This window comes from Parasteatoda tepidariorum, chromosome 8 (genome assembly GCF_982258835.1).
Source record: "Parasteatoda tepidariorum strain Cologne lab strain chromosome 8, Ptep-v5.0, whole genome shotgun sequence".
Classification (NCBI taxonomy): domain Eukaryota; kingdom Metazoa; phylum Arthropoda; class Arachnida; order Araneae; family Theridiidae; genus Parasteatoda; species Parasteatoda tepidariorum.
The window spans coordinates 2963563-3076411 of NC_141762.1; the positions used below are offsets into that span (position 1 = coordinate 2963563).

At 29.8% G+C, this 112849-nt stretch overlaps 5 protein-coding genes, 1 long non-coding RNA gene and 1 pseudogene across 11 annotated transcripts in view; 2 read left to right on the forward strand and 5 right to left on the reverse strand.

Moving 5' to 3' along the window:
• Positions 1-5572: 5572 nt before the first annotated feature.
• On the reverse strand, positions 5573-23354 carry LOC107442172 (N(4)-(Beta-N-acetylglucosaminyl)-L-asparaginase). 2 transcript variants are annotated; one of them, XM_043044729.3, is made up of 9 exons: positions 23221-23354; positions 23022-23092; positions 20532-20688; positions 20343-20455; positions 18679-18791; positions 14710-14876; positions 9279-9386; positions 7400-7533; positions 5573-5691 (listed from the first exon to the last, which is right to left on the reverse strand). In XM_043044729.3, exons 2-9 carry the CDS (start codon positions 23086-23088, stop codon positions 5600-5602), a joined length of 951 nt encoding a protein of 316 aa, XP_042900663.1. In that variant the 5' UTR covers positions 23089-23092; positions 23221-23354; the 3' UTR covers positions 5573-5599. The 2 variants fall into 2 exon arrangements, with proteins under 2 accessions (XP_042900663.1, XP_042900662.1); XM_043044728.3 differs by lacking the exon at positions 23221-23354 and having other exon boundaries at positions 23022-23214.
• Positions 10176-10866, reverse strand: LOC147805235 (uncharacterized; annotated as a pseudogene).
• Positions 23355-23539: 185 nt separating the features above from the next.
• LOC107446453 (uncharacterized) lies at positions 23540-46890 on the forward strand. 4 transcript variants are annotated; one of them, XM_043044726.3, is made up of 10 exons: positions 23540-23667; positions 25068-25128; positions 29746-29805; positions 29951-29998; positions 31991-32050; positions 32362-32432; positions 35832-35900; positions 38515-38577; positions 44251-44333; positions 44844-46890. In XM_043044726.3, the coding sequence occupies exons 2-9, from the start codon at positions 25115-25117 to the stop codon at positions 44301-44303; spliced, it is 438 nt and encodes a 145-aa protein (XP_042900660.1). In that variant the 5' UTR covers positions 23540-23667; positions 25068-25114; the 3' UTR covers positions 44304-44333; positions 44844-46890. The 4 variants fall into 4 exon arrangements, with proteins under 4 accessions (XP_042900660.1, XP_042900659.1, XP_087005846.1 ...); XM_043044725.3 differs by having other exon boundaries at positions 46696-46890; XM_087149720.1 differs by having other exon boundaries at positions 23558-23784; positions 46696-46890.
• A 2730-nt stretch (positions 46891-49620) lies between these two features.
• On the reverse strand, positions 49621-65203 carry LOC107443939 (uncharacterized). 2 transcript variants are annotated; one of them, XM_087149724.1, is made up of 6 exons: positions 65034-65203; positions 61195-61369; positions 61063-61122; positions 59342-59449; positions 54685-54797; positions 49621-49938 (listed from the first exon to the last, which is right to left on the reverse strand). In XM_087149724.1, the coding sequence occupies exons 1-6, from the start codon at positions 65066-65068 to the stop codon at positions 49782-49784; spliced, it is 648 nt and encodes a 215-aa protein (XP_087005850.1). In that variant the 5' UTR covers positions 65069-65203; the 3' UTR covers positions 49621-49781. The 2 variants fall into 2 exon arrangements, with proteins under 2 accessions (XP_087005850.1, XP_087005848.1); XM_087149722.1 differs by lacking the exon at positions 65034-65203 and adding an exon at positions 63057-63208.
• A 1437-nt stretch (positions 65204-66640) lies between these two features.
• Positions 66641-70662, reverse strand: LOC147805236 (uncharacterized). The gene is made up of 3 exons (XR_015428527.1): positions 69363-70662; positions 68649-68743; positions 66641-66824 (listed from the first exon to the last, which is right to left on the reverse strand). It is a non-coding gene; the product is annotated as an uncharacterized LOC147805236 (long non-coding RNA).
• Positions 70663-78357: 7695 nt separating this feature from the next.
• On the reverse strand, positions 78358-91895 carry LOC147805237 (uncharacterized). The gene is made up of 4 exons (XM_087149725.1): positions 91699-91895; positions 85987-86207; positions 80753-80898; positions 78358-78526 (listed from the first exon to the last, which is right to left on the reverse strand). Exons 1-4 carry the CDS (start codon positions 91820-91822, stop codon positions 78472-78474), a joined length of 546 nt encoding a protein of 181 aa, XP_087005851.1. The 5' UTR covers positions 91823-91895; the 3' UTR covers positions 78358-78471.
• Positions 91896-111156: 19261 nt separating this feature from the next.
• The window catches only part of LOC107450793 (putative sodium-coupled neutral amino acid transporter 12), a 20218-nt gene continuing 18525 nt past the window's right edge, over positions 111157-112849 (forward strand). The window contains exons 1-2 of the mRNA XM_071180779.2: positions 111157-111416; positions 111631-111749. Of these exons, the coding sequence (XP_071036880.2) occupies positions 111705-111749 (45 nt within the window). The 5' untranslated portion in view covers positions 111157-111416; positions 111631-111704. The remainder of the gene's footprint in view (positions 111417-111630; positions 111750-112849) is intronic.

Below are 112849 nucleotides of genomic sequence, written 5' to 3' on the forward strand. Positions count from 1 at the left end.
GATAATGAAAGAAACGTAAGAAATAACATTTTTAAAAAGTTTTCTATTAGGTTGGTGAAAAGTTTCTTTCCGGTCTTTTGAGAAATTTTGAGGAGTTGCGGACTTTTGAGGTGAACTTTTTGACTCACTCAGACAACAATCTGATGCTTGATCAATAGTCAAAATTTTTAATCAATATATGTATCGATAAGGGGCCGTTTACAACTGATGATTCAATATTTTTGATCTCTCTTTGTCACGCTCGTTTAAACACTACTTTATCATTTTTAATTAAAAAACATAATTATATATTTTTAAACTGATCACACAGAATAAACATTTTGTAACATTTATTTAAGCGCCTTCAAGAAGTAAATTGAGTCTACCACAAATAAACTACCGATTTCTCAAATGTTTGCTATAAGCGTATGAAATAACAGTTGTTGGAACGGGATCATTAAAAACGTTCAATACAAATGAGTGTTCATTATATCGCGAGTCCATTACAGAGGGGTTAAACAGTATACGAAAATTTGCCAAAATATCACTTAAATCCTTCATCCACTAAGAGTGCTTAATTAGGGAAAGATAAATGTTTTTTTTTATTATAAAAAAAGTAATAAAATATTATATATATATATATTAAAAAATAATGTAAGCATATATTATTCATCATTGTTGAGTAAGAAGATTACAGTATTATTTTAAAACTTGTACATATTAATATCTGGAGAAAAAAAAACTATTGTCATTCACATTATGTAAATTATTGTATCTCACATGTGAAAGAAATATCATTTATCTTAATGTAAAATCTCGATGTTTATTATTTATTGCATAAAAATATTTTTTAGAAAAACCTTATATTTTATGTCATCTCTTTAATAAAAGCAGTTCGTTGTTTTTAAGAATGCAATCTACGATTAAATACGTCTTTGTTATAGATACAATTAGTTTCTATACAATATCTTTAGTATGCTCAACTATATTTGGATGTTAGTAATGTTCTAATTTTTGTCAATAAACAGCAATTAAGGTTTTTAGAAAAGATGCTTTTGCTCAAAGACAATGTGTACTAAAAGGGTTCAATTTTATGTCAAAAATGTCGGTACATTTTGAAAATAATGTCACTTGTGTTCATGAAAAATGTGGTGAAAATTTTATTCTCATACACATTTTGTAAATTTTAATTTTGAAAAGAATCACTTTTGTTACGAAATGTGTTTCATTATTTCTCATCGTATAAAACACTTTTAGCCGATAAAAAAAATATTTTTACAATTAAAACATTTGCTCTGAAAATATTTCTGCTATAAGAGTCAGCACACTTTTAAAGATCCCCAAGAAATTATTTAATTGTGTCCCTCTAAATTTTGAAAGCTTTATTATATGAAAAAATGATTAACAAATAAATAAATAAATATTGAGATTATTATTGCATGAAATCAGTTTTACTTAGTTTTTATATAAAAAGTACTTAAGTTAAACAGTTTTTTTCCCCCTCAAATAAAATTTATAATTTTATAGGTTGTAGTTTAAAAATACCTTTTTCACTTCCTCAATTAATTTTTGTGAATAAAAGTTCTTCCTGAACCCAAAGAGACGCAATTTTTGAAAGGTTTCATCCTCCAGGTAAAATGTACTAAATTCCATTTTTCACGCTAGATTTAATACAGACGTGAGAAGTTAAAAATGTGTACACTTTTCGTTTATTCTAGGAAGAAGGGATTTTGTTTCATGTGTAATTATTTTATTTGCGTCATACAACCTAATGAAGAGTCAATCTATAATTAAAAGTGCGATGCATTGTTAAATTGCATCTTTTGAGAATGAGACACAAAATCTGATTTCCCTCGAAGCTAAATTTCTTCGCTAAAATAAGTTAATAAATGAGTTAGAAAAAGCTAAGCAAAAGAACAGTGTTTAAAAAGAGAAAAAAAAATTATTTCTAATAATTTTAAATGTAGACAAAAGACACTCTAATATTTTGAAAAGTGTCCTTATGTTGAATAGAACAGGTTTTCTCTGAGTTGCGTCATATCCTCACTCTTCATAGTTTTGGGAAATCTTATTTTTTTAAGTTTGAATAAGAAGTTGGAATATTGGCGAAGCTAAAAAGGAAAACTTTCCTGAAACCATGGTAAGGGAGAGGGGAAAAGTGTGGAGAGTGGGAAAATCATGTAACCTATAGAGGTATGTTTAATGAATGGGATTAAAAGGCTTATAAACTGCCATAAAAAATTTGCAGATTTTAAGGGCTTATTCATCGAAGCAATTATCATAGAAATTTCTGATTACAATTTCAGTTTCTTTTCTTTCAGTCATTTCAAAACAACCATTGAAATGTGATATAAATTTCGTAAGAACAAAAGCATTAGAAACTAAAAGAAAGGAGATCTTGCATCCTGCTGAAACAACGAACTGCTGCGGACATAAATGAGCTGTTTTTAATTTAATTTGAAATTTAAAAAAAAAGGAAATGTAAACTTTATTTTATTATTTCAGGTACGAAATAAAATAAATTATATTTTAAACAAAACTGTTGAATATTTTTGTTTCATTGCGAGTAAAAATCAAACAGTTAAATAAGAATGTCATTTTTTAAAACTCGTTTTCGTGTCTATTAAAGTGATATCTTGCTTTCTATATTTCGTCCCTTCTTTCGAATTCAAATCCCTTATTCAAATTTCTTACGAAATTATACTTAAATATACAAGAAAAAAATTACGCCAGATGAAACTTACTGTTAATTGAAATCCTTTCTGAGTGACTAGAGAGCTCTTGTTTTATTCTCTTCTTCTGTGCAAACCGACCCTTGTAGTTTTTAACCCAATCCAGAAGACAAGGAAACTTCTGGATCAAGTATTAAGAGGAATTTGCGTTCATGTATGACTTTTTTGATGTAAGTAACCAGCATTTACGTTACATGGAGAGGAAAATCATTATAGCCTACGGATAGCCTAACGACAAAGGCACTCTAACCCATGATCGTATATATCCATGATCAATATCATTGAAGATTTTTTACTTGTCAGCACAGTAGTCGGTGGGAGCCGTGTGCGGAATTCGAATCGAACAGCCATCGCTGGAATTCGAACCCGGCTCACCTCATTGGAAGGCGAACGCTCTATTTCCTGAACCACCAACTTAGAATTAATTGTCATTATAATAACGATTTGGAGTAATAATCAATGAAAATTTTGACCGTTTTCCGATTAACTAGATTGATTCAATTTTAGCTGGAGCTTTGCGTTGGCTGGCAATAAAAAAAAACATTTCGATAAAAATTTAGAAAAAAAAAAGATTTTTTTAAAACAATATATATATATATATATATATATATATATATATATATATATATATATATATATGGGTCATTCTCACAAAAACAGTCATTTTCATGTCCCCAGTATATTTTATGTTTGTTTTACAGCTTTCGAAAAAAAAATTCAGGGAAAGTGTCCTTCGGAATGCAAGCTAACAAAAGAATAAAAATAAAATTATCAATTTTTATTTTTTATTTATTTTAGGTAATTAAAATATACCAATATGTCATTCCCTCACTTGTCCCCACTGCTGATTTAAAAAAAGAAAAAAATTGTTTCTGAAATAAAATTTTTTTTTTTACAAATTCGTGTTTTTTATTTCAGAATACTGAAATATAGAACTCAGAAAATCAATTTTATATTTAATTTCTGATAAAAATATTAACACTGCACTATTTTAAACTTTGTCCCCAGTGTTTCGCGTCATTCCCTCACAACAATGTTCTTATCACCTGCAATCTTCTTAGAATAAAAATATTTTAATAAAAACTTCAGAAGTTAACAACTGGCATCATAGAACAAAATTGCAGTATGTTTCCATCTTCAACTTAAAGAAGCTTTGCTGTGGAATAAATTTGAATGAATCAAACCAGGTAAATTTTTTTACATTTGTCATTCCCTCATGTCATTTTTTAGAGTAAAATAAAATACAACTTCATCGAGAAAGTGGATAATTATATGTTGCTTTCTTGTATGAATATAATTGTATGTGATTGACTTCCGAAATTAATTAGGCCTCTCTGTTATTTTTAAATTTTATTGAATTAGTCATTCCCTCACTAGTGTATAAAGTGAGGGAATGACGCTGAAGTGAGGGAATGATTCAAGATGAGTATATTATCAAATTTTTTTTTGTTCAATCGTGCCAGCCAATTTTATTTCCCAAACCTGCAAAAACTATTAAATATATAAGACTAAATTATAATAAATATTAGATATACTTAGTATGTTATCATTTTCAAACTTTAGGTAGATGTAACTTAGATAAAAACATGTATTAAAATAAAATATCATTCCCTCACTATTAGTGTCATTCCCTCACTTTTTAAATAGTGAAAATAATTAATTTACTTATTAATTAATTTGAAAAATAAATTAAAAAATTAATAAAATAATTTATTAAATTAATTAATTAATTATTATAAATTAATTAATTATAAATTAATTATTTAAAAAAATAATTAATTTAAATATTAAGTATAATTTATAGGACATATACTTTCTTTATAATGCCATTACATATTTCTATTAATATAAAAAGTTTCAGAGCTTTTTATTCACTTTCCTTTTTTGGGATTTTATGAACTGAAAAATGACAGTTTTCGTGAGAATGACCCATATATATATATATATATATATATATATATATATATATATATATATATATATGTGTGTGTGTGTGTGTGTGTGTGTAAATAAATAAATACAAGAAAACACGAAGAAAGTGCAGCAGTGCAGTAAGAACGGCACTTTAAAACCCTCTAGGTACACTCAATTTGAGATTTTGTTTTCATATTTTGTAATCTGGCAATCTTTCTGCGAAAACATTTTTAAATCATTCTTGAAAAATTTCCCGTCCATGCAAGTATGATTTCCTGATTTCGCTACTCGCTTTATAGTCCATTTTTTATATTGTTTTTTCTTTTTATTTTATTTTATTTTATTTTCTGTTTTTACATGTTATTTTTACTTATTTTTACTTTTTGTGCTCTATTTTATTTGTTGTAATTTTTGTAAAAAAAGTTTTTGAGTGCTCCTTACACTATTGTATTAATATATTTTGCTTTGGCTTTATTGATACAATATCAGAAAGCACTCTGTTTTGCGGATATAATCGTGTGGGCTGATGAAAAGATTATATCTCTTTTTTCCCGGTTTTTTTAAATAAAATTTCATCCTTTTTTTTTTTAAACTGTTGTTTGCTATTTTTTTACTTATTATTCCCCCCCCCTTTTTTTTCATGTGTCTATAATTTTTCTTTGTTTTATCTTCATTTTGAACTCATATATATATATATATATATATATATATATATATATATATATATATATATATATATATATATATATATATATATATATATATATATATATATATATATATATATATATATATATATATATATATATATATATGAAGTGTCGGTTGATATATATATGTATGAAGTACGATATTTTTATCATAATGCCATATTAACCACAAAAACATTAAATAATATAGTTATTATTTTAAATCTGCATGCTTTCAGATAAAATGCAAATAAAATTAAATATACCACCTTTATTAGAAAGTACTTAAATACAAGATACAGTTTTTACAACAACTTTTCCTTCCTTATTATTAGCGAGAGAAAAGGGGAATTCTTTCATACCATGACAAGCAGCCCCTAAAATAAAAAATTTTTAGTAATAAAAAAAATTTTTTTAGTCATTAGTAAACAATTTTTCGCCATATTTATGACTGAGCCATACCCGTATGACTGAGAGAAGCAAGTTTTAAATTTTTCAGAAATAAAAATGTAATAATAATGTTTATACATTGAAAAAGATATTTTAGAGATAAAATCTAGACGGGTAGCAAAATCTCTTAATTGGTGAAAAATAACAGAATTTATACTTCCGTGATTATTCATTTCCTTGATTATTGCGTAAAATTCTTGGGTGGGAGATTGATTATTGGGTGGGAGATTGAAATAAAAAATATGGCACTTTGAAAAAAAGAACATTTCTTTTAAAAAAAATATCTAAACTTCAAATAAACTTCACTTCTTTTTATCAAAAGCAAAAATTTTTAGATTTTAGCAAACATTTTCATTTTTTGTGAGTATTCGCAAGTTTTTAAGGTGATTTGAAACGCCTAAGTTCTCTAGGTTTTCTCTGAGGGGTATATGAGCCCTGAATAAATAAATATGAGCAATAAATAATGAAAAATTATACCAATAGTATATGAGCCCTAAATAAATTAGTAAAATAATAAATTTGGAAAATAGGAATGTTGACACAAAAAAGGACAAAGTATTTACCATTTTAAAAGCGATATATATATATATATTTTTTTAATTGACTACTAGTAAAAGAAAGATATATTTATTTATTTATTTTAAAAAATCAGGATGCCTGCAAAATCTTTAGAGCTTTGGAAAACAAAATTTCATAAAAAATAAATATAATAGAGAGTATTCCACAATGACCACCCTGAATATATATTTTTCAAAAACCTTGCGTTAAATGAAGTCGTTGAAGGTCAAATATTAATATTCAAACGAGGAGAACACAAAAACACTATCGAAATCGATAAAAATTGCTACTGAGGGAGGTGGAACTAAAAACACCAAAACCTGTTTGGTTGTCGTGTGAAATGTAGAGAAGAAAAATAATTAAGTTTCATCAGGCAATCAAAGTGAGTCTGCTGTTTCGAATCCCGTCTCCTTTTTTTAGTTAGATTTCGATAGTAGTTTCATTTCTTCTTCGCCTATATTAATTTACATCTCTTAATAAATAATATCTGACCTCTAAAGCTGCTGTTATGCACATTAAACTTATCTTCTAAAGTGAGAAATTAAGGGTTTTATCGTTCAAGTTAAAAAGTTTGTTTTTCGCATTCTATCAAATAATGTGTCAATTGTTTGACTGTATTAATTGACTTGATTCTCTAAATATTGAAAAATAAAGAAATTACAAAACGTTAATTTCCTTAATTGTAGTAGTATTTAAAGCCGTTTCATTCTTTTCATTATAATTTTTAAAGGGATTGATTCTATCAACTAATATGTTGATTATCTGATAGTTGAAATATGATTTTTTTAATGAGTGAAAAATAAATAAATAAGACTACGTTAATATAAGTATGCAGAAATGTTGCTCTACGAAATATCTTATTTTCCCTTTAACGAATGCCCAATAGTTATGTAATGTGCAGATTTTCAAGGAAGTTTGCCTACGTATTTTGAGAAATTGAACAATTTTTTGGGCACTTCAACAGATTACCTCAGTTAATCTACAAAATATCTGATTTCTACTCTTTTCACTTCTGGACAAGGATTCTAAAAACGTGGAGTAAGCACATAAAATGAAAGAGATGGGAATGAAGCATACCAAAATCTCCTTGCATTGTAGCAGCAACTACTGCTCCGGAAAATGTAGGGTATTTCACTATGATTCGCTTGATGGATTCTCTCGTTGCATCCATCGGATTCATTCCTCTTCGCATATTCTCCACGCTATGGAAACTAAAGAGAGAGAGATTATTGCATTAAAACCTTTCGGCCTCGCACGCCAGAAAGTTCCACGAAAAACTAGGAAAAAGCGAGCAGAAATCTGTCGCCACTCTTGAAAGGAGAACAATACCAAGTCAAAGTCCCATTGTGTTGGTTTCAGTGCTATTCATGATGGTCCAACATCATTTGATGGTCACACCATCATTCAACATTTTCCATTCAGGGTTTTTGATATGTCGACAAATCATTCCATGATGCTACTTTAATACTATGATGGCAAACCATCAAGAGAAGTTTGACTCTCATGGACCAACAATCCATGATAATCTGCGAACTCTGCGATGGTTTAGTGGGAATTCTCGTTGGTTCTCATAAATATACCATCAAAACAATTTTTATGTTTGACCATCATAAATCAGTCCAAATTCCTACATTGAGGTGATGGTTACTTATGTCGGTTACCATCAAAAAGTATAATGGTTCATGATGGAATTATTGATGGCTACCATCAAGATTACGTTGCTCCATTAATGGAAAACCATTAAAAATTAACTTGAAGTCGCATGACCCATAAAAAAGTAAAACCATCCGCAACAGCCCATCGCGGGCCAGGAGATCATGGAGGTTGAGGCTCCGCGATTTCGCAACATACATCATGAATGTGACAATGTGGTTAGGCATTGGCTTACAGATCACCTTTACTTCCCAGACAAGTTAGTACCCATCTATCTAAAGCTGGGTGGGCTTCAAGCCGCCACTGGGGATCGAACCCTAGTTCTTCGCTGTGACAATTCAGTGCCTTCACCACTGTGCATGGGCGCGTAATATTTATGCGCTTAAAAAGATTATTAGTTAGTTTGAATAGGGTGGAGCTACTGCATCCATCCCACCTTAGATAATTTTTTGGGGAGCCGCCTGACTTTCAACGACCTTCCCGAAGTCTGGACTTATCACCTCCGGATATTTTAAAAATGCAGTGTTAGCAGCAAGGTTACAAAACAAAAGGCGTACGGCGTTAACCCTTCAGTTCCATGCCGAATCCCTATGGAGAAGGGACTATTGTGTAAGTAGAAAAAAGAAAGGGATCTATATCCGTATAAATTTTTTGACGAATACAGCGGGTAAAATTTATTTTCTACTTCAGAATTCGAACAACGAAAATAAAATGTTAACTTTTTCTTAAATTGCATCTAAAAGCATATCAACGTTTCGAGTTTAATACACTTCGTAATTCTATTACTATTTAAATTTTTCTTATGCAGCAGATGGGATAATTTATACCGCTTAAACTTAAGAAATACAAATGCAGGGAATACCGGACAATGGTAGTTTACATTTTAAAAAAATCAGTGACGAGAAGCAATGCAGTACATTTTGAGCTTTTCTAAAGCTACAAAAAAAACGGACAATCCACTACCCTCGGAAAGGCAATTAAAAAACCAGCATTAATTTTTAAGTTCTTATCCATCCCCGAACTAAAGTTTAAAATTAAGCAAGAGATCAAAAGCGTTTCTCCACAAATGTTGGTTAATCTTTTTAAATGTGCAAACGGTTGTAATTTGTGAATGACAAGAATCTATTATTTCCTGAAATTTGTTCTCAATAAAATTTTATTTTATTTAGCGTTCCGCGCTTCGGTTTTCCGAGTCAAGCTTTATTTCAAATATTCTATAATTTGTTGATAATTGCGCTGAAAAGTGAGAGAGAAATTGAAATAAATCTAAACGTTTGTGTCATGATAGAGGAAAGTGAGGTACCTGGGAAGGAAGCGCATCATCACATCACCATCACCAGTGGCTGCAGCTCCCCCTACATCCTCATCTACATAGGCACCTGATCCAGCGATAGGAGAATCTCCCACTCTCCTGAAAAACAATCACTGATAACAACAACTTTAGCAATGCTTACAAAAAGTGGTGTCTTAAGTATAGTAAAGTGGCTATGAAAACAAGAAGTGCATACTACAACGCCACTTTGTGGAAAACAGATGCATTCCGTTCCTATCTCAAAGGCAGTGCGAGACAAGAAACTCATTCATTTCTATATTGTTTTGGTTGTCATCAGCATAAAATTAATAAAAATCATAAAGGTATTGTTTTTCTATAAATATTTTTGTATCCCTAATTTACAGTTATTATCCTATACAACTATTATGATATTTTAATTCAAGAGTTTAAAACTAAGAGAATTGTTTTGTTTTTTTATTGATTATTATTATGCAATTCTGCTCTACATTTTAAGATAAAGTAATTTAGAAAGGTGGTCTTATCTTGTTAACCATTTCACAACAATTATTTTTGAGCAAATAAAATTCATATATTGTTATAAATGACAGTTAAAAAGATCCGTTAAATGATTTAGAAATTAAAGATCAGCTTCATGCACAATGAGATGCAACCAAAAATAATATTATATATACACCCGTTAGGTGAGCGAAAATATTAAGTTACGATTGTGAACTCAACATATTTGTTTGAACGATACATAATGTTATAACAATATAAATGTTATTTTAAAAAATGATTACTTCTGTTCACCAATTGATCCAAATATTTATAATACCAACAGATAAGAATGTTTGGATGTGGGAAATGGAGACGTCAGCAAACAGAATTCCTGGTACTTTTCCATTATGCCAGCGCAAATCTCGCCAAGCAGACTTTTTGGTGATAGCACACAGTCGTCGGAACAAATAACACAAAGCAGACTTTATTGGCCACAACACACAGCATACAGTTAATAAATAGTTAATTTTTCACTTCGGAGGCATAAGCATTTTAATATCGTTTAAAAATTTTTCAAATGGGGCTTCCTCCACATAAATTCCGCAGGATAACTTTTGAGAAGATGGCGCGCCGTACCTCAGTGTTTCTTATTTTGCCCTGCCCAACAGTCTCTATTTTCTGAGTGTACGCTCCAGTTTCCGGGTCGACAAAGTTTTATTTATGGTTCACTTTGAAATGTTCGAAACTTTCAGCTTCCAGCTTACTAGTGCAGTATGATTTCCATGAATCGGAATATATTATAGTTTCTTTTTCGATATTTTCCTTAATTGCCTTGAAAGTGTTCGAGGATCGGTTTGGCACCTTCACAAGGAAACATTTGTTCGTTTCCCGACAAACTCCACCGAAGATCCCATGTTATTGCAGAATCCGTCCCGCATTGTTTTTTCGTTTCGTAAGCAAGCTTTCGTCCACTTCGATGATCATGCCCTGGTCCTCCTATTTTCCGTTGTTCACGTTTAAGAAAAGAATTGACACAAAAATCAAGCATGAAGTTATTCCAGTCTACAACTGTTCCGTGACTAATTTCCAACTGCTTTTCACACCATTTAACTGAAGTTAATTCTTCGCTCCAACAATAAATAAACCGCTCACACTTCAAAAAGCTCATTTTCGATGACTGAAAACATGTGCCCTTACGGATACTTCTTTTACAGCAACAAGATGAAAGGTTGCAGTGCCATTGAATTTCATCTCCGATATACAATTTCATTTCATGAGTCTTATCACAAGTTGCGATTTCAGCCAAAACGCCTTTCTCTTGAAAGAATCTAACCGCTTCTTCCTCTGTTTTGAGCAAATCCCAAATTTTCTTTGCTTCTTGCGTTAATTTTTCGTATTAAGAAAAAGACGTGACCAATAAAAGAAAACAAAATGGCCGCGACTTGCTCTGAAAATGTGGAGGCAAAACTTTATCAGAGGCGATATTCCGTTTGGCGTTGGTTGCATCATTATTGCAGCCTTTATCGCCTACGCCGGTATATTGGAAAAGTACCGAATTCTTTTTAGTACATATATGTTGAGAGAATAATGCTAACTTTGGAAGAAAAACTGTTTTCTGCCAAAAAATAACAATTATGGTTAAGCAATCATCGGGGTTGGTGAGCGGCAGCGAAAAGGGGGTTCAGCCCCCTAGTATATTATAAAAGTCTAAATACAACTTACAATGAGTAATTCACTTCCTACTCCATCTGGATAGTCAAAAAAAAAAAAAAAAAAATTGGTAAAAAAAAAGGAAAAAAGTTTCATTGAAATAAAGTCACTTCTGATTATAACCAAAATATCAATCCTATTTTTTTAAATCATAAATAAAATAAGTGATATTGCATAGCAATCCCAGGAGGACATTAGCATCCATCCTATATTAAGTTTCAATGACGGCGGTTTTCAATGAGATACCTGCAAGTGACGTAGTGTGGATGTGTCGATCGTGATGGGTTGTTGAAACTTGGCATTTGTTTGTGTTAGCAGTTGTTCTTTCCATTCTATTTCGAGTAAGTCAAGCCCGTCCAGTTTCAATTCTCTTAAGCGACACATTCTTAATTCCTTCTCAAAGATTTCAATTCTTTCACTATATATTTACATAGAGACTTAACATAAAGACAGGCACGAAGCCACGTGGAACATAAACAAACTAATTATGCATCGAAGTTGCCAGGAACACAAAACAAAACTACATCACGGTTACAATTAAATACATAATCAAATAATAAATTTAAGTTAAGTAAGAGGTGTAAGAATTCTATTTCAACTCATTCGATGTGCGATACGGCTCTGTATTTTATTAAATTATCATTCATTAAAATTCTAACTTATGTAAAGAAACTTAGCTCAACTTTAATACGCCATTTTGCTGATGAAGATTAGCTGACGTTATAGGTCACCTGTGTGGGTATGGGAGGTCTTCTTCTTGAAGTGCCAAATCATTAAAAAGCTTTTATCATGAAATAATAACAAGTTAGTTATTTGAAGTACAAATTCAGACAATATGCGTGGCAAATATTCACCTTCCACAAAATTACCCCACTTTACAGAAATTATTTAAAAGTTTAAAAAAGGTGGTATATAATACAATTTATAAAAAGTAGTTTTTAAAAATACAAATTTTAGAATTTCAAACCCTCAGTTTTTTATTTTCTTATCTGTTTCTACACTTATCCCTTTTTTGCTTTTGGTTTATCATGATTTGCATAATATTATGCTCATTATTATTCAAAGTTAACAAATTCATTTAACTATTGGTACTTAATTTACTTTTCTAGAAAAGGAGCACATATGTAAGTTTACCTAAACAATTTTTAATGCAGTATCAATAAAGCAAAAAATATTTCATAAATACAATATATGTTTTCTAAAACAAAACAATTTTCGTCCAATCAGACAAATTATAAAACCAATCATACCTCCTACATTTCATTAGTTGTATAGAATTAAAATCAAAATGTCTTTCAGAATTAGTTTAAGTAATTGAAATATATATGAAAATTTTACTAATTTCAAACAAATGGAATTTAATCTTTATTATTCTATTATTAAATATTACTGTGGTGTTTTACTATTATAGTAATTTTTCTTTTATTTCAGATATTTTGTAACGCCCTGTAAGATCTGTCTGATGTACAGTGCGCAAGGAAAAAAAACGAAACATCCTGAATAACTTTTGTTCTAATGATTGAATATTCACGTTCTAGGACTCAATCTTATTGGTTCGAGGAGGTGACCTCAAATATGCTTACTAGTTAGTGCAGACCAGACGATATTTTAAGTTACGAAATCAGACACGAAAACGAACTTTCTCCGAATAAACATACTATTTTTTCGGCGGATTCGGATTTCTGTCCCTCAAAATACGGAGGATAACTACAGTTTGGGAAATACAGTCCCCATAGCATGGTCAGGAGAGCGGTCCAAAGTTTGGACCCCTTAATGTTTATTTTATTTTTAATATATTTCACCATATCTCGAGAACTTCAAACGCGAATCGAAACATTTTTGCACACAACTATAAAATTCGTTGATCCAAAGATAATTCCATGCAAAATATAACTTTTAGTAAATATTTATTATTTCTTAATAATAGATGCAATGTGAACGATCCTGGAATAGGCTTATACGCATCATGTTTAGAAAGCCGTGGATAACTATTGTTTCCTTCAGCTGTATCATTAAATGCGTTTTTGTCAAGAAAACAAGATGAAGATTTTGCAAACCCGTTGCCACTTAAGCATATCCTAAACAAGTATGCAATCACTTCACGCTTCCCCAGAGTATGGATGGTTTTTATTTTGCTTTATATTTTATTTTATAACCGTTGTGGAACAGTCGGGGCAATTTAGGGTTTACGACTACAAATGTTCAACTACGCAGCCTTGTCACTTTGAACCCAATCCAGAAGACAAGGGAACTCCTAGATCAAGTATTGGGAGAAATTTGCTTTGGAGAACTTTTTGATTTAACTTACCGACTAACCCGCATTTGCGTTACATGGAGAGGAAGACCACGAGAACATCCCAGGGTTAGCCTGACGAAAGGGAACTCTAACTTGTAAGCATAACGTGAGGGGAGGGATACATCGGAAGTTTTCAAAATTCATTCCGGTTTTAGGATACTTGTTATTGTTTGCATTTAGTCAATCATCCATATCGAATTAAGCAGAAAGTAGAAATTCAGGATCTTTTTAAGACAAAAAAGGGATTTGTTCTTGGATTGTACTTCCTTTTCGAAATTTCCTTAATTACTAATTGCTACGAAATTAATAAATATTTTGAATATTTTTTGTGTTTTTCCAAAGATAATTCCATGCAAAATATAACTTTTAGTAAATATTTATTATTTCTTAATAATAGATGAAAAAGTTTAAATAGTAAGGTATAAAATTTGTTACATATTTTTAAAGAATGTAATTTTGAGCGAAATCGGACGAATAGTTCCTGAGAAAACGAATTTTAAAGAAACTATATTTTTAAAATTTGATTTTTTTATGAACTATTCGACCGATTTCGTTAAAATTTTGTATTTTGTCATGTAAAATTACATCCTTTGAAATGAAGTAAAAAATTTTATGCCTTACAATTCAAACTTTTTTCGACTATTATTAAATAAAATGATAAAAAATAATAAATATTTACTAAAAGTTATATTTTGCATGATATTCTTTTTGAATGAACGAATTTTATACTTGTGAGCAAAAACTTTTTAATTCGCTTAAAAAACCCTCGAGATATGGGGATATACGCAAAAAATAAAATAATCATTAAGGGGTAAAAATTTTCAAATGCTCTCTTGACCAAACTATGAGGACCATACGTTTCAGATAGCTGCGAATCCCCAATATTTTGGAGGCTGAAGAAGTGCTAGGCTGAAGAAGAAGAAAAATCGAGACCAGAGCTTAACAGAGATAACTTACCCAGGAATTTTAAATTTGGCTCCGTTACTCGATGTACCAGCAGCGATTTTCCCCCTGCTGTCAATAACAATCATTCCAATGGTATCGTGATTATGTTCTCCAAAATCATGCTCATTGGATGCAGCTTTATAAGGTCCACAATATTTCCGAGGATCAGGATTCACATTCTAGAAATGACACACAAAAAGATTAGTGTTTCATTCAATGCAAATGAAATGATTATAATGTGGATTATTTCAATAATTTGTTAACGGGGCGTTTGTAATAGTACGTAACTATGTGTTTGGTAATTTCACTCCCTTTCCTTGTCAGCGAAATAAAGCAAATCACAAACTACCACCCATGCTTATGTAAAGTTTAAAATTCTTACGACCCGCCCTATATATTTTAGGGCATACGTATGTTTCTGAAACGTCGCCGCGGCAGACACGCCCAGGAGAGGGGGTGCTGGTCGAGGAACCAGGCGAAGCCCCACCGTGGCATTTATTTAAAATCAAAAGAGTTACAAAAAGTCAAGGGCAACAGCCCGGCGAACATAAAGTAACATTTGGAAGAAACGAATATAACAAAATCAAACAACATAGACACATAACTTATTCAGACACAATTATTGCTCCTGTGCTGTTACATTTTAAGCCACTGGGTAGAAAAAAAGGCCCTTAAGGTATTTTCTTACTTGGGTTATTGTATAGAGGTCAACGGACCCTTAAATACTAATGGTGGCCTGTGGCATATAAGCTGAAAAACAAAACACAAAATCAGACAAACGTAGAAAATCACAAGTATATACATAGATTAAAAGGCATCAAAGTGAGCCAAAAAAACGTGTAGATTAAAATTTTGGGTAAAGAGCCCAACCAGCATTAAAACAACATCACAATGGTGTTTTGACATAAAATCAATATAAAATCATGACCCGTAAAACACCCATGAATGTAAGAGAAGCAAACTTCTCTTGATTTTTGCTTCAACTGTAGCAGTCCAATTTTAGAATTAAATTCAAATGCAAGATGTAACTTTGTTTTTAAAAAAACATTTATATTTCAATTCATTTTTTAAAAAAATTGAGTCGAATATTCTTTAGGAAGTCTTTCTTCCATCTGTTGTCAAAACTCTTGACATCTGAAATTCACAGGAAAAAAAAGTTTTTTTAATTTTTTTCTTTCTCTAAATTTCAAATTCTCCATTTCAAATTTAAAATGGTTCCAACTTTTTTGTTACAATTCTTTTGCATTAAAAAATTGAAATAATGTGATTTTTAAAGTCTTACCTCCTCTTACCTCACTTGTTAGAGCAAAAAAATAAAAAAGCAAATCACAAGCCTCCCTTCTCCGTTAAAGAAGAATTCCAGCAGATCTGCATTATAGATCTGTATTTACACAGGATGCTCGATAATGACTACTCTGAATATATATAGGGCTATCACGTAAGGTTCAATCTCGTCTATGAGATCATAACAAACAAGTTTAGTATTCGAAGTTTTGTTTGAAAACGTAATCATCGGCAGCGGAAATCTCCGCAAGCACCATGTATAAAGTGAAGCAGGGTCGTTTTAGACGTTGTGGAAGGAAGATTAATTAATCATTCTCACTGCTTTCGATTCACGCACATCCGATCGCCGTCGAGGGGGGGGGGCTGAGAATCTAATTGGTGAAATACATTCTTCCGTCTGAAAACCCACCAATTAGGTTCTCTTCTTTCACGATAGTGATAGGATGTGCGTTAATCGCGTGCAATGTGAACGATCCTGGAATAGGCTTATACGCATCATGTTTAGAAAGCCGTGGATAACTATTGTTTCCTTCAGCTGTATCATTAAATACGTTTTTGTCAAGAAAACAAGATGAAGATTTCGCAAACCCGTTGCCACTTAAGCATATCCTAAACAAGTATGCAATCACTTCACGCTTCCCCAGAGTATGGATGGTTTTTATTTTGCTTTATATTTTATTTTATAACCGTTGTGGAACAGTCGGGGCAATTTAAGGTTTACGACTACAAATGTTCAACTACGCAGCCTTGTCACTTTGAACCCAATACAGAAGACAAGGGAACTCCTAGATCAAGTATTGGGAGAAATTTGCTTTGGAGAACTTTTTGATTTAACTAACCGACTAACCCGCATTTGCGTTACATGGAGAGGAAGACCACGAGAGCATCCCAGGGTTAGCCTGACGAAAGGGAACTCTAACTTGTAAGCATAACGTGAGGGGAGGGATACATCGGAAGTTTTCAAAATTCATTCCGGTTTTAGGATACTTGTTATTGTTTGCATTTAGTCAATCATCCATATCGAATTAAGCAGAAAGTAGAAATTCAGGATCTCTTTAAGACAAAAAAGGGATTTGTTCTTGGATTGTACTTCCTGTTCGAAATTTCCTTAATTACTAATTACTACGAAATTAATATATATTTTGAATATTTTTTGTGTCCTTTTACTCATTAAAATTTGTTCCATGGAAGTATCTATAAAATTTTCAAAGTTTACTGATTTTTCAAAGCTCCAGTTTTAAAAATTCTTAACTCAACATTAAAAATTTGTTAATTATGTTCATATAAAAATAATTCAATGAAAAAAAAAGTATTAATAGATTACGACATAAAATTCTGAAATTCGCGATCTAAAGAAAGTCTGGATATAAAATTCGGCAAAAGTCGAGGAAATAAAAACTGAAGTAGTGGGACATTGACGGGTGAAAAAGGAATGTCACATTTGGCTAGAACCGTTCGCTTTGATTTACGGACGAAAATTTCAGGGCAAAACTTGCTCATCATGGTTTCTCTTTTACCAGCTTTGTAAAGTTTGTTTGAACGCCCTTCCTGGGCACCCTGTATATTTTAAGAATGTTTGTGAAAAAGAAAATAAAACAGCTATGTACGATAGTAGTCACAAATTAGTATTTAAAATTGAAAAAAACACAAAGGTTATCAGATGTTATCAGGCAAATCATCATCGAGGTCAATAAGAGCAAAAGAGGAATAAAGTAAATTAAAATCAGGTTCTTGAAGTGGTTCCTACAATGTGGTCTGCATCTTCAACAGACAAATTACACTTCCAGTCCACAAAAGCAATGGGCTAAAATTAACTAGCAACCGTCTATATGCATAGTTACTTTCTTTCTTCTTTTTTGACAAAGATACTAAAAGAGCCACTGTGGCTCAAAGAATAGAGCACTCACCTCCCAATGAGATGGTCCAGGTTCGAATCCCAGGGATGGCGAGTCGATACGAATATTGCTCCTGGCTCGCACCACCCACAATGCATACGTAAAACATGCTCAGCTTAAGCAGATCATAGGTTAGAATCATCTTGCAGTCGGTCTAACTGTGATTCATGAACTGAGTTTTCATGGTTTCCTTGTGTCGTAATGTGGGTGAGTTCCATGTTCCATCAAAAATTTCTCCACGATGGCTAGTTGGTCCCAAAGAAAGACCAAGAAGTTCCCTTTTATACTGGGTTGGATTTAAAAGTACAAGACACCGGAGTTTTAAGTCAAAAATAGTACTACTGTTCAACTCTGGTTATAAAATAAATGATACTAAAAATATGCATTAAAGGCAGTCATTACGGTACACCTAGTATTACACAGAATGAGTTCGTTATTTTAAGCAAATCATTTAAACTTCACTAAGATTTGCGTCAATTCAATATAAGTTGCATATTGTACTGTTTACTTATGTGAATTTTAATTTACAAATATAATAAATACTTCTTTCAGGGTCTGCAAATCATAAGCATCCAGAAGCCAAGTCACCTAAAAAAACATATCTGGCACCAATTATTTTAATAAAATTTAGTAACAAAAGCAAATTGTTGTAACGCTACTTTCCAATTTATGTTGGCTCCTAAAACTTGCTCGTAGCTCCTAGAAATTTTACATATTTGTAGATCCCTGCTTCTTCTGTTGATAACATAATTATTTCGTTTACAAAACAGTAATCAATTTTTTACATTTTTTTCATAATTACCTTCCAAAAATTAGGTTGACAATTATTCATTTTCCATTTTTTCCACAATTCTAAAGAAAAGTTAGAATTCAAATTTTCTTCCTTGAAACCCATTTTCAAAGCAAATTGAGTAGCTAGAAAGAAATTAAAAAAAAAAACAAATATATAAACTATGAATCATGAATTACGATTAGGAGTTATTAACAGTGGGTGCCTTTGTAAATAGAATCTCTCGGTAATGGCTTTTAATAATTTAAACAAATGCATTCATAATGTCTACTAGATAACTTCTGTTGTCCAAATCGACCTTCTTATTAAATGTAGAATTTGTTGGAGTAATTTAGAGCAGGTGACATTGTCAACAGGATCTTTTGGAGATGGTCCTCAACAATATACATTTATGTCTTAAGTCTACTAGAACAGCGGTTCCCATTTTTTTCGGCTATGCTATATGCAACCCTAAATGATCTAGCTTCTTTTGGCGGAATCCCGACTTTTCAAACTAAGTTCATTAGCAGTTGAAAATATAATAGCCAATGAAAGTGCTAATTAATTTTAAAAATATTTAATGTTAATAATAAGGAGTTGAACGTAAGTAGTCGTAAACCCATGAAATTGGGTCGGCTGTTCAACGACGGTTATAAAATAAAATAAAATGTTAATAATAAGGAGTCGCGGTGGCTCAGGGGATAGAGCGTTCGCCTTCCAATGAGGTGACCCGGCTACGAATCTCGGCAATGACTAGTCTATGTGAGTTCCATATTCGACTAGCACCGACCACAATGGTAGACGGATCATGGGTTAGAGTACACTTGCAGCCAGCCAGGCTAACCGTGGGATGTTCTAGTGGTCTTCCCCTCCATGTAACGCAAATGCGGGTTACTTCCATCAAAAAGTCCTCCACGAAGGCAAATTTCTCCCAATACTTGATCTAGGAGTTCTCTTGTCTTCTGGATTGGGTTCAAAATGACAAAGCTACGGAGTTGAACATTAGTAGTCGTAAACCCTACATTTTAATCGACTGTTCAGCGACGGTTATAAAATGTTAATAATAAAATATTTTCACCGTTTTAAAATAGTCTTAAAATTATACTTCATGCCAAACAGCTTAATTCATAAATTTAAAATGACATCTAAATTTGTTCTTGGTATACGGGCAAGAAATGAATAAAATAAACTGAATTATGGTTTTCGAGAAAATAAAACGTGGTTATCAGCGAAACATAATTCTTTATCATAATTCATTGGTCCTTTTATTTTAGATTGAAAATTTTGTTGAAAAAGCCGATAGAATTTTTTAATAAATGCATATACTTTTCACGATTAATTCAATACATTATTATTCAAAAAAATTATTTTTTTGTTGCTATTTTTGTTATTGACATTTTACTTAAATAGTATTATATTAATAATAGATATAGTGAATAAATTATTGATTACTTGTATATTAATAGTATAATTACAGGTTTAAAATATCATTACTGGTGCAAAAAAAAAAAAATTCCCAACTCTCAGACCTACTTTGATCCATCCACGAAACCCCAGGGTTTCTATTGGAAACCGCTATACTAGAGAATCAGAATCAACTAAACTAAAAAAGAACGATACGGAGAATGTTATAGCTTAGAATGGATCCGTTTTAGAAAAACATCCACTCATCCAAACAAAACAGTCGTAATAAATACCCTGATCTCCAACCAGTAAAGAATGTTCTGTGTTTTCTAAAACCTTCCTTGCCACAGATATCGCATTTTTGATTCTCCGCAAAGCAGCAACAGCACCGACATCATGGGTTGACCTAAAATACAAGTTATTTAAAATCTCTGAAACAACGTGATGAATTAATTTGACAATAAAGAAGAAGAAGAACTCACCCATCCATAATCATTGCATCTAAAGTCGTTTCTCCATTTTCATCAGGACTTCCTCCATATCCTACCGTGTGATCGCACTGTTCAATTTCACATTGTGAACATCCTTTCTCAACAGCATCCAACGCACATCCTCTGTTATCTTTAACAACATTCCACGCTACATTCAACACAACATTTTAATTGAGAGGTTTAGTGAAGGAACACGTGGATGGTTGACTGAATGTAAACAATACCAAGCTTCCTAAAACCGGAAGAAATATAGAAAACTTCCGGTGTATTCTTCCGCTTATGTTATGCTTACGAGGCGATGTGTGAACAAGTTTAATATTCTAGGAAGTTTTATTATTGTAATTTGTGATCAAATTTAACCCCTAGCGCCATCTGTGTTTAGCTTTACACGGTCAACCATCCATGGGAGTAGCGAGAAAAACAAAAAAAAAATTTCTTTGTAAATAGTTTTTACAATGCATTTCATGCTGCATACATCATTTAAAAAGAATAAAAAAAAACTGCAAGCGGTACACGAATAATAAAAAAATATTGAAGCGTCAAGTATTAAATGCGTACGGAAAAAAAAGACAAAGTTAGTTGATAGTTTACGGATATAAAGAACCATTTTATTTATTTAAGTATGTACCCGTATTTTCGTTTTCACTCTGCAAGCGACAGTTAGTTAAGATAAGTTCGAGAAAAAAAAATCCATGCAGACAATAGACAAAATCATAAGCATCGTTTGAGCACCAAACATTTGCAATCAGCATTTTTTTACTTATTTAATTTTATTTATATTTGTGAATATTACGCGTTGGAATGCGTTTAGGAAAAACACATTTGTTCAAACAACACTAGAGCCAAATACACTAACAATATTTTAGGTGGTCTGAGATGATAAGAACTCATACTTCACAAAAGTGTGAATTTCCCGTTGTTCGCTTTTAAATAAAATGTATTTTAAAAAAATATGTTTTATCATTTTTATAGATCGATGATTTAATTAAGAAAGTGAAATATGTAACTTTTCGTTTGAAAAGGAAGAAAAAAAATGTAAAATGTTATGCCAAAAACGATAAAATATTAATTTTATTTCACACAGATTTAAACAAGGTGTTACATAGCGATGCTCATTAATAATAGGTATTTTTAGAATCTTTATTAAAAATGAAAACAAAACAAGTATATACACGAGGAGGGTAGCAAATTAATATTTAAAGCGATGGAAAAAAAAAATTCGAAATCTGATGAAACACACACTGAAATGCGATATTTATAAACATCAAAACAGGTTTACTTGAAGAGATTCCCTATAATATTCCTCCCGGTATCAAACATGTCTACTTGTTAATTATTTACACCTTTCTGTCCTGGTATCTATCGGAACTCGATAGTTTTTTCCTCATTTAAATATTAATTTTAGACCCCGATAGGTGTACTTTATTTTTATTTTTGATAAGGATTCTAAGAGCATGCATTATAAGGGTAATTTTAACGGAACACTCTGCATAAACACTTAAGAGAGTAAGATTTTGTACTTTCAGACCACAAATTGGAGATTCAATCATTTTATAATGTTAATTTAAAGTCAAGTGCTCCAATTCTGAGGACAGTTTCATTTTACCTTGCATTTAAAATGTTTGAATCTTTCACAGGGGTTTCAAATTTCTTTTTCAAACAATTTTACTTATAAACTAATTTCCAACACATTTTTAAAATGATTACAAATGTTTTATGTAATAGTTTGATAACTTGGAAAACTTAAGATTTATTAAGGTATTTTTTTTTAATTCATATATGTATCACAAAATAAATAAATACAAAAAGGACAAAAAGAAAAAGACGAAGAAAATTAAGAAAAACAATAAGTTTTATATTTTCTCTACATTTTGAACTTTTATATATATATATATATATATATATATATATATATATATATATATATATATATATATATATATATATATATATATATATATATATATATATATATATATAAAGGTAAAAGTAGGATAATAGAGAAGAGAGATTAACGAACGAGATTATGTTTAGAACATCACGTTTCATCATTATCATTTGAATATATTCTTTAAATGATTTTGAAATAGCGATACAGTTTTTATAATTTACTATATAACTTATTTATAGCAAGTTATAAAAACTCTTTTCTAATAAAACTAGTTTCCCCTTATAACTTGTTATTTGAGGTGCATAACAATAGCAGTTTTTCATGCTTTTGTGCGGATAATAACTCAGATTTTTAAGTATTAAACTTTTATCCGCAAGAACTTTTAAATCAACTAAAACCAAAATAACGAAATCATCAGTATTTTAGAATTTATAACATTTAATATGTTTTCAAACTTTTAAAAAATCCTTAGAAGTTATGCTCTATTTTAAAAATAAATCTTCAAGTTTGTATGCGTGTTATCAAAAAGGATCAATATCATTATGTTCAGTTGTGTTTCAAGTGTCTAAATTTTATAAAATAAAACTTGCCTTTTTCAGTAGCATTTGTAAAAGCCCAAGTATTAATCACCATAGGAATAAAAAGTTTATCGGTCATTACACTAGAAATGCAAACAAAATAAGTTAGGAAGATATGACTTAAAAGGACCATTATTAATTATATTTATCACACAAATACTAAATGGGAAGGTAATGTTAAACGAGAATGTGAACAAAAGCTTTGATTTACTTTTTTTGTTTTTTCGAATAATATCTAACAAGTCTATTATCAAAACTGATAAAAGTAGAATTTCTGTTTGTTTACTTTTCAATCGATAGCATCTTTGTGCAAGTATGATTTCTTTAGACCTCATTAAGCGCTTTATTAAAAACTTCTCACTTTCACTTATTTCCTCTCTAAATTTTTTCTGCTTCCTGTAAATAAGCTCCCAAAGTTTTACTCTGTAATTCCTTTTATTTTAGTTAATTATTTCAAAGATTTCAGCAAATTATCAGTTTTTGTACTTACAAATCTTGAAACATTATATTCGACGAGATTTTAAGCTCATTTTATTACAAAAATAGGCAGTTAAGCTCGTGTCGCTATAAGCTTCCTAAAATAGCAAATCGGATCTGATTGTTGATGACAAGCTGACAACTTCGAGATTTTTTAATTCCCCAGTATCATATTTTTCTAGTAAGTACTATGGGACGATTTCCATACTGGTGCCATTTCCAAGATGATCGCTAATTTTTTGAAACTCCCGTAGACTGCTGGAAATTTATCACAAAAGGGGACCAACTAGAAACAAGGGTAATTGTGAGACAAAATGAAAAACCCTAATCGAAAAATAGATATTAATTTATGTACCAAACATGTTTCGTATTTGGATAATTTTTTGAATTATCATTTATAATTAAAAGACCTACTAAAGAATATCACATCTTTATAGTAATTAATTCAAGAATAAACTTACTTTTTACAAAAATAGCGATATTTTACTTTAAAATTGCGTGAACCAACGAGTTAAATTAATGTAAACCGCATTATGGGATTTAAAATCGCAAAAGTACAAATTGCGATATTTAATTATATGAATCAGGAGGCATAATTTTTGGATAAAGTTAATGCATATCGCAATACATAGTTTTAAAATCACGTATAAATACGAAAATCGATGTTCGATATTACAAGCGCGTAATTGCGAATCGCAATATTGGATTTTAAGAAAGCTTATTTTATTTCGAACGCGACATTTAATTTTAAACATGCATAGATACAAATACGAATGGATTTTTAACTACTAGCAAGAATATGAGTTGCGATATTGGGTTTTAAAAATGTTAGATATAAATCCAACATCGCATTACTTGATTTTTAAATCCGAGAATAGGAATTGCAGTGTAGGATTTTTAAATCACATGAATTCGAAATTTTTTTTACTGAGTTTTTGCTCTGCAACAGAAAATAATAATTAATTTATAAAATCATCAAAATGAATAATTTTCTTTCTTGGTACTTGATTTGTTAAAAATTATAGATCTAATTTATTTTTATTTTAAATAATTTTTTTTATAATTTATGATAAGGTTGTATAACCCTCAGCTCTCAAATAAGTTAGGTAAGTAAAAAAAAGTCCCACCACCTTGCAAACAAATATGACCTAGTAAATCCTGTAAAACTAGTCATGGCAATTTTACAATTTTTTTTTTAAACGAATGCCTTGTTTTACTAGTATAATTAGTAAAACCAAGAATTTTCCCATCTGTCAGCAATAAGGATATATATTTCCTCTGCAATAGATGAGTACGGACTAATTTTATAGCAGTTTTCACCATGGAAACACGTTAAAACTGGCTTGAAACAGACATTTTTTTTTAGAATTGAGACAAAAAAAATTAATTATTATTTTTTAATCATAAATTTAGTTACTCAAATATTAAGTGAAATTTTATAATGGTAGAAGGGACTGTGTCCCTTCATTTATAAAATTTGGAAGGCCTCCTCCCCCTCAGTTATCACAGTCCCTGCATATAACTATAAAAATTATAAATAAATTTATGTGAAACTAATTTATTTATTTATTTCTTTAATAGATATAATTTAAATAAAGAAGAGCTACATAATAATTTATAAAGCCATTATGAATCATTGCTGGTATGTATTTTTTTTACTAGTATCTCTCTATTTATTATCTATTTATAAATGCACAATCAGTACAGATTGATCAACATGTGGAATTAAAATATAACATTTGACAATTAACATTCATTCAAAAAAAAAAAAAAATTTTCTCAGTTTATGAAATATTTTTATAACATGTTTGTTGTAGTTATTGGGTCTTGACATACGCATGCTCATTTTGTGTCATTAACTATCAATTTATTCTGATGATTTTAGTACATAAATTTTCTTTTTTCTTCTCGCAAAAATCAAATCTTTAGTGTTGTTGTTTCTAATCCCCAAGAGGCCCATCCTAATTAGACCAATTCCGTAAGTCCAAAAATGTCCAGAAAGTCTAAAAACAGATGAGGTTTTGAAAAAACCTTGTCGATCTCAAAATCGATACAGTTTAGAATATGCTCAGGCGAAGCCTGAGCAGTCCTACATTTAGTGCAAAGTCCAAAAGTCTTTTGCCCCTGAACATACGAGAGACACCTCAAGTGACCACTTGCAAAGCAAGATAAACAAGTCTGCTGGCTTCTAGGTCCCTCAAAAAGCAAGGCACTTCTAAGTTGTTTTCTGAAATACCAACTATGCGGAGGAGGAACCCTACAGAGGTTCATAAACATTTTTTTGCACTCTGCAAAGATCTCATTGAAAGTGGAAGGTAAATCTGGCTGTAAAGATTCCAAAGAAGCATCTTTAGCCTGTGAGTCCGCCATCTCGTGTGATGGAATCCATTGGAAGTGTACCCCAAAGTCCGCTGAGAGCCTGAAGAGCATCCCCAAAAGTGAAGCCGCAGCCCTGTCTCCAACATTCATCCAGTGGCTAAGGTGTTGGATTGAAGATTTGCTATCCATCAGTATCCATATATGCTTAAAGTCAGGCTCAGCAATATTCTCAATATGTCTTAGGCCATTTTCAATCGCAATAAGCTCAGATCTGAAAACCAAGCAAAATTCAGAATTTCTAAATTTGAGACTCAATGTGTACGTAGGTGTTTTAATAAAAACCCCACTACCTGAATGACCTTCGTCGCTCATGCTGCCATCTGTGTATAGTTGTAAAGCATCTGTTGGTATTTGACTAATAGTTTCAAGAGCCATTTGTCTCATAAATTCTGGATTGTCTTTACTTTTCCTGGATCAAGATCCTGTCAACTTCCCAAGTATCTTTTTGGGAGACATTAACACACTCAATGGGGATGCTCAGTTAATAATAGCAGAGGAAATGATCTCCTAGAAGCCGGGGATGACAGATCCCTTATGTTTCTTAATGATGGCTCTTGTACACATTACTCATTCAGCTATAACTCTGCTGAAGCTCTCGATATCTCTATTGTTAGTGCTGAGTTGTATGCATCATGCCGATGGACTGTTTTAAATAGTGTGGGCAGTGATCATCTGCCAATCCTGAATTTAACATCAAACTTTCGACTCCAACTGTTAGAGAGAACTTTGAACTTTTGGAATTTTCGTAAAACTGAAATGTTTAGTTAAAAATGAAATATACTTAGTAGTTAAAAATTGATATTTTGAATTACATGCATAAAAATTTTAAGGTTTTGCATCCACTGCATATTTGCTTAAAGCTGTTGTTACTCAGGGTGGCAGTGGTAAAGTTCACTTCTATTGGATCATTATTTTTTTTAAATTTTAAAAAAATGCAATTTAATTATTTTCTAAAAAAAAATATCTATATAACATTTCAACGAACTGGACCCCACTTTGCAACAAAAAAGTACCACACACTTTAGACATGAACATGTATCTTTTTAAACCTTCAGTAAAGTGCTATCATCTATCATTCTAAATTGCATCTAAATTAAATTTTCCCGAAATAGATTCGGGTGTGAGAAAGAGATGAAGCCGAAATAAACTTCCCCCGATATATATTTGAGTATAACAATTCGGTGCACTCAAAAAAATTTCCTTGAGTAATACTCCGGCGTGACATTTTGGAACACCAGTGCTCTGCCCGAGATTATTTTGATCATGACAGTTAAAAGGTTAAATAGCTTTAATCTCAAAGATGTTCAGTTGAATGCAATAGAAATGTTGGATTGCTTAAGAATTAGATTACATAATACTGTTTGTGTTTGGTACAATATAGCTGATTCAGACTTTGGATTACATTCTATTCGATGAAATTCCTTTTTCAGGCAAAAATTTATTTTTTAGCAATAGTTTTAAAATTTGGTAAATCCTGAAAGCTAATTTTAGCATTTTTCTTAAAAAAATTGTAAAAGCAACATTTGTATATGTAGTTCAATAATGGGAGAAAACAGTTTTAACTGAATCTTCTGCATAAAATACAATTTTGTGTGTTCTGAAATAGCAAAGAAGGAAAGAAAATACTGCAATAAATTCATTGTTGCAATAAATATCATATATTGCAGTAAATTCATTGAATATTAAAATTGATATTGTTAAGAATATTACTTTGGATGACAATCTTTATCATCTAAATCCCCTGAAATAGTTATCTAAAAGGATTTATTATATTTTCTTCTTATACAAAGTTTTTTTCTTTCAATAATTTGTTATCGAAGTTTAATTTTATGAGTTAGGTCTGAGTCAAGTTAATATTTGATTAGTTAATATTTAATTTACAGTCAATATTTTATATATAATTAATAATACAGTGTTTTCACTATAACGCGAGAATCTCGCGCATAATTTTCTTTTCTCGCAATAAAAAATTATTAACACGAGAAGTTCGCGCATGCAATCAATTTCAAAATGCTTGAATTTAGGAAAAAATTTCGTATTTTGCCGTTTTGAATAAAATTCGGTTCACTTTTCTTCCTTGATCTTTCATTATTGTGAACATCGATCCTGTTATCTAGCTTCCCTATTTACCAGTATTGTTCAGAACTGGTGAGAACAGCAGAACACCCTCCCCCCGAACCCCTTTCAGAACACATTTCTCTGCAACCACGTGTTCACCCTGCGTAAGGTTTCTTCATGAAAGACGTTTACATTTTTTGTGCATAAATGTAAGATGGACAAATACCTTGTTAAGGCGACATCTTCTACTCCGTAACGGACAAATGAAAATGAAACAAATGTCGGTAGAAACGGTGAAAATGAAACAAATGTCGGTAGAAACGGTTAAAACGAAACAAATATGGATATTTTTCGGCCAAATAAATATAATAGCTGATGAAAAAGTAGATATAGAACATTTTCCATATGATGATGCTGCAAAAATATTAAATTAGAAGATGTTAAAAATGAATTATAATTAAAGAAATATTTTTTTTCCAAGTCTATTCGTGTTTTTTTAGTTTTTAGAAATCTCACTTAACTTTTTGAAATCTCACCCTATTTTTGAGAAAGGGTGAGAAATTCTCTATCATTTTTTTTCTGTAATGAAAACACTGTAATAGTATTATAATAATAATATTTAATTTATAATATTTAATTTACAGTGAGCAATATATATAAAATAACTTTTGATCTAATAATCAAACTTTCACGTATTAAGCATCAATGGTTCAAGAATCTAATCTTAAATATGCTAATTATTTATTGTGGATGATATTTCAGGTTACAAAATCAGACACAGAAATGTAATTTCTCTAAATTAACATACCTTTTTTCGACAGATACCTTTTTTCCTGATTTTTAAAATATGGGGGTAATCGCAATTTAGGAAATACTGTCCCGATAGTCTAGACAGATTCAGAGGTATATATTTTATTTTATGATCTCAAAAAAGTTGTAATTTTTAGTTTGTATTGTGAGATATTCTTGGTGGTATCCAATGAAGACACATAATAACAAAGGTATAAGTTTAATAAAACTATAAAACATAACATAACAATAACATGCTTACAGCACGTAACAAGGTTAGCGATGAACATCTATTAGGAATGGGTATATATACTCTCTGGAAAGGTAAGGCAGCGCCGCTATTCAGAAACTACAGGCTGTCGTCGTTGACTCGTAGTGATGATGGAAGATGACGTCGGTTGACATCACAACAGTTTCTCAAAAACTATGTGACCTATCAAAAACCATCTTCAAATTTTGGATTTTGTTATTTAAAATTATGCAGATTAAATTAGTATCAAAAGTTGTATACAATTCAACATTTTTTCAAACATTTGTAAATTTAACAACAATAAAAATTTAAAAAAAAACATTTTTTTAAATTGAACTAGCTTTGGATAAAGAAGATTCACGATTGTGTAGAAACTTTTTTTTATTCACATTAGCTCTGGCATTATGATAAAATTAAATAAAAAGCTGCACATTTTTGGTTACTCTGCTGACTATACTATTTGAATCATATTCTGCAGTTTGCAGCTACTGTTCATGCTTTAAGTGTTGGAAATCCTCAAGTTTGTCCAGAAAAGAAATTTATGTTTAATTAAAGAATTATTTTTCTTGATTTCATTTAAAACAATGTCTGCCCTATTTAGCTAGCATATTTACTTAAGGCTAAATCTTAAATAGGCCTTTTTTGTTTTCAATGGTTATGCCCTTTTTTTTGTACGCTATAGATTATTTAAAAAAAGAGATTATCAGTAATATTTTATTTATATTATGGATATGTCTTTTTAAATTTTTTAACATCTTTTTTTTTCTTTCTTCTTTATCGCAGGAAAGATGAAGCAATAGATCTGGTTAGACGCCCTTTAGCTGAGACTGGGCAGAATGGAAGGTATGTTTTTGCACATTTTTATAGTACAATGCAGTAGTGAAGATTTAATTTGTTTCCCTTTTATTTGATAGAATCTTTTATTAAAAAAATTATGTTAATGTATTGATACATTTATTTATTTATTTATTATTTTTTTTTTTTGAAGAAATGAAGAAAATGGTAACTCACAGTTAGTTGAAAGTAAAGGACATCGGTAAGAATTGCTATTATTATATATTTTGAAATATTTAATTCAGTAGTTATAAATATTTTAGAAAAAATGTTCTGAAATTGTAACATCAGTTTAAATCAAATATTTATCTTACTGTTGTATGTATCCTAATTAGTTAGTTTATACCTATCCAAATCCTCTTTAAAATTTGTTGACCCATTTTTAAGTGTATGATGGTAAAATATCTTGTGAAATATGAACTAAAGGATCCGAAAACTGCAATTTTTCTCATCCCAATATGTAAAGTTTTTAAGTGTATATGTTTAAAATGTATGTAAATGTTTATTGATGTAACTATGTTTTATGTTTCTATATGTTTTTATTTTAAATGATTTTATTAATAAGTATTTTCTACCCTCAATAATAGAAAGAAGCTTAAATCAAAGTCCTATTCTAAATAAACACATTGTTACATCTTCAAAAGAGAGATTTAAACTCAAGAAGCATCAAACCTGAAAAGATTTTATGGTGGCTGATTTTGTATTATTTTATTTATTTATTTTTATTCACTAGTGTGGAGGCTAAAATGCTGATGATATCAACCTTCATTTTTCTAAAGGTTCCTCAAGATAGAATTGAGTTAACATTTCTTATATGCTAGTGAATTGGAAGTGTATTATTGTAGTGATACTTACACTACGTCACTCCCCATCCAGTATTTTATCTGGGATAGAATTGGATGAATAAATATCATTAGTTGATTCAGTGCCGTTTTGCGAACTATTTTGATTCATAGCTGTAACGGACTTTGAGCCCTGGTTGTGAGAGCTGTATTAAGTTGGCAGTTGTGTATGTGGTCGCTCCTGTGTTGCTTTTAGCAGTCGAATGTGTCCAAGCTCCAGTGCTGTGAGATTGAGACTGAGTTGCAACAGTGCAAGGAGGACAATATCGCTGTCGCAAATAGCTAGTAAACTGTTCAATGTGTACCATTCATTGAAGTAGGCGTGTTTAATTTGAAGTAGATGTTACTGGCAAGATAGCCATGTTCAGATTATGTTCGAAAGTCACCAATGCGAAAATTCACCTGGGAGAATAAGTGTTGTCACTTAGACGAGCTCTGAGAATGATGGCAATAGATCTTCTTTATATACAGCTCGAAAGCCTAACAGGATAGCTGTTAAGACATCTGACCAATGGTCTGTACTGTGGAACTTGAGTGTAACTTTCAAGAGTCAGGTGCCATTGTTCTATCGTCTCATTACTTTGAGGATGGTAAGGTGAGGATCAAACTCTTTTGATGCCCAATAAATGCGCTAGAGCTTTGAAGAGTTTACCCTTGAACTGGAGATCCTGGTCGGTAATTATCACTAAAGGTTATCCAAAGTGAACAATCCAGGTTTTGAAGAAAGCTTCTGCCATCATCTCTGCTTTAATGTCGGAACTGCTTGCACCCATTTAGTTAGTACATCTGTAGATCATCGTCCAGCAGTATGAAAATCCTTTAGATCGTGGTAATGGGCCAACTTAATCAAGATGTATATGGTCAAAGTGTTTGGACTTGATTGGAAAATAAATAATACTAGTGGTAGTACACTACACTAGTATTGTCAGATATATTTTCCAAAGTTTGCATAGCATATTAAAATATGTCATAATATGTTTAAAAATTAATATTATCATATAAAGTGTTATAAAAGTAAGTGCCATTTTAGAAATTTTTCTGGACTGAATTTTTTCTTTTCTTTCTGAGAGAGCGAAAAGATGAAACATCGGAATTTTCACACCATCTATAATGTGTTTCTGTGCATTGTATTCTTATTTAATGAGAATTCTGAAAAATTGTAAAATACCAATCTAGGAACAATACTAACAGTTTGATGCAAAAATAACTTAACTTTCGAGAAAGCGTTGTCAGTCATTCTATTACCTTAAGTCTTTGTATTTCACTCACTGTACTTCTGAATTTAATTGTTCATAAATTATCTTTTTCCTAGATCTTAAAATTAATAATGTTTTTAATTTTTATTAATATAGGTTGCAAGCTCAAATTGAAATGATTCATCGAGTTTTGATTCAAAGTGGAGATCTTTCCAAGTATTTTTTCATTTTATTTATTTTTTTTAAATATTCTATTCATGTTAAATTACATATATTATTACCAGTTTTAGATAGAAAATTAATAAGCTAAATAATCTGCTTAATTTAGTTTATTAATTTGTTATTTCACACTTATGCTAATTTTCTTTCACTATGCCAAATATTTTTCCTGGTGTTTTTTGTTCAAAAATGAATTTTTAAGCTTATTTATGTCAGTTTTGTTCTTAGTCCAGCATTCATTTTCATTGCATTTACTTCAGTTTCATGTCATTTCCTGTATGAAAATAAGGTTTATTTTATTTTGTTAGGTTACGAGAACTGTCAGCCCGTACTTTATACACAGGCAGCTGGAAACATGATGTACTTTCTCTTTGTAAAGGTATCATATTAATTGTGTTACTAATTGAAAAGACGCATGCAGTAAACATACAATTTTACAATAATTCATAATAACAGACAAAATTGTTGTTGTGAGCAAATACACACATTTAATCTTAAAATAGAAATACAAAAAAATGAAATGGTCATATTTAACTCTTATTTTGAGCAACTATTTTGATTCAAATAAATACACATCTAGTGTAGACTGCTTTTTCCTATAAATTGGAGAGTAAATTGCATTGCTCTTTACTTTATGAAGATAGAAATGTCTGCGACAGAAATGTTTGAGCAACAAATTTTCAAATCAATTTAACAAGTTTTTGCTTAAGAAATATTAAATAGAGTGCAGTAAATTTTGATGTCAGATCAACAAAAGGTATGTTGTTTCAAAATGTGTGGCAGGAGTACTAAAAATAACAGCAATTTTTTTTTTGTTTAGAAGAAAATAAGTTGTTTAGAAATGATTGTTGCCTACTCATTGCTTTATTAAAGTATAGAGTGAAAATTTTAAGAAGAAAAAAACGATTTTTTTTCCTCGTCTGTATTGATACCAAAAATAAATAAAAGTGCCTTCCTTTTAAATCTTTTCCACATTTGAGAAATGTTATGAAATATGATATTGCTCTCTTGAACAGCAGAAAAATATATTTCTCTAAAACTTTTCTTGGTGTGATAGAGGAAGGTTAGTAGTTTCATTATAAACATGTAATTTTAAATAAGTCATTATTGCAAACTTCTTGCAATATTAAGCTTTTACTCTAATTTGAAATAGCTTCTTTTTATCTAATTGTAGTTATTCAAGTGTTAAGTTTTATTAGTATTTATAAATCTTATTGTTCAATGTGCGATTAAAGCGACACCTTTGATATTTTTTGTATGATTGTGAAATTAAATTTGTTGATATAAACAAAAACATCACTGGATACTTTTCTCAAATATTTTAATATTCATGATAATATATTTTAATGATTGATATATTTTATTTTGTTCTATAACTGTTATTAAAACAAAGCTCATGATAAAAGAAATAAAACTTAATTATTATCATAATTTTTTGCTAGAGCTCCAATTTGCTTTTATTTTTTATTTCATATAATATACTTCAAAAGCATTTTCAAATAATTTTTTTTCTTATTATTTATCCATTATAGTTTTGGTAATGTTTATTTGAACTACCAGAGAGCTTAATTTTGAGGTTAATACTTTAAAACTTAAAGAAATATTCTGCATAAATACTATTTATTGTTCTTTTCTTAAAAAGGTTTGTCAATCTTAGAAGTTTACTTGAAACAATATGAAATGACTGTGAAATTTAAACATTTCTTCTTAAATGATCAATGTTTTGTTTCTAATTACTGTATTGGATTCTAAAGTTGAAATAATAAACAATTTCCTGCAATCTTTTTTGATTAAAAAAAAAACCCATCTAAATGCTTTATAAATAAATAAATAAATGCTTTGCATAGCATTTAAAACCTGTACCATAAATTATAGTATTAAGGTAAAATTTAAGTAAAGGAGTTATTGTATTTGTAGAAAAAAAACTAAAAGTGTTGGTCCATGCTTAATAGGAAAAAATTATGGATAAACATTAAAAACGAACAAAAACTGTGTAAACTTAAAATATAGTAGCACACATCAAAGTGCTGAAACTTACCCTCTAAGAAGCTATTATACTACTTTGTAAATAAAAAATTGATCCAAGCTTTAAGCAAAATTACAAGTTACTTTACATTTTCAGCAAAGGCATGGATGAATGCCTTTTGCTAACATTAACATGACCATTAAAAACGTCCCGCAGTGGACAGATCACTAAGACACGGCTCCCAGCAGATTACCGAAGTCAAGCATCACTGGCTGCGTCAGTGTGCGGGTGAGTGACCACTTGGATCAGTCTGCGTAGGGACCGAGGGTTCACGGTATTGGTCCTCGTTAAACTGTTCCACCGTAAAGTTCTCGACTTTGTGTGCAGGTCGTCAGACTACTGAAGCGGGGGTGCCATCCCCTCTGCAAAGGATCAAAATTATGATGGCATGTCTTCGGATCATCCTCAGGGATGTTTCCCAGACCATCGCCAATAGCCCATTGTGCAGCTCTAGTGCGACGTAAATAAACTACAACAACGACATTTAAAGCATTACAAAACAATCTAACAAAACATTGCAAAACAATCTAACAGAAACAGCATTCTTCTCTGACATATATGCTTTTATCTCTTGCCATGGAAGGAATTAAATTAAGAACTTTTTATTAATACCAGCAGGAAATTTTTTTACCATAGCTGCCAACTCAACTGGATTTACCAGTAGACTACTGCATTTTGCTAGTTTCTCCTGATCTACTGGTATAATAAAAATTCTCCTAGTTTTTGTACATTATAGAAAATACCCTAAAATTGAGTAAGTTTCCTAAAAAAAAATTCCTATTGAAATAGAATTTTTCCATGGATTATTGTTTGCTTGAATATTTAAATAAGTATTACTTATATATAATGAAGCGAACCTAATTTATAGAAATCAGTTAGAAACTTTTTTTATCTAAAATGTTCAGTTTATTTTTATTCAGAACTCCCTTTTTAAATTAATCAAAAAATTTTAATTATTATTTATGACTTAAATGCGTATTACTATTCAAAACTATGAATCAACATAATACACATTTCAAGCATATTTAATGCTAATCATGACTAAAAAATATTGCCGTTTTTCTTTTTTGATAACTATAAAAATCCCTAAAATTCCCTATGTGCAAAATATTAAGTATATTATCCAACAATTATCATGAAAATTTATATTTTATAACATCTACTGATTTTTTTTCTTCCTATCTATGTTGGCAGTTATGTATTACTGCATTAAAACTTGATGTTAATTCTATTTTTTTAATCAATAATTTAATTATTATATTGCTATGATAGCTTCCTTTTAAATTGAAATTGTCCACTTTTGAAATAAAATCAAAATTTAAACCTAAAAGTGTTATAGTGGGTAATATATTGAAAACATCCAATTAAACCCACTAAAATTCATCCAGGTCAAGGGGTTTCAGTTAACCCTGATCAAACATGTTAGCTGCCACATCACAAATGAACCACCTGCATATATTCAAAATGTCTTCATCAAAATGGTGAAATTTAAAAGCAGAAGAATTCAAACAATAAAAATTGCAAGAAGGTGACCTAAGGTCACAGAACTTATTGTTCAAAGTATAGATATTATTTCATCAAAAATTTATGAAGGCAATGAAGTACATTAAAAAATAAAGTTTAAAAGAAATTCATCTAAAAATATATAAAGATTTTTTATTAAATTTTGAATTGTCCACTCTTCTTTTAAATTATGTTGTGAAATTCTCATTATTAAGTGCCTTTTTGTTATTTGTTTCAACTTTATTCCAGAGGCTGTTCGGACGCAACCTGAAATCTATTATGAGCCAATCTACAGTGCTGTTAAAAATATAGCTATGAGTAAGTCATATTAAATAATTTAAATAACTATTGAACTATCATTTCTTTTCTTTTTTTTTCTTGTACTAAAAATAGGTTCTTTCTAACAGTGTGATGTCTTTCATATTTTTTAATTTTAAGGAATGATAGAATATCTCACACTTCCATCTCTTTCTTTTTATTTATTTATTCTTATGTCAAAGATTTTGTAGATACATATTGTATTGAAAGCATTTTGCTCTCTTGTCTGTTAGAAAATGTTACTGTTCAGATATGATATTTTCTTGCACATTGTTCTATGAACATTTTCTCTCTAAAAATTAAACTTTTAATCTAAAAGTTGTATAAAAAATTATTAGAGTGACTATAAAATAAAACTTTATTCATATTGTTTCATGGTTAAGCATTTATAAAAATAAAGACTTGCTAATTTTTCAAAATTGAAAAGTTTTGAATTTATTCTAATTTAATTGAATTTATTTGAATAATTTCAAATTTTTTCAAATAAAGTTAATGGTTAAGCATTTATAAAAATAAACACTTGATAATTTTACAAAATTGCTTGCTAAAATTTCCTACCTTTACAGCGGGTTAGGCACCCCGTATCCCATCTATTTTAACTTCCCTCTATGACTCTGTTTGGTGTCATCCAAAAATATTTTTAGCAAAATGAGTTGCATTTTAATCAACTTTCTTTATATTCTTGAAAAACATTTATTTTAATGAAAAAAATGAACTTTTTAGAATAAATAAAGAGGCTTTACAATAATCTTTTCTTTGGGTGTGTAAAAGCCATCTTTTTCCTTTTAAGCTCGGAGGATTTTCAATGAATATTAAACAAAAGCGGTTAAAATTGTAACTGGTTGTGGTAGGGATAAAGTACATGACAATGCATATTGACACGGAACGTGTCGGCATGACCGAGTGGCTAAAGGCACTCGCTTGGCAAGTTGGGGATCTTGAGTTCGATCCTCCAAGGTTTCCCGATTTCTTAAAAGACTATAGAAGTATGTAAACATGTATATAAGTAGTTTAAGATTTCAGTTATTATAATATAGGACGTTCTAGAACATTCTCTGATGTCATTTCTGTTTCCTGATTTAACTGTATATACGTTTATGCGTTTCAAGTGGAAACTGAAGTTACCATGTTCTGTGTATTCTAGGTGTTTGTTAATAAATCTATTATACTTACCAGCGTAAATTCTGTTCTTTCTACGCGACATTTTATATAAATAAAAACTGTTAGAATCAGCAAATTAAATGTTTTCTCATTGCTTGTTTTTTCCCCACCTTTTTCAAAAAAGTAAGTGCATATCTAATCATTATTATTGTTCTTTAATGGCACTACAGCCTAGGGTGGGCATCAGCCTGCCACACAATGTTTCTCCAGACAGCTCTGTCCTTAACCTTGATCTTCCATTTAGAGATCTTTAAAGTTCTTAAATTATTCAAGACATCATCCATCCACTTTTTTTTTTATCCGCTTCTATACAGTCCTCATTTTATCTTTACACAGAGAATTAGTACAAAGTAAAATACTCTTTATTTACTTTCATTTTCTGGAACAGAATTATGCTCATCAAACCGTATTCAATAAATCAGATACAACTGGAAATTTAGTTTAAGATTTTAACAAAAGTCTCATGAAAACGTTATGTTAAAAATTACGTATGATCTCTAAACATGAAACCTTTTATTGAAACTTCTAAATATTATTTCCTTGAAAATGTTATTCCAATTTTAAAACTTTAGAGAGAATATATATTACAATAATAGATTTATGTAATGTAATTCTCCATAAACCGCACTAGCTCTTTTGGTGAAAACAATGAAATTTGCAATTAAAACATCTCTATACCTAACCAGTAACAATTAATTTTCTCATATTATTTATTTAATTATCTGTTAATTTAAATTTTAAAAATCTATGCCAACAAAAATTGATTCATTTGTTAAATACTAGCTCTTAAGCTACAGAAAAATTCTTTTCTTTTTTTAAATTTCTGTAAATAATAAATACTTAAGTGCATATTCGTAAGTTTTGTGTTTTATTAAATATTTGTATCTAAAATTATTTTAAAGTATTTTTAAATTATTCAAGATTAAATTTGACATATTTAGTAGGTAAGTTTAAAGATAAGTGAAATGATCTTAATAACACTAAATTCCATAAAAGGTAAAGGCCCAAGTGTCTAAGGTTTAGATTTTTGTGTTAGATTATTTATCCAATAATATATTCTTTTTTTTTTTATGAGATTTTGATTTTTTGTTATTATTTGCAGTTTGGTTCACATTATATAAAAACTGTTTCATAATTATTCATCGAATTTTAAAAATTTCATGATGCTTATGACTCATTATTAAAATTTATTATATTTATTATTAAAATTTTAGGATTTATAATTTTTTAAAAATTAGTTATATTTTTGAGCGAAATTCATAAAAAAAAAAAAAGAAATACAGTGGATTTAAGCAAGTAAATCTAGTTGTAAAATGTGTTTTTATCACCTTCTTAGCATTTTTTTAACATTTGTTATAAAGATTTCTTTAGTTTAAAGTTTGTTATGACTATTTGCAATGCTTTTTACATTTAAAACAATTTATCAAGGAATTTATAGTGTGTACATTTTCAGGTAAAATTAGCAAAGAAGCGAGACAAGAAATTATAGCTGAAGTAAAGAATTGTTTTCTGAAAGGTTTGGTTATAATTATTATTTTCAAGTGCATTAATTATCAATTTTTATGATTTTTTTTTTGTTTTTTGTTTTTTTTAGAGGGAGAATTACAATTGGAAATTTTATGTGTTATTTATGCGTTTTGTATTTAGAATTACTTAACTGCCAATATTCAATGCGCAATTAGCTGCCATTAACAATAGAAACCTTGTTGAATTTAGTAATTTGACCTTGTACTTTTACAGTAGAAACCTTGTAACAAATAATTTACAGTATATATAGAATTTAATATATATATAATTACTCTTTTATAATCTATAATATTCAAATAGCTGCCAAAAATTATAGAAACCTTAACAAATTTTCTTCTTTAAAAATAAGCATTTTCTGAATAATGTTCCTTCTTTCTTTTAATGATCAGAAATGAACAAAAAGCTCACACCCTAAATATTAAGATATTTTCACTTTTTGTCAAGGTTCTGGAAAAAATGCTAAATTTGTCACTCATTTAAAGTGTCAATTTAAGAGAAAAATATAAAATAACTTAGCAGAATATTTTTCCTTTCTTCAAAAACAGTGTGATAACTTTTTCAAATAAAGACTGATTGAATGACCCGAAGGCATCTGCTATTTTGTTCTATAATTTTTTTCCCCTTCAGATTCATTTTATTTTGCATCAGATTGTTCCATTTTTTATATTGAGAGCAGTTGTAATTAGTCACTTCTTACTCGTACTATTAAATCATCAATAAGCGTTTGGTGGTGTTATCGCCTTCTATCTGTCCTGGGCTCAAATCCTAGCTGAAACTATTTCTAAAAAGATTGATAACCATTTAATATGTTTTATTCAACTTATTATTTTTAATTAACATTATTTTTCTTAAATGGAATTTTTTAAAACAAAGTAATACATATTTATTTATAATTTTTTTTAATTCAAAATATATAGATTATTTCGAATATAATTTTGTAATTAAAATTTTTTGTTGAATTAACTGAATTTATTTTTTCATTTTGTACTAAATAATTTAAGTTTCAAATTAATTTAATTATGAAAATGTAAAAGAAAATATATTATTATACTTGTTACAAAAAAAGATTAAAAAAAGGAATAAATCGAAAAGAACTATTTATTACTTAACTATTGCTATTGATTACTTAACTATAACTTTTACTTAACTAACTATTACAAACTTAGAACTATTAACTCATTTCATTGAAAATGCAAATTTAGTTTGCAGTATATTATGATTATAGTTACTAGGAAAAAAAGAACATGCAAAGAAGATTTAAGTACAAGGATTTTAGCAATGTAACAATTTCAAGGAAGTAACAATGTCAAGGAAGAATACAGTGAAAGAAATAATATGAAACGAATATGCACAAACACTAAATTGAAATGAATAGATTAAAAGAACAAAATTAAACAAATCTGTACAATTATTTCATGTTTTTTATATATTCCATTTATTTTAAAAACAAAAAAATGGAAAAATTTATTTGTATTACATGTTTTGGTTTTAAAAATTAAACTTTGAAAAAAATTGTTAGAAAATTTTTTTTTAAATTAAATTAAATTGTTATAGTAAACCTTTTTAGAATAGAAAATTAGAGATAAAATTCAATTATCTAGACAAGAGATAAAATTTTGAGGTACATACTCCCCTTGTTAGTATGATCTTTTGTCTCTAAAAATTGTACTAGGTACATGTTATATCTTCCTGTTGAATTCTTTTTATTTTAACTTTTCATTCATTTTAAACCTACCCATTTGGCCCTTATGAAACTGATGTTTACTCTGATATGTTTCTTTTTTACTGAGCTCTGAAATTGTTAGTGTACTCATTCCAAAAATTTATTTAAAATGGGTATTAGTATGACATTAGGGTAATTGTTGTCGACATTTATCATAAAAGTTACATTTTATTATAGTACAGAGTATAGCAAAAAGTCCCGACAGCAATTAATAATATAACTTTATTTTATAACCCTCGTTGAAAAGCCGACCCAATTTTGGGTTTACGACTACCAATATTTAACTCCATAACCTTGTAATTTTGAACCCAATCCTGAAGATAAGGGAACTCCTGGATTAAGTATTGAGGGAAATTTTTCCTTCGTGAAGAACTTTTTGATGGAACCCCGCATTTGGGTTACATGTAAAGAAAAACCTCCAAAGGGACTCTAACCCATGATCCATCTACCACTGAGGATATTTTACGTCAGCACTGCAGTAAGTGCAAGCTGGGTGCAGAATTCATTCCACCCATCGCTGGGATTCGAACCTGGTTCACCTCATTGGAAGGTGAACTATACCCTGATCCCCTGAGCCACCACAGCTCAATAGAACTTTCTTAAAAAAATAATAAATTGACAAAATATAACAAATAATAAAAATATAAATTTATCAAAAAAATAATAAATTGGCAAAATATAACAAATAATAATAGGAGAAGATTTTTACTACTAAATAAATTTAGTTCTTTTCAAAGTGGCCACCTTTTGCAGCAAATCTTAAGGAAATTTTTAGCAATAGACCTCAAGTCTTCAACCTTTAATCTATCCTAATTTTCTTGAAGTTATTGCTTTAGGGAGTCCAAAGATTTGTTTGGTTTAGGGTAGGCCTTAAACTCCAAAATGGACCATACTCTGTAGTACATGAAAATGAGATTTGGTGAGTAGAGTGGCTATTCTTTAGATGATGTCATGTCCAGAAAATGTGCTTTCCATCTACAGACCAGATCCTGTCGTTTTTGGAAGTTATGAACTTGTTGGGCAGTAAAGAGCTTCACGTCAGTGAAAGGGGAACTCTCTCAGTGACTGACTTGTGGCCCGTCTCAAAATGTTTCATTACTTTTGGAGCCCCACAAGTTTTCTTCTGTGAGAAACTGAACTTATTGAAACTTGTAAACCAAGCTGCTTTTGCCTCACTGTTCGGTCACTTATTACCATTTCATGAGTGATCTTTCTCGTGGCAACCCTCGGATTTCATTTAACTTGCTTTTTGATGGCCTCATAACTATTGAAAATGTTCACCTTAAGTTTTTGTTCGCTTCATGGACCATCATCGCCAAGGTCTTTGAAATGGCAGATTACATTAAACGCGGTTTTCCGAGGCACATTAAGCAAAAGAACAATTTAACACTGTCGTTTTTCGTGTTTAAACAATTTTAAAATAGCAAATCTGCAGATCTTTTACTAAACATTGCTAAAGAAGAATTAAAAAAAAAAACAATTGGTAAGCTAAGAAATATATAATAAAAATTTTATAAGTAAAGTATTTCTCAAAAGAAATGATTACACAAATTGAAAAGAAATTAGTTAATTTCTATTCTATGATTTCTAATAATTCTTTTGCTTAAAATGGAAAAAAAAAGCCTGAAAAAAAAAACAATAGACAGAGTGCATAGCTTTTTTAAAAAGTGCTTATCTTCGATTTTCGTTTTTAAAAAGGTGCTTTCTCTTAAAGGTGCTTTTTTCATAGGATGTTTTTGAAAAGTGCTTAATTTTCCCTTTTCCAAATTGAGATTTTTCATTTACCATGTTGATTTTCGCTACTAATTGTGCAGAAAGACACCGTTCACATTGTTCTATTCAACGTTTTTACAATTAATTCCACCCCAATCTATTTTGGCGCATCGTCAGTCTGTAGCGTTTGAAAACGCCATTTGATTTACAGGATTTCAAAAATTTTAATAATTGTCAAAAACAATGCCTAAAGGGTTTTTTTTGACATGATGGTTGAAACCAGATAAAACCTTCAATTGTCAAAAACTTTCCTACCCTACCTAATTATGATATTTTTTTTAAGTGCTTATAAATATTATTTGAGTGCTTAAAAGGTGCTTATTTTTTGTTGAATAATTTGGCTATGTACCCTGATAGATAACCAAAAAATATATTTTAAAATATTTTATAGTTAAAGTCGTTGACGAAAGAAATTATTATACAAATTAAAAGAAAATTAACTAATTTCTATTCTAGGATGCAGTAACTTTGCCCGAGTTTTTTGCCGCTCCCTATAATTCATGAAACCAGGAGAAGATTAAGAGGATTTTTAAAAAAACATTTTTTTTAAAAAATTTTTCTTTATCTTGATATTTTTTGTCTAAAATTAACAAGATAGAGCAGTGATTCTCAACCACTGTGCCGCGGCACTTTTGTGTGCCGCCAAATTTTTAAAATGTGTCGCCAAATATTAGAAATGATACAATAAAAATTAAAATGCTTTTTTTATTACGAGTAAAGTTTAAATTAAAGAAAAGTGTATAATATGTATAATATCATATATATATATATATATATATATATATATATATATATATATATATATATATATATATAATATTATATATATATACTTTTACAATTTTTCCGAGCTTTAACAGCGTGAAAATCTTTGTCATCGATTGTCTTGTCTCTGACAATCTCAAAATAAGTTTAAATAAGAAGGAAGCATTTAAATTTAAATTGTCTATGGCAATTTCAAAAAATGTTGAAATAAGTCGAAAATTTAATGACCATTAAAATTATTAATTAACAAAAGAAAGAAAACTAAATATGATTTTCAAACGGAAATAAAAGCTAATCATTAAAGTAAGCTATGCAATTAATAGTTATAAAAGTGAATTAGCAAAGGATAACTAACAAAAAAACATGCTAACAATTAATTAGCAAAAAAACTAGTTAACAAGAAATCACACAAAAATAGCAATGTAGAAAAACTAACAGTTAATAACTATAGAAAACAAGTTAACAATTAATAACTAGCAAAAAAATAAATAACTGTTACCAACTAATACAAAATTAGTCGAAAGAAATAATTATCTCTTAATAAACGTGCTTTTGTTGTACATATTATTTTATTTCACATTCAAAATTATTATCACTAACTATTTAACACAGTGTATTATAGGTAAGTAAACAACTTTTAAACTAATTTTTTTTTATTGTGTGCCGGCAAATTTCGAAATCGTTAAAATTGTGCCGCCACAAAAGAAAGGTTGAGAATCACTGAGATAGAGTATCATTTGTCATCACCACACCATTCAAAATAAAAAAAAATGAATAAAGGATTAGCTTTATTTAATGAGCACTTAAAATTTTTTAAAAGTTCTATGAATTTTTAGGTAAAACTTTTAAATAATTAAATTATTCAATTTCTAACTTCAGTTGAGTAATTTAATGCTTTATATTTTTCTATTCTTAGATTTTTTAAATGTTTACTTTTATTTTTGTTAAAAATAAAAAAACTCGTTAAAAATGCCAAAAAAACTCTTTTTCTGAAATTATGCAAAATAAAAGATATTATTCAAAAATATAAAAACTGGCAAAAGTATAATAGCAAGTAACCTTTTTGAAAATGCTGAGTGTAAAATTTTAGTAACTAATTTTTTACTGGAAAATCTTATAAATTCTAAGATAACGTTTGCGAATGATTGCTCCAATTCTAAATAAATAATGATTTTATGTTTTGCATGTTTTTAAAAATGCTGCAAACATCAATAACCAGTTTATTTCTGAAAATTAAAAGATATCTTAAACGTTTCCTCTCAGTAACCACAACCGTTTTATTGTTGAGTCTCGTTTGCAAGAAAAAAAGTCATTGAATTATAAAACACATTGTTTTGTCAATTCTTATTATGAAGATGTTTTTACAAGTATATTGATACTTATTTTCTTTTATCTTGATAGCTTATAGAATTGATAATTCTCAAATGATGTCAATAAAAAAGGATGAAATATGACTAAATATATGATGTCTGTGGCAGCTAATGGTAAGTAGTCAGATTTTCTATTTTTGAAATTCAGTTTTGATTAACCGAGATTTAAATCTTAATGGTTATTTAATGAGTATTTATATTTTAAATATGTACTAAATATGCACATTAGCTTGCAGATTAACTGGGGCAGTCAGCTAAAGAATTTACTGATTATTTTTACTTGATTATTTAGATATCGAAAAATAAACAAATAACATTGTATTAATTTAAGTAATCAAAAACTTTATTGTTGTTCCAGCAAATATTTTATTTTTATTTTAACGCATGCCTAGTTGGTAATGTGCTGGTTATTTAGGTAGTTTGTAGATTGTGTTGTTATTTTGAGACATTTTAATTGATCACCCTAGTTAATCTGCACATTGGCTACACAATTTTTTAGCAAAATTGATTTCTGCACTTAAGCGTTAACACATATACTAGATTTATGTGTTAACGCTTAAGTTTAGAAAATTATTACAATTTATTTTGCTTTTCTAATTTTTTTTTTTTTACCTTTTGTCATAGCTTGTGCATCGTATTCTGCAACTGCTGCTCTCAGCTTTATTTATTTCTGTATTCTTTCATTGTTAATTATTTTATTTATTTATTTATTAATCTTTCACATGTGATTTACCTTTTTTAATTTCTATTCTTGGAAATAAATCTTATCGTTTAATCATTGCCTTGTTTTTTTTTTTAAGTTTTTATTTATTTTATTGTTAAACTGTTTTTTGGAAATATTGCTTTTAGTGGTTTATTTGCTATTTTTTTTCATTTCCCGCTTCATTGTCATTTGATACAACCAAAGATAAAATACTGCAGCTGCCTGTTTTTTCTTCCCGTTCCTTCTTTCGGCAAATATCAGCCTTTCGTCAATAATAAATTCTACTTTTAAGCCTCAATATAAAAAAAAAAACAAAGTTAGCCACATCTGAAAAGATGTTGAAACTAACTCTTAATAAAAAGGGGCAGATAGTCATTAAAATATGTTATATCAGACTACAATGAAGTAATAAAATCCTTTCATATAAAAAGTTAGAAAAAAATGTTTGGATTGAATTTTATTATTCTTAAATGTAGCCTATTTAAAGATTCCTTATATGAAATTGATTACTGTATAACTTTTCAAACATTTAATTAAAAAATAAATAGAAGTTTTTAAAAATAAGCATTTTTATGCACATTATGTGGGTGCATTTCCATCATTTAAGAAATGGTGAGGTGTCAAATGACAAATCGGCAAGCGAGTTGCAAATGATGGAAATTTTTCCCGTGGTCATTTTATTTTATTTAGTCGCCACATGGCCCTTTATTGATAGTTGTTGTCAGATGTTAGGATCCCATGTTAAAAAAACTACTGGATCAAATATGATGCAGTTATAAATAAATCTGATGTTCTTATAAATTATAGTTTATGTCTTTTAGAAGAATGTCTTCAAAAATGTAATTTTTCATTTTATTACATAGATTATGGTATCATAGATTATGCTCTTTTTAGTACTGTGGTGATTATTTAAGCTTTGGAGCTTCGAGTTTGCAAGTTCAGATATTTTTTTTAAAGAATATTAATTTTAGTTCATTTGCAACTTTTATTTTTACTTTTGTGGCTTTAAACGCTTTCCCTATTTTCAAACATAATAAATTATTTCTGTTTTTCAAGCTAGGCTGTCATTCAGTTTTGGTGTTATGTTAACAGGAAATTTTGAAGAAAGCAACAGAAGATAATTTTCAAATAAGGTATAATACTATATTTAAGGAAGAATTTGGGAAACCGAAAAATGCCTGTTTGCTCTCCCACCCAGTGGGTAAATTTTGCACTGAAATTTCCTTACTATTCACTACTCTCCTATTAATAACATAGGGGAAATCTTTATTTATTTATTTTTTGAAGCACGAAAACTTGCAGTTAAAAGTTAGGAAAAAAGCTGGGACTGAAACTCAGAGAAATAAATGGGGTTACCCAAGGTTAGTAAAAAATATCTTTAAAAAAAGTTTAGGGAGTTCCTTAGAGGTAATCTTCATTAAGATGTGAATATATATACATCTAATGTGGATTTGTTGTTTTCATTAAAAAAAAATTATTTAATACATTAAATATCTTTTCTGTGACTAAAAAACTGTTCCAACATTTTAGTTAGTGTCTTTACAGCACTGTCTGTGTTTTAAACAAAGTTTTCAATTCATGTTTTAGCCATTGATAGTGTACTGTATTTTTTGTTTTAAATTGTTTATGTTAATAAAGAAATCTCATTCAGTGTTGAGTGGGTCGTACGGTATTAGCTTTTAAGACGAAGGGGGTTCTTAATGTTATTCGATAGTAATTAATAATGTAATAATTAGAACTTAGTGTAATGATATATATTTTTTTAAATTGCAGGCTTAACAAGATTGGTTTTGTCTGTTATTGTCTTAGTGTTTAATGAAATTGGAAACATTTTGTACTGTCATATATTTGTAAGTTTATTGTGATTTGTATAGACTCTTCTGTGTCAAGGCTTATTATTTTTTGTGTTGTGTAATAATTAAACATCTTTTCCATCTTTTGTAGTAATAAAATATTTTCTCTATTCAAGTATAGAATGTCTGATCAATACTTTTCAAGTGTTTAGTAATTCTTCAAAAAATGTTACTATTATAAAAAATTTAAACAATGCGGTGCATGGGTGTCACTCTAAAAAAAAATTCCAAGACTGAACTTACATTTTGACTAATTAACACGATCTAGCATTGTTTACCAGAATTTTCAGGTTAAAATTCGTCGTAAGGCTTACTACTTCCGCCTGATTTTTCTGCATAAACTTGGAAAAACTCACCATCCAATATTATTATTAGATGATGTTTTAAATCTAACTGGTTTCTTCAATATAACGTTTAATGTTACCTGTGGCAGAATTTTTTCTGACTTTCTGCGACAAACCTAACTAGAACCAATATCTTTCTGCAAGATATTTTTATCGTTATAAATGTATGTGTAATGAATTTATAATAATAGATGAAATTTGTGTTTATAAAATAAAACTGTGTAGATTTTTTTTCGTAATTTCATAATATAAGTTTACATTTCTTAATAAGTTTAAATTGTTTAAGTATAAATTTGCATAATCTTCGATAATAACGAAAAGTTATAAATGTATAGATCTGCAGACAAAAATGCTTACTAGAGCATAAATAAAGATTACCCAGAACCTGTAATAAGATAGAAATAGCTAAGAATGGACAAAAAGATTAAATTTATAAAACAAGATTACTGAATTTGAAGTATCAGTTAAAAACAGTATCAAAATTAAATTATTAAAGCAGTTTAAAACAGTATGATTTAATGTTTCATTACAGAAACAAATCAGGTGAAAAAATTAATATTGAAGTTGAGTAATCAAAGTAATAAAATAGAATTGACTATAACCGAATTCTAAAAGCAAAAAAATTCAAGCAATGTTTGTTTCAATTTTTTCTACATCTAATTAATTATAAATTAATTAGATTCGATTCATATTGTACTGACTTATTGAAAGATTTTTTTTTAAAAAAAGTAGGTAAATAAAACTTTTTTTGTGATCAGATTAAGTTCAGAACGAAAAAAATACACAGCGCTTGTGATTTCGCACTGTATTGTGTAAATATATAGCATTGCGTATGGTAACCTGTTTGAAAGTGTTTCACCAGTAAATATTTTCCACCAATCTGGTTTTTATTTGCATGCCAAAAGATTGTAGATCGTGAGATATCTTTCAGGCTTTATTTCATTTATTGTTAGATTGCGAGTGTTTTATTTTTTTATCGACGACTTAATTCAAAGGATATAGGCATTTTATCTTATATATATATATATATATATATATAGTTATTTTTTACCTTTGACTGCTTCTAAAATTTCTTGATTTGTTGGAAATGCTGTCTCATCCTTACTATCGATATCGCTGTTAGTAAGAATATTTGATTCGAATCTAGAAAGTTTTTTTTTTTCTTCAAATATTAGTAGCGTGGAAAGCTTCTTTTCCTGTCGCTTTCCAGAAAATAAATCTCTGACATCGCTAGATGTTGTCAACTTCCATCTTATTTCTTCTTCGGAATGCCGCTTTGAAAAATCAGTTTTCAAATTTGTTTTAATTATTGTGGCTTCACAATTGCAACAAATAACCTTTTCAGTAGACATGATTTTTTTAAAAAAAGAATCTTTTGAAATTTTCCACATAAGAAAACACAAAGCAAATTACTGCGCCAGCAATAGAGGCCGAAGTTGGTAAATTTCCAAAAATAGCTTAATAAAGGGGAAAAAATTCTCCCCTTTTTATCCAGTAACTGTTTGCGTAGAATTACGGAGAATTACGAGCACTTTCTTCTTCCGCGGTACGCTAGGAAAAAAATATTTAAAACAATTCTGTAAGAAAAAAATTTTGCAGAACCATTATTGCTTCTGCATAAATTTTTTGTTTCTGTAGAAATTTTTTTTCTTTCTTCTTTTTTTTGGTAAAACAGCTTCTGTTTCTGCAGAATCTTTTGTGAGAACTTTTGTTTGTGGCAAACCAAAAATTTTTATTTCCAAAATTAAAAAAATCTTTCTGCAAGAACTCAGTCGCTTTCTGCGACTATGTCGCTGTGTTTTTGCCACGGGGGTTTAATGAAACAAACAACTAATAAATTCGAAAGACTCTGCAAGCTTGCGATGATCGGACATATTTAAACTTCTGCCTACAGCTGAACGTTTAGTATTAACTAATAAGAATTGAAAAGACAAAAATATGCTAATTACTTACTTATGACATACATTGCGACCTCTCTGTCCCCTTTACGAATTACTGAAACATGTATAAACAAAACCTTGAATTTTGAGAAGTAACCTCAGTTGGTTCACTCTTTTGAATTCCACAATCGACAAAACGTTTATTCCTTATTCTGAACTGTGTTTACTTATTTCTAGTTATAAACGCAGAATATATGAATTTGGTTATTTATAATTAAAGAAGTTCAAGTTTATGGCTATTTCTTTACAATAAGTAAAGTTTAGAAAGTTCAGCTCATCTTCCCACCATATAAAATGGTCTTAAATTAATTTTATGTAATAAGCTAAATAAATTTCTTCCTGCAAATCAATTTCAATCCTAAAAATACTTTTATGTAACAATACTAAAAAAAATTATAACAATAATCTAATATGTTCCTAAGGGTTAAGATATGCAAAACTAATCATTTACTCTTAATAACACTTTTAAAATCTTTAAATTTACTACCGCACCTTATATAAGATTAAACAAACTGATAATGTTTCAAAAGAAAGTGAGAAAAACCAATTAAAGGACACATGTTTCCTTAAGTTTTGTTTAATATATAAAGTAAAAATGTATAAGTATATATTTGACAAAAAAATTCAATAAATGTTTAAAATATCTGGGTTAAAAAAAAAGAAGAGAGAATAAACTTGTGATTTATGCATTACATAATAGAAATGATCATTTTAAAAATAAGTTAAATTTCAAATTTTTCTTTCAACTTTCTTTCCAAGTCATCAATTCTTCTTTCCATTTGGGATTGAAACTCATTAATCAGTACAGTTTCTTCCTGATGGTATTTCTCTGTTTCAGCAGTGATCAGGTCATCCACAAAACTTGAATCATTTCTAAAACTGAAACACAAAAGTTAAAATAAGGAATTAAAATAAAAATGCATTGACATACAGGGGAACCCTGGTTAGCCGTTTCGAACGTTATCCTGCTTCCACCATCATTGATAACGTTAAATTATCCAGGATTTTACATTTTGAAGGAAATCTCGCATTGTACAGTTTAAAATCTTTTTCTTTTTTTTTTTACAAAGCTTGCACAAACTTTTTCAGAGTTCTTTTTTCTTTCTAGATAGAGACTTGTTTATTAGCTGTGTGAAGCTTTTCTGACATTCTTTCTATTCAACCTTATTGTCCTTTGTGAGGGCAGATTTCTCCCGTGAGTCAAAATCAGGAGAGTGGTAGGTAGGCTGATTAAAGGAAGTATGGGAGTTAAAATGAAAAATGTGCAAGTGAAATTTTTTCAAGCAAACTAGATCCATTGAATCTTGGATTAACCCAATCATTTAAAGAATGTTACACTAAACAACTAGTAAGGTAATTATTTCTTTGTCTTGATTCTGGTGTTTATAAGCAAGATGTTTATAAATAAAAACAAATGTTCTGGAAGTTTCGAATTTGATTTCTACAACATTAGACAGTGTCGATTTGCATTATAAAAGAATTTAATGAAACTTCTCAGGAATAATTACTTTTAGGTATCCAACGGGAGAACAAATTGCCTTCAGAATAAAATTGTATGCCTGAAGATCTCTTGAAGTTAGTGACACGTGAATCGACTGCAACACACTACTCATTACTATTCAATATCTGATGTAATGCCTGTTCTCAGTGATAATGACAAAAACAATAAGCAAATATAAAACATAAAAACGTTTGAAAATGAAGCAAAATTGCAAACTATAATAAGTGTTGAGAGGGATATTGAAGAAATTGTGCCTAAAAATAAAAAACATGCAAAGATTAAACATTTTTTCTAGTAGCTCCTCTCATATCCATTTTTTAAAAATATACTTTTTTTTTAACTTCGATTTTACATTATCAGACATTGTGTATCTTTTAACGCTATTGTAAAAAATTTAATGATGTAAAATTGGGGGTTCCACTGTATAAATAACTTAGTGAATAAAAATATATATACAGTAGAACTCGTTTAAGAAGTTTTTCAAGGGAGTGGAAAGAAACGACTTATTAAACGGGAAAACTTATTAAACGGTGAAACTTAAAAACACATTAATAAAAAACTAAAAAATTTAAAATTGTGTAACTTATATTAAATTCTCAGCCTAATGAAATAAATATTGAATTTTAATATTCATTTAGAAAAAAAATTGCTAATAAATAAAAACAAAGTAACCTACTTTATTTTTTGTTTCATACAATGTAATATACGTTGTTACAATAATTGACTAGATTTCTGTGAGAAAAAATCGTGTAAAGTGGTTTGTTTTTGTCTTTTCTCACCTACCTTTAAGTGAAAATTGTCCAACTGCTGTAAAAATTTAAACATTTCCGGGGGTACATTTTCAACAGTGTAAATAAATTTCCTAAAAGTATCCAGCCCTTTCCTGGCATCAGAAAAGCTAGGTGGTTTAGCAATATCTTCTTCAGTTTCACTGAATTCTTCTGTATCATTTGTAACATCACAAATATCCTCTAATGTCAGCATATCACAAGGTAAAATTTCGTCGTCAACGGATACATATTCTTCAAACGATGCTGTGAAATTAAGTTTATTTTTGAATGACTTCCAATCATTAACAAAATTTACGTTTGTTTCTTCGTCTTCATCTGATATTTCATATTCAGCTTCTAAGAGATATTCTTCAGTTGTATCTCCGTCAGAGAATCCAGCTTTCCGAAAACAGTTAGCAATGGCAGATGGTGTTCTTAATTCCCATGCTGATACAATTAACTCAATCGCTTCTAACATATTGACTTTTTTTAGCTCTCCAGTATTTTCAAGTCCTTCCAGCATCCGTTTCACAAGTCGCATTTTATAATGCTGCTTAAATACCTTAATAACTCCCTGATCCATTGGTTGTAGAACAGAAGTAGAATTTGGTGGTAAGAACTGCAACTTGATGTTAGTGTACTTATTCTCCTTGGAATGAGCAGCGCAGTTGTCTACGAAGATTATGATGTTTCGTTTTTCTTTTCGCATCTTACTGTCTAATTTTTTCAAATACGTTTCAAAAATTTTAATTGTCATCCAGGATTTTTGATTACTGTCATAATCACAAGGCAGTGACTTAACATTTCGAAAGCATCTTGGTTTTTTCGATTTACCGATAACTAAAATCGGTAATTTTTCTATACCATTCATACTGGCCCCAACTAAAATTGTCAAACGTTCTTTACTGTTTTTTCCGCCATGACAGGGTTCACCTTTAAAGGCAAAAGTTTTATCTGGTAAAAGATTGAAAAACAGTCCACATTCATCCATGTTAAAAATGTTCTTCGGTTGATACCCTGAAATAATTTCAGGTAATTTAGCTTTCCATTCTTCAGCTTCTTGTAAATCAACGCTGTTACAATCTCCTTTAATTGTTTTATAAACTAGACCAGATCTTTTTTTCATCCGATCAATCCATCCATTGGAAGGCGTAAAATCAACATTCAATTTCTCCGCAATCTCTAATGCTTTTCCTCTAAGAAGAGTTCCGTTGACAGGTATGTTGGCGGATCTTGCTTGTTTAAACCATATCATCAGTTTCTCTTCAATATTTTCGTATTTTCCTTTCTTCACTTTTTTTACTTTCTGGGATGCACCGGAACAAGAAGAGTTTAAGATGATGTCTTTCTTAGCAATAATGCCATTTAACGTAGTAACAGGAAGATCTAAATTTTTTGCTATTTGAACTCGTGTTAATTGAGGATAGCTGTCAACAGCTTTTAAAATTTTTACTTTGTCATCAATAGATAGAGCTTTACGCTTAATGCCTTTACAGGACATTTTCCACAAAAATCAAACTTTTTACGATGATTTTTAAGATAACATAAGCGCCTACACTAAGAAAATTTTCAACGAAATGCTGCTAAATGTTTAGATGTATCTTTCTCTTCAGTTATTGAATGGGTGTGGACAGCAGTGAAGTTCGTGAGTCACCAGGCTATTCATTTAAGGTGGACACAATGACAAAGCTATTCCCTACATTCTTATCAGTTTCATAGTTCATCTAAAGGTTCACATTCCTTTGCTCACACCTGTTCCTGATAAGTCACCTTTTTTTGTAACAAAGGAGTGATGAAGGTCAGTGGTCAGTACCCATACATGTGTTTGTAAGGGCAAGTTAAAACTAAATAAGACATTTTAAATAAAATTTTAAAAAATTGAAATTAGGAGTGGAAACTTCTTAAACGGGAAAAAAACTTCTTATGAAAGTAAATTTAACATTATGGTAATTGGTTTTTTTAAAAAATAACTTCTTACGCGGGAAAACTTCTTAAAAGGGAACTTTTTAAGCGGGTTCCACTGTATATATATATTCCAATATTTAAAAAGCAAAGGGAAATATCTTAATCTATTCTTTAATTCTCTAAGTTATTAGGAAAACTATTTCTTATCAAGAAAAATACCATCTGCTTTTCAATTAAGAGATGTATTATACCTAACAATGTGCTAAAATAATACAAATGCTTTGCATGTGAGCAATTTCACAGTCAAAACCTATCAGAACGTAATAGTTGGAAAAAAAGCCCCATATTTATATTCAATTTCAATTTAATTTAATGATGTAAAATTGGGGGTTCCACTGTATAAATAACTTAATGAATAAAAAAATATATATATATTCCAATATTTAAAAAGCAAAGGGAAATATCTTAATCTATTCTTTAATTCTCTAAGTTATTAGGAAAACTATTTCTCATCAAGAAAAATACCATCTGCCTTTCAATTAAGAGATGTATTATACCTAATAATGTAATGTGCTAAAATAATACAAATGCTTTGCATGTGAGCAATTTCACAGTCAAAACCTATCAGAACGTAATAGTTGGAAAAAAAGCCCCATATTTATATTCAATAATTAAAAACGCTGTAAATAAAACAATATAATTTTGTTGAAATAAAATATTTTCAAAGTTATTTTATTTTTTCTAAGAACATCGAATTTGGTAGATTAAAAAAATTTTATTATAGTAATATCTCCAGAATCAGGGAGTATGATAATCACATGCAAGCCAATTTTTTGCATATATTTCAGGATGGATTTGAATATAGTAAAGAAAGATCTATTAAAACGACAAATTTTTCTTTCACACATAACTGCCAACATGAAATGGAAAAAAATCTAGTAAATTTTATGAAATATAATAAATTTCGTGCATAAATTGTGTAACTGTCTAAAATATTTCAAACTCTGTGAATTTTAGGGATTTTTATAGTCATTTATATACAAAAACTACATTACTCTATTAACTGTAAATTAACTAGATTATAAAAAAAATGCGTTTATAATATTTTTGAATAAATAATAATGAAAAGTTATGAATTCATTTCATATACATAGTTATAACACATTCTTTTATTAATTTAAAATAAAAATGTCTGAATCTAAAAAATAGAAAAATAAATAATCCTCTCAGTAGAGAAAAGTTTTCTACAAGAGTGGTTACACTGTACAGTAGCTGATAAAACATGCTTTTTGAACAAAACTTTTCATGTCAGTCAATGGTGACTGACATGATATTTGATGTGTTTAAAAAAATAAAACATTCTTAATATGTTATATCCTTTTATCATATCATATATCAGATACGTCAAATAGTAATGGTACAAGTAAATAAAAAACGAAATATAGTTACTTATTTTGTTGTAAAGTGGTTAAAAAACCTTTTAGTTTTTTATTTTCATTCAGCACTTCTCTTAAATCCTCTTCTGATGAGATTAATTTCTTCTCCAAGATTCCATTTTTCTCCTGTTAAATTTAATTAATATTGTGTCAAAACCACATAAAATATTACAATGTATGTATACATTAAGTTGCTGATAGAAAATAGCAATTTTAAAAATGAATGACAATTTTTATTTTTGATCAGAATATTATAAGGAAAGGAATTTTTGTAGGACAATAATAGAGGTCAGAGGAAGGCTCTCTCCTAATAAAATTAGCTCATTTTTCTATTTATTATTTTGATAAATTTTATGTCAAAATCAAATAAAGTAGAAATAGAATATGTATTAATGCATGATACTGTTCAAAAAGAAAAGAAAGATTTAAAAATGCAAAACAATTTTTATTATATCATTCATAAATTTTTATAAACTGTAAAAGGGAAGGTCCTCTTTCTGTTATTACGATTAGTTTATTTTGCAAGTTTTTCCGAGAAATTTAGTCAATTTATAGTATTCAGCCTCACAATCATTTAAATTTTTATAGTTAAACTAAAATGATTATTTAGTGCATTTTGATTATACAGAAATGGCTTGAAATATCCTGTGTGGTTGAGAAACATCAGAAATATAAGTTAATCCAAAAAAATGTATGCTTATTTATAGAAATATAAATGATTATATTTCTATAAAAAAAATAATATGAAACATACGTTGCTACTCACATGTGAGAAATTTTCTGGGATTTTTTTTACCTTCATGTGCATTACACAAAATAAAAAAGTGGGCACCTTAAAATAAAAAAGACACCTTTATTTAATTGATGTACACCATAATAACATTTTATCCAATGTTGGGATTTTAACATTCAAGGATTACATTTTAGTGGTTTAAGGGTCACTCCTTAAATATGCTAATTAATTAGTGAAATATTACTGTCAATATTTTAAATTACTAGATCAGATTTAAAAAAAATAATTTTATATTTGCGGCAGACAAATATTTTTGCACACGAATATGAAACTTATTTATTCAAAGATAATTCTAAGTGATAAATTCTTTTTTATTGTTATTTATTATTTCCTTTATTATTTTATTTATTAATGACCACAATTTTATCTTATTTTTTTTAAACTTTAAAGCATATGCACAGTTTTACATCAATTTATTCTATGTAATCTTAAGCAGCAATATCCAAGGGTGATTGTGAGCCCAATTGAAAAATCCTGAAAATTCCCTGAGTAAAATCATTAGTGACGCATTTCAAAAAATTAATGTCTTTATAAATTTAAATCATAGATATTTTCACAACGTTAAAATCTAAATAAATTATATGCAGCATAATTTAAATGAATAATTATGCATTCAGTTTACTTTTATCTCTAATCATGTTTATTATTCTACCAGAAAAAATATTTACAAATGAAAGAGACGCCAAGTATAAATTTTAGTTCTAATATTTTTAAATAAAATAGACAAGAACTATATAAATGTGATTGATGATTTCAGTAAATTTCTGGACTTAGGCTTTTCGGAAATTTCCGGATCACGGTTATCGAAAAAGCTGGAAATCCAGATTTTTTTAGAATTAATGAATTAAATGAATAATTCTTGAAAAATAGGACTACTTTAGGAAGGCAAAAAAGAAAAGTAACATTAAGGTGCCAAAATTTTTGAGCGCTCTTCTGCCTACATTATTGAGAATATACTTTCTAGATATGTGGCTCCCCCATATTTTACGGGTCAAGAATCCAAATCCATCAAGAGCAAAAACATTATGTTTATTTAGACAAAGTACGTTTTGTTTCTTGAACTATTGAAGTTAAATTCTAATATTTGAAAATCTAATCATTAGATCAAAAGTTATTAGGGTGTACATCAATTGAATAAAACTTTTAATTGATAATACAGTTGAACCTGTTTATCTCGAACCTGCTTATCTCGAAAACCTGTTTTTCTCAAAATTTCTTAGTTTCCCGACATTAACGATTTAATTTTAATGTATTTTTCCAAGTTTATCTCGAAAGAATTTCTTTCAAAACCTGTGTTTCTCGAATTTTGAAGGAGAATGTACAACATCGTAACTGATGCCTGGACAGCAGAACTTGTTCAAACAAGCTACATTAGAAGAACAGAAAAATTCACTAGCCCCATGGGAACTAAGAATGAGCAGATTGGGGGGTCGTTTCTTGGAATTTCCGGTTACTATCGTCACACTCTCCAACCAATTGAGTGTATTCGGACAATGAAAAGTTGATTGATGAGGGGGGCGTCATCACTGGGCATCAGTTTCCACACATGGATAAGAACAACACAAAGAGAAATTCATTTTATCAGTAGAATTTTTTTAGGAGGTCGTTGGTTTGAGCGTCTCAGTTTTTTTTAAAACATTGTTCAATTGAATTTTGATTGAGTATGGCAGGGGTTAAACGTAAATTGAATGTTCTCTCCATTGAAGAAAAAATTAAAATTTTAACATTCTTGGACGGAAATCCATTAATGAAAAAAAACGAAGTTGCAGTGAAGTTCGGTTTACCAGCAAGCACTCTTTCTACAATTATTAAGAATCGAGAAGCTGTGGAGCAAAAATTTCATAGCAGCAACAAGAATGCGAAAAAAAGCCGAAAATGCACTTTTCCGGACGTGGATGAATTTGTTTTAAAATGGTTTACACAATGCAGTAGCAGCGGTATTCATATCAGTGGACAAATAATGCAACGAAAAGCTGAGGATTTTGCTAAAGAGCTTGGCCATGAAGATAATTTTAAAGGCAGTAACGGATGGCTGGAAAGTTTTAAAAATAGGCACGGTATTATTTTTCGAAAACTTTGTGGTGAAAGTGCATCTGTTCCGGAAAGTGTATGCAAAGACTGGATTAAAAACATTCCTGATTTCGTGAAAGGCTATGAGCCAAAAAATATTTTCAATGCTGTCGAGACAGGACTGTTTTATCAATGTTTGCCAGACAAAACTGCTATGTTTAAAGATGAAGCATGCAGGGGAGGACAACAAAGTAAAGCTCGTTTGACATTGCTCTTAGCTGCAAATGAAGCAGGCACAGAGAAACTTCCTCCTCTCATGATCGGACGCTCAGAAAAGCCTAGATGCTTTTCTAAAGTAAAATCCTTCCCTTTTCCATAGAAAGCAAATAAAAAATCTTGGATGACGAGTGAAATCTTTGGAAATTGGTTAAAGTCCTTAGACAAATCCATGCGATTAAAAAAAAGAAAAATTATTCTTTTTATAGACAACTGTAGTGCGCATAACAATCTGCCTGAACTGAAAAATGTTTGTGTTAAGTATTTTCCCGCAAACACCACCTCAAAGCTTCAACCTATGGATCAGGGAGTAATCCGAAGTTTTAAAGTTAACTACAGAAAACAGTTGATCCGCAAACTTGTAGATGCAATTGATGAAGGAAGTACCCTTCCCAAGATAAATGTACTGGATTCTATCAGAATGACAGACCACGCATGGAGAAATGTAACATAGAAGACCATTCAAAATGGTTTTAAAAAAGCTGGGTTTAAGAATGAGTGTGAAGAAGAGACGGGGATGATTGAAGAAGAGACTGAAATTTCCGAAAAGGAAGCTGAAGAAACTTATATCACTGATGAAGAAATGATCGAAATAAATTCACAAGATTGGAATGCAATAAAATCTGGATTAAATGTGAACATTTCCTTTGAAGAATTTTTGCAAGTGGATGACGCCTTGGCCACATGTGGAACTTTGACAGATTCGGAAATCGTTGATAATGTCAGGTGCATTTCCGAAGACGAAAATGAAGTAGACGAAGAGCATATAGAAGCACCGAAAGTGACAGTAAAGGAAGCTGAAAAAGCTGTGGAACGTTTAACAAACTTTCTTGAATGTCAAGAAAACGTTGGACACGAGGGGTTCGCTGCTCTCTCTAACATTCGAAAAATTATCGAATCAAAGAAAATCCGACGTCAGAAATCATTAAAAGACTACCTATGAGGTGCGTATGACTGTTAAAAACTTTTATTAGATGTAATTAATATGTAATCATCATTAAATTCTTTACAACATAAATGATTTAAAGTTTCTTTTAATTAAGCATTGCTACTCGAATTTCATTTTTTTAAACTTACCTGTATATCTCGAAACCTCTCTATCTCAAATTTTTTTCCCTTTCCCGCGAGATTCGAGATAGGCAGGTTCGACTGTATTTCATTGACAGGTTTCTTTGTCTTCTGAGTTTGGTTTAAAAATAGTTGAACATTGGAAGTTATAACTGAACAATGTTGGTTTTAATTTTGTTGCCAATTTATAAAATAATTAAATTTTAAAATAAAAAATTTAATTGAAAGATCACTAACAATTTTAAAATGTAATTCTTTTTTAACTATTTATATACAATTAAGACCATTTATAACTTTGGCAAAAAATTTCATTTCAAAATAGTATAATATTTATTTAAATGTTAAAAGAAATGTCTTAGATATTGCACTGCAAAATACTCTATTGAATGCAAAATTTTACTAATTTGTAACTTAACAAGAAGAAATTAATTTGTTAAAATGAAAGTTTTTCAGCACAAAACAAACTTGCAACATAAAATCATTAAATTGCTGTAAAAAAATTAATCAAATTTTGTTCATATACCTGCTCAGAAAAAATAATTCTTTTATATTTTTCAACTTCTTCATCATATTTTGTACGAGACTCAACTCTTGTTTTTAAGGTTGAATTTTCTTTACGTAGAAGACTGACCTAAAAATAAGAAAAGAAAAAAACATTGAAGTTTTTTACAGTTTTATATTTAAAACCATTACTTTATCATCATTCAGGAAAGAAAAGATAATAAACTATGAAGTTAGGTTTATTTTCTTAATATTTCAGTCCTTTACCAAGTAAAAATAAAAGCAGTAAGTTCTACAAATTTATTAAAAACAAATAATTTTATTTCTTAGCTAAATTATTTTCACTGCTTGCTTTTTAGAAAATAACATTTCAATAAACTTTAAAATTGGTCAGTAAAATCATTGCTTTTACCTGTTATTAATTATTTCAAACTTTTCTAAAATGTTAAGTGTGACAAACAAATTTTATTTTAGCTAAGAATTGCAAAATTGGTAAAAAATAATTAATACATCTTGGTTCCAACAACTTTTAACATGTAAATTTAAACATAAAAATGAACAATTACTAAAAAATAGTTTTCTTCTCATGTAAGAATTTAACTCCTACTTAAAACTTCATACTTGTATTGACTGTTTTATTCACAAATTTTAAATAAAGCAAAATTTGTCCAAATTAATACAATAATTTAATTATGAACAAATTATAAATACTTCCAAAATGCGAAGCAAAATTAATATTCATTCAGAAAACATTTATTGCATCTCATAATAAAATTTTAAACCAAAAATGGAATAATTAGGAGCGTTACTTATAAAAATAAAACTAGATATATATGCAGTGAAACCCCGGTTAAGCGTACACTCTTGGGACCGAAAAAATTGTCCATTTACAAGAGTGGTTTGTTATGGGGAAGAGTACACTAATAACGAAGATTCACATCATAAATTGTTTTTAGAATAACTGCAATGTTATAGAAATAATTAAATAATCTATAACTATTTACATTTATTTAAACTAACGAATTATATTTACTGTACAAAAAGGGTAGATTAAGAAATATGATACGTGCCTTTGTCATACATTTATCCAGGATGTGATAGAAATTTTTTTCAAGCGGCTGTGCCTTACCATATCTTTATGGTACATTTTTGAATAATTAAGCATTTTTACACCAATTTCATCATTTTTGGATAGATAAAAATGTCTCAGTATATGATGTTGCTAGATCAACCTCCCAAAAAAATCTTGGCTGCGGCCCTGGCTCATGGGAAAGATTTATTCTATTTAACATCTTCAACTTTTAACTTTTAAGAGTATCGATTTTTTATTGGTAGATGGACATGTCAGAAAATAAAAGTGTTTGAAAAATGTTCAAATTATTTTAGAATAATGGAATGTTAGTAGCACATACTGTTTAATTTGTATCACTATTTAAATATGAAAGTATTAATAGAAATACAAAAAATCAAAATTAATAATTATATAGCATTTATTTAACGAAAATTGATATGTGAATGGCTTCCAATTAATGATCTAGTTCATTTTGATTAGATTTTTATAGACTAAAAATTGCATGATAGAAAATTTTTTAGCACTATGTTTATTTTTTAATGTCCTAAAAAATATGTCAAAAATATTGAAAATGATTGAAAAAAAATGAACTGAAGTATGAAACCTTAACTAATGTAATCAGAATTTAATTATATGTATAAGTAACAGTTTAAAAATATAAAATAAATTACTTCTTTTTTCAGTTTTTCAACTTTCTGCTCTAAATTCCTGTGATCTTCACGTTTGCTATCCTGAAAAATTTTACACTTAATATAATAATTGTAATTAAAATGTTTAAAATATCAATGTACAATAATTTTAACCTGTTTAGAAGTCAGTAAAGCAATCTCCTTTGCTTGTGTTTGACATTTAGACCTTGACTGTAATAACTTTTCTTGAAGATCTTTGGTTCTATTTTTGAATTCCAAATCAATTTCTTTCATCAATTTCAGTAGCTCTTCTTCACAATCTGATTTCAAGTCAGGTAGAGAAGGAAGACTATAAATAAAAATATTTTTTTATAATTGACAACAATTTTTTTTTTGTGTTCAAATTGAATGCTACTCATTTTCATTAAATAATATTTAAATAAATTTGTAAAAAATATGCTTTAGAATGTATAGAAACTGAATGTATAGTTACTGTTTTTCACTGAAAACTACCTAATTTTAAGATTTGCAGATTATATTAATGTTGTTATTACAATTGACTACCTAACCTTCTTTTCTATTCTTTACGATTTATTGCGCACATTTTGTTTGATTAAAAACTAGTTGAATTCCTGCATTTTGTATCAGGTAGAAGAAGAAAATAAAAATTGTAAACAATCAAAAAAAATTTATAATTAACTTTACACAATCATGTTTTACCAAATTTAAAAGTATGCTCAGACACAGTTTTTTTTTAAATAAATTTTATCATATACTAGGCTTGGGATTCACAACTTGGGTTCCACGAAATACCTGAATGTCTGACTTAAATAGTTAGTCTGAGTATAAATAAAATGTCTCAAACAATTATAACTTTTTAAATAGACAAGAAATTTTCTACATTTCACTTCATTAAGTTATTCCAACGGATAAATAATCAGAATTAAATATGATTCAATGATCACTTTCTTTTAAATTGAAACAATACAATTAAAACATTAATAGCTTTAAAAAAAATTGGCTATGACTTAAAAAGCTATAATCAGATCATCTAGGCAGTTTTGTGAATTTGCTTCTCGTCAATTGTTTAAATACAGTTGTAAAATCAATTTTCATTTTAAACAAAATTATTTTTATTGTCAATACAGCTTATTACTGATGATCATTTGATTCCTTGGGATATTCATCAATTTTTCCACCTAGGCAAATTTCCTATCCTCTCATTCCTTACCTATCTTACATTAAAGGTCCTGTCATTATTCTTTGAATAATCATCTTGTACGAATCCTGGATACTCTGTGTGCATACTATGCATAATTCTTTATCGCATTCACGCAATTATCACCAAACAAAACCAATCATTTTTTTAATCATCAGTCAAAAATTTAGCGGAAGAGTTCCGATTTCTGTTTGAACGCTAGTCAGGGTGCATAGCCATATCTTTCAACAAAAAATAAGCACCTTTTAAGTACTTTTTAAGCACTCAAAAAATATTTTTAAGCACTATATACATTAACAAAATGCAAAATAATTTTCAAAGATTTTACATGATCATGATAAAATAACTTGTTTCTGACAAATAACTCTCTTTTTTTATTAATTAGTAATTATAAAATGAAGAAGAGATTTCTCGATTCAATATCAGAGGGTGGAAATTTAGCCTAAAATTGAGATATGCAGCTGAGTTGCACACGAGAGTGCAAAACAGTTGCACCTTACCGAAGTCAGCTGAGAAGACGTATAAGCGGACTCGCAAGTATTTAATCAAACAGGTAAAATGATTGACGCTTTCATACGCTATGGACCGAGAGTACACCTAAATAGATTGTGGTTGAATGATTTGTCAAAACGTTGAATGGAACAATGAGAAAATCATGCTTTTTTCATAATACGTGGTGAAATTCGACATGGTAAAGAAAAAAAATCTCATTTTGGAAAAGGGAAAATTAAGCACTTCTTAAAAATGCTATGCACCCTGCATGTTTCAATTTCTGTTGAATCGTAAAACTAGTTAATTAAAGTAATTATTTGCTTACCTGACATGGTAACTTTGATTACCTGACATATCATTTAAAAATATTTTTATCAACAAGTAAGACTCCTCAGGCACATCACCTCTTCGTACGCCAAAACGAAGGGGTGTGCCAAACGAAGGGGTTATGAGCATCAAATTTTTCCAAATTATTAGAATGAACATAATTTTTTTGGACAATTTTCATTACAATCAAAGGAATATTTGTAATTTTGAAATATAGAACATTAAAAACCATAAAATCTGAATAGTTGAAATAAAACAAATTTATAAAAACTAATATATATACAGTGAATTCGCGATAACTCGAATCTGATAGGACTGACGAAAAACTTTGACATATCGGAAGTTCGACTTACCGTTAGTTTGGGTTTTGGACTTTCAAAATATTGTCGAATTATTTAATTAATACTTATTAATTACAAATCTTCTAAATGCTTACAATATTTAAGATCATTTTTCTGACAAGCCATTTACGATAAGACTGTTTGAAGCACTATATGATACCCTGGTCCATCGGCTGCAACTTTGCTGTTGTGTTTGGCGGGAGAAACTGCAAGTTTACGGCTTTCAAATTAGGTAGATCACTATGCGCTGTGCATTTATCCATTAAGAGAATCACTTTTCTTTTCTTTTTTTTAGCGAAGAATTTCCGATCTAATTTTTCTTACATAGTCTTCAAATAAAACTGATGGCATCCAAAACTTTTTGTTAGATTTGCAATCCAAAGGATACGTTTTTACATTCTTGAAACATCGGGGATTTCGGTATTGTCCGATAACAAGTAAGGGCAATTTCTCTGTCCTAGACGCATTTCGTTCAACTAGGACAGTCAAACGTTCCTTGCACATTTTGCCCCTCTGAGCAGTTTTCATCCTTAAACATCATAGTCTTATTTGGAAGACATTTAAAAAATAAACCCATTTAATCACTGTATCCTTGAAGTAAATTTGGTAACGTTTCATTTAACCTCTGTTCACATACTTCAAGAGGGACAGCTTTAGCTTCTCCACGAAGAGTGCGAAAGACATTGCGGGTGTTTTGCAAAGAAAGGGGCAAGATATCAGCTCCAAGGTTTTTTTTTTCTTGCTCTAAAAGATCCAAAAAAATTGAGTTAAAGGGAGTAAAATTCGAGTAATCGAGAATAATTAACATGAAATTGAAGATAAAAGGGTCGGAACCTCATAAAAAAATCGAGTTATAGTAATATTCGAGCTATCATACTTCGAGTTATAGCGAATTGACTGTATTATATATATGAAATAAAACTAACACAGTTTAAGCATGCAGGGTTTCATTAATTAATATAATTGTATGTGAAGAAAAAGAATTTTATTCTTAGTGAATTCTTATAAATTAATTTTTTTTTTTTTTTAAGTTAAGAGTATTTCTTATTTTTAAAAACAAAAATGCTTGATTTTGTTACATTAAATGCTTTTATGTTTCACTTAGAAATCTAGTTAAAGAATATCTACTGAATTTTACTTTTTGAAAATGCTTATAACTAAAAAAGCATGAAAATAATTTAGACTATCTAATAAATGAAGTTCAATTGTACATATAAAGCACACTTAAAAATAAAAAGATATATGGAGGATAATCAGTCAAGTTTTCAAAGTGAATGTTATAAATTTGCACCAAACAGTATTCCATAGAAAGTAAAACTTCATTTTCAACACAATGTCGTGCATTTAATATAACATGAATAACACTGACTGTCTTAATCTTCGTACAGAAAACACGACGGGAATCGCCAAAAAGTAACACAATGATCATTTGAGATATAAATCAACACGTCTACCTCAACAGTAAATATCTAAGAAAAATAAAAAATATATATATATAGATAATTTTAATAAGCCAGTAGGTGATATTAAATTTCAATTACTAGGAAAACGCGGAAACACAGTTAACAGATTATCATTTGCCCTTACAAACTTTAAAAAAAAAAAAACGGATAAAAGGACGAACAGATTCATACACAATATTAGGTCCAAATAGAGCATTATTTGCCATTAATATATTTATAAAAGAACGTAGATCATATGAGCGTTTTTTAAACTAAACTTTTTTTTGAATATTATGACAGTAATTTATTTCTGGCGGTTTTCGATTTTTGTAATCATATTGATAAATACAACAGGTATTTTAGGAGCACTTTGTTGAATTGCGCTTATAGCTTGCTAAAAATTTTAGGGTGGGTTATGAGGATTAATCTCACTGAATGCAATTCACGCAATTCCATCGGCAATGCGTGAAGCGTATTCAGTTTTCAACCTTTCTTTATTACTTATCAACCTGAAGTATATTTTTTTACACTTGTGGAAGTATTCATTCAACAACCTAAGGTGTTTCATTTAACAGTTCAGGTTATTATGAAACTAAATCAGGTGTATTTTTTGACAGTTGGGAAGGTAATTTTTTACTAACTTGAGGTGTATTATGTTCGACCTCAGGCTGTAATTATTCTTCAACCACAAGTATAGATTTTTATGCTTGTAGAGGTATTTATTTTTCAACATATGGTGAGCCGTTTTTCAAGGTAATTATAAATCAATCTCAAATGTATTTTGAAGTTATACTTCTTATGCGACTTCCAACAAGGTTGCGTTAAACGTTTAACGCTACATTTTTATTGGCCGGGAAATCACGTGGTAGGATCCAGTTTTCCCTAATTTATTTCCATATTGTTTTGGTTCTCACTAGCATAAAAATAATAAAAGTCAAAACAGCGAATGATCTCGAAAAAACTTCGCTTACGACTTTGATCGATCTATGTAAAAACGTCAGATTTTTTTTATATTGTACGACATTGTGAAATTTGATATAGATCGATATCCCAATAACGCCGTAGAATGTCGAGTTTGAAAAAACCATATTCCACGGCGTTTACGGATACAGTAGAACGTCGACGAATATTTTCATCACGTTATTCGTACAACGAATATTAATAAGCATTTAAAGATGCGGCAGAACACCGATCGATAATTTTGATACGTTATTCAAAAAAAAATTTTCACTGGGTATTGTAGGATATAGGTAAATTTGTGTTAATTATTTTATAAGGTTTTGCACTTCAGATTTTATTTCGCTAATTGTACTCCAATTTTTCAACAAAAAATAAGCACTCAAAAATATTTTTAATCAGTTTCCAAATATTATATATATATAATTAGAATTTGCTCAGTAATTAATTTAAAAATCAAGTGTAAAATAGGTGAATAGGAATAAGTGTGAGCACTGTAGATGGAATATAAGAAGTGAATATTAATGTAAAGCATGATAATTATTTTAAGCTCAACTATGATTTATAAATCAAAATCAAAGAGTATTTGCTTGTTTTAAAATAACCACATTTTCCACGCATGTAAATTAGTTTTCTTATTTTTTAGCATTAGCAATGCACATTTGATCTTCAGACAGGATTCAGTCACTGAAAATTAGTAATTTAATATATTGCACAACAGCACTAATAACTCAAAAAGTATTATAATTTTATGAGTTTAATAAAATTTACCCTTCTGATATGAACGTGTTTTTTAATATAGAAGGTGTGAATGCAGAGGAATAAAACAAAAAGTAGCCATGAATATTTTATTTGAATAAACATTAAAAATTTAGTAAAACAAATAGGCCCATTCTTGGGTCTCCAAGTTCAAAGAATTGATCACGTCAATTATCTTAGGTTTTCGTCCTTCCCAATCAGTGGCTGTAGCAGACCTTCCCAAATTTTTCCGCAATCTCTTGGCCTCAAAACGTTTGAGAACTGTAGCTGGAAGTAAAACATTGAGTAATATTAATAATATTTAAAAAATAAAAACTGAAAGACTAACTAACAAAACACAGTTTATTAATGAGTATATAACGAAACTTAGAGAACTAAACTGAACGAAGAGCTTAGAGCTATGTATCTCAACCTTTTTTTTTTGTTGTTGCGGAACACTTTTAACGATTTCTGAATTTGGCACACAATGAAAAAAAAATTAGACTAAAAATTTTTTACTTACCTATAATACACTGTGTTAAATAGTTTGTGATAATAATATGTACTACAAAAGCACGTTTATTAAGGGATTAATTATTTCTTTCGAATGATTTTTTATTAGTAAGTAACAGCTATTTATTTTTCCCTTCTTTTTGCTAGTTATTAATTGTTAGCTTGTTTTCTATAGTTATTAACTGCTATTTTTTGTGATTTCTTGTTAACTAGTTTTTTTGCTAATTAATTTTTAGCTAATTTTTTTGCTAGTTATCCTTTCCTAATTTGTTTATATATTTGGTTTTTTTAAGTTATCCTTTGTTAATTTGTTTATATTACATAGCTTACTTTAATGATTAACTTATATTTCCATTTGTAAGTTAATATTTAGCTTGCTTTCCTTTGTTAATAAATTATTTTAATAGTCATTAAATTCCCTACTTATTTCAACATTTTATTAAAACTGCATGTCAAAGACAATCTATTCAATATATTTCATCTTATTTTAAGATTGTCAGAGACAAGGCAATCGCCGACAAATATGTTCACATGGTTAAAGCGTAGAAAAATTATGAAAAGTATCTATACTTTTTATGAACATTTCAAGCACATTTTAAGAATTTGGCAGCACAAAGCCGCGGCACTGCGGTTGAGAATCACTGGTTTAGAGAATCGACACACGGATAAAAAAAGGGCATGATGCATTAGACACTGTTTTGTAAAACTGTCAATATTCAAGCGGCAATGCTGTATATTTGATTAAATAATTAATTCTTTAACAACAAAAAATACTATAAGAAAAAGCTTATCGGTTCAGTTTTAATTGTATATCTTAATATTCAATTTTACTTCTATGTATTAAAGAACATTCTCTTATACTAATGTGAATACACAAAAAGTATTGCAGTTGAAAATAAGATTTATTTTTAAAATTTAGATCTGATATTGATTACTTATGATTGCATATACTTAGAAGTATAACTAAACAAAAGCTTAAACTTATTATAAATACACTGCACTCCCAAATGCATTCAATTCTTTAATGTAATCGTTTTTTTTCTCTTCCCTACTACGAAGTTACTTTTTTTCGTGATCTAAAAACTATTGACGTACAACTGTGTTAGACTTTGAAAATTAAGTTTTTCAAGCCTCTCTCTCCCGCTCACTTTTTTGGTTTGGATTTCTGAAACTTTTCTGCAATATCTGGTTTCCTTTACATGGGAACAAATTTTTATTTTGCATTTTTCAAATAGAGAGAATCTCTTCTTAGAATTATTTCTAAATTAAATTTAATTATAATGCTGCCTTTAACTACAGCTTACAAAGATAAAAATCGACTGATGATATATATTAATACATATTAAAAAATTGTGAATATACACGAAAAATCCTGAATAAACTTAGAAATGTTAAGGATTAACTGCAAATTAATGTTTGTAAAATTTAATACAAAAAGAGAGGAATTCTAAATATTTGGATTTATTATTTGCAATTGAAATTGTTATTCAGATAAAAAACTTAAATTTCTTTTTCTTAAAGCATTTAAAAACTGGAAGGAACAAAATATCACATATATATATTAATAAAAATAAATAATATTTTAATCAACAATTTTACCCAAATGACATTAGTGATGGCAGGCACTCATTCAAATGAGGACTTTTCTTTTCGGCTCAGTCACAATGCCGGCATATGGAATCAAAATACTGAATCTGAAAACAAATGTCTGTTAATTTATTCAAACAGCTACAAGACAATACAAATTATGCTAAAATTTAATCTAAAAGAGAATTAAAATATTTATATTAGCTAGCCCACTTTCAAGTATTATTTAATATTTACACTTGTTAAAAATAAGCAAAATAGATGCCATCAACAACTCCGCAGCTGATACATCCCCTAAAATGAAAGTAACTATCAGTTGCTTAAATCAGATTTCTGATGCATCATCTAAACAAAAGTCATTATATCGGCCTGCTGATATATGTGTTACGTAGATATTTGGAGATGCATCAATTTATTGCCCGGTCTATATAGAATTATCATTTAAACTCTCCATACACCCTCAAGTACAGAACAAATAAGATGGTGAAATTCTTTTTTGCTTTTTAAGGGGACAGCAAGGTTTGAAAAGGTTAAGATTCACTGGTCTATACTTTAGAGCAAAAGTTCTTATACCAAAGGATCCAATGAGCAATTGTAATTTTTTTGATCATAATAATAATAGCTCCATTTTTAATAAAATGCTTTCTATGGAGAAAAAAATTAGGGAATGATTATAATACCATTGAATAACTCAATCATAAAAATAATTACAATAAGTTCACTTACAAGCAAACAGTAAATTCTTATCTTCTTTCAACTTTTCCTCTAATTGATTAAGATCACCATCCGAAGAAAACGGGAACTCAATACCTCTTGGTAATTCAAAAAGAACAGATGTTGAATTATCTTTCTCTTTTTCAGAGCCTTCGTTTCTTTAATTTCCTTTCTTAACTATTTAATCTCCTCTTGATTTTCTAACACACAGTTACACATCTTAGTCACTAAAATAACAAATACAAGAGATTAAGTATGTGCAGTTTTATAAATGTGTTCTTAATGCTAATAATATGATTAAGTATTTTATAAAAACACCAAAGTTAATTTACAAAAAATGAAAACTATATACATTTACTAATACATAAACTAAATACACTTTTTTTAAATATAATAACATGCACTTTGGAACTAAAATATATTTAATATAGAGTGTTTTAAGAAAAATACTTTTAAAGTTTTATTGACGGAATTCATTCAATAACTTGCTCACAGTATCTATATTCCTCCGCTTTCAAAATATTGATAGGAACGGCCACGGTATAGATCGATGTTTCTGTGCTACTTGGGTACGCCGTCTAGCGGGAGCCTGTAAATATCAGACATTAATTTATCACGTTTTCATTCAGTTCCATTGAAATTATTGACAGAATCAGACGCCATTTTTTAGCAGCAAATAAGAAACAAAATTTCCCTAAGGAAAAGGCCGTAGAACTTGAAAAAAATCTCCAGAATATTAGTAAATCTTTCAGGAACAGAACACGCCAAACATTTGAAGAAAAATTCCTCAATAATTTTTAATTTCTATTATCAACAAACTTGCAACTGATGACTTCCGATTTCGGATACTGTTACAGATGTGTGTATTAAGGTAAAATGCATTTCTTCTGTCTTCAATTCATTACGAATTAAAGTGAAGTCAACATTGCTTTCGTCATTCCAGTGAATAAATATGAATTCAGAACATACAGAATTGTAATAGTTATAACATATTCTTCTTCGTTATAGAATAGTATATATTTCTGTATCCATATAATTCGGAAAACAACAATAAAAAATTATCCAAGTTACTTGAAATAGTACCATTTGTGTTGATTCTTAATTAAGTTTAATCGTTTTCTTGGTAAGTATTTTTTAGTTTTGAAAGAATAAGTTCAACTAGAATTCAGCTATTCTGTTTTTAGCTACATATTCAAATTAATATCAATTATAAAATTTTGTTGTGTCGTATGTTATCTAAAAGTTATGAAGGGATAAACTATGTATCTATTATTTGAGAATAAAGTTTTCAAACAAGGAACTTATCATTTTGGAATTCTCCGGGAATTATAAATCAGGTAAGTGCAATGATTTTTACAATAAAAAATTTGCAATAAATATTTTTGCAAAATATTTACAATATTTATTGTAAAATATTTACAATAAATATTTTTTTTTTCATTTGATGATGGTTCTCTACAAAATGGATTTTTAACGTCTGATTAAGAACTATAAGAATAATAAAAAAAGAAACAATATGAAAGTTTTTATTTCAATGTAAAGAATTCTTAAAATCGTTTTTTTATCCTAAGAATTCTTAATTTTCCGTTTTTTAGTTTATAATTTTTTGATAAAAATTGTTCTCAAAATACTTTTTTTGAAAAATTAAATGGTATAACATTATGTGTTTATACTTCTTGTATATTCCAATGTTTGAAGTAATATGATTCAGAAAAGTATGGAATAAAAATTCGGTACTTACGTATTAACGCCACCGCCGCTACAGATTTGGCGGTTTTTAAGTGCCGCTAATCTACACTTAAAATTTTTGCGACAATTCATAAAATAAAACACTTTATTTAAAATCAAAATAGTCAATCGGATTTCGATGGAAAATGAGCCGACATAGAGTTTAGCACAGATTCAAAACAATCATATCGCCATATGAACTCTGATAAATAAGATTCCAAATGAAATAACATTTCCAAAACGTACGTTTACCAAGATAAAGTTTTATGTTGTGGGAATTGGTACATTTTCGTTTTTTCGGTAAAATATTTTCCTCCTGAAAAAATAAAATTGCATTTTGTTTTGTTTTTGGCAAATCCCAAAGACGAATTTTTGTAGCACTAAAAATGGCGACAAAAAAGAATTGTTTTTTTGTTTTTGTTTCGTCAGCATTCTTTATTTTACGTTTCTTAGTTTCTAAATAATGATTTTTATTGAAACTTGAAATTTTTTGATAAAAATTGTTGTCAAAAAACTTTGTTTACAAAATTAAATTTCATAAAATTGTGAGACTTATGTACACTTTTTGTTCATTTTAATTTTTGAAGTAATATGATTCTTAAAACTATAGAATGTAAAGTTTAAATGGGCCTTTCATGTTAAATCATTAAATTTAGTAAAACTATTTCTCGGACATTAGGTTTTAACTCTTATAAGAATATACATATTTTTTTCTGTTAATGTACAAATATTTTTCCGATGTGTTTTGGATATTCTTTCTCTAATAAAAAGAGATACCATTTTGTTTTCGTTTGCATAAGAAAGAATATCAAGCATTTTTCCTTTTTAAATTTAATTAGCCACAATAAAGAAGGAACGTTGCAATGCTACGTGCTACATTAACGACGTCTCTAGAGTAACTGAATGACTGTTTATATAGAAATCGCAGGTATTAGTCTCATACAACAACGCCCCTTATAGTTCGTTGCGATCGCGAATTGTTTTTCTATAAATATTTTTTTAGTTTGTTTTGATACACATATAATTTAATACGGTAGTATTTTTTATTTTCAAATTTAGTGGATAACAATTGTAAAAAATGAGTGAAAACAATCCCACGGACAATGCGACGGATTTATAAGGTTATGTCAAGGTACGTCTCTTGTGAATATCCATTGATTGTTAGGTTTTCTCTTCTGAAATTACATTATGACGCATTCACATACATTATTAATACAAATACATTTTCGAGGGCGAGACGATGAGGCAACCACAAGCACTTCCACTGGCTCAAGAGGTTCACGAGGGAAAAATGCACAATATTACAGTGATTACAGGGCACGGAAGCGAGCGGAGCAGGAAAAAGAGTAGCTGAATAGAACTAGTGATCCTTCTACGACTGCTGATTCTTCTACAATTAACGTCGCAGGTTGCGAAGTTTAACTTCTTCCGCGCGGAGGGACTGCACGCACTATTTTTTTAACCGTTGGATTACTTGATTTTTATGAACGTGAGGTGTTAAATGCTCTACTTTAGGTTATTGTTTTATAACTTCAAGTTCGCATTTATTTATCTACCTAAAATGTGCCATTTTACGCTTCTGGCTATTATAAATCAACCTCAAGTGTATTTTTTGACACTTGAAAAGGTTAATTTTTACTAACGTGTTTTTTTTTTTTTTTTTTTTTTTGATTCTTGCGAAGGTAATAATTCCCAAAAGTGAGGTTTTATACGGTCCATCTAGTTTATAATTTAACCTCATTATTATATAAAGATATTAGATATATTACATGAAGAATAATGTATATCTCCACATTTTTTTCGATAGTAAAGATCTTCATTTATCAATCTGAAATTTTTAATATTTCACTTTCGGCAGTAATCGCTTTTCAAATTAGGTTAGTTTCTCGGGAATTTATAATTATAAATTAATTCTTTATGATGACCGAACAGAAATTACTGATTTGATTAATTTTCTAAAATTTGTCGAGACAAAACAATCTTAGAAAGTAAGAAAAAAAAATTACAATATTTTTTTTTTCGATATTCAATTTTCTCTTAAACTAGAATGTCTTGACAGTTATGTGTGATGACATCGTCTTACGATATCCCATTGAGGAATGGAACTTCTCCACCACCGTAGAACATTAGAAAGTTTCTACTATGGTGCATTACGATTCACAGGAGGTTATAAAGTAAAGACTCCTCATTATCTGAAAATTTATAATAGATTTATATTTTTTTATTTCATTGTTGAAAATCTCCATGTTGGCTTTATTCTAAAAAAGTTTGAAACTGTGATAATACTGATTAATAAATTTTAATTTTATAGGTTCTCTAAAAATTTAATAAAAATATATTTGACAGTCTGTCATTCAAGCACTTTCTTTAGTGAAATAATAATTAGTTTTCATGATTCTTGTACAGATTTCAGTAATAAGTTTTACACTTCAATTAAAATTGTATTTTGTCGCTATAGTATGTGTAAGATGGTATTTTTTTGAAAATGTAATTTGATACCTCTCAGTTCTAATCATTCAGCTACAAAAGTTGACGAAGATTTGGCTATTATTTTCTAACTGAATTGAATAATGTGTTAACAGAAAAAAATTAAAGTTCTCAATACCTAGCAAATATATCTTTAAATTGAATAAGTTTCGCCGTGGTGACATAAAGGGGATAGAACGCTCTCCTCCCCAAGAGGTTGAGTTCGAATCCTAGCAATATCTGGTCGATACGAATTCCGCAACCGGCTTGCACCTTCCTCAATGCTGATGCAAAATGTCCTCAGGGGTAGATAAATCCTGAGTTAGAGTCCTCTTGCCGTCAGACTAACCGTGGGAGGTTTTCATGGCTTGCCTGTCCATTTAACGCAAATGCGGTTTATTTCCAGTAAAAGGTCCTCCAGAAAGGCAAAATTTCCCCAAATTTTGATCCAGCTGTTCTCTTGTCTTCTGGGTTCAGCTCAAAATTACAAGACTTCGGAGTTGAACATTGGAAATCGTAAACCGAAAATTAGGTCGGCTGTTCAACGACGGTTATAAAATAAAGTGAAATCGCACAAGTTGTTAAATTATTCTCCTTATCTTCGCAGAAAGGTGAACATAAAAAGGTATAAATAATTTTTTCTCCTTTCTGACTTATCCGTTGTAGCATTCTCATAATTTAAATTATAAATTTTTGCGGAAAAACAAAACACATTTAGTTCTAAGTATAACCCGCTTAGAAGAAGAAATATATATATATATATATATATATATATATATATATATATATATATATATATATATATATATATATATATATATATATATATATATATATATATATATATATATATATATATATATATATATATATATATATATATATATATATATATATATATATATATATATATATATAAATATATATATTTCTACTTTTTTTAAAATTTTTGTACCTTATGGCCGGGATAGCCTAGTTGTTAGGGTACTGTGCCCGTGTTCAAGAGGGGTCGATCCCCGCCGGCCGAAGATTCCACGTGTAGTAAATGGTAATTGGTGCAAGTTAAATCTGTCGCGGTCACAAAATCCTCCATGTTCCCATAACAAATCATACCTCTGGGAGTACTGATCCAGGAGTTTCTTGGTCTTCTGGATTGGGTCAAAATTACAAGACTACATTAGTAATCGTAAACTATAAATTGGGTCGGCTGTTCAACGAAAACAAAAACAAGAAACAACAACAAAGAAAAAAATCAGTACTTAAAAAATTAAAACAGATCATATTTAATTTGCGTAAATTTTAGGAAATTTTTTTTAATTATTGAAGTAATCAGGTTTTTATAGCTTTTCATATTATTTCCTAAAAAAATGCATTTGCAAGTTATTTTTAAATAATGAATGAAGAAAAATATGAATTTAGTACTATGTTCAAAACCCGCAATAAATCTGGCATGAGACATTTGACCATTGGCCTTTTTATCCTTTCTTCAATGAGTGGCCTATCATTCTCACACAATAGTATTTTTTTTATCACCCCTTAACTTATGCAATTTTTGAAAAAAATATTTTTTTTAAGAAAACGCATTCTAGGACCATGTTTTGGCAAAAAATAAGACAAATAAATGAATAAATAATACAAAACCAGCCAAAATTTAAATTTTAATTTTAGATTGTGATTAAAGCTATAATGGCGATCAAAATTGGCTACAGGTGGCGTAGAGCAGAACTCTCTACCTATGGCAACACTGCGCATGCTTTCCCCATTAGCTTGTGGAAAGTCATAGAAGAAGGAAGTACGTTAGTTTTTATTTTGATTTTCAAATAGATGTGATCGATTTTCATTTTCAAATAGAAGTTAGGAAACTATATGGAACTGAAAACTGCATTAAACATAGTTCGAAAAGAAAGCGTCATGGAAATTTTGAACAAATATTTTTATTAATTAAATAAGAAAAATAATAAAGTAAAATATCGTAGTGCATTCCTGTACACCAGAAAAGAGGAGGAAAGGAAAGGGCCAAAGACATGGAATCCTATGCTGAGGATACGTATCAGGATTTTTTAATCTTTTAAATCCTTGATAATATTAGAGTGTGAAAATTACAGCAATTTAAAATACTACCGCGTTCGAATTGTCACGAGTGTGCACAGTTCGGCCTGGTTAGTCCGCTCGAATTAACTCGAGCACAGACGTTAAATAAGTCGATTCTATATATTTTTGCGATATTGTTTTGCAACCAATTCCGACAGAAAAAAAAAATTAATCTTTGATTTTAGTTTACAAAAACTGGAATAAACGCATGTAACACATTTCTGAAAATACTTTGTAACATACTATTTATTACTGAGCCCTGTCCCGCCCCCGCCAAGGGGCATCCAGGGGGTACTGATAGATTACAAACATAACACAGAAAACTGTGCAAAACATACTATATTAAACTCTGAAAGAGTTAATAATTCCGTAAAGGATTAATTTCTGCAAATTCTCTAGGTATAAAAAAAAAAAAAAAAAAGAATCTTTCGTGCACGATAGATCTCCTCAAAAAAATTCGTTCTAGGCATATTGCATACTCGGGTCAATCCTGCAAAGACTATTAAGAAATTCCTCGTTATATCTAGTATGTAATTAAGAGAGAGCTTGCAATAAATGAGTTCGTTGAACTAATGAATTAAAATAACACAAAAGTACTTCCATATTCCTTATTTCCCTATTTATTACTAAGACGAAAGTGTTGCTAACAACCATTTTCTTTCAATAAAAAATTATTTATCACGGAATTTTTTTTTTTTTTTATGTCCTGAAAGGAATACATTAATATTTTTTTTCTCTTTCATATTTTAATTCCTAATCATATTTAATTCCTCATTATGTCTAATTTTTTAACACATTCACAAAATCATTTTCAAGCTTTCCAAAAGCTTTGAAAGAAAGCTATAAACAATATTTTACCGTCCAGTTTGCAATCGTTGATGATATTCATTAAAAATTTTATTTAAAAGAAAAGAAACGACAATTAAGACGCTTTATTTATTTTATCGTTCATTTATTTACTTATTTTTATGTTGTATTTTCTATTCTGTGACCTATAAAAAGCACTACATCATTAAAACTCTTTACTAGATGGCAGCACCACAAATTAAATTACTAGCGTCTAGGGGCAATGTTTCATGCAATATTTTCTTCTCAATGGATTCTTGTGAGCAACGTTTGCCTCTCAAAATAATCCCCCATACTAAATTTTAGCGGTGATTTTTCCATTATCTTTAAAATTTTTTTTGAGTAAAGAAACGTAAAACAGTAAAAAAAATGAAGAAATTTTTTTTTAATATTGGTTTCGTAAGAAAAACACCAGGAAAGTTTTTTTTTTTTTTTTTTTTTTTTTAAAAATTCTTTTGATCCTGAGAGGGGTTGTTCTCAAATATCAGAAGGGTTTCAAACAATTTTGTTCATGCTTGAAAGGTAAAAAAGAAATGTGACATCATACATTCTGGATAAAACAAATTAAAAAAAATAATGAAAACCAACTGTTTTAATATAGTAATAATAATTATTTTTATATTTTATTTATTTTATTATTTTTTTTGTACAAATTAGAAATTGCTGAACCTATCTTAACACAATCAGCCATTCAGACCATTTCACACCTTCCGTTCTATATTGATGACAGCAAAGAACCCAAAATATTTAACAAGTAGCTTAAATAAGTATTCGTTAGAGAGGAATACCTATAATTTAGCCAAAGTAGCAAATGAAAAAATCCTTAATATCCTCCTCGTAATTTCTCTCCTTTCCTATTTTTCCATTCGGTCCGCACGCTGATTTTATAAATTAAATTATGGAATCGTCCTTCCCTTAGCCGCTTGTCGAAAAATTCTTTTCAAACAATTAACTCATAAAGGGATAATTTTTTTTATTTGAACTGATCTTTATAAAAAATTTTGCCCTAAGGAAAATATTATGGCATATCCAGTAAGTATTTAAAAATGAGCTAGCTGTTGTTGTTGTGCTGGTAAACAAGACTCACTGATGCTAAACTTTTCAAGCAAAATTCTTCCATCGGAAATTTTAAATTAAGCACAGTGCACAGAAAAAAATTGACCATGATACAGGTAAACCATGTAGGGCGACGCTTATCGTCACTCAAAATTAGAACCACGTGAAAGGGCAAAAATTAGATTTCTAGAGCATCTCAAAGTCTTCGATTGAATAAAACTACCGTGGGAAATCTCCATCGGCCAATAGTAACTTAAATACGGATAGAGAAATTCAAATAAACAATTAGTTTAAAATCTTCACCCCCATCATAGGACTCACTCGAAAACAACAATAACTTTTGGACTCATTATCTAAAATTTGACCTTTCCACAAATTTTTACTCTGAAAATGGCGCAAAACGTCAACACGGAGAAAAGCCAGTTTTCAGAAAATGAAAAGCGTTCGTGCTCTAATTTTTTAATACTAAAAAACTTCCACTCATGCTGAATTACCTGGGCTCATAAAAATTTGTAAAAAGTGAGAATAAAGTATTGATTTTGAGAATTTCCATATAGGAGGGAAAATATCATCAAATTGGCAATGCTTAAAAAAGTTTAATAACTCTTAAAATATTTAAGTTATTTGTGTGTTTTAAAGTCCAGATAATTCTTCACGGCAAGATGGTATATGCAAAGTCTTGGAAAAACTTAAGCTTTTCATACACAATGTTATCGCCATTTTGCTTCAAAAAAATTATTCGCATCTTTATAGACTTTTTTGGAGATTCTGGACTTACATTTCCGGTTGTCAAGAGAAGAACTATACTTATACATGTCAAGAAATTTCTAATGAATAATTCTCTTTTTATTATTATTGATTTAATGAAGAGATGTTATAGACAAAAAATAATAAATAAATGCAACCATCCTACAGAACTACGAAAAAAGGTTCCTCAGTGACACCATTTGAGCAGAAAATTTCTCATTCCAAGCAGGTGAGGAAGGTACCTAAGAAAAAGAACAAACATTTTAAGAATCATCTAAAGTGAATTTTCGAATTTATTAGAAGATGACTGAGATATAATGCTGATATATATGTAATAATGATTCAGAGATCAGAATTTGCTCATATTTTTAGAATGGTCAATAAATTAAATATTTTGAAGGTTGACAATTAATATTTAGGTGAGCGCAAAAGACGAACCTTGAGAACCATCGTTGAGTTCAATGAGAGCAATAAAAATATAAACAACCAGTTTACTTGAGGATGAAGCTGAAAGGACACTGGTTTGCGCCACTATAATAATATGAGTAATTTTCTTGGTTTCCATTTTTTTTATAGTATTCTAAATGTAATGCCGCTGGCTGCGGAACACTATATATGTATATAAAAAAAAAACAACTTTTTCTTGTCAAATATTCGATAACAAAACATGCACAAATTCTAGCGATACGAAGTATGCACCCGGCTCGTAACGATCACAAAAACATTACTCAAAAAATGTCTCACAGGTAGACTGAGTTAGAATCCCCTTGCCGTCGGACCATCTGCGACACGTTTTCGTGGTCTTCTGTTCCATGTAACGCTAATGTGAGTTAGTTAAAGCAAAAAGTTTCTCGGTAAAGACTAGTTTGTCACAATGTTTAATGCCAGAGTTTCTCGTTCTCTGGGTTGGTTTCAAAATGACGAAGTTACGTCGCTGAACACAGTCGCAAATTCAAAAATGGGTCGGCTGTTTAACGTCAACAAATAAATAAAAATAAAAGGTTTAATCTGTCTGTTTATTGCCCTTTTCCTATTCATCTGGTAGTGATTAACGTTAAAATGGTGCATTGAGGGGGAAACTGGAGCTTGTATAGGAAATAAGGGGTCATACATTTTTATTTAAAATACAAAAAAGAAAGAAAAAAAATTCAATGTCTGACGAGACGAGACAAAAAGAAGATCAATCCGTACGAAATTGATGTTTATGCATGAGGTAAAATTGAAAGACGGTTTGTTTCTTCTTTCTTTAATTTCAGTTAATAACCTGTTTTTAAGATTTTTATTTCCTCTTTTTTAAGTAGAACTTGTAAAGGATACGCAAGATTTTGATAACGTTTTTATACACATACTTCGGATGCTTTGTCCCCTTGCTCACCAATCCCCACTACTTCTCAATCGCCATTGTTATTTTTTTCTTGAAAGACGATATTTAAATTTTTTTTTTAAAAACTGAAAATAAAAATAAAACTAATCAATGTATATTCGAAAAAAAAATGGAAAGGCGACAGTTTTCATTTCTTTTGAATCGAGCTTCTATATTTTTAAAAATATTAAATTTAAATATTAAAATTTACATCTATAGTCATTATATACGCCAAAAAATAGAAGAAAGAAAAAGGAAATTTTCAGAAAAAAAGCTCAAACAATTTGCTCTCGGCTTTCACCGACCACAAATCTGTCAAAAAATATCCTCACTGGAAAACGGATCATGGCTTAGAATCATTTGGAGGTTTTCGAAGTTTTTCCTCTTCACGTAACGCAAGTGCGGATTAGTTCCATGAAAAAGTTCTCCACGAAGACTAGTTTGTCCCAATGCTTGATAAAGTAGTTCCCTTGTCTTCTGGGGGGAGCTCCAAATTACAAGGTTACTAACATTGATAATTGTAAACTCAGAATGGGGTCGGCTGTTCAACACCGGTAATGAAATAAAATAAAAGAGGTGTTAGCAAGATTTTCACTGTGAACAAATACGATCCAATTTTCGAGCCAACCTTTAAAACCTGAGAAAGATGAGTCAAGAAACGGGAGATTACTATATAAAAGGCATGCAAATTGATACAAAAACTAAAATTTAAATGAACGCTTGAAAATTAAATTTTTTTAAATATATAAATACAACCTAAAACTTAAAGCCATGACTTGATATGAACAAATCGAAAGGTTATTCATTCTTAAAAACATTTTTTCTTACATTTAGGAATGAGTTAATATATTTTCCAATATACCCTTGAAATTTTTGCATGAATAACCGTGTATATCGTCATTAAAATTTAAAAATAATTCATTAGTTTAATAAAACAAATTAAAATGCTACTCCATTTTGCAACATGTGAATATCACCCAAAATATAATTCTCAGATAGTATTTCATTTAATTAGCGCATATTACAATAAAGAGCCTTTAAAAGACATCAAAAAATTAATGATGCAAATGAAATCTCATTCATTGTGTCAATAATAATGTCTTACTTGAGAGGTTTCAATGTTCGACTCACGGCTTCGTTGATCAATATTTGAGACAATTCATCCTTCCCAAGATCTCTACCAAATCGGAGAAGATTTTCAGTAAAAGAAGATGGTCTTCGGATGATCCATGATGGAGTATCATTTAATATCTGCAATAAATTCAATACAAATTTAAGGACAAGGATTTAAATTAAAAACCTCTCACCAGGAATCCGAGTATTTAATTGCTCTAAGAAGCTTCTTTTACCAAAAAAGAAGAAAAAAAATTCTAAAATTAAATTTTTTTTTTCTTTTTTCAGGGAAAATATTGAATTGTATTGGAATGAAAAAATGACGAAAAAAGAAAAAAATTATTAAAAAACGGGAAATATTCGTGACAAATGATACTAGGATGCGTGGCGTGGCAAAATGTTGATTTAAATCTTTTAAAAAGTGCAGAATTTTGAATTTTTGGGATTGGGGATGAAGACGTTTTTTTTTTGTGAGCAGACGAGAGGATGAAATAGAATACCTTGCAGAGAGGAATCCGCATGACAACACTGTTCAACACAGATGCTGTTTTAGAATTAACTGTAAATAACATATTAAAAATAGTTTTTGAAAGGGGTTATTTGATACAGATATATTCATATCTCTTTCCTTCGATATTTCATCACCAACGAATGTGTGTAAGTCGGTCCCCTTACTTCCGCAAAATATTGAAGATTAGAAAATTCGACCTGCATTCAACATATGTATTATAAAGCTAAATTGAAAGAATTGCATGAACAAAAGCTTATACATTAAGAAAAAGGACTATTAAATTAAAAATAAATCTGAAATATATATATTGTTGTTGCTTCCAATCCTTCAAAGTATACAGCCCTCATCAAATAATTGGACTCACTATAAGATTCTATGATACTGTACAACTTTATTGTTCTTACGCGGCTGAAACCGGTTTGCGTTTGTGTATATCTATTGGTTAAATTAAACGATATATAATATAAATTCCACGATTGGATAAATTAGACGATAGATCATTTAAATATAGAATATTTATTACATCAGGTATTATATTGGTATATCATAATAATTAGACCAAACTGTTCGATGTACTGTAGTTTTTTAATAACGACATGGTTTACACGAGTTTATAGGTACTTCTTTTATATTTAAACATACATGTAATGGGTTTTTATCCAGGAGATTTTTTATGTAGTTCCTGTTTGTATTTATTTTTAACGTATTGCATTACAATGTTAACCAATTGATACTACACGAAAGTAAACACCGGTTTCAGTCGCGTAAAAACAATCAATCTGTATAGAGTATCACCCGATAACTAAGACTTTACATGGAATCTTATAGGGTGTCTAATAATGTGGTCATGAACTGCAGCTCAGCGATATGAAATCCATGAGACAAAACGCTCTCACAAAGTCATGCACTAAAATTGGTTTTCCTCTAAGGAAAATTCCTACAATCGAGAAAAGCTGGTTTTAAATGTTGGGAAGACTTTACGCCTAAATTTTAAATGGTCACTGATGAATCGCGAAAGTGCCGACCTTTAAACTCTAGAGCAAGAGCAGAATTGATATTATATATTATAACTGACAGTCACCCAAACCAGTGGTGAACAGGAGGTATTAACCATAGTTGCAACGTTTCTTCAGAGAAAAAATCTCTTAATGAAGTACTCTGATGTTGCAACCTCAGTTCCCTTTTTAGTAAAGCTATCTGCGACTTTATTACAAGGGACACCAATATGTCATGGGATCCATTGTAAGTGGATAATATATGAATTATCCACTTACAGCGTAGGTGTAAATTTTCATATATTTAAAATTAAGATTACAAACGATTAAATTTTGAAAAATTGTGGCTTTTCCTCATTCTTCGCCATTTTCATAATTTTTAAAAAGAGAACTGTATGAAGTTAGAATCTAAAGTGTCATCTTACAAAACGGTTTTTTTAAAAAAAAAAAAAACAGACTTATTGTTATTTCATTTGAGCGTTTACAAAAAAGGAGAAACAAAATAGAAGTAAATGACAATTTTTTCTGCCCCTAAGCTACTTACAAATTTTTTATTCACTAAAACTATTTCCTCAATTATGTACAGCATTTTATTTCTAAGTTATAAGACACACAATCCTTTTTTCGTAATAAATTGCACTTTTTAAAATAAATAAAACACGATGTTGTAATTGCTTGTACGAAGTGCAAAGAGCTTGAATCATTCAAGAAATGTACTTTAGATTAAAAAGAAGGAAGGAAAAAAGATACTGGTTTAATATTCATTAAGTACAAAACAGTGTCTGTGTCACCGTGACTCGACATAGTCGTAATGTCGACTTTCAACGATGAATGTCAACCATCACTTAGTCGCTTCGGTGATTGTCGAAATATTTGTTACATCCGATTTAATATTATAATATTTCATTCGAGGTTTTAATATCTGCTGAGGATAGATTAAGAGAAACATGAGTGATCGGAATATCGGTAATATGCATACTGGGCAGTAGCACTTAACTGGATCTAATATATATTCTGGACATTTACCAAAGCAACTATGTGATTGTCAACATTCACCGGTGGAAGTCAACACAGTAACATCTCTAAATGTTAAACTCATATATAAATAGTACTCATGTTAATATTGGTGGCAACGAGATAGCAGATAGATTGGCCAAAGAAAGTAGTGAGGAAGATATGCCCACCGGGTTATCACTTACTTATCAGGAACTTTACTCCAATGAAAAATATAGACAAAAATCAATCTGGCAAACTCCACCTACGCACCAATGGTACACCGCAACCTGGCACCCTTCTCGGAATCAATAGCGATCGAAGGTCCCAGACTGCCTTGGCCAGATTCTCAACTGGTCACCTAAAGTGTCTAACACTCGAAAGTGGTACAAAAATTTACCCGACTTGTAAAAAATGATGTGTCCATCCAGCCTCACCAAAACATATACTTGATTGCGTCGGACTGTCCAGGGCGGACTTAATTTCCGATCCCCTTCTTGTCATCGACTTTCTGACTGTCAACAACTTTTTGGAGTTGATCTGACTAATGTCAGATCTATGAGGATAAGCAGCAACAACAACATAAATAGTACAAAACGTATAATAATAGGTATTATTCCAGATGAGCATGAGAATACCTATTAGATATTCTGAAAAACCCTGTTAATAAATGGATTTTAAGCAATGGTGACATTATTCTTCACTATATTTTCAATAGTTTATTAACTCAGAAAGTAAGTGACTAAATAAGTCTCAGATTCACTAACTAAATTAATTTGTAACATAATCACCTATTAACTCACTAAGGGGTTGCCTTTTTCGTTTCACATGGATTTGCCACAAAGTTTTCTAATGATCTTTCCTCCTATTTTATCGTTGTTTTTTTTTTCGTCAGATGTAGCATTTAACATTTTCTTATTTCCTTACCGTCAGTGTCTAAATTTGAGTTAATATTACTAATTCAAGCTCTTACCTTCCACAGTTAGACCGACTACAGGCCATGGGATATTAATCTGTTCATTATACCGTGGTTATATAAATTATTACTGTTGTTAGTTTGGTTCGGAGATTAAATTTAAGCACACCAGTCATGGATGACATTGGAATTTAGGTGTGTTGTAATGGATGCGAACACTATGCCTATTGAATCATTGCAAATAATTTTTCCTTCTTAATACTCAATTCTCCACTTTTTTTCCCTCTAGTTCGAAATGCTGAAAGAAATTTTTTCAAAAAATTTAATTGCAAACCACTTATTGTGTAATCCAGAGTAATACTGCCATAATTTGTTTTATTACCTGAACTCACTTTTTTATTCTTTCAATTTCCAATTACTTATGTATGCGGAAACGAATTTGCCACGAAGAGGCAATTCTTCCTCACCAGCATGAGTACTTCTCATGCTCTATTGTGTAATCCAGAGTAATACTGCCATAATTTGTTTTATTACCTGAACTCACTTTTTTATTCTTTCAATTTCCAATTACTTATGTATGCGGAAACGAATTTGCCACGAAGAGGCAATTCTTCCTCACCAGCATGAGTACTTCTCATGCTCTATTGTGTAATCCAGAGTAATACTGCCATAATTTGTTTTATTACCTGAACTCACTTTTTTATTCTTTCAATTTCCAATTACTTATGTATGCGGAAACGAATTTGCCACGAAGAGGCAATTCTTCCTCACCAGCATGAGTACTTCTCATGCTCTATTGTGTAATCCAGAGTAATACTGCCATAATTTGTTTTATTACCTGAACTCACTTTTTTATTCTTTCAATTTCCAATTACTTATGTATGCGGAAACGAATTTGCCACGAAGAGGCAATTCTTCCTCACCAGCATGAGTACTTCTCATGCTCTATTGTGTAATCCAGAGTAATACTGCCATAATTTGTTTTATTACCTGAACTCACTTTTTTATTCTTTCAATTTCCAATTACTTATGTATGCGGAAACGAATTTGCCACGAAGAGGCAATTCTTCCTCACCAGCATGAGTACTTCTCATGCTCTATTGTGTAATCCAGAGTAATACTGCCATAATTTGTTTTATTACCTGAACTCACTTTTTTATTCTTTCAATTTCCAATTACTTATGTATGCGGAAACGAATTTGCCACGAAGAGGCAATTCTTCCTCACCAGCATGAGTACTTCTCATGCTCTATTGTGTAATCCAGAGTAATACTGCCATAATTTGTTTTATTACCTGAACTCACTTTTTTATTCTTTCAATTTCCAATTACTTATGTATGCGGAAACGAATTTGCCACGAAGAGGCAATTCTTCCTCACCAGCATGAGTACTTCTCATGCTCTATTGTGTAATCCAGAGTAATACTGCCATAATTTGTTTTATTACCTGAACTCACTTTTTTATTCTTTCAATTTCCAATTACTTATGTATGCGGAAACGAATTTGCCACGAAGAGGCAATTCTTCCTCACCAGCATGAGTACTTCTCATGCTCTATTGTGTAATCCAGAGTAATACTGCCATAATTTGTTTTATTACCTGAACTCACTTTTTTATTCTTTCAATTTCCAATTACTTATGTATGCGGAAACGAATTTGCCACGAAGAGGCAATTCTTCCTCACCAGCATGAGTACTTCTCATGCTCTATTGTGTAATCCAGAGTAATACTGCCATAATTTGTTTTATTACCTGAACTCAATTTTTTTATTCTTTCAATTTTAAATTACTTATGAGTGAGAAAAAGAATTACCTGTTGTGTGTCGTCCTGCCGTTTCATCCATTTGTGAATGGAAGAGGTCAAGTGAGATGGAAGACTGATGAGTTTGAAACGAGGAGGATGATCATCGATAGGAGGCAGAGGTAAGGGTGTCAGGGGAGATTCCTTGAGGACCACAGTAGCGTACACCCCTACTGCAATGGAGGCCAGAAATGTCAGGTGCTTCCTACACTGTCTCAGGGCATGGATGGGACCTGCAAAATATAAAACGTCTTCCTGTCACAACTAGTTGAAAAGTGAAGAACCAGTTGTCTCGGTCTCTCCACATTAATTTACTTTAATATGAAGTCCTCAGCGTTACAGTGAAACTATCTTAAATATTAATATGAAGATTACCACTCTTTTTAGATGTGCATTTATTTATAATGCACCCATATGTCAGTAACTAGTCAAAAATATTGAAAAAGACGAATTAAAAATAATTTTTTTGAAAATTCTTCTTGTACTTTTTTCCAATTTTTCTATTCCTCAGTAATATATTTCATTATTAATTCTTTGTTACTCACTACGGAAGTTACAAGAGACAGAAAATAAAATTTTATTTCGGGTATTTACTGCAACTTTCATTTTTTCACCTTGCTCCTGTTTCCTTCCCGCTAGTCCTTCGTATTAATTGTCCCGAAAGATTTTCGATGTTCTCAGGCGACGGGGTGACTATACCAGGGGGATGATGAGTAACAACAATCCATTCTTATGACACGTATATTTGTGTAATAATGATCATAACTAACGGAGTAAGAGCGATTCAAGAATCTTCGAATCAATCAAAAAATCATTCAATAAATCATAAATGGATGAATCAAATCATTAATTCAAGGAATTTGTAAATCAACGAGTTAATGAATCACCGAATTTAAGACTGAAAAACATAATGAATCAATGAATAAGCAAATCAAAAATCGGGCAAAATAACAAATCGGCGAATAAATGAATGAACGAGCAAATGAATGCACGTAAGTGTAACAAAGATCAATGAATCATCACCTTAACGAATTATCAGGGAATGGGGGAATCACTGAGACGACCGAGTGATCAACGAATCAGTAATTCTTTAGCTGATACATTTATTTATTAAATAGCTGTTTTACTATTAGTTGATCAATGGATTCATTAATTTTTTGATTGGCTCACTCATTTTTTATTGATTTTTTTAGCTGATTCACACATTCATTGATTCTTTCATTTAATGATTAGCTATTCCCTTTATTCGTTGATCTGTTAATTTATTTATTCACCTATTTTTTGCTTATGATTTTTAATTCTATAATTAATTCTTTAATACACTGAATTACTGATACGGATTCACTTTTTTTTATCAATTCACTACTATTTACTGATTATTCTATTTATTGACTCATTTATGCACAAATTATTTTAATTCGTCTATTCATCAATCGTTCCTTCATTGATTCAAATTTTGCTGATTTACTCATTTACTATATTTATTGATTTGCCTTTTTTTTTTATTGAATTGCTGAATTATTGATTCCTTCATTGATCTGATAACAGTTTGATTCGGTCAAAGAATGATTTTTCATTCATCGATATTCGGATTGTTCAGTTTCAACTAGATCTTCCGAAATAGCATTATCGAGCTTGAATGTGCACATAAAGTTAGACTAGGCACTGCATTCATAAACAAAGGGAATTTTTATTCTCTAACAATTTCACATTTATATTTCAACATTGTTTAAAAATATTTTGAATGCTTTCAGAAATTGCATTATTTATTTAATTTGTACAGACTACACCAATTACTGTAAAGCCAGTAGTGACTATAACCAAAATTAAGCATCAATGATGTCAATAATATAGTATGACGACTTTTTAACAGTCTCCAAAACGAACATTTTCTGCCTTAATTTCGCTTTTTAGTACATACGTTTATTCATTGCATTTATTTATTGTATTTATTTATTATTATTTTCTTTGGCATTTCAGTTAGTACCTCTTACTAAAATTAGTTAAACATAATTTTATTTATTTTATAACCGTCGTTGAAACAGCCGACCGAATATTCATCTACCAATGCTCAACTCTGTAATTTTGAGCCTGACATCGGAAATCCTGGATCAAGTATTGAGAGAATTTTCCTTCGTGGAGGACTTTTCAATGGAACAAACCGGCACTTGCGTTACACGGTGAGGAAAACCACGAAAACTTCCCTTGGTTAGTCTGACGGCAATAGGACGGAATGATCCATGATCCGTCTACTATTGAGGATAATTTACGCCAGCACACAGTCGATACGAGTCGGGTGCTGAATTCGCTTCAACCAGTCATCGCTGGGATTCGAACCCGGTGCAGCCTCATTGGAAGGCGAACGCTCTATCCCCCGAGCCTCAATTAAGCATCAATAATGTTAATAATAGATTAATGATTTTTTACACTCTCTTTAACGAATTAGTACCGTTTCTCCATTAATTTAGCTTTTTGTTTTACTTCAATTAGTAGTTGTTACCAAAATTAATTATCACTGAAGCCAATAGTATTGGAGCTCTTGTTACAGTTATCCTCAACGAATTAGTACCATTTCTCCACTAGTTTTGCCTTTCAGTTCAAAATTTGTTTTTAATTTAAATTACAATTCATTTAGATTTTTTATTTAAATTACAGTTAATTTTAAATTATATAGTTTTATAGTAACACGTTTTAAAAACCTAACTATAAACAAAATAAACGCGTGGTTTCAGCTCACCTAAGAAATACTACTTTGGTGACGTAGTCCGCCTATGCTATCACTTTGATCATTCAGATAACCTGACATAACGAATAAAAAATATACAGAACGCGCAATAAACAGCTTTTTGATTCAAGCATCAAGGATGACATATTTGACAAAACTCAATAGTCTCTGGTTTAATTTGTAAAATTGACTTTCTCTAAAATAACTAGAAAATTCATTATTTAAATGCCTCTGAATTTATTAAAAATCGAAAAACAGAGTTCGTAATTTGTTTACGATCGTAAAAATTTGCTTCATGTTGAATTTCGTATATTCAAAGCTTACGGTTTATCCTTAATCCGAAACACAAATTCTTTATTTTATTACTAACAAGGGAAACTAGGGAAGTGTGACTCGCCAATTTTGAAATAAACTAGTGGGATGTATGCCTTATGAGAAATAATTTTAGGGGGCAACATTCGTTTCGGCCCATAGAGGGTCCTATGAGAGATAAAAAATAATTAAGTATGTAGAAAAATCGGTATTTCATTACTTCAATGCAGACTATTAGTTATTGTAATTATCTTATACTCCAATTAATTTTATGGTACTTTCACGAACTATATAATGCATATTTATTGTCAAAATTGATTTCGAAAATTTTATATATCTGCAGTTTTTCAGAAAATTTTTTTTTAAAAAATTGGCATTTTTAAAAAAATAAAAATTTGGCATCAAATTTTTAAAATTTTTTTTTTTTCAAAAAATTTTCCAATATTAAAACTAGTAAACAGTAATAAATTTCATTTATATGAGAGTCGAAATATAATACGCATTTTCCCAAACTGATGGAATTTTTTCATATTTAATGTGTATCCAAAAATGTGATTTATAAAAAAAAATTTTTTTTTTTCATATTGTTAGATCTTGCAAAAAAATCTGAAATAATTTATGTGATTGCATAAAATTAAATTGCATTTATAAAAATGTCTTCAAATTTGTTTGGTGGGAAATTTGAACTTAAAAAAATAAGTCAGTTTTCAATGATTTTCTTTTTTTCTTGAATGATTTTCTTTTTTTCTTTCTTCTTTTCTTTCTATATAAACAAAATTTGTAAGTTTTTGTCGCTTTAATAGACACATTTTTTTTAAATTTTTTTATTGCACAACTGGTAAAAAAATTAAGAAAAAAAAATAAGTTTCAAAAAATTTTAATTTTTTGCCAAAAAATTTAAATATTATTAAAAAAAATTGTCCTGTGAATTGTTCAATATTTTGTCAAAACATTGCTATTTTTGAAATATTATTCATACAATTATCTTTATACCTGATATCCTAGTTAATGCCAACTTTTAAAGTTAAATATTTCAAAAATTAGCTGGGATATCAGATATAAAAATAATATTATAAAGATAGCAATGTTTTGACTAAATATTGAACAATTCACAGGACATAGATATCAACGGATTTTCCACTTAAAGTGACATATCACTTCAAATTTTGTGTATACAGTACAGTTGATCTTTTATGAAAAAAATCGAATTGAAATATTAAACATTTTTTAAGTTCAAATTTCCCGCCAAACAAATTTGAAAACATTTTTATAAATGCAATTTAATTTTATGCAATCACATAAATTATTTCAGATTTTTTTGCAAGATCTAACAATATGAAGAAAAATTTTTTTTTTTCATAAATCACATTTTTGGATACACATTAAATATGAAAAAATTCCATCAGTTTGGGAAAATGCGTGTTATATTTCGACTCTCATATAAATGAAATTTATTACTGTTTACTAGTTTTAATATTGGAAATTTTTTTGAAAAAAAAAATTTTAAAAATTTGATGCCAAATTTTTTTTTTTTTTAAAATGCAAATTTTTTTTTTCTGAAAAACTACAGAAAAACTATATAAAATTTTCGAAATCACATTTGACAATAAATATGCATTACATAGTACGTGAAAGTAGCACAAAATTAATTGGAGTATGAGATAATTACAATAACTAATAGTCTGCATTGAAGTAATGAAATACCGATTTTTCTACATGCTTAATTATTTTTTTTCTCTCATAGGACCCTCTATGGGCCGAAACGAATGTTGCCCCCTAAAATTATTCTTCATAAGGCATACTTCCCACTAGTTTATTTCAAAATTGACGAGTCACACTTCCCTAGTTTCCCTTGTAAGTCACCTGTTCGCTGCTGCTTACCAGCCCCGATGATTGCTTGGAAATAATTGCTGTTTCTTGGCAGGAAATAGTTTTTCTACTCAAAAGTCAAAATTGTTCACTTAACATATCTGTACTAAATGAAATTCTGTTTGCTTATGGTTGTGCCTCCACGTCAAAATAATAATGTCTATTAGTATTATAAATATTTAGATCTAATGGTGAACAGAAGTAATTTTTCTAAGTAATCATTTTTCAAAATAACATGTATATTGTTATATTGTTTAAAAAATGTTCAAACAAATTTGATGAGTTCACAACCGTAATTTAATATTTTCGCGCTTTTACCAAACTGGCGGATGTATTAAATATACTATTTTCTCTTGCATCTGAAGTGGATCGTCAATCATTTAACAGATCACTTTAACTGTCATTTATAACAGTATATATTAATTTATTTGAACAAAAATAATGATTGTAAAACGGTTAATAAGATTCGACCACCTTTCTAAACAACTTTATCTTAAAATGTGGAGCAGATTTCCATAATAATAATAAAAAGAAAAAAAAAAACAATTCTCTCAGTTTTAAACTCTAGAATTACAAGCGTAATGATAGCAGTACAGGAAAATAACTTTAAATTAGGGGTACAAAAAATATTTATAGAAAAACAATGATTTTTATTCATTTTCATGCGGATGACAACCAAAACAATATGGGAGGAAAAACTGGATTCTGCCACGTGATTTTCTGGCCAATAAAAATGCACGGACAACAACATCATTAGATTTTTATATTGATGTATATTGAGGCATTTATACGAAGATGAAATAATAAAAAGGACTTACTCTTTATGAATCTGTAAGACTTCCCTAAATTACTGATTTCATTTTTAGTCGAACTTACTTCACCATTCACCCAACCCAAAACCGCGAGAAAAATAAAGACCATCCATAATTTCCAATCTCTCATGACACCCGGTTCTTTCTACCATTATCCAGTTTCGAACCAACAAGTCTCGAGCACAAATGAGAGAAAACCGATAAAAAAAGGAAGGGAAAAAAAATAAACAAATAAAAAGTGTGTTATGAAATGAGCAACAAAGAAATGAGGACAGGTGGAGATTTGGGTTCAGAAACAGGAGAATTATAAGATGATGATGGAGGCGATTCACTTCACGCAACCTTGACCACCTGAGAGTGGACGGCACCCATTTTAGTCAACAAAAATGAACTTTAACCACAAACTAGAGAAGACTCCACTGAGCAGAAATTTATTACCTCTAGGGTCAGAGTAACAAATACTAATTTCTTTAAGTTAGATTATTATTACTGGGTCGTGAGAAAGGGTTAGCGAATTGCTTTCAAAACAAAATGAAGAAGAAAAAAATAAATAAACAGTAATGTTTATGACTACCAGTGTATTCATTTCAACGTTATAGAAGGGGAACAATGAATAACCAATTAAGTTTGAAAATAGTGAGTGGACGTACAGTGCGCAAAATAAAAAACGGAGCACCCTGAATAACTTTTGATGGTATTATGATCGGTTTATCACATACTAAGATTCTTTCTCCTAAACTAAAATATGATACGTAATTAGTGCTGACGAAACTTTAAGTTACGTAATCAAACACAAAAACATACATTTTCCGAATCAACGTACATTTCCGAATAAAAGTATCTTTTTTATGATGGACTTCGATTCCTGGCCCTCAAAATATGGGGGTACGCAATCTGGAAAATAAGTGTCCCAATAGTTTAGGCAGGAGAGCGACCCCTTGAGCAATTCGCCTTGTCTCGAGAACTTTTTAATGAATAGAATGTTTGCACAGAATTATAAAATTCGATACAATGCATCCGGAAAACTACTTTTTAAAAATAATTAATTAAAAATAGTATTTATTTATTTATAATACGATATTCTTTGAAACGAATTCATCAAAGCTTTCAGAAACTGCATTATTTATTTTAAAGCAAAAAGATATATTTTGAAAGACCATCATCGAAGGTTTCATAAACTGTCTTTTAGGATTGATTCTTTTGCAACTAATTTTAGGATAAAATTTGGGATAGAACTGACACGTTTGTTGAATAACAGCAGTTTTGAAAATATTTGTCTTTTATGAAAAGTTGATTTTTTAGAAATGATTGCTTTTTACGCAAAACAGAAAGAAACGTTTGATTCGTGTCACATAAGTCTGTTATCCGACAAAAATGGCAATTTTTGAATTGTAATTCAAGTATTTTACTTTATAACCGGCTTTGAACAGTCGACTCTATTCAGAGTTTACGACTATCAATGATCAACTGGTCACTTTGAATCTTACTCAGAGGACCTCCTGGATCAAGCATTGGGGCAAACTGGTGTTCGTGGATAACTTTTTGATGAAACTAACCAGCATTTGCTTTACACGGAGAGGAAAAATCACGAAAGCCTCCCACGGTTAGCCCAGCGGCAAAGGGATTTTTAAACCATCATGCGTCTACCACTGAGGATACTTTACGTCTGCACTGTGGTCAATGCGAGTCAGGAATAGAGAATTTGTACCAACTAGTCACAGCTGGGATTCGAACCTGGATCACTTTTTTTGAGATGAGGAATATTGAACCACCATGGCTGCAATTCAAGTATTTTATTTCATATCCGTCGTTGAACAGCCGGCCCAATATTTGGGTTTACGACTACTAATGTTCAACTCCGTAGCCTTGTCATTTTGAACCAATCCAGAAGACAAGGAAACTCCTGGATCAGTACCCCCAGACGTATTGATCTGTTATGGGAACATGGAGGACTTTGCAACTCGACAGATTCAACGTGCATCAGTTACCATTTACTACACGGGGAGTCTTCGGAAGGCAGGCATCAAACCCACGAACTCTTGGACATGGGCCCTAACAAACAGGCCTTCAATTCAAGTACAGAGCACACAACCATTTCCACAAAGTATAATCTGCGTAAATGTTGCATTGACATACGTAATTCAATGGCTGAAATTTTTAACAATAGCCTTTCTTAACAATTCTAATATTTTTTAAAAATGATTCTGTGAAATCGTAAGGTAAGTAAAAAGGCTATTTTCATTTTAGGATACAATGAAGCAGGTGCCTTTTATAAATCCCATGTTTGTAAATCCTTTGTAGTACCACATTGAATTAGAAAACTGCCTAAAATCTTTCCGCTCAAAAACTTCAAAACAAAAAATTAATAAATGACTGCAGGTGTTAGCTTAAGGAACTCGAAATAATTTTAAGAGTAACGAAATTGGGGCCTCTAAGTGAAATGTGAGTAAAAAATGCATATTTTTTTGCGCAATATATGGGATTGTCTGATCCAGGAGGTCGACCAGATCCTGTTTGACCCTCTGCTCGTTAAACCCCCCCTCCCCCACAAAAAAAACAAATTTCGCTTTGTTCGCTCGCTCATTGGATGCTTATTTATTTTGGTATTCTTTTTGGTTGGAATTTCGCATCTAAAAAATATGCAGTACTATGAAACCTTTGATTTATATGCATTACGATAAACACAATAATAAATTCCTGTGATCAGAGATACAACAATTTTAAGTCCTTTACTTTAACAAATTCGTAAGCCCTGTGACAGAATTTTTTCGAACTATCAGCGACAAAACTTTCTATTATCGTTCTGCAAAATACTTTTAATAATAACGAACATAAATGTTACTAATTTAGAATATCAAAAGCGCTGTGTTTACAAAAAAAAAGAAAAGTACTTTTTTTGAAAATTGAACTTGTAATAATTTTTTATTCTAATATTATGAGTGATATTCTCACATTTTGCTGGGGGGGGGGGGGAGCATGAAGTATTTACTTCTTCGCATTTTGTACACAATCAAAAAATAATTAAAAATCATGAAATCCGTAGTAGTAATTGCCGAAAAAAAGATAGACGAAATCGCTCGAAACGGATGTCTCAAATGCGTGTTTCGTTTGGAGATTAGGTTGTTGTAATAAATAATATGGTATAAAAAATATTGGATTAAAAAACTATAGAGAAATCAATAGCAATAAATGCCAATAATTCAATAGAATTATTGCCTTAAAAAGTAAATACTTAAATACGCGATTCGAAATTTCCATATTGTTTGAAATATATGGGAATATTTAAAAACCACGTTGTAAAATAAGTAACTGCCGAAAATACGATCGAAACATTACATCGATTTACGATACTATCGGCGTAAATTAAGAGCGTCAAAAAGTAATTACTTAAATGCATGATTCAAATATTACGTGCAAAATTTCTGTAGAAAAGAAAAATAATTATTTTTCATCTTTCTGCAAGCACTCTGTAGCGTTCACAATGTCGCCGTGTAGCTGCCACGGAGTTCGTAAAATATAGAGAAATTAAAGAAAAAGGTAAGAAATTGAAAAGAAATAGTTAACCGATCTTTGTTGATAAAACGCATATCTCACTCCTGCTTTAATTGTGAAGATTTATTAAAACTCAAAATTATTATGGGTCCCACCAGTAAGACACGGTTTCCAGTAGATATTCGAAGTTAAAGTAAGCATGTGGATGACCACTTTGCTTATTTAGTGAAGGGACCGAGGGTTGTCGGTTTCAGTGTAAAATGCTCGACTTCGCGCTAACCAAAGTGTCATTCCTTCTGCGGAGAGATAAAATTGTGACTCTTCATCCTCAGTGATACTTTTCCTAGACGGTCGCCCTTTGTGTAGTTCTACTGCTACGAGAATAAAGCACTAAATTTTTATTCGTAAATTGATAAGTATATTTGAAAGAAAATGTGGAACAGTTTGTTTACATTCGATTCTTACTACTTTCGAACCTTACTACTTTCAACTGTAGTTGTAAAATGTTTTGCAATACTTTTTTAAAAATGTTACATTTAAGTATCAAGCATCGCTATTACTTCATTAGGATGGTATCATTACATACGATTAAGCTGTCTTTTAATCCCATGAGATCCTGAAACCTACTCTCGTAGGCATGCACCGTAAAATTACCCACTGATACATATTTCGAGGTTCATGTGCAGAATATTTTATCATGTTTTTGAGAAAAATCACTTCATTCCCTGTAGGTACATTTATATCAACATAATATTAGAGAGAAAGGATTCAAATGATTTATGCATAATCGTCCTACAGAATGTGTCATAAAATAAACTTAGAGTTCACTGATGCGTAAAGAAAAATGAATCTATTTCATGACGACGAAAATAATCCTCTACTTAACAAACTCTTAATATATTTGCGCACGCGAAGAAACTGTTGCGGGATCGCCTAATTATTGTAACTTTTATTGAAGACTGTTAAAGCTTGATGCGAAAAATTGCAATGGTTTATTATTGGTAAAATTGTAATGGTACAATTGCAATAGTATGGGTTAGAAGAGTCTTCTTGCCGTCAGGCTAACCGTGACAGGTTTTCCTCTCCGTATAATGTGAATGAGGGCTAGTTTCATTAAATAGTCCTCCACGAAGACAAATTTCTCCCAATACTTGATACAAGAGTTCCCTTGTTTGAGGATTTTGTTCAAAATTACAAGGTTATGAAGTTGAACATTAGTAGTCGTAAACTCAAAATTGGGTTGGTTGTTCAACGACGGTTATTAAATAAAATAAAGCGGTTCATTTTTGAATCGCGGTGGATCAGGGAATAGAACGCTTCCCTCCCAATGAAGTGCCCCAGGTTCAAATCACAGCGGTGGGTGAATGATAAGAATTCTCATTTAGGATAGAACCGACCTGACGTAAAATAGCCTCAGAAGACGAATCACAGGGTAGAATTCCGTTGCCATCGGACTAACAATGGGAAGTTTACGTGGTTTTTCTCTCTATGTAACGCGAATGCTGGTTAGTTCCATCAAAAAAGTCCTCTACGAAGGCTAGTTTGTACTAATACTTGATGCAGAAGTTCTCTTGTTTTCTGGGTTGGGTTCAAAATTACAAAACTACGGAGTTGATAGTCGTAAGCTCAGAATTAGTTCGGCTGTTCAACGCAGATTATTTAATTAAAATGGTTTATTACTAATAAGTGGGGTGAACTGAATTTTTAACGCATTTTAATTATCTTTATTTGGATTTTATATTTTAGTATAAATATAATTCCGACAATCTAATAGAGTTTTGATAGTAACTACGAGACTAATTAAAAATACCAAAATATAATTCTACTTGTAATTAGAGTAGTCAGAAAAATAAATATATAGAAGGGAAGTTTTTAAAATTCTATCGTGTGAATACTAGGTGTCCCCACCTCTCTGCTACATAGGAAGTGGTACGCAAAAGACGATCATACATTTCAGTTTACGATGCGTTTCTGTTTTTTTTTTTTGTCTTCGCTGGAGAAGTCGAAAATTGTATGAGTATGTATACAAAGCTATACGTTCTTAATAAACTTGTATATTAAAATAAACCAAATTAAAAAAGAACACTTTGAAAAAATTTCGTAGATTTCCGAACAGAATTAATTTCAGATCTGGATTCCCCCACATCCTAATCACGATCAAGTACGAAATCCGTACCAATGAGAAGTACTTGTATTGCAACAAAAAATTTGTTCCCCCATGTACTAATTAAAGGAAAAGTTTATAGGGCTGTTTGTGTTTCTTTTTCATAACTGTTTGTTCTCTCGTCTTGAAATCGGAAGTAAGGGGCAATTCTAATCCTCAATCTTATTTTTTAAAAAAAATTTTAAATTTTTAATGTACCCTTTCTTATCATTATCTTAAAGGGAAGCTACTTTGTTTTTACTAGAACGTGCATGAAATAATAAATCATTTGTAAAGAACTCTTCAAAAAAGAAAAAACATCTTTTACAAACTGATAATTGTGTTTAACCGAGAACTATTAACTTAAAGATCGACTAGTCTATCTGAATCAGGTTAAGCTTTCATTCAAGAGAGAATTTTTTTAACATAACTGACATAATTTCGAGGAAATTTAAAGGTTTTAATTTATTCATTATGACTCAAAAATGCCTCATTACCACTGAATTATTAGCAAAAATAAACGTTTTATATCATAAAATTAGAATGTGTTTTTTCACAAAAATTTCCCACCTCTATGAAAGTATTTTAAATAAAAAACATAATGTGCAACCTATAACACGCGGGCAGTGCCTGATTTATCATGTGCCTTGAAAGGCCCAAGATTCCTAAATATTACCAAAAAAAAAAAAAAAAAATCTTAATATTGTCTAATAAAATAATGAGTTAAAATTTGAATAGTTCAAATTCATTATTATTTATTTGAAAAAAACCCTTTTGCAAGTAAACAATAGTTAAATTCAGTTTAGAGTTAAGACCTGTGGGGTGGGGGGCTCCCGGCAGATCTGTGCTTACCTACAGCCCAGGCAATCCTATAGATCAAGCCTGGCAGATAAGCGATCCACTACACTTTTTTATAGGAACAATCAAAAGAATTATTAAAAATATAAGAGATTTTTTTTTTTAAGCCGTGTTCTGTAACATTAAGTTACTCAGTCTTCCTCAAGCAGATTGGATTGTAACAGATTCCAATTACAAGTATCCCATTTATCTATTACTAACAGGCTCTTTTTTCTTGAATAATAACAAAACTTTTAGGATAAATGAAGATTTATTTTGCCCTCGTTTATCAATAAATTCAAACGGATATGAACATGTAAAAAAAAAAAATTTGCATTATTTTATTTTTTCTGTTTCCAGTGGCGCAAACATTTCGATTGGCAATTACAAAAATTTTCCTATTCTAAATTTAAGAAATTACACAAGAGTAACAATTCTTTAAACAAGTTTTGAAGCATTCCTAATTTTTTGCTTAAATGTGGTATTTTGGTATAAAATATCAAAGAAGTTCAGATCAAGATCTCAGAGTCCGCTTTGATTTCAGATTTCAGAGAGAATCCGCTTTGAGGCTATGAGGCTCTTCTTCGAATTCAACATGCTTCCACCCTTGGCGAACAAAAAACAAGGGGCGCGCTCAAATGATCAGAAAATCGGGTCCACAATCGTGGTTGCCGGGAGAAAAGTGTTGCACCAAGCAGACTCCTCAATTCTGCTTTTAACATGTAAAGTCTATGGCGGGCTTGTCATACTTTGAATCGATTTTTCTTGTTCAAGAATCAGAGTGATCAATTAAAAAAATACTAATAATTTTTTCAATCTTTCCTATCCACGAAAATGTAGGTTAATTTTTTTTTATCTTTATTACTTTTTGTAATATTGCCTTTGAAACACAAGTCACTTTCTACCTTTGAGTAAGGGAGGAAGGCAACTTCCACCCCCAAGTTCACTAATCTTCTCGGTGGGAGGTCTTGCTCCCTTTTGAAAATCTTTTTCTCTCTCTGTCCTTCTGAAGAACTGATATGGGGAGCGCTTTAAAAACCGATAGCTTTCTTTTTAGTTATAAGCTTGTAATTTATTATGAAAATTATATTTGCTGATAATTCGTTCATTCTATATGCATTTTATTTATTTAGTAGTAATAATTTTCCTGTTTTTATTTATTTTGAGAATAGAATTTATTTTTTAAATACATGATTCCCCTTTTTTTAAACTTTGCTTCTTGCTTTTTAGAGATGTTTCAGAATTAAAAAAATTAGCTGCTGAATAAAGTGAGATTAATTAAAATCGAATAAATGACGTAAAGATCTTCCAATATACTATAAAGCATCACAAAACTGCAGTTTTCCTTTTTTAAAAAAAAATATATCGTACACTCATTTGTAGGTTTAAAAAAACATTTATATTAAAGAAATTTAAAAGGTTCCAATTTTTTCATTCCGTAAATAGTTTTAATTACTCCAATAGCTGGGATAGTATGTTTTTTCACGGTAAGGAAAAAAAAAATAGCTAGTACACAAGACCACGCATCATCCAAACACGAACAAGCACTTAACCCTGTTTTTAGTGCTTTAATGTAAATACACAAGAACACTAAAGTATTATGAAATTTTCATTTTAATCAGCAAATGAAGAAAAATATGAAAATACACGCATGTGTTGTAAAATTCTTTAAAATATAAAGGAAGTAAAAGAACATTAGTTGTCATAATTAATATTCACGAGAGAAAAATACAAACGGTATCAAAATATAATGAACAAAATATAATGCTTAGGAACGCAACACTGAAACTATTGAAACCAGTTTGATTGCCAGATGAAATAGAAAGAATGAGAAATGTGATTATTATAAACACCACGAAATTTCATCACGGTAAATTAAAAAATAAAAATAAGCTGTAATACTTAGAGTTAAGCTACTCTTTGTTACTTCAGACAGTCAAACTGGTTTTGATGTTTTCAGACCTGATTCCTTAGTTGATTCCCTGATCTGTAGTTCCTAATTAATACACTTTTTAAAACTTTTTTTCGCAATATTCTAAAAATATATATTAAGAGTAGTAATTATGCAATATCTTATGTATTTAATAACGAGAAATTTTTCGAATTAATATTAAAAGTGTATAATGTAATTTTAATTCATAACTTTTTGCTAAAACAAAGTATGTAACCAATGTGTTATTTTAATTTCTCTACCCTGACCCTCTTTTGCCATTCATGGAGAAGAGTTTTAGTAGAAATGTAAGAAACAACTTTTAAAAGAAAAACAAACCAATACTTTTATTAAAATTTACGCACACCGTTATTCTAAAAACTCAAAATCTATTTCGTACACAAGAACTGCTGTTGCCAAAAAATATAATAATAAGTAATATGTAATAAGAATATAATTAATGTTCACGTGCACACTTTTACACTCGACCATCCTGACTTTTGGACGACCTCGTCCCTTCAAAACAAGTTATAATCCTTCAAGTAATGCGGCACTTTTTTACATCTCTTTGGTCTACTGTTATCTTGGCTTAAATTTTTATTTGGATCGTCGTTGCATTGATTTGTACTGTTGTTGTCGTTTATGGGTTCACAAGCAATGAAGTTTTCCTTACTTCCAGTAATATTGTCCCCATCATCAGACAGATCTTCGTCGTTGACCAGATGAAATAGTTTCATTTGCGAAGCGTGGGCGGTAGTCGTATAATTATGTTGCCGTCTTCTTCCTTGTCCAACTACGCGTAAATCAGTAACTTGATAAGTGTCGGATGGTAATATTTTGATGACTGTTAAAGGACCTCTGTACTTAACTTGGGTTTTAGTGTTAGATAAGGCAGTTTGTTCAGGTAATCGTCTTACGACCATAACGTCACCTATATTGTACTTAAATGCATCACATCGATGTTTGTCATAATTCCTTTTCATCTTTTCCTGTGCAATGATAATACGTTCCTGGGCATCTCTTTGCAGTTTTGTTGGATTTACGTAGTCATTTGATGTTGGTAGTAGATTTTGAGGAAAATATCCAGGCTTTACTGGCGTGTATCCATACAAGAGTTCAAAAGGAGGTTTTCCAGTCGACTTACTCGGAGACCAGTTAATACACCGTTGTACTTCTGGTAATTTTTTATCCCAATCCTTGTGAGATTCCGTTTGAACATTGGAAGATATCATTGGAATAAGTATACGATTGATGCGTTCAACTTGTCCATTAGCTTGTGGTCTTTGACTGGAATTTAATGTATGCTTGATTCCTAATTGCTTACAATAGCCTTCAAACGCCGAGGACGTGAAGCAGCTCCCTCTGTCTGTAATGATTCGCCTCGGAGAACCAAAATCATCAGTAAATTCATCGAGGTACTTCAAAACGCTTTTAGTTGAGCAACTAGGACATGGACGAAGGCGCACAAACTTAGTCATATTGTCGACAAAAACCAAAAGCTCCTTGTTGCGAGCTGAACTTGTTACAAATGGGCCAAGGAAATCCATATGCACAACTTCAAATGGGCGACTACCAGGTGGAATGGCATTAAGTTTACCTTGAGCTTTCCCACCTGGTACTTTTGTAAATGCACATACGACGCACTGTCGTATATGCTGCTTGATATAACTTGCCATACGAGGAAACCAAAACTGTTGACATATCATTTGAATTACTTTCTCAACTCCAAAATGACCAGAAAAGTCGTGGAAACGAACAGCAAGATACTTTCTCATTGATTTTGGCATTACAAACAACTTTCGTGTCTTGTTTCTATCACCTGATTCATAATGGAGGCGATAAAGTATTCCGTTAATCAACTCGAAATTATCGGCTAGTTGTTTTTCTTCTTGTGATCTATTTGTCTTTATTTTTCTTAAGGAAAATACAATTTTTTGCAAATCTTGATCTTGAGCTTGTATGAGGGCTACCCTGTCTTCTTCAGTAGAGATGTAAAATACCGTAGGCTCTCTTGTTAGTTCTACAGGACTCGTAATGTCTATTTCATGCAATGGTGTGCAAATTCTTTCTTCGACTGGTGAACGACTAAGGGCATCTACATGAGCCATTTTAGTACCATCTCGGTGTTTAACATTATAATTAAATTCGCTCAACAGTTCAGTCCATCTCGCTACCTGGGGTTTAATGTTCTTTTGCGTATTCAAGTATGTTATTGCTGAACAATCGGTGACTAATGTAAATTGCAAACCCAAATAAACTAACTGAAAAGCACTAGACTTATTTCGTTGCAAGAGCATTCCAGCTAATCCAACAGAGCTTGCATCAGTGTGTAATTCAGTTTCATCGCGTGGATCAAATAGTTTCAACACTGGTCTCGATACTAATTTAGAACGTAAGTTTTCAAAAGCAACATTTTGATCATCAGTCCATGTGAACGATGAATTCTTCTTTAGCATCCTTGTGAGGGGTTCAGCAATTGAAGCATATCGTGTTATAAATCGGCGAAAGAAACTTGTTAAGCCAAGAAAACGACGCAATTCATCTTTAGTCTTTGGAGCGGGGTATTCAGCAATGGCAGCAAGTTTTCTTGGACCTGGTCGTATTCCATTTTTATCAATTACAAATCCCAAATACTCAATATCTGACATTCCGAATTCACATTTAGATAGCTTCAGTGTTACACCAACTTTTAGCAACTTTTCAAGTACTTGTCGAAGCTTCACTATCATATCATCAAAGCCGATCGAACCGAAGAATATATCGTCAATATAACATGATACACTGTTCCAAAGCAAATCACCCAAAGCTAATGACATCGCTCGCTGAAAAACAGGTGGTCCATTCGATAAGCCAAAAAACAAACGTGTAGGCTCATAATGTCCATCAGGGGTTGTAAAAGCTGCCTTTCGTGAGGATTCTTCATCCATTGCTATCTGATTAAATCCTTGACATGCATCAAGGATGCAGAATAAACTAAAACCAGACAGTCTTTCAAGCAAATCATCGATGCAGGGTAATGGAAATTTATCCTTAATAGTTAGTGAATTTAAATGTCTGTAATCAATTACCATACGATGATCACCAGTTTTCTTAGATACAAGCAAAACAGGGCTACTGTATTCAGAAGAACTGTCACGAATAACACCCTGATCTTTTAATTCTTGAACGATTTCTCTTAAAACTTGTCTCTCGTAGTTCGAAGCTCGGTAGGGTGAACGAGAAACAGGTTTACTACCTGGTGTCTCAATGATACGCATTATAGTATTATTAATGCATCCTAGTTCATCTTGTTTTAAAGCAAAACACAGCCTAAATTCATTTAACAAATCGCATAAAATTTGCTGCTGTTCCTTATTTATTGATGGTCCAATTTTAACACATTCTCTATTGATAGGATTTCGCACAATTTCTTTTGCTAATAAAACGGCTGGGGTTGAATCCGCATCTTCTTTAACCATTGAATTGTAACTATTTTCAGATACCAAATTTCCTCGCAAGATAACACGATTTTTCTTTAATTGTAATTTTACGCTACTAGGATTCACGACGGGCACTTGGGATTTACCATCATGGATAGCAAACGTAACATCCTTGCTTAGACCATCTCGATCACTGCAGGAAATAAATCCGTTTTGAGACTTGCATGCACTGAAGACAGTTACCAATTGAACTGTACGTGGTTCAATCGCGCACTTTTCGAGGGTCTTCAACTCAACCCTATCAGGCATTTCATTAATCTGGAAATCATGCAAAAAATCCAGCTCTTCCACGTGAACTAACTTGGACCTGCCTTGATTTCTAACCATTATTATCTCGGGTGAGTCAATGATGTCGTTTCCGATGAGAACATCCGGGCCTTCAAATGTATCATCAGTTACTACATAAAACAGAACTTCCTTCAGCTTTACCCTGTCTATAGTCACATTAAGTATGATAATTCCTAGTGACTCCCTTACACCTCCAATTCGTGTAACTATATTTTTATGAATATTTTTATTAAGCGTTTGTGCAAAACTATATTTTAACTTAGACATATCAGCAGCGGTATCCATAAGAGCACTAGTATTTACTTCTTCTATGATAATATTCTTCGTTGTACTATTACTGGAACTGGGTAAAAACGAAACTGCATTGACTAATGGGAAAGACGCTCTCTTTGGACATTCCTTTGTACCATGTCCTTCTGTTTTGCAGGCAGTACAAAACTTTGGACGTTTTGGCTTTACACAATCACGGGCAAAATGGCCGGTATCATAACAATTGTAGCAAACAGTTTGATTATTAGTTGTACTTCGACTTGGCTCTGTTTGTTTGCCCTTGGCAATATTTTCTTCTTTCAAAAACTTATTGTTACTATATTTATTATTATACTGAATATGATTCTTAAAAACATCTTTGAGTTCAATAAATTCATCTACCTTTTCAGCTAATGTATAGGGTGAAATTATATGGGTCCACTGATCCAAGTAACGTTCTCGTATATCTGGCGGCACCCGAGCTTTCATTCGATCTGTGATGATCAGGTCTTTTAAACTCTCAAAACTACTTATTTTAAGTCCTGCAGTCCACCCATTAAAATACGTTTCAAGCTCGTGGTAATATTCTTTCCATGACTTTCCATCAGTATTCTCATGAGAATAAAAAAGTTGTCTAAATTTTTCAGGACTTAGTCTGTAGCACTTAAGCAAAAGAGATTTAACATAGTCATAATTTTCTGACTGTTCTTCTGGTTCTCTCATTATCATTTGGACAATTTCACTTGGTAACTGGTTAATTAAACATGTCATCCACAATGTACTTGGCATTTGTACTCTTTTCATTACTCTCTCGAAATGTACTAAATAAAGGCTGATATCCTCATTACTCGTAGAAAACTTTCTCAGTTGTGACTGCCAATCAACTTTTGGCGACGATGTTATTACTTCAGTTTCGACTACTTCTGAAGTTTTAGCTGCAATATCTAACTTCTTGAGTTCCAATTCATGTTCCCGATCGGCTTTTTCTTTCTCTTCTTGACGAAGGCGCTCGGCCTTTTCTTTCTCTTCTTGGCGAAGGCGCTCGGCTTTTTCTTTCTCTTCTTGACGAAGGCGCTCGGCCTTTTCTTTCTCTTCTTGGCGAAGGCGCTCGGCTTTTTCTTTCTCTTCTTGACGAAGGCGCTCGGCGTCTTCAACTAAATTTTCTACCATTCCTCGAACCATTTCTTCATCGTAATTCTCGCTATTCAATATTAACTTTCTCAAGTCAGGGATTTTCAAAGTGGTAGACGAAGCATCTTCAGATAACTCATTAGCTATGTAACGTAACTGATCTTTACGAAGTCGTGATAAAAATGCCATTTCAAACTCAAAACTCAAAATTAATTACAGTTGCCTGTTTATCCCACTTCTGATAATGTAAGAAACAACTTTTAAAAGAAAAACAAACCAATACTTTTATTAAAATTTACGCACACCGTTATTCTAAAAACTCAAAATCTATTTCGTACACAAGAACTGCTGTTGCCAAAACATGGAATACTAAATATGTAATAAGAATATAATTAATGTTCACGTGCACACTTTTACAGAAATTTCTATACTGCAAACTTTAATTAATGTAATTATAGTTAATTAAAATATAAGAAAACTAACCGTCATTTACATAAAGAGGAAAAACACGAAAACCTCCCAGGGTTAGCCAGCATGCCATCTATATGAATATATCTCCTAGATAACCATAATTTTCTGTATTTTTGTATTTGATAAAATTTTGTAAAGTAAACTTGTCTCAATCTGTTGTTATGTTGTAAGTTTTAATCAAAACCAATAAATGCCTTTTCTTTCAAAAATTTCGTTATCGTACTTTTTATAAATTAATTTCGATTATTTTGATAAATCTTTATATTAATTACAGTGAGCAGTCTCACAAATCTATGTACTAAAATGTAAAATAACATAGAATTGTTTTATTTTGTTGTTTTTAATGATCCATCGAAATGATCTATTAGAAAAATAAATTTAAACTGACACTTCAGCTTATTAGTCGAAAATGTTATAATTTATTTTTACGACAGAAATAATGGTATTTTTTTATGAATCCTCAAAACTGAAATGAAAGAGTTACATCAATCTTCTTATAATATTACTTCTACGTTTAGAAAATTATAAAGCTTATCAAAGATAGTTTTTAAGGAATTTCTTAGAAATAAGTTATACTTTTGTAAGTTATTTATTTGTCCTTTTATTTACGACATTTACAAATAAAATGCGTTCATTACCCACTTTTACCATCATTCTTTGTTATTAGGGTTATAATAATTTAATTAAAAATGAAGTTCCTTTATTATATAAAGTAATCACAAGATATTACTTGATAAAAATTATTTGATAAAATATAAATACCTTTTAACAAGCAAAAGCTGATAAATAAAATATATTCACTTTTTAATAAGTTATATTTTCCTTTATTCCTTTAAAATAAACTTCATATAAAACTGCGCTCTCAAAATATGCAGTTTAATAAATTTATACTAAATAACTGCTTTAGATCAATAAGGAATTTCTTTTGTATTATTGTTAAATAATATCTCTGGCGATAAGTTTTTAAAGTAACTATAACTGAGAAGAAATAATGTAAGTTAAAATAATGAATATGAGTTTGTGGGTGAAGTTTTAAATGTATCCGAGCTAAATTAGTTGAATAAGTTAAGTGATATAATCGGAAACTAGATCTGTCTTAATAAGATTTAAAATTTTGTGATAATTAAATCGAATAATTTTCAATTTTGATGTTTCAATTTGTTTGTGACAAATAACTCCGGTGTTTATTTTTTAAGATCGAATCATAATTCCAGTTCGGAGTTATTTATACAATAATAATTGTAGTTAGCAAAAGTAATAATTAAAATGAAGTGAGTTTTTAGTGAAGGTTAATTTAATTCATTCAAATTGCGTAATTCAAATATTTCAGTCTAAATCAAATTTACATAGTAAGCAACCATATTTGCTTAAACAATGGATTAAATGTTAACATAGTTTTTTAAAGTGGTAGAATTTAATTAGTTTCAAAACGGTGTAACAATCTTAAAAAAAATTAATTGAAATTAAAAAAATATTGTAAAAAATATTTGTATTTGAATTGTAATTGAAAGAAGAAAATTAAATACGTAATAAAAAAATAAAATCTTGAACTCAAGGTTTTACTTTAACATAAAAAGTTTTAAAAATTAGCAAATCAATTTTAAAAAAATTAACAAACTTTATTTGATCTATAGAGAAAATATAAATATATTTTTAATGTAGTTACTTTATATGAATTACTTTCATATGACTACGTAGTAAAATTTTATAAATTTAAATACTCTGGTTATTATTAGTTCTCTAAATAATCAAATCAAAATAATAAACAATTCAAGATATAATTAGAAAAAGTGCATGTTAAATAAAATGATAAAACTATTTTGAAAATAAATAAAGTCGTTTTAGAGTTTAAAAAAATATTTTTTAAGTTTTTCTTAGAAAGAGAAAAAGCATAATATAAGATGAAGAGTGAGTTTCTTCTGATATCTTTTGAAAGCTAGTTGACCCCCGCAGGTTGCAATCCCCCTTCTGCGACAGTGGTTAGTCGATTAGTTTCGGGTTACTTAACACACGCACCCCCACAAAAAATGTAGGGGAGGCAGTGGAACGGGTTTTGGAGGTGCAATATATTTCGTCCCTTTTCGAACCTATCCTTACTGAAGGTTAGAATTGAAATGGAAGGGCCTCTTTAGGTATTCATTGGCCAACCTTCCACCCATAGATATAAAGGCAGAAAGATCAATCACTCGACCAAACGGACGTCACGGTGAACGTTGACAACACTGGTCTAGTAACCAGTTTGTACTCTATATCCACGCCCTCTAGTGAACTGCGGTTTTTGTTTATTGCAGCTGTACATAATTTGTTCTTTTTTTATTTGATTTATATAAGTTGTAATGATTAATAATAATTGATAACATTTAGTTTCTTTGCCAGAAAAATCTGAAATTCGCAAATTTTATGAAATTTTTTTTTCAGATTTTTTTAAAGATTTATAATTTTTAAATTTTAAAATTAAAAAAAAAAAAAAAGAAAACTAGTATGTTCTTAAAATTAATTCTCTATATCATTCTGAAATTCAAATATTTGAAATGAAATAAAACACACAATTTATGTACTTACGAAAAATAAATAAAATAAAGAGCATTTTAGTAAACATTCCAAGCTAGCCTGTTAGCGTACAATTAGTTTGCTAATAAAGCGTTTTCTTGGTTTTCATTTATGTGTAATGGAAATTCTAATTATTTTCATTCAAAATTTCAAATTTTTTCATTTCATTTACTACAAAAGCTTTTATAAACATGATTTTTCTCTGATATTTAAATTGCAAGTTACTTTGATTTCTGGGTCGTGTTAAAAGTTAAAAATATAAGAAAAGTATTTCACAACATCCACTAAGATGACAAATTGTCTGTCAAGAATGATAAAAAAATTAATGGTTAAAAAAATAATTCATTGCGATAATGAACATACAGCTGTATTGTTATTATTGTTCAGTTATCTAGAAGACTTTTTCGTGGTTTTCCTTTGCATTTAACGCCACATTTGATTTGTCTAAATTTTAATTTAATTTTAAATAATATATAGGTTACTACAAAAGCTTTTATAAACATGATTTTTCTCTGATATTTAAATTGCAAGTTACTTTGATTTCTGAATCGTGTTAAAAGTTAAAAATATAAGAAAAGTATTTCACAACATCCACTAAGATGACAAATTGTCTGTCAAGAATGATAAAAAAATTAATGGTTAAAAAAATAATTCATTGCGATAATGAACATACAGCTGTATTGTTATTATTGTTCAGTTATTTAGAAGACTTTTTCGTGGTTTTCCTTTGCATTTAACGCCACATTTGATTTGACTAAATTTTAATTTAATTTTAAATAATATATAGGTTACTACAAAAGCTTTTATAAACATGATTTTTCTCTGATATTTAAATTGCAAGTTACTTTGATTTCTGAATCGTGTTAAAAGTTAAAAATATAAGAAAAGTATTTCACAACATCCACTAAGATGACAAATTGTCTGTCAAGAATGATAAAAAAATTAATGGTTAAAAAAATAATTCATTGCGATAATGAACATACAGCTGTATTGTTATTATTGTTCAGTTATCTAGAAGACTTTTTCGTGGTTTTCCTTTGCATTTAACGCAACTTTTGATTTGTCTAAATTTTAAATAATATATAGGTTACTACAAAAGCTTTTATAAACATGATTTTTCTCTGATATTTAAATTGCAAGTTACTTTGATTTCTGGGTCGTGTTAAAAGTTAAAAATATAAGAAAAGTATTTCACAACATCCACTAAGATGACAAATTGTCTGTCAAGAATGATAAAAAAATTAATGGTTAAAAGAATAATTCATTGCGATAATGAACATACAGCTGTATTGTCATTATTGTTCAGTTATCTAGAAGACTTTTCGTGGTTTTCCTTTGCATTTAACGCCACATTTGATTTGTCTAAATTTTAATTTAATTTTAAATAATATATAGGTTACCACAAAAGCTTTTATAAACATTATTTTACTCTAATATTTAAATTGCACGTTACTTTGATTTTTGGAATGAGTTTAAAATTACAAAAAATATGAAGAGCATCTCGCTATATTCACCGAAATAATTGACCGTCTGTCAAAGACGCTAAAAAAATGATTTATTATATAAAAATATTCATTACGATTACTGAGCATTTCGCTGGAACTCCTTAAGCGTCAAGCAATCTGAATGATCTTTTCGTGGTTTCCATTTACGCGTAACGCAAAATATGATTGTTTTATTAAAAAAGCATTCATGAAGGCAGCAATGTTTAAATATTTACATAAATTATGAGTTATTCAATCTTTATTCCTTGTTAAATCAAAACAAAATGAAGAGCATTTGATTGTGGGCAATTAAATACACACACACACACACACGCACGCACGCACGCACGCACGCACGCACGCACGCGCACACACACACACACATATATATTATAATAATAATTTGAATAATTATTTGTGCAAAGGCATTAATAAGGATCGGAAATTAATAGATAGTTCAATCAAATTCATAATAAATGCTACAAATAATTATTTTTAATTCTCATCGGAAAATTTAACAAATTTACGATTACGAAAATTTAACAAAATTAATTATGGCTTATATTTTGTTTAAAAAAAATATGTCATTAATGTGCATTTTTAATTCTAACGATTTTAAAACAATAATAGTAAACTTATAAAATTCAAAGGATTTTAGTTTTGAACTCGTTCTGTTAAATCATATTTTTAAATATAAAAAAAAGCTAATATAAGCATCTATACTTCAGTTATAATAGAACCAGACTCTCCAAACTAATAACTATGGTTGAATAAGCAAATATCCTTCCTTCGATTTTAATTAACCTAAGTTCTGTAAACCGAAACTAAACAAAACCGAAACTATAGTATATAATTGCTCGTAATCTGAATGATCTCTGCTTTTAAAGCTTCAATAAACTAACAAATAAATTATGAGCAATGAATAGACATCTTTAAACAATATACAAAATAATATACTGGTTTACGGAAATGAAAAAATTTTAGAATTTAAATTAAATTGCTTTTTAATGATCAACATCGATTACGCGCAATGCTAAGGTACGGCGGGGATGTTAGAAAATAATCACTGGAACGACGCGAACGCCACTTTTTGTGCGTAAAACCGGTCTGTCAAAAGCGTGTTGCTTTTCTGAACCCCCCCGGGGAAAGTTAAATGTCCTTATCCCCTATATTAGTCTATTTCTTTTAATTTAATGAGTTATTTTTTCTCCTATCTTAGTCGAGATATATAGTTATTTATTAGCATAATAAATGAATCTGCATGCTTGAATAATTTATTTTAAAAGAAATAATAAAACTGAAATAGTATCTATGATAAAATATATTTAGAGAAATCAAAATAGTTCTGCAAGCAGATTCTTGAATTTCTCACAGATGCAATCGGGTAGAAACTGTCCGTCGGAAGCAATCGTCTTCTTCTGGACTTGTCATAGTATGTATTTGCGATCTCAGTGTACGTGATGTATGTGAATAAACTCTTATAAATCCAAAATTTATAACTCTTTAATGAGTTATAAATCCGAAGTTTACTGCTCTTTAATGATTTGAATAGTTTTTTATTACCATTTTGATCTCCTATTATGAATTATTGTACTAGCAATTTTGTCTACTTGTTTTAAATTTTTAGAAGTTGCGTTCGTTCAACGTAATCAGAAGCATATCTCTTACAGGTAAATATCTTTTTGTTTATATCTGAGAAGAGATTACGTATCTCTACTGATTAATCACAACACCCCTTAATAAACAAATGTCCCCCTTATTTCATTCTTAATCTTACAAATTCAGAAATAATCATATATTTACATATTAGATATCATTCTAATGTGAAATTTTAATACTATTTAAGATATTTGAAGTTTATTAATTACTTTAAAAATATTTTAGAGATGATTTTCCAGTTTCATATCCTTTTTTGAAAAGTGATTAGTTAACCTGTACAGCAAATAATAATCTTGAACATGGCCGGGGATAGCATGGATATTGGAGAGGGATATTCGTCCATGGTAAGAGCTTATTATCATAGTTCATTTTATGTATATATCTATTACTTTTATTACTTTATTTAAATGCGCCTAAATTATAGATTAAAAATAAAAGTTAATGTATAATTTTCTTCACTTAAAGTATTTATTTTTGTATAGTACATATTGCATGCATTTGTATTATTTTATTGATTGAGTAAAAGTAACTTGCATAACTGTGTTTAAAGCATGATTTCATTTTTTTAAAGATCAGTAGCGAAGTTTGCTGGTGCTGAAAGATGCAAAAAACTGTAAAATAATTTACTGTCAAAATGTGCAGTTTTTGAAACTGTATCACAGTAAATTTTGTAGTGAAATAAAAACAAACATTATATTACTATCTGACATATTTGAAACCATTTCTGAATGGTTAATATTAAATATTTTTATTAAATATAACGTTAAATATTTAAAATTTTAAGCTATTTATATATGTTTCATTCAATGAGAATGATGCTCTTAATTTGACACATTTGATAAAAGTTATTGTTAACTTTTGCTTTAGAAATTAAATTTTTGTTTCATCTATGATGCTGTTTCTGTTGAAATAACTATTTTATTACAAGATGATCAAAAAGGCATTATTTTGGTTTAGAGTGGTGCAATTCTTAAAAGCATTATAAAACTCCTACCATTTACATTTTTTGACCTTTCAAGTTTAAACAAGAACTTTTTAGAAGGATTTGTTTGGTTAAAATAAATTTACTTTTTCACTTTTCTGTTTGTTTTTTGGATAAATAAAAATTACTACTTGCTTTTTTAATTCAATTTATTTGATTAAAAATGGTATTTAAATAAATGCTTCGTTTACATTTTATTTTCTGTTTTTTACTTGATATGTTTTATTTTGTATATTTTTTACTTGATGTATTCTGTTTTCGTTTCAATTTTATTAGTGTTCCACACACTATTATTTTGATATATTTTGCTTTCGCTATATTATTAAAGTATTAGAAAGCATTCCTTTTTACAAGTATAATTGTGTGAGCTGATGACACATATATAAATACACATATATATATTTAAAATACAAAAAAAAAAAACTTTGGCAAACACAAGTTTATATTGATATTGAAAGTAAC

What these genes read in the sequence shown, in the direction of transcription:
- LOC147805237 (XM_087149725.1), bottom strand. Translation starts at nt 91,822, where the DNA reads ATGAGAGATTGGAAATTATGGATGGTCTTTATTTTTCTCGCGGTTTTG. An exon ending in GTCTTACAGATTCATAAAGA is followed by an intron (nt 86,208 to 91,698) that starts GTAAGTCCTTTT and finishes TATATTTTGCAG; the next exon opens with GTCCCATCCATGCCCTGAGA. An exon ending in CGAACATTGAAACCTCTCAA is followed by an intron (nt 78,527 to 80,752) that starts GTAAGACATTAT and finishes TCTTTTTCTTAG; the next exon opens with GTACCTTCCTCACCTGCTTG.
- LOC107446453 (XM_043044726.3), top strand. An exon ending in GAGACTGGGCAGAATGGAAG is followed by an intron (nt 29,806 to 29,950) that starts GTATGTTTTTGC and finishes TTTTTTTTGAAG; the next exon opens with AAATGAAGAAAATGGTAACT. An exon ending in CAAAGTGGAGATCTTTCCAA is followed by an intron (nt 32,051 to 32,361) that starts GTATTTTTTCAT and finishes TTATTTTGTTAG; the next exon opens with GTTACGAGAACTGTCAGCCC.
- LOC107443939 (XM_087149722.1), bottom strand. Translation starts at nt 63,187, where the DNA reads ATGCTCATAACCCCTTCGTTTGGCACACCCCTTCGTTTTGGCGTACGA. An exon ending in TTGAAAAACTGAAAAAAGAA is followed by an intron (nt 59,450 to 61,062) that starts GTAATTTATTTT and finishes TCTTATTTTTAG; the next exon opens with GTCAGTCTTCTACGTAAAGA. An exon ending in GAATTATTTTTTCTGAGCAG is followed by an intron (nt 54,798 to 59,341) that starts GTATATGAACAA and finishes TAAATTTAACAG; the next exon opens with GAGAAAAATGGAATCTTGGA.
- LOC107442172 (XM_043044728.3), bottom strand. Translation starts at nt 23,142, where the DNA reads ATGGTCCTTTTAAGTCATATCTTCCTAACTTATTTTGTTTGCATTTCT. An exon ending in TACAAATGCTACTGAAAAAG is followed by an intron (nt 20,689 to 23,021) that starts GCAAGTTTTATT and finishes TGTTGAATGTAG; the next exon opens with CGTGGAATGTTGTTAAAGAT. An exon ending in TTTACTGGTTGGAGATCAGG is followed by an intron (nt 18,792 to 20,342) that starts GTATTTATTACG and finishes ATTTCTTTCTAG; the next exon opens with CTACTCAATTTGCTTTGAAA.